Here is a 129,869-nt window from a genome sequence, read left to right as displayed (position 1 = left end):
GAGCAGCCAGCATAACGCTTGGATGCTCTGCGCATGCTCGACTGGCCGATTGGCTGACTGTTTACCGATGGAATAGAGAATGCAAGTGAGCTACAACGAGCAGCTCATTTGCATTCCCTTTCCTTGATGCATTCCCGTTGCTTACCGATTCGCTAAGGAATCGGTAAGCAACAGGCATTAACGATTGTTTTACTGCATCTTGCCCTCAGACTGCAGCAAGCTTTCCTGGTAGGAGGTGTAGTACCCACATGTGAGCAGAGAACTCCTCAGATACAGTTTATCCAAGGAGACTTTGGAACCCAGGGCAAATTAACTGGAGAGAGAGGGGCCCCATCTCCTCTGTGATTGAAGAGAGTCAGCTACCCACAACAGCTATAGTGTAGCTCCTATCCCAGCCTACATAATCTTCAAGTTCCCATTCTCCCTCCAATTATTTTAGTCACCACTCTATCTCTGCCAACCTCACCTAAACAGAATTGTCACTTTCCTCTCCAGGTCTCCACTCTTTGCCCCACCCCACGCCACCCAGTCCCCATCTCCTCCTTCAAGTCTCTACTCTCCCCACTGAATTCCTGATTCCCCACTCTCCAACTAAGTCACGCTCCTCTCCAGGTCTCCACTCTCTGCCCCCCCCCCACTCCACCCAGTCCCCATCTCCTCCTTCAAGTCTCTACTCTCCCCACTAATTCCTGATTCCCCACTCGCCAACTAATTCAAGTCCAAATCTCCCAAAGATTGCCACAAAAAGCTAGCTCTGGCACAGGTAAAGGCTTAGGTGGGAATTGTTAATGGCACCCTGTACACCCCTCCCCTAATTACTGGTCCATGCTCAAAGCTGGGATAAAGGGGGGGGGGTTGGGCACAGGTAGGCTCTATCTGATCTCCCCTGGATTGCTATGGAAAAGGGTGTCCGTGACTTGTATGTGCTCTTGTTCTTTTGCCTCCCTCCTCAGTGAGCAATGACCCCCTGGCTGGTGCCACTGTAAACCCAGGGACACCATCCTCTTTGCCCTATCCTAAGACTGGGCCTGCTACCACCCCAGTCCCTGAGTTCTCATTCCTCCCCTCCCCCTTCTTAACCCATGCATCCCCACCAGTGCTCAGCCCTCTTGTTCTCTTTCAGGTTTCTTCTATGTCTCAGCAATCCATCCATCTAGTGCATCTCCTCCCCTTTCTGCATAATTCAATGATCAACAGTTTGAACCATGCAGGGTCATTGGATCTGTTGAGTCCAGGAGAGGAGGCATGCTAGCAAATGGAGCTGCAGTTAGATGCATGGACCATTGCCATGTGATTGTCAAGGGAGAAAGAAGCAGGAATTGGACCAGGGCTACCAGAGCAGCTGCAGCATAGGGCTCCACCAAAGAGGGCACAGGCCAATCATCCAGCACAGAATGACATGACATCACCCTAGTCTTGTTTTAAAATTCCCCTCCCCCCACCAAATGATGAAAGATAATTCAATGCTTTAGTGCAATAATGAATGATTTTAACAAAAATACTTACACAGGCAGAATTCAGTACATATAGGCTGAGCAAACTTGGTTATGCATAAACCAGGATTTCTACTCTCAGGTATTTAGAAATTGTAAATTCAAGTGTTTATTTTTCAACTACTCAGGTGTTCTTTTAGAGTACAAAACATCAGTGTTTATCTGTATTTTCATGTCACAGGAGCCATTGCTGGGCACCTTTTCAGATACAATCAAATACACATATATTAATGTAAATGAGGAATTGTCAGCATAGAAAAGGCACAAAAAAACAAGAGTGGAAGATCCAAGACAAACAAGGTGAGGGGTGACAGTACTGTGAGAAGTAAAGTTTTTCGGGTGTTAATAATTGAACAGGTATTATTAGGTACTGATTATTATTATCTGGGTTTATCAGTTAACACCTAAAATGAGAAGCCCTTTATCTTACTTACTTTGATGGCTGTCAAGAAAGCCTTCTGCACTACTCCCGCTGTGTAAAACCTCCCAGCTACTTTCACACGCAGCAATGCTCAGAAGTGCATTGAAATAGGAAGATCTTCACCAGCATAGTTATGACGACATCTAGAGCTGACAGAAGGTACTACAGCATGGTGTGTTTACTACTGTATAATGCACAGAGAGATTCAGCAGAGGAGACAGTTACAATGCAATCACAACTTTGTTCACCAAGATGGCATAGCTATGTCCCCTACATCAGCATAATCCTAGTGAATGAACTGCTTTGCATTGCTAATAATAATAATAATAACATTATTTATTTATTTTTATGTTTTACTAAATTTGGACTAAGTTTTAATAATCTGGGCATTGAACCAGTAGCTTAACAAAATCTTTTGTTCCTCATCAGGACAGACGATAGCCTCCCCACACCGTGAAGATAAAAAATGTAAATGAAAATCCTAAGAGAAAACCAGGCATGAATTAATTAGACAGTGCATTACAAATTGTATCCTCTTCTCCTCCTCACGGTTTTCACCCTTTTATTTCTTGGGTCTCTGCTCCTCCTCTTTTGTTTTTCAGTCTCCTCTGCTTTCCATTCCCAACCCTGCGCTGCCAAATTATAGGGTGCAGTTCTAGTATGTCTGTTGATTACTTTGGTCTTTAAGTTAAATAATTTTGTGTGCATGCAGTTGAGAATGGCAGCAGAAAGGGGCCCAGGAAGTACGAACAGGCCAAACTGGAGCTCTACATTTAATACGTAGAGCACCAGTTTGGCCTGTATGTACTTCCTGGGCAGATTTTAAAGTAAGGCATGACAATGCACCATCAAATGTCACACCCAATTAAAATGTGTATTTTCCTCATAATGTACAGATAGAATCTATACTGAAGTTCTACAAAATGATAAAAACATTTTTTTAGATTGCATTTAATGTATGCTATTTCCTTCCACAAGACACCATAACTTCAATTCAAGTAGAAGGTATTACTTTTAAAATGAGGTATATTCTGGAGCTATGTGACTCAGCTTCTGCACCCTGAAACAGCAGTCAGAGTCCATGGGGAGGGAGAGTCTCAGTTATCACTCAGATACAATTCCTGGCCAGGATCAAACATGCATTTGTACTGGATTTTGGAGGGAACTGCTCCTAGCCAAGGTCTTTCATGTAATGGTTGGAGTTGGTGGATGGTTATGAAATAAGGGAAAAAAATCCAGATAATTGTAAAGGAAGGCTCATGCCAAAAGAACCCAGTACATGCCAATTCTGTTTAAGCTTGAAGCCCAAAGCAGGAACAGAAAAAAATGCTAGGCCAAAATTTTTCAAAGTTACACTATTTTCTTTCAACCATGCTTGAAAGAGTCATATGTTATCTCAAGCAGGAAACATCAACAAATGAGGTTGAGATCCAAGATGGCATCTACTTGAGCAGACATGCATTTAGCTCTCCCTTACCTCCATTGTAGTTTGCTCACAGAGATTCGCGGACCGGAATGGGAAAGCGAAAGGGCAAAACCAATCTTCCGATCACTGCAGGCAGGGTGGAGCCAGCTCTGTTGAGGCAGATGACTCTGGGAGAAATGGGACTCCTAACACCGGGAGCTGGCGGACTCGCTACGAGTGGTCCGGGTAATCTTATTGACCAAAGCGCAGAGGGAGCTTCATTGAGTCCTCCCTTTTAACCTGTACCTCCGCGACCAGGAGAGAGAAGGGGGGCAGCGGTGGAACAGAGCACAGAGTCCGGAAGTCGGTCCCCTGCACTAGTTTGTGGAGACCCCGCGGCTTCCTCAACGCCAGACGGAACACCGATACAGACGAGTATTTCGCCTGGAATGAATCTGAGCATATCTCAAATGGTGTCGGGAGAATTGAAGAGACCTTCAGCTATCACCCTTGAAGTAGTATGGGAAGCGATGCAAGGCCTAAACTCCAGCATACAACAGATTGCCCGAATGCTAACGGGAGAACTGGCAGAAGTAAAGCAAACTCAGACAAGTATTTCCACTAAAATTGTAGAGCATAAAACTAAAATGGATGCCTTGGATACTGATCTTAAAACGGTGAAAGTCTCAACAGAAGTTTTGATGAAAAATGTTAATTTCCAGCAACGTAAAATAGATTTTCTTGAAAATCAGCTTAGGATTAATAACTTACGTTTTTTAAATTTTCCAAAATCCCCACTTATCCCAGCACTAGAAATGTTGAGAAAGTATGTTAAAGAGATACTTGGGATCCCCTTTGAGGGATTCCCGCCTATTATTACAGCGCAATATATTTCTGGTGCGGGAAGGGGTGATATTCCTCAGAATCTTCAAGTAGCTGGGAACCTGACTGATTTCTTAGAAAGTTCTATTGAGAAAGTAACTGAGAGAACTACATTGATTGTTACATTTGCTCTACAAACTGATCGTAATAATATACTGAGACTTTACTTTCACCATATGAACTCCACCTTTTTGGGTTCAAAAATTCAGATTTTTCCGGACTTTTCCAAGGACACCCAGAGAAGAAGAAAAGCATTTTTGTTATTAAAAGAAAGAGTTTTGCATATAGGAGGAACTTTTCAACTGAGGTTTCCCTGTAAATGTCTTATCTCTATTAATCTACATCATATATTTTTTTGACCCAAAAATGTTGCAAGATTTTATTTCCTCTAAAGAATAATGTTGTAATAGGCATTGTATTGTGGCGTTACTCGGCTGCGATTTTTCATCATCTCTCTCTGCTCATAAGAATTGTTTATGTCTCTTGATTTGATAATTTTATTTCCTAGATCTTGGATCCACTTTTGTGGTCGATATAATGTATAATTGTTTGTTTGATTGACTGATATTTGGTATCTTTGTCTAGATCTGGTTTATGTTGTATTTGCATAAATGTAAATTTCAATAAAGTATAAATACTAAAATAAAAAAAACAAACAAAAAAAAAGAAATGAGGTCCTATGCCAGTGGTTCCCAAACCTGGTCCTGGAAGCATCCCAGCCAGTCGAGTATTCAAGATACCCACAATGAATATTCATGAGAGATTTACATGCAGTGGGTTATTCATTGTGGGTATTCTGAATACTTGACTGGCTGGGATACTTCCAGGACCAGGTTTGGGAACCACTGTCCTATGCAAACTGAATCCAACAGAGAGTAGATATTACAATTAATTTTAGGGCCGCAATGGAAAGAAGTTAGGCTATGGCCAGGGAGGAGATGTAGATTCACAAAGAAGGGGGGGGGGGGGGAGAGAAAGACAGAAAAGAACTATATTTCTAATACTGTGTCATGTTAAACCACGAGATTTGTTTGTCATCCCCAAGTTTACTTCATTGATTGTATTTATGCTTATCTTTGTTCATTCTACTATTGTGATGCTGTTCACAAAATGTTAAGCTGTATATCAAGCTGTATTTGTTGTACACCACCTTGGGTGAATCTCTTGGTTAATACATCCCAATAAATAAACTGATGCAGGCTTAGAGGAACGAGGCGCTGCAAGAAGTGAAGAATATGAGGCTGGAAAGAAAGGGAAAGAGGCCTTGTAGGAGAAAGATGTAGCTTTTCTTTCTCCATTTCTTCTCCTTCCTTTCTAAACACGCCCTTGTCCCCCAACTGCCCTCTTTCCTTTTTTCTCTTATTTTATTTACCTATTTTATTTATTAAGACCACTTTAATTGGTCTTCTGGAAATCTGATGTAAAAATGATGTAATAAACAAATATAGGGCAGAAACATGGTACAATATTAAACAAGGGCAGAAAAAGAAAAATAAATCCTGCCCATTTAGCCTGCCTAGTTGAGATTTGTCCATGTCAAGCCATGGTGCAAATAAATGCTCAGCTGAAGCAACCCATTCCCCCCATACCACTGCCATCCACATCTGCCCCAAGCTGGTCTCAAACCCTGTTGAATTGATGGCCTCTATTATCTCTACTAGACTATGCTAAACCTGATTCTGGAGGCACCCAGCCAGTCAGGTTTTCAGGATATCCACAATGAATATTCGTGAGAGAGATTTGCATGCTGTGTAGGCAATACATGCATCTCTCTCTCATGAATATTCATTGTGGATATCCTGAAAACCTGATTGGCTGGGGTCCACCAGGACCAGGTTTGAGAACCACTGGATTATACCATCTTTAGCTTTGATTCTTACAAGACCACGCTAGCTCTTTTTAATGCACTTCTTAATCTACTTCCTCAGTTGAAATCAGCTTTATAATAATCCACACAGGCATCAAGATAAAGCTGTTATAGAAGCCCTCCTGTGCTCACTGGAGCTAGGTTTTATCCATAGACCTAATCCAGATCAACCAGATCTTCTTGGAAGCTTGTTGCTGTAGTACTTCTGCTGTTTAAAATGTCGTAAACATCTCTTGTGCAGGTAAGTGTATAGTGCTGACTTGGGTGGTATGATAGACAAGAGGAGATAAATGGTTAAAAGGTGATCATTAATCATGAGGAACTATGTGAGAAAGGTTCAGAGAAGAAAAGTGAGAATAGGGCAATGAGAGACACAAGGCAGGGGAAAAGACAGTAAGTTGCAAAACAAGAGACAGTATAGGATCATTTGATAAAAGCTTTACACACAAAAAAAATGGCATTTGTAAAATTGTGCGACTATATACATGTATGGAAAGTATGCTTACTTCTCTGCAATTTGGCATGCAGACATTCCAGGGGGTGCAGTTTGGGTGGAGCACAGGAGGGGACTGTGATGTACACATTTATTTTATATAATCCGCACACACACATTGGCAAGCACATGCTAGTGAGGCTGGATCTGGGAGCTTTAAAAAGGCACAAAAGTGCCTATGTTATCTTTATAAAATACAGCTTTGCAAATAGGTCAAATCTATTATATATTATGGACCTTCAGAGTTAAATTTCTAGATGTTATGATCACATATTTGTAGAGGAACAGTGATTTGAGTACCTCTTACATTGCATATTCTTTATGTTAGTGCTTAGTGTGTTGTCTGATTGACCTTCATAAAATAGGCACTTGTTATAAAAATCCAGCCTCGCCCACAAAATTCTATAAAAATTTGCTAAGTGTGAATGCAATTTAATTGAATAACAAACCCATTAGCACTAATAATCGAGATATTAACTACCAATTATAGGTGCTGATTTAAAATTTATGTACATATTCAAAAGGGGGCAGAGCGTATGGGAGGGTCAGGGGTGTGTGTTCCTTTAATTTATATGCATTGTCAAAGGGGATCTGCACACAATTTAGGCACAGGGATTTACACCAAGGTTTTGCTGGTGTAATTTGTCATGCCTAAATGTAGTCAGCTTAGGGGAGATATGATAGAAGTCTATAAAATGATGAGTGGCATGGCACAGGTAGATATGAATTGCTTGTTTACTGTTTCCTAAAAATACTAGGGGGCACACAATGAAGCTACAAAGTAGTAAATTTAAAACAAATCAGAGAAAATATTTCTTCACTCCACCTGTAATTAAACTCTGGAATTCATTGTCAGAAAATGTGGTAAAAGAAGCTAGCTTAGCAGGATTTAAAAAATGTTTGAATAACTTCCTAAAAGAAAAGCCCATAAACCATTATTAAGATGGACTTGGGGAAAATGCGGTGTTTATGTCTAGGGTAAACAGCATAAAAAGTATTGTACTCTTTTGGGATCTTGTCAGGTACTTGTAACCTGGATTGGCCACTGTTGGAAACAGGATTCTGGGCTTGATGGACCTTCAGTCTCTCCCACTATGGCAATACATATGTACTGGTGCCAAGCACTAGTCTATAAACAGCACCTAAGTGCCATTTATAGATTAGTGCTAAGCATTATTTTTTTTCCATCTCCAATTTTTATTGTACCATTTATAGAATTTAGTCCTAATATGTGGAACATACACAGATAGAAAATGAGGGGGGGGGGGGGGGGAGGAGGAAAACCAAGTAAAGGAACAGAAGTCAAGAAGCATGATGTGAGAAAAAAATGAAAAACACCTTAATTTCAAAAATGATTCAACTATGTAACGCCAGATGGATTTAAATTTCATCTGAACACACGTAAATTGTGTGAATAACGGTGTTGCTGAAAATACCGGTCAGCTACATGAAGGGCACTTTTGGTGATTGAGGGCTGAGCTCCCGATGAAGCATTTGGGAAACAGAAGCTTTCTGTAGAGCATACGCTCCAGCTAACGCTATTGCTCAGATAAGTGCATTTATTACCTTTGTTAAATTGTAGATAATAGAGCATCACACCACTCACAATAGGAGATAGTCATATTATGTTTAAGGCAAGTTTTTTGACTAATGAGGAACCTGTATCATAGTCTCTAATATCAAGTATGTAAGGAGATCTATGACAGTCTGTGATTCACATTACTTATGTAGTGAATAAAGAGTTTCTGAAGTCTTTTCCTCCAAAAAGATAACACTCCGAGAATTCTATCTTGCCAGTGTATACATAGCAGTGAATAACAGTACTGCAATCCTGATGTACTCATGTTAATGTATCTCCAGCTCTTTTAGGAAATGCTACTTTTGACTTTTACTTCAGGATTGGGGTTGTGCTGTAATCTTTTCTCCTTCCGCCTTTACTTTTCAGAGTATTGTAAGTCAAATTTGAGCTGCATCTTCGATTCCTTTCTCCCATATACATCAAGAGTATTGTGTTCCACAGCTAGTTGGCCCAGCCCCTAAGATCTATGAATAAAAGGTTCAAACTTAACAACAGTAGAGTACCCAAAGCATACTACAGCGCTGTAATAATAAGCATTAGCCACCTTTAGGTATTAAAATCTTTATTCACATCTTATTTAAAGTTTTACCATTATTTGTACCCTTCTGAAGACTACTTCCATTAATTATCCAGTTGGCCTGGCTTCTGCGCCTGATTGAAGTTCAGCCAACTCATTCAATCCTTATGCTTCACTCCTGGATGGTGTTTGTTTCAAATATATTTGCAGTGCCTCTTCTACCATAAATCAATGAAGTATAAGTTAATTGCCCTATTTGGTTCAGAATGTACATTTGCCTAGAAGTGTATGCTACAGTTCCACCTCTTACCAGCAGAGAATACAGATTCAGAAATACAAGCCCTGCCCTAAGCAAAGGTATTTTAGCCTAAAGGCCTATTCTCCATCTCCACCTCCCCCCCCCCCCTCCCCTCCCCAATCTTGCCAGGCAGCTTTTCCTAGCAGCTGAGCCTGTTTCAGGGAGCTGTTTTTGTGTGCATCTATGGAAATCTCACACAGACACAACCTGGCCTATCATTCTGACAACGCCACACCAGCCGCACAACTCCATGGTGAATCCATATAAAGTTCCAAGGGTTATATAGGGCACATTAACTGTGAAAACCTATGAGATGCAGCTAAAAGAGCAAAAAAAGGAAGCAGGGCTTGTGGTGGAAGTTATAATAAATACATAAGCAACAGCTGCTGTTCCTGTCAGCTTTCACATTCCCAAACATTTGTACTTTTTTCTTTTTAATTACAACTTATAAACTTCAACAAAATGCATTAGGTTTTAAGAGAAGCAGAGGTAGATAATGTACCAAGAATGTCTAAACCCAAAAGAGTAACAATCCAAAGTTTGGTTGGATTACTGTTAAATGAATTCCATGTAGAAAACAACAATGCTGAATTTGAATAAATATATATACAGAGCTACAACAAAAAGAAACTCGTTTTGCCACAGTGAATGCATGGGTTCTACTGCCATATTTCAAGCTACTTTTGAGTCACTCACTCTGCTGGGCCCTTGGAAGAACATCTGTCTTATAAGTCCCACAATGATTTGGCAAAAAGCAAATCATGAAAAAATTCAAAAACACTTCCACCATGTTTTCTTTGGACAGTGAGAGACAAAAGGAAACCCTCCACAAGTTTGGTAGGGGTCTACTGCAAACCAGCAATGATAAGGCAGAGCTGGCCTTTCTGGTAGTGTTCATAACACCAAATGTACAGTTTTTGTACATAAATATCTCATTCAACAGAGGGGAAAAAAAACCCCTAAAAACCCACATGGTATCTGTCAGAACTTTTCTGATATTGAATAACACAAGCTAATCAGTCATCACTGGTCAAAAAAAACCTCCAAATTTTCCAATATCTCTCTTATTAATATGATTACTTTATTTTCTAAATACTGTAAGGCCCAAAAGTCCATAAGATATCTAAATGCTTAAAGCAGAAGCATTTCCCGAACAGGCACACGGCTCAAGCTTAAGTCCCATTAAACTCCAAAAGTGAGAGATGCCTTGCTTTTGAGAGGTTCTGGAAAACAAGACGAAGTCATGGATGCCAGCTTAGAAAATCAAAATGGCTGCATAGTGTGGTTTCAAGAGCAGAGCTTTGACAGAGAGGTTGCACAGTTATCCCTTGAAAAAGCCAACCGGTGAAACGGGACCACATTGGGAAAAGCAAGATAAGCGTGCCTCAGTATCTTTTTATGCTCCTGCTTTAATATGTCAGACTTTGAAGGCCATTACAGTATATAGTAAATAAAGTAATCATATTAATATCAGAGAGGAATGTTAAATTTTTAAAAAGAAGGAATAAAATATGGAATGAGGTGTCATATACTATAGTTAGGATCCACATTTGGTATTATGAATAATTTCATGGTTTGAGTAGCAGTTTTATAGTTACCTTTTAACAAGGGAAGATATTCATACACTGGATCAAAACACAGGGGGGAAAAAAAAAAAAAAGATGTCTCCTATATGAATTTTTTCTTTTATAGTTTAACTTGCCTCGAGCTGTTTCGTGAGGCGTGTCCTCAAATACATTTTTTCCTGGGTTTTGATCCAGAGTCTGAGATTATTATAGGATATACAAACATACACAAAACAAAGGTTAATATTTAAAAGCATGGCATCTAATTCTGCATTTGCACGGGCTTGCTCTAGGTTGTATAGGAGCCAGCTCTGTGGGTGCTTCAGCAGACTCCTTGATCGTTTCCAGGGAGGGGTAATTCCCATTGGGTTTAGCACCCTCACTCATTGTTGGATGCTATGCTGGGTTGGGAGATGATCATGATTGTTGATAACATTATTGGGGGGGGGGAGCTGAAAGTTAACTGGGGAAGCAAAAGGCTTAAGGCTCTCCTAGGGCACCAAATACCCTTGCATTAGCCCTGTAACGTGGCAAACCTTCTGAACAATGAAGCTGCAGCAGAACATCCCAAGATACTGTACCTCTCTCTCAAATTCCAGGTGATCCCTGGAGTAGCTGTAGTATACAAAGCATATCCTTCCTTTTGGCAAAGAGTGAACTCCACTAAACAGTGCCATGTGAAGCAAAATAAAACCAAACAAGATGTGTAATATAAACCCTGCACTTTAATTAGTCAGCTGGGTAAAAGCTTCTTGTGCTATGCAACAGTGAGCCACCCCAATATCCTTTGAAGAGATCCAGCTCCAGGATGGACTATTTGGTTTTGACTTAAGCAGCCCTGATCCCACTGGTAATCTGACTACAAAGTACCACAGGGTCAGTGCTCTTATTCTAAGAAATGATTCCCTTTTGGTTCCTGAATTATGAGATTACCATCTGAAAAATATGCAACACTAAAATATGCACATAATAGCACTTGATATCTCACCTTACATCACACTGTATAATAAATCCAGTCTCTTACTTCAGGAGTACTTATACAAATCACAGGGTTTAAAATGAAGGTGTGGGTTGTTAGAGCAGGGGCTGAGAATCAGGGAAATCAAGTTCAAGTCTCATTTCTCCCACAGACACTTTTTATAACTTTGGTTGAATCACCCTGAGGACTATTTTCTACACAGCGTAACATGCTGTGACAAATTTAGAGGCTCAAAATATATTTAAAACCTTTCATTCTCTTTCCCCACTGCAGATTTCTCTTCTCAGGACTCCCACCTCTCCAGAGGGTCCACTAAAGCTAAGTAGTTCTGTCCTTGCTGCAAACTAACCCCTCCCCCCATACCCCAAAAATTTCCATTCCACATTCATATCCAGTGGATCTTCTAGGTCCTGATTTGGGCAGGTGAGGGACAAAAAGGGAGACTCATATCTGCCAGTGTCATTCTTAACATTTTGGTGCCAGTAGGACTGGAGTGATTGGGGATTGCTGCTGTGTAAATCAGAACTTGGAAGGATTCATCAGGTAAGGGAAAGGTGTGTGGGAGAGCATCTGTACTTAGGGTAGTTTGTATTTGTGGGGAATGGGGTGTAACAAAACTATGTAAGCCACACTGAGCCTGCAAACAGGTGGGATAATGTGGGATACAAATGTAATAAATAATAACTTTGGGATAGCTGTTGCCTTAAAGACTACAGGCTGGTTATTCAGTTCTGATTTTGGTAACATATACATACTAGTAAAAAAGGCCTGTTTCTGTAGGCAAGGAAACGGGCCTTAGGCAGGCAATTCCCCCCCCCCCCCCCCGGCCCCCTCGAACCCCCCCTTCCACGAACCTGTCATTCCCCCCCGTGCCAGCGAAAACTGCCGCCACCGCCGCCGTTGTTGTGCTACCTTCCCTTAGGTTCTTCAATCATCTTCTTAGAAAGTTTAACTCCGTGCGTCTGACGTCAGGGAAGGTAGCACAACAACGGCGGTGGCGGCAGTTTTCGGCGTTCCGAGGGGGGGGGGGGTCGACAGGTTCGCAGGAGGGGGTGGGTTTCGAGGGGGCCATAGCGCGGGGGGGGGGGGGGGGTGACAGCTGATTCCGAGGCAGTAGGAGGAGTAGGGAAACACGCGCACCCCTTGCCTTGGAATCAGCTGTGTTGACATCAGTGACGTCTGTGCGTGTCTGCCTCGCAGACCACTTGCAGCCAGGGAGCCACGGTCCCAAGCATAGAACGTTGGAGGTGAGAATTATTATATAGGATTCCCAGCTGCAATATGAGAACAGCAGATCACACAAGGCAATGCTTTATTGATGTGAGATATTACACCCAACACTGGCTGTGGTTTGCCCACACAAGGGCTGCGTCAGGGGCGATGCTAAGCAGGCAGTGTGTATATGAAACTTCACTTCCTTGCTTTAAAACAACATATGCCAAACGATGGTACTCACACACTTATACCAGGGGTGTAGCCAGACTTCGGCGGGAGGGGGGGGGGCTCCAGAGCCCGAGGTGAGGGGGTACATTTTAGCCCCCCCCCCCCGTCCCTTTTGACCCCCCCTCCCACCAACCCTCCCCTGCCAGGTACCTTTGCTGACAGGGGCCCCCAACCCCCACCAGCCGAAGTCCCCTTCAGCGCTGGTCTCAGAGTCCGGCGCGTTCACTGATCTGGATTCTGTTTCTGAGAGTCCTGGAACGTGCAGGACATCAGGACTCACAGAAACAAAATCCAGATCAGCAATGCACTGGAGACTGGCGCTGAAGAGGACTTCGGCTGGCGGGGGTTGGGGACCCCCGCCAGCAAAGGTACCTGACGGCGGCGGGGGGAGAGGCCAAATGTGGCTGGGGAGGGGCAGCGGCGGCGGCAGGGTGAAAGTAGGGGGCCAGGGCTAAATCTGTGGGGGCCCATGCCCCCCACCTAGCTACACCCCTGACATACACACTGCCTGGTTACCATAGACCCTGACGCAGCCCTTGTGTGGATGAAACATGGCCAGTGTCGAGTGCCTTGTGTACTTTTATACCTCACATGAATAAAGCACTTCCTTGTGTGATCTGCTCTTTTCATATTGTCATTTTGGATCTTGTGGATCGCTTGCCCTGTTGGTTCCTTGGTTATTCCCAGCTGCAGGCATGTACATTACTAAAGAGAGAAAGGAATGAACTAAGGTTTAAATCACCTTTTAAAAACACAATTTAGTAAACAGGCTTCCATCTCCTGTTGCCTCAGGTATGTAGTTAGTTTGTATGGTCTTAGGGGTAGAGAATGTACCCAATTCCTTCTTGCTACTGTACAGAGCTGCATGCATGCATTCATTAGAGCCATAAATATAACTATCATTAAAATCACAGCCTTAAGTGTCCAAGTAGTTGCAACTAAGATTAGGAACAGACCCCAGAGGCCTCCATGCACTATGAAATCTGGTCTCACTGCCAGGACATCACATTTCTAGAAAAGTGATAAGGGCCCAAGAAACACAGAGGAGGGTATCAGCAGCAAGGGTGAATCATGATCTACTGTGAAGGAGGAGTGGCCTAATGGTTAGTGTAGCTCCTTGTGACCTTGGGCAAGTCACTTAACCCTCCATTGCCCCAGGTACAAAAACTGTGAACCCTCTAAGGACAGAGATAAGTACCTGCATATAATGTGTACAGTGCTGCGTACATCTAGTAGCACTATAAAAATGATTAGTAGTAGTTAGTAGTACTGATGTATACGAAAACCAGGACCAGCTGCAGAAACAGTCAAGGGAATTATGTTTGATGGCCAAACAGCAGAGAAAGAGGATGTGTGAGTGTCTCTGTGGAATCCTGGAAAACACTTCTCAGAAATGAGTGGCCATGGAAACCAAAAAGGGAGCGATGAAATGGATGATTTTATGGACAAGCGGGCTCTCAATGTTGCCAATTTGTGGCTTTCTGGATTTAGTGCATCAAGACATCAATATTTAACTATGTAGATGTGGACTAAAATCAAAGCCAATTTTGAAGAATTTTGCATGTGATTAATGGGCTAGTCCCACTGGCCACATGGACAACTGGGCCAACACCTCAGGTGTGAAAAATGGGTTAAGCCCACTTATCCATAAGACCATCCAACTAGAGTGGGGAAAGGGAGCATAAATGAGCAGCTCCATTCAGTCTTTTAAGCTTTGCCAAAATGTGTCAGGTCTTCGCTATTCTTATTTTTCCACATAAGATAGCACACCAGCACTCCTACATTCATGCAGATGCTCTTGTAAACAATAAGAAGTGTAGCAGGGATACCAATGGACCAGGGCTCTTTCCCACTACTCTATACTTCTTCCCAACTTACCTAGTTCAGCCACTACAGTGACAGTCCTCAGCTGGAGACCCTGCTATCATGTGCAATGCATGGGCACCTCTTTCCCTACGGGAAAATGTCAGTACTGTTACTAGACCACTGGCAGATCCCACAAACTTACTTTTCTGTCTAATTTCCAGGACCAAGACAGGGTGTTTTGGTACTATACTTTCACAAATCTATTTTAATTGTATCTAAGAGGGAAAACATATCAATAAGTTGTTTAAAAACTTTCTTCTACTCCAACACAGTAACACTCTGCTGTCATCATGCCCAGATAAATCTCTTTCCCTAGTGGTTGATCAGTCAGCAGTTTTGTAAATAATTATTGCAAAGAGGTGTGTTACTGTAGTGGCACACCTGTGATTCTCTAAATCAAACCATGTCCTTCTGTCTCCCTTATTATAATCATTTTAATCTGACTGCATTCCTAGGTACATTACTATCCAAATCAAAAGTGGTAGAAAATGTTGAAGGACTTACTAAATCTATGCACAAAGCTGAGGTCATTTAGTACAGATCACGGTGCTAGCGGCTAATTTAGGGACTTTCCTCTGGCCTTGAGGAACCTCTATGGGCATGATTCCTGCGTGTCTCAGGACTCAGACAATTACCTGTTCTATCATTTGCTGCCAAGAGATACTTTGGGTAGATTCTGTATTACATTAGTGAACTGGTCAGAAAATTTCCACTAAGTTAGATAATAAAAAGAAAAGGCCAGGAACTGAAAAATGGCTTCCTGGATGGACTCGTTTCTACCTTCTATCTACATGAAAGGCTTCTGGCACCTGTTAAACCTCCCCCACCCCCACAAGCAGATTTTTCTCTTCAAGGTGCTCACTGGAGAAGTTACTTTATTTTTCTGCATCTCTCCTTTAAAAGAGGAAAAGGCTCCTTTCCAGATCAGAACTTCTGCTATAAAAACACCCAGACTGGTATAAAAGAGATGACAGGAGCAGCACTGGACTGAGAGCAGCAATTTCTCCTGTTGAACAGGCCAAATATTGGTGACCGGTTCTGGCAATCATTTCTGCCCTGCACAGAGGGGATACCAGCAGCTTTTTCAGTCCCAACTCTTTTCTACTTACTGAGGAAAAAATTCCATCCAAAGATCAACTGACCGGTCTCAACTGAGGACATTTTCCATTTCTGGTCTTCTTTTCACTTTCAGTCTAAGAGAAGATTGTGCTGTTTGCTGCAGCTGGTAAAAACTTGGCCTTTAACAGTCTGTTAAATTACATGTGGGTGAGTGTCATTCTATCCTCCACCAGCACCACATCTGGTCCAAACTGCTCTGTGCACTGCCTCACTGTGGCTAGGATGCCAAGCAGCCGCCGGTCAATGGCCTCCAAGTGAGCCTCAGACAGCACTGGTACAATAGGTTCATGAGCCATAGCTGTCTTCAGCACAGATTTTAATGTTCTACTTTTCAGGTGGTTCAACCGGTTCCACGTAGACACTCTAATACTGGAAGAGAGCAAATTACATTTCAATATGAGCACAGCTAGCATTGTATGCAAATTTACAAACTTTGCAGACAGGGCTTCATGTCCTATTAAGGAAGGAGTTTAATGGCATTAACAATGTGGTTTTTTAGCTTCACACCATAATCACAGAGACAGTGTAAATACTTAGAAGAAACTAGAACTACTCGGTTTATAATGAGGCAGTACAGTTTAGAACAGAGGCAGCTAAGTTTTCAGGATACCCCTAATGAATATGCCTCAACAGAATACAAATCATTTCATACTTACTCATTAGGGATATCCTTGGGCCCTCCAAGGACCAGGGTTCAATCACTTTTTATGTAGCCAAGTCATAAAAATTCTCTTTAAGCACACAAACAGAAAGTACACTATGGTATCTATTCCAGTGGAAGCTGTTTGCATGTTCCTGAGTTAGGACCATAGATTTATGAACCATGGTTGTCTTCCAAGCTGCTTTTACTCTTTCACAAATCCTTTCTTGGCTATACGGACAAAATTCTCAGCAATTAAGTTTTATATGGAGAGCCAAGAAAAACAGGACAAATTTACACTGGCTAGGATCTTGGAGGGAAGAGAACATACCCAATTATATTTCTGTATAAGCAAGGCCCCAGTCTCATAAGATTCTGTGGTAAGGGCCCAAACATCAGCCACAGGAGATTGAGGGCTGGGGTGTTAGTAATGGTGCCCATGGCTGTCCCGTTTCTCTCTCAATCTTTAATCCCACACAACCCTTGCTTTTGAGTACAGTAGCACACAGTGCTTTTAAGCTATCCTCCTCTGCTGCCCAGGCTCAGAGTGTCAGATTTTGAACTGCACAACACAAAGTATGACATTGGCTCCAAGCAGCAAAGAGAAGGTTGCAGTCTGAGGTACCCCGATGCCAATGGCTCTCTTTTGAGTTAGTAAAGTTGTAAGTAACTGCCACCTAAACCTAATGATTAATATGGGAAAGAGGGTGTATTCCATAGAGACTGGTGTAAAAACACTGGCTGGAGGAAGGCACAAAGCTCACAGCAGAGCACTGGCTATGCCAAGTCATTTAGTTCCAGATTGTTTAGAAAGCAAGACCAGAGGGGGCTCACAGAAACTCCACTTCCCATATCTTACAACAAAAGCATGACTAGATTAAAAGAAAATTATTATTAAAATTTACTTTGGAGGTTATTTTCCATTCTCTATAAGCACTATGTACTAAGACAGAGCTAAAAATCTAGTGCATTACTTATCATTTCTATAGCGCTACTAGATGTATGCAGCGCTATACACTAAACATGTAAGAAACAGCCACTGCTCGACAGCTTACAATCTAATCAAGACAGACAACAGGACAAATAAAGGATTAGGGAATTACTTATGGTGAGAATGATAAGAACAGACATGGGTACTGAACAAGTAGCATTAGGAGTTAAAAGCAGCCTCAAAAAGGTGGGCTTTTAGCCTAGATTTGAATATGGCCAGAGATAGAGCTTGACATACTACTCAGGAAGTTTGTTCAAGGCATAAGGTGCAGAAAGATAAAAGGAACAGAGTCTGCAGTTGGCAGCAGAAGAGAAGGGTACAGATAGGAGGAGATCTGTCATAAAAAGAAATGTTCACTACTGATATGAGTAATACATGTGCTAAGAACAGTACACAAGTGCAGGAAAAAACAGCATTATGAACAGTGCACTATTAATCCATAGGCCCAGCTCCACCAAGTAAAAGGGCCAAGCTCACCTGAGCAGAACAGCACCTTTTTCTTCAGATTCCCCAAACTCCCCCAAAAAGATCCACTCTCCATCCCCAAGCCTCCCTGACCCTTTCAAAGGCATCCTAGGGTAGAGCCAGCAGGAGGAGAATCTCACTTCCTACCGCACAGTTTCCCAATCCTGTTCTGGGGAACTCATAGTGGTGTTTTCAATATATCCAGAATGAACACACAAGATCAATTTGCATATAAGGAGTCCCCAATGCATGAAACTATTCTTATGTATTTTCACTGTGGATACCCTGAAAACCCGAGGGGCTGAGTGTGTCCCGAGCATTGGGTTGAGAGCCACTGAGCTAAATGTTATGTCCTAGAAGTGTGCGTTTAACTTTTAACTTCTTGAGGCATGCTAATGACCTAATTACTCATTAACTGCTGTTTAAATGTTTAGCATATGCAACAGCAATAGATAATAGTATAGTCCAGTTTCAATTTTCTTAATCTTTAAGTATAGAAGAATCCTTTTTACACAAGCACAGTTTATAACATAGATACTTCAACATCAGAAGTTAATCATATATATTTTTTCAGAACCTCAGTGATGTAAATCGCTATCCTTTAGATAGAATCGATTCTAATAACATCAAACTCTTCACTGGTTCTTTTATTTTTCTTTCTAAGTTTCTAAATTTCGTTTCAACAAATATATATTTTTAGCTATCACTTATCTTTTCAATTTTTCAAGTTTGTCGGACCCAGGGGATCATCTGCCCGACATGCACGTTTCGCCCATAGTGGGCTGTCTCAAGGACATTCCCCTGTAATATAGATCAGAATTGATTAGTAGTCCCCCTGGATATTAGCAGTAAGCCTACATTCAGAGAGTACCCAGAAAAACTAAAAACAAACTCACCCCGTGTTTCTTTTAGCGTCAGCTCAGCAAAAGTTATTAGCCAAGATGGCGCCAGCTGTTTTTAGAGCTAATTAAATAGACGCTACGTTATGACGTTTTGACGTTTATAAGCCCCGCCCCCCAAGGCGTTCCACCGGCAGCAAAAAAACATCATCCAGTAATGCTACCGGAGGGTGGGTCAATTAAGAAACTGTTGAACTATAGAGAGCAATTTAATATCTTTATGCTTCAAACTGTTTCACCTAAGGGTCTGAATGCTGAAATCGAGTGGACATCTCTTATTTGAATTTCACCCGGTCTCCACCGGTAGCATTACTGGATGATGTTTTTTTGCTGCTGGTGGAACGCCTTGGGGGGCGGGGCTTATAAACGTCAAAACGTCATAACGTAGCGTCTATTTAATTAGCTCTAAAAACAGCTGGCGCCATCTTGGCTAATAACATTTGCTGAGCTGACGCTAAAAGAAACACGGGGTGAGTTTGTTTTTAGTTTTTCTGGGTACTCTCTGAATGTAGGCTTACTGCTAATATCCAGGGGGACTACTAATCAATTCTGATCTATATTACAGGGGAATGTCCTTGAGACAGCCCACTATGGGCAAAACATGCATGTCGGGCAGATGATCCCCTGGGTCCGACAAACTTGAAAAATTGAAAAGATAAGTGATAGCTAAAAATATATATTTATTGAAACGAAATTTAGAAACTTAGAAAGAAAAATAAAAGAACCAGTGAAGAGTTTAATGTTATTAGAATCGATTCTATCTAAAGGATAGCGATTTACATCACTGAGGTTCTGAAAAAATATATATGATTAACTTCTGATGTTGAAGTATCTATGTTATAAACTGTGCTTGTGTAAAAAGGATTCTTCTATACTTAAAGATTAAGAAAATTCAAACTGGACTATACTATTATCTATTGCTATTTGTAATTATCCAGTTTTCAAAAAAATTTTCTCTTGCCTGTTGTGGAGTAGCATATGCAACAGACATCTTCAAATTTAACATATCCACACTTGGGCTAACCAGCATACAGTTTTGTTAGACTTGTATGTTGACATGCTAACAGTAGTTAGCATACAGGTTTTACTTAATACATCTTTAGTATTGAGGCCCCTATGTTGGAGACTTAATTTAATTTGGAACTTATTTTTTTTGCTTAACAAAATCAGTTCAAGGTAAAACTACAGAGCCAAATCAGTACGTTATATAACACAACATCATAAAATAAAAAACACTATAAAACTACAAAATACAATAAAAATAATGCTCATAGAACCACACATCCTAGAATCAGAAGCCTGCATCAGTCATTTCCTATAAGGATGCAGCAGGTTCCATGCCAGACCAATAACTGTTAAACCCCCCCCTCCCAACATTATTGAACAGCCAGGTTTTTGAACGCTTACAGAAAGAAAAGTAATTATTTTCTGTCAAGTCAATAGGCATCTTATTCTAAAAGAAAGGAAAGAAAGTTAAGCAAAATTGAAAAATCAGCACAAGCACACACAAAAGCTGCATTTGAACAAGAGAGTCTTTGCTTGACTGATGGCAAAATTAGTACTTACATGCAACACTGATACAGAGGAGCCAGGATGCTCCGCTCATCCAGCGAGGGGTTTCCAAAGCTGAAAAACAAATACAGCCCCTCAACACATCAGTTGCAAAGACTGAACATCATTCAAATCCTTTCACTTTCCAGAAATTCTGATCACATATTTACAATGCTACTTAAACAGGTTTACGGGGTAATGATCTACTGAGGCTGCAACTGCACAGTGCAAGCCAACAATGTGACACCTACATAAGAAGATAAGGTTGTTATACTGGGACAAACAAGGTCCATCAAGCCCAATATCCTGGTTACTGTTGAAAACAATCTAGGTCACGAGTACCTGGCAAGATCCCAAAAGAGTAAAACAGATTTTATGCGGCTTATCCTAGAAATAAGCAGTGGATTTTCCCATCTTAATGGCAGCTTATGAACTTTTCTTTTAGGAAATTATCCAAACATTTTTTTAATCCCTGCTAGCTGCTTTTTGCACACTCTCTGGCAACAAATTGCAGAGTTTAATTACACATTGAGTGAAGAAATATTTTCTCCAATTTCTTTTACATTTACTACTTAGTAACTTCATTGCGTGCCTCCTAGTCCTAGTATATTTTGGAACGCGTAAACATGTCATTCACTCCACTCAGTATTTTATAGACGTCTATCATATCGCCCCCTCAGCCATCTCTTCTCCAAGCTGAAGAGCCCTAGCTGCTTTAGCCTTTCCTCACAGGGAAAGCGTCCAATCCCCTTTATCATTTTCGTTGCCCTTCTCTGTACCTTTTCTAATTCTGCTATATTTTTGAGATGCGGTGACCAGAATTGCATATAGTATTTAAGGTGTGGTCGCACCATGGAGCGATACATTCTCATTTTTGTTTTTCATTCCTTTCCTACTAATTCCCAACCTGTCAGGACACCTAAAATTAACCCAACATGGACATCCAACATACCTTATGACTATGAATATTACTGTATAAAACAAATAACTGTACTGATGAATCTCTAAGGACAAGTAGGATGAGTATATTCTCACATGTTTTTGATGTCTTACCCCAGAGCCTGTGCAAGAACACTTTGTCTTCATTTCTGCAAACTTTTGGAAGAGCTGAACCACACAAGCATGTCTTCTTGTCTGCTGCTGTCACGCGGGACCCTATCAAGTCTTGTTTTTTCCCCCCACTGAGTGGCTCGAATGTACCTTTGGATTCTCCACTCTCTCACTTCAAACAAAGTTCCAAGTTTGTCAAATTTGCTTTGTCCACGATTCTTTGCTTGTGTGTAATTCCTGCTGCAATGCAGGGCCTTTCATCCAGGTAGTTTCCCTTTAGTTAGGTTTTTTTTTACCCAGCACTTTTAAGTTTCCTTCCCTTTTTGCAGCATACTAGGCTCCCTTAGGCCTTGAACACCCTGGTTAGGTAGGTTTTCAAAATCGGGCCATTTGATTTTGCTGTGGCTATTTTTCTGGACATGTCCAATAAAACTGCCAGTGGTTTTAAAAAGCATACCCAGTGCAACAGAACATGTCTACTGCAGACCCTCATAACTGGTGGCTGCAATGCCTGGGACCTGCAAGATTCGTTTTGAAAACTATCTACAGATGTTACGGAGAGGCATCAAAGGTCATGAGAAGCAGCGCAAAAGGATTTTTGGTGCTGAGAAATTTGGTCAATTGACAACAGCATCAGGGACACTGGTCTCCATGGCCATGGGAGCTGCACTGAACTTTGGGGATGTGTCGTCACGGAGACGATCTCAACCTTCCTCGACAAAATACGTTGACAGAAGCCATCAGTTGGGTATCCTTTCTATTTCTTACTTCATATATCGCAAATCAGTACAAAATAGGTATCTAAGCAGTTTACAAAAGATAAAATCTTACAAAATAGGAGATAGGTAGAATTAAAGACTAGGTCGTATAGAGATGAACATAAAAACACCCAGGAGGCACATCATGGCAAAATTACAATATTATTCAATAGGGTTATATGAGGACACACAACGTGAAGAACTGTGATTACCAACTTCATCAGTTCCCAACTTGGAGTAAAGCTTGAGAAAAAATAAATTTCTTAAGGGTTCTATTAAATTTATGAAAAGACAATTCCAATCTAATAGCCAAGGGGAAGTAATTCCATAATTTAGAAGCCACAATACTGAACAGGTAGACCTGATGACATCAGGCCAGATGTGTTTATGAAATGGTATAGTAAGAAGGCATCTCAACAGGCTATAAGGGACAAGAAGGTTAGAAAGAAATAAAGGAAGACCTGAATGGGAGAACTTGATAGATAGTAAGATATTCAAGGGAAATACAAATGGCAATTGGCAGCCAATGCTCTGACAAAAATAACAGGGTAACATGATCAAATTATTATTTGGAAAGAAATAACATAACTGCTATGTTCTGTACAAGTTGCAGTCTTCAAACCTATTTATCTGGAAGGCCAGAGTACAATGAATTACAATAGTCCAACTTAGTAATCACTAGGGCCAAGACAACAATCCTGAGGGAAAGAAGATCTAACATTGGGTGAAGAGAGCAGATCTGTTGTAAAGAAATTTTTACTAACCACAGTAGAGATCTGTCTATGACGAGTGAAAGCATTATCTACAGTGAAACCAAGAATTTTTAGAGAATCCTTGAGAGGGATAGTAATCCCATTAATACTAGGAAAAAGTAGAGTTTGAAGAACATTAGAGAAAGGTGGCGAAAAAGTTACAGCTTCAGATTTAGATGGATTAAGTTACACCTGCTTAGTTGCTAACCAATCAACAACTCTATCCAGTTTGGAAGTGATATAGCCTGAGGGGAGTAGGAGTCCAATGGCATCAGGATCTGAACATCATGAGGATAAAGCGAAACAGTAAAGCCTAGAGATTGAATCAATATAATTAATGGGGCTAAATAAATATTAAAGAGGATGGGACCCAAGATGGACCACCGGAGATTCTGGAAACCAGGGGTTTAAGCATAGAGGAACTGAAGAACACTGTACAAGAAAAGACAAATCAGAAAGCTAGGACTGAAACCAGGCAAGGGCCATTCTTCAAAAACACAAGTCAGTCTAACATGGAAGAAGAATGGGATGATTCACCAAGTCAAAAGCAGTAGAGAGGTCCAAAGAAATAAGCAAAGCTTCCCTGCCACTATTTAGAATTTTTTTTTGTTACATTTGTACCCCTCGCTTTCCCACTCATGGCAGGCTCAATGCAGCTTACATGGGGCAATGGAGGGTTAAATGACTTACCCAGAGTCACAAGGAACTACCTGTGCCTGAAGTGGGAATCAAACTCAGTTCCCCAGGACCAAAGTCCACCACCCTAACCACTAGGCCACTCCTCCACTTGTAAAGACCAAGAGTACATTCAGTGAAATGATGAGCTGAAAACCAGTTTGTTAAGGATGGAGTACACGAGCCTTGTCAAGATAGTCAAACTAGTTGGTCTGTCCTTATTTTCTCCACTATTTTTTAAACAAATGGGAGATCTGAAATATGGTGAAAGTTGCTGGCTGCTCAAAGATTCCCCCTGGGATCCTTACAGAGATGACGAACAACAGCCTGTTTCCAAGCATTTGGGAAAATACTATGAATAAGATTAGTAGTCACCAGAGACAACAGAAATGGCAATAATGGCTCCAAAAATGCTTAAGGAGACTAGCTGGTATAGGATCTGTATAAGGGGTAGACGGATTTAAAGAGGACACAACCCTGACAAGATGAGAAGATGGAGGAACAAATTGTGAAAGAGATGAAAGATGGGTAGCACTGAGAGGAGTACAAGGACCTAATGGCAAATCACTAAGGGGAGGCTATGTGACTTGAGGAAGACTGAACCTTATTGGAGAAATAATCTGCAAAGTGACATGGTGACAGTGAAGAGGAAGATAAAGGATTCATCCTTGTTCTCACAGACACCGTGGGATACCGATGCAGTAAATTGAGCGGAAGCCAAGAAGCGTCATTGACATCCCTTGAGGCATTGCGTAGACAGCACAGAGATTACCAGTGTCCTTGAAGCATCCCCAGCATACCCCTTGGCAAAGGACGGAGTACAACAGCCTCCACTGGGCCAAAACGAGGGCCCTGATACATCTCCAGGTGTCTCTGAAGGATGCGATTCCATCGACTTAGTCCCAGCCATTGTTGCTGGCAGCCTTCGAGAAGCGACATTTGCAGAAACCAAGACCATCTCTATACAGTTTGAATGCACAAGTTTCCCTAGTTAGGTGATTAACATGTCAGAAGATGAGCATTTGGATGCTAGAGATACTAGGGCTTGTCATAAATTATTCCAAGTCCTAGCTCAGCCCATCCCAAAAACTGGAGTTCATAGGATCCCTGCAAGATGTAACTCATGCTTCTGCATTTCTCCCACAGCAGCAGAGTCTCTGACTACAGTAGTTATGGAGGTGCGCCCAAGTCAGCAGATATCAGCTTGCAGATGTTGAGATGATTGCTCGAAAACATGCAGATGGATATATTTATTTGTTGCATTTGTATCCCACATTTTCCCCACCTATTTGCAGTATATGCCTAGATTCCTGTGAAATATCAAACTATGAAACAGCAGCATAAGTGATGGCATGCTTAACTGATGCAAGCTTACATGCTGCAGTTGCTTAAATGACATCACACCTAAATGACAAGCGTTTATATTAAAAAAATAAGCGTTGCCATCAAAGCGAAAGCACACTGCACACCTGGGACTGCAAGAGAGCCTTAATCAACGGGATGGCATTGGCAAATTGGCTAGCAAACTGCATTTCCTTTACTTATGTCCAGGATGGGCTGACTCCAGAGGATCAGGTCACAACTCAAGTCAAAACCATGGCTGTGTGAGTAGCCCACTTGACAGCTACAATGTGGACTTTGGTTCACACATTCACATCTCATTACTTAACTCCTGATGTGACAGAAGGTTTGGTCAGATAGTTCTTTGAAATCTATTTGGGGTCTAGAATCCAACTCCTCCTGCCCCCCAGACCCCTTTTCTTTCTGTTACAGACTGCCCCCCACCCCCAAAAATAATATGAATAGCACCCCTGTCTGCTGAGGGTCTTGGCTTGTTCTGATTTTTTTTTTTGTTTGTTTAGGGCAGTCTGGTAGCTAGGGATTCCCACAAGTAAGGGAATATACTCATCCTGCTTGCACTTGGAGGAAACAAAGTTACTCTCCTGTGACACATTCTCCAAGAACAGCAGAATGAATATACTCATACCCACATGCCTCCCCCCTTGGTGTTGAATTCTATTAGCTATATATGAAAGATTGATAGGGTCCTGCATGACAGTGGCAGGTGGGAAGACGCACACATGCGTGGTGTGGCATTCCAAAAGCTTCCAGAAATGTAGGTCGGGAAGTGTTCCTAAAACTGTTCCTAAAGTGCTCAAAAAGGGTGGCGGTGATCAAAAAGGCTGTTCTAGGAGAAATGTCAATAAAATGTTTTATTCAGACAAAAACATTGCCAGGTTTAGTGATGAACTACATTTGGTGGGCCCATCAATGTAGTGCACCTCTATAATTTGGAATTGTACACGTGGCACGGTAATAGCCTGTGTGGGCTCCGTTAAGACGATGTCACCCACATGTGAGAGTATTCATACTGCTGTTCTTGGTCAGTAACTGTTATATATGCAAGCATAAACCTCTCTCTAGCTAGTACTAGCTGTCACCTTTCAAGCTGTGCATCACCCAAAATACTGCAAAAAAGCTACTAGAGTGTATAAGGACTGGGAGGATATGGGATTGTATGCATTAGGACAAATGTGTGAAGAGGGCGAGATCCCCTCTTATTCGCAGTTATGCCAGGAACATGGGCTCTCCACCATACAGGCCTTTCATTACCACCAGGTACAGGACTTTATTAAATGCAAAGCGAGAGAAGAACTTGAGTTGACCGAGACACAACTAGAAAAAGGAATGACAAGTGGGGGGAACAAGGGAGGTATATCTAGAATATATAAAGCCCTCTTGGCCCGAGAAAATCCAGTAGAACAATATACACACAAATGGGAGATGGCAATAGGGACCATGTATGATTCAGCACAATGGAAAAGGGCGCTCAAATCCCTACTTAGAGTATCAATCTCTAGCGCTATGGTGGAGAATAGGCATAAGATCCTATATGGTTGGTACCACACCCCAAGTCGCTTGGTCAAGATGTTTGGGTCGGGCTCCTCCCAATGCTGGCGGGAATGTGGATGTGAGGGTGATATGTATCATATATGGTGGTCATGTGTACACGCACAGAGATACTGGAAGACAATTGTGGACTATTTAAATTTAGTGACAGCCGCACACTACCAGCTGAAGGCAGAATGTTGCCTACTCCACTTCAAACCGCCAGCAATCCAACAACATGTGCATCAGTTTGCCACACAAGTGTTTGTGGCAGGTTAATTAGCGCTTGTGGCATCATGGAAAAAACCTAGCCTACCTGACATTTTAGTGGTACAGGAAAAACTGAAATATATACAATTGATGTCCAAGCTCACAGCGATGAATAAAGGACGAATGGCCCAACACCAAAAGATATGGGAATCATATCTCACTTGGTCGGCATCATCAGTGAACATACAAGGACATAGAGACTGCTAATAAGGAAAGCAGGGGGGGGGGGGAGGGGGGGAGATGGAGATTAGCATAATGATGTTAATAGCTGAAGAGATATGGAATTGTAAAAAGCAATCATTCCAAAAGTTATTTAATTTGTGAAAAGTAACTGTTTAATGTTGATGTTATATGGTTATGGAAAAACTATAAATAAAAAAACTAAAAAAAAAAAAAAAAAAAAGCTACTAGAGCACCTCCCAGCTCCCTCCACCATGCTGCAGAGGCTGAAAGATTTATAGGGCCAGAATTTGAGTGCTGAGGACAGACTGTATTTGAAAAGAAAAAAAAAGAGAATTCTAGAGAAGCTTCAGATAAAGTTTAAAGGCAAATCAAATATTGACATTAAGGAATGTACTATCCTTTCATCACATCTCTTGTCATTCCCAAGTTCCCATATTACCACTCGTGTATCAGAGTAAATCACACTATTCTCCCTGAGGTAGCACAATAGTCACTGGAGAAAGAGGAGCACAGCAACACACACCTTTTGGCATTGTCAAGTAGTATAAGCATGCTGGCCCCTTCATCATCCTGGAAACTCTCATAGTGATGGCGATCAGCATTGCCAATTAGATAGTCAAAGATGGCAGTATCTATGATATCCAGCAAACGAGGGCCTGCGTCATATGGAGATGTTTTCTTTACAGCATCACAGTAGCTCTCATCATATTCCCACCTAATGACAGAGGGAGAATAATTATTCTGTACTCTTTTCATTAAGACTAGAGAGAAAAAAATATTCTAACATCGCACCTTGGTAGCACAGAAAGTAATTAGCACTAGCTTTTCTTCTCTAGGCACCAAGCCTGGATCTGCTACAGTTAAAAACAGGTAACTTGCTAATCTCATACCCAGCTCTAAGATGCATTCATATTGCCTACATTTCAGCAAGACAGTTAATGCACTTAAATGCAAATCATACAGCAGAAAGGGCTGTGGCAGACTAGACCACAGGCTATGTGAAGGAGTCTGCTACTTGTCATTTTCACAATACCTCCCAACTGCCACCACACACACCAGCCCTCAACTGTGAAACCCAGATTTTGTTCCTACATTGCTCATTTTCATACCTGGCTAATTTGCCCTCACGGTAGGTTCTGCCCCAGGGGTGCCGGTGCTTCTGCAGGGGCCAAACATCTGGTAACCACATAGTGACTGACCCTTCCATTATATCTATATCAGCACATGCTGGCTCAGTTTCTCGACAATAATAGCACTTCCCATAGAAGCAACTATTATTACCTTAAAAGAAGGCAAACAAGACAAAGAGAAGGAAAAACTCAGTCTTTGGGTTGTCACAGAATACAGCATCAAAGAAACTACTCAGCATGAGACTATACAATACAAACATTTCTCTTTTGTCTCTCTCTTGGAAAACGTCCACCCTATCACTATGGCCAGTATCTTTCTCCCATCCTGGCACTGATCTGATCTTTCACTGCGCAATGCAACTTGAGCTATCAGCAGAACATTTGCTTATTTCACCCACCTATGGGATATTTAAACAGATTAAACAAACAAAGGCCTGAACTTCTCAACCTTTCCTCTCTATGTCTATTGGCCCTCTATAATTTTAGAGACCAAATTCAAAGGAGCAACTTATGGATAAGAAGTCAAGTTTACACTCCCTCTTGAGCCTTCAGAAATGCCAGCCTTGAGCAGACAAGTAGGAAATCATTTGAAGAGGGAACACTGCTGCTTTGAGTCAAGAACAAATGCGAGGTCATGATCAATCTACAGGGCTTGAATCAGGCAAGTATTTTGAATTTATTGGAGGGAATAATGCAATGAGATCAGTTTGCTGTAATCACCTAAAAATTTACTTCACAGATCACTCACACATGACTTTTCTTCTGAAATTCGAAAAGCTTCTTTTCCTATCACCAAATGTCTTTTTTTTGGGACAAATTACTGAAGTCATACAAACAGAACTTACTGGTTTATCGTCTTAATAGTTCTTGCACACTGTCTGAGGCTGTGACAGAACGTGAGACATTTTTCTCTGCTCGAACCACTCAGGGGCCGATGTTCAAAACAGAGAATGACACGGGGACAGATCCCGTGAGGATGGGAACAAACTTTGTCCCTGTTTCACTTTCTACTTTGAAGCCTGTTAACGAACTGGATTGTTATTTATGTTTGATTGTTGCAGATGACAATATTTTTATTTTGTTGGAAAAACAAGCAAACATGCTGGCTACAACTAGAATAATTTGCATGGGGGATCCTGTACATTCCTGCTACCAGCACATCTTCTAAGAAGACATCTTCTATTGCAGGAGAGACTGTGGAAGACAGGAGAGCTGGACTGAATCCTGAGATTGTTGATGAGTGGAGTGGAGGAGTGGCCTAGTGGTTAGGGTGGTGGACTTTGGTCCTGGGGAACTGAGGAACTGAGTTTGATTCCCGGCACAGGCAGCTCCTTGTGACTCTGGGCAAGTCACTTAACCCTCCATTGCCTGCCGCATTGAGCCTGCCATGAGTGGGAAAGCGCGGGGTACAAATGTGTATATTATATATATATATATATCTCCACAGATTAAAAAATCATAATAGTGCTTCATAGGGCATATTTCTCCCCTCTGGGGTATACAGAACAGGGTGTATTTTGTACCCCTGGACAGTTTTAACAGGGTAGATTAGAATTCCTTGGGGTAGTAGAAGTCAGTTATTGTTGGGGGTGGGAGGGTTATTATAGTTGCTCACTGTTATTATTGTTTTCTATTTGTAATTTATACATAACAGTTGCACAGCATATTGTTCCTTTTCATACTTTAATAAAAAGATTTAAATATAAAATCGTAAGTGATTGAGGCTTCTGCAGATTAGAACAGAGCCCACGGAGACAGGGTGGGGTTGGGAACAGAGCCCGCGGGGAAGGGATGGGGATAGAACCCACAGGGACAAATTTTATCCCCATGTCATTCTCTAGCTCAAAAGTCTCTGTTAAAAACCGTGTGCCCACCGTTAGACCCACAGTAGAAATTACTGATTTTGAAATAGCAAGTGAAGCTCAAAAGGAAAATCACACGCAAATGAGATTCATGTAAATTCAGCAAGTAGCTCAGTAGGGAAGTGCCTAGCATATAGACTGTTCTGTGTGTAAGTGTCCATGTTTTGCACATGCCCAGGAATCCTGCTGCTGTATTCTCTCCTTTCCCCTGCTAAATATTTGTGGATAGTTAGTTAAGTGCTATTTAACCAGCCAGGAGCAGTTCCTGGCTAGTTAAATAGTGCTATCAGGGGGTACGTGTCTTAGCTTGTAACCAACAGAAAATTAGTGTCAGGTTATCCCAAGGATAAGATAAATGAATTACTGTTATTCAGTCTGTCTCAGAATATTTATTTATTTACTTACTGCATTTGTATCCCACATTTTCCCACCTTTTTGCAGGCTCAATGTGGCTTAGAATACATCATGAGTAGTGGAAATATATTAAAAAGACATTTAGTGGTACAGAAGGATCTTGTACAACACGATAATGATAAAACATAATAATAGGATAACAAGCAGATATTAAAATACAGTTCTAGATATATGTGGGGGAGTTATGTATATTCATATTGGTTGATCTTTGTGGTATGCTTTGTTAAAGAGATGGGTCTTCAGTAGTTTGCGGAAGTTCGTTATTTTGTAGATCGTTTTTAAGTTGCGCGGTAGTGCGTTCCATAAACTGTGTGCTCAGGTAGGTAAAGTTTGTCCCGTGCATTAGTTTGTATTTTAGACCTTTACAGTTCGGGAAATGCAAAATCAAGGAATGTTCGGGATGATCTTTTGGCATTCCTGGGTGGTAGGTCTATCAAGTCTGACATGTAGGCTGGTGCATCACCATGGATTATTATTATTATTATTTATTGCATTTGTATCCCACATTCTCCCACCTATTTGCAGGCTCAATGTGGCTTACATAGATTTGTTAACATTATCATTGCAGGATATCAGATACAGTTAGTAATGTGTATCGATTCGGAAGGGAAGAAAGAAGAAGGGAGAGAGTGGTTAGGGTAGTTATAGAAGGTAGGCGTTCTTAATTGAGTGGATTGGTGAGGTGACTTGGTGAGGCTATAGGTTCTCATTGTAGGCCTTGTTGAAGAAGAATGTCTTCAGAGATTTTCGAAAGATAGTTGTTTCGTTGATTGCTTTCAGGTCTGTAGGTAGTGCATTCCATAACTGCATGCTCATGTAGGAGAAGGTAGTGGCATGCATCAGCTTGTATTTAAGTCCTTTGCAGCTGGGGTAGTGCAGGTTGAGAAAATTGCAGGATGATCTTGTGGCGTTTCTGGGAGGTAGGTCTACGAGGAGCCAGCGTAGAGTGCGTTGCAGTAATCTAGATGACTGAGCACCATTGATTGTACTAGGTTGCGAAAAACATTTCTTGGGAAGAAAGGTCTTACTCTTTTTAGTTTCCACATTGAGTGGAACATCTTCTTGGTTATGTTTTTCGCGTGATTCTCGAGTGTTAGGTTTCGATCGATAGTAACTCCAAGAATTTTTAGGGTGTCTGAAATTGGAAGGTTTAGATTTGGTGTGTTTAAGTGTTTGGGAGATGATATCCTCTGATAGAATCTCGAAATTGGTCCAAGTTCTGTCCGCTGGGTAAATGCCAGGGTCTGGGTCTAGACAGTCAAGGAGTTCGGCATAGTCGATGGTACTGACAGGTATCTTAAGTCGTAATTGTATGATTTTTTCGTTGAAGTATTTCGCGAGATTGTCTGCTCCTGGGGTGTCTGTGCTGTTGGTTGTGACTGGTGTAATATCTAATAATTTATTCACGAATTGGAAGCGTTTATGTGTGTCCTTGTAGTTTGGTCCGATTACGGTTTTGCAATGTAGTCTTTTAGTTCGTCTTATGGTATATTTGTATTTTCTTTGGAGTTGTTTCCAGGCATTAAGTGTAGGGTCGTCTTTCTTTTTATTCCATGCTTGTTCTAACCTTCTGACTTGTGTTTTAAGTTTTTTCAACTCTTCATTGAACCATGGTATTGAATTCTTTCTATGTGAGGTTCTGGTTTGGGTTGGAGCAATATTGTCTAGTATGGATCTGCATCTGTCGTCCCATTGTAAGAGGAATTGGATTGTATCTGTTTTTATTGTCCATTCGGTGTAGTAGATTTGTTGCCAAAATATTACTGGGTCTATTTTTCCTCTCGTGGTGTAGGTTTTCTGTTCTTGTTTATTTGGTGAACCTTTCGTTCGCCATTGGAGGGAGATGTGCGCTTTATAGTGGTCAGACCATGGTGTGGGTGTCCATTTTGTGTCTGTTAGTATAAGGTTTGAAACAGGGTCAAATTTGTGTGTGATAATGTCTAGTGTGTGTCCCTTGATATGAGTTGGCTGCGTGTTTGTCCTATGAAGATCCCATAGTTGTAGGAACTCTTCGCATTCTTGGGTACTTGTTGAGTTGTTATCTTCAAGGTGTAGACTGATATCTCCTATTATGACGATATTTGAGTTAGAGACACAAGTGCTTGAGATAAAGTCCATGAGGTGTGTTTGGGAGTCTTGCCAGTTGCCTGGCGGTCTGTAGAGCAATGATAAGAGAGTGAAATAGGGAAACTCTACATATGTTGATGAAGAGGCAGTAGACAGGAACCAGGGGCTCATACACACAAACAAAAAATTTGCAAATTGTAGGTGAATTTATGATATGTAGCAGATATTTCTAGAGGAGTGCACAGGAATGTGTATATGCACATGCAGAAAAAAAATGAATAAAAGACCGCTCATTACTACATTTGTATATTGACAGTAGAGATCCACCATCAGCATAGCAATCTGGGAAGGGTGTAGATGTGCAATATTCACTCAATGTACATGAACAGGAACCTCCCTCATTTTATATTTGCTGGTCCTTTATTTTGGTGATACAGTGAACCTATCACTATGGTTAAACCAAGAAAAGAATTACATGCGATGATCATAAACTCCAAACTATAGAATACTTAAGCCACTTTTTTTTTCTTATCCCCTTTTCCTATTCCTTTTGAGCTAAATCATTTTCTTTGAAGTGAGGTTAACATTGTTACATGCTATGTCTCTGATCATGAAACTATATGAAAGTTTTTAGGTGATCAAGGATGCATCGCAGGAGTACTAGTTCTTCTGAAATCACAAAGTAGCAGAGAAGGGAGAACAAGTGATAGAAGATGTATGTGGGGAAACATTTGTAGAAGATGTGAGGAGGGCCTGCAAAAGATTTAGGGTGGCTAGCCCAATGACAATTAAAAAAAAAAAAGTCTCTGGTGATCTGGGGAACTACAGACTGGTGAATCCGATATCAGTGTCTCCATTTTGCCCAGGACTATTATCCAGAAACAAAATTACTGAAATAAAGCTAGACAGATAATCATCGTTTAATGGAACAAAGAGGCATGATTTCAAAGCACTTAGACTTGCAAAGTTCCTTAGTAACCTATGGAACTTTGTAAGTCTAAGTGCTTTGAAAATGAGCCCCAAAGTGAACTTGGATTTAGACAAAGAAAGTCTTGCCTCAACAATCTTCTACTTTTTTTTTTTTTGTTTTAACATGTATTTATTTACCGCCTTTTTGAACAAATTCACATAAGGCGCTGTACAGGAAGAATAAGTCTAACTTAGGTAATGGACAATTACAGCAGAAAAAATATTCAGATTGTACGTTGTATGGCATACTATGCTACTTAAATTGTCAACACAATATGCAATAAAACATTTGAATAGACAGCATATGGTGGAACATATATAAATTAGATAGAGTAACAGGAGTTGGAAAATAAGGGAACTAATTTAAAGAAAGTTGCATATGAAGTAGAAAGGTGCATGAATTATAATCTCAGTTAGGGTAGGAGTGGATAAACATGTCCTGTTCATTATGTGCAGTTGATGTTAGTTTTGTGTGTGTGCGACCACCAAGTTAATTGCTTCTTCCATTAAAGGCTTGGGAGAAGAGCCAAGCTTTCACCTGCTTCCTGAAGTAGAGCTACTGGACGCAAACTGTAGCTGGAAACTAAATGCTCAGCTTTATAATATCCAAATTTTAAGTAAATGCCACAAGCAAAGATGGGAGATGTTCAGAAAAAACAACTATTGGTCCTGTTTACAAAGGCATGCTAGCATTTTTAGTGTGTATTAAAAATGTTAGTGCACCATTGTAAACAGGCCCTATATTTGTCTATTTACTGGAAGTTTGGAAAAGCAGTACTAACGGATAATATATTTCTTGCAAAAAAAATGAAGACAGTGAAACTTTATATTTGCACAAAACACCTTTGTTTTAAGAAAGTTGTATACTTTTTTTTTTTTTTTTAGGGAGGGTCATGGAGTTGGGAAGCAGGGTGGGTTGAAACTTGTGGCAGGGGTAGGGAGGATGGAATACATTTCACCAGCTCTTTATGGCACATAATTGGGGATGTCATAAGAGTCAAGACATTACCTTGTAGTTGGTGCGTCAGACTGTAAGTAGCCACGGGTGGACTGGGGTGCTTTCTAGGCTGTTTTCCACGAGTAGGGGTAATACTGATCTATAATGGTTGTTGGAAGGGTATGGTTCCTTATTTATGAAGTAGATGAATAGAAGATGGTTACATTAAGAGGGTCTTTAGGTGGGATGTTACCTTTTTGTATACCATATAGGGGGGAGGGATTATGTGGGGAGGGGGGAGAAAACGAAAAATCATTGACGTTTACGGGAATGTTGGCTGATTGTTGTTTTTGTAATATGATATATTCTGCAGGTGTATTCCTGATAGTTTGTATTGCTCTTATCGTCAATAAAACAGATTTAAACATAAGAAAGTTGTACAGTGAGTTGGTGACAACCAAAACAATATCATCTCTGCACTCTTACTGCAAAGTAACTGTTTGCTTACAATATGTTAAATATCATTTATTGCACTTGTATCCCACATTTTTCCACCTATTTGCAGGCTCAATGTGGCTTACAAATACCTGTGATGGCATCGCCATTTTAGGGTACAGAAATACAATTGGTGTTACAAAGATGTCAAGAATAACAAGGTTAACATGTCGATATAATCAGTTATAGAATGGAGGCAGTCATAATCGGAGTCGTGGTAGTATGTTAAGACTAAGACAAAGCCAGATTACATTTTAGAGATCAGATATGACAATCAGGAGGTAAGACCAGTTTTTAAGGAATTTTACAGAGAACTGTATTCTCACATACATTTGTTCTTGTGTAACTCGGAAAACATGCTAGACATGTTTTCCGAGTTACAAAAACTCGGCTGCAAAAATTAAAATGATCTCATTAGCAAACAGATGATTTTACTGGTTAAAGATTTTAAGCTAACCAAGAGCCCTGAACAGAGAGATCTAAGTCCAGAATTTTAGAAAATTTATCATAGATCTCCTCCAACAATTGTTTTACAGTTCCATTCATTGAAGAAAATTTCTTCTAGACTCCAAACACAGCTATAATCACCAGTACGCCCGAAAAAGGTAGTCATATCAATTTATATCGCCAATTCAGCAGGATTTTAAAAATCTTACAACTTTTTGCAAACAGTTGGAAAGTGTTAGGGAAAAATTATGTCTTACCTGATAATGTTATTTCCTTTAATCACATCAGATGAGTCCAGAAATTGTGGGTTATACCCGTCTACCAGTAGGTGGAGATAGAGGGCAACAAACTGAACTCAGTCATATACGGTAGTCAGCAGAGAAGCCATTCAGTATTCTGCTAATAAAGCAGAAACATCAGGATAATTGCAACAACAAACTTCTTCCTCACAATAAACATGTAGATTTCCAAGTAGAGAACAAGTTACATGAACCTGAAGGAGACCACCTAAACAGAGAAACTCAGAAAGGGTGGGATTTCTGGACTCATCTGTTGTGACTAAAAGAAAGAAAATTATCAGGCAAGACATAAAACCTTTCTTTGCATTTCATCAGCAACAGATGAGCCCATAAATTGTGGGATGTAGCAGAGGGGTCCTTAAGCAGGGTGAGAAATTGCAGCAGAGAGAACTGATGCTTTTAAGGAAGCATCTGATCTGGCTCAAGACATCTAGGTGGTCATGCTTTGAAAAAGTACATAAAGATAACTAAGTGCCCGATCTGTAGATCTCTTCTAGGAAGAATGCGTGCAACACAGCCAAGACGTAGACAGAACTACTGGAATGCACTTTTAAGGATACCGGAGGCTGCTTACATGCCAGAATATAAATAGAAGAAATAGATTCCTTAAGCCAATCAGCAATGGTAGCCTTAGAAGCTGAAATGCCTTTATGTAAATAAGACAAAAAGATGGTTGGTCCTACAAAACTAATTGGAAACATGTAAAATAACTGCAGGAGAACTCAGACATCCAGGAAATGCAAGGAACCAAATTCTCTCTCTCTTTCTTTCTTTCTTACAGTCCTCCTTATGAAAGAATGGCAGAAATAGTGGTTGGTTTAAATGAAAGGAAAAAACAACTTTGAGTATCAAGGAAGGAACTGTTCGGATAGCGACTCCAGCTTCCAAAAAATGAAGGAAAGAATCTCTACATGAGAGAGCTTGCAATTCCGAAATCCTTCTCACCAATGAGATGGCTATCAAAACCACATATTTTAGAATGAACTCTTTCAGATAAATTTTCCACATGGCTGAAAGAGAGTCTTCTGTGGCATTCTAAGAACCAAGTTGAGATTCCATTCCAGACAGGTTGATCAAAAAGGAAACAAAGTGGAGAACACTCTGTAAAAATTGCACAATATCTGGATATGCTGCCAGCAAAGAATGAAGAAGGTGCCCACAAAAACAAGTGCAGCAACCTGCACCAGCAGAGTGCTATAAAGCAAGACCTTTCTTGACACACTTCTGGAGGAAAGGGAAATGGAACTTGATATACCGCCTTTCTGAGGTTTTTGCAACTACATTCAAAGCGGTTTACATATATTCAGGTACTTATTTTGTACCAGGGGCAATGGAGGGTTAAGTGACTTGCCCAGAGTCACAAGGAGCTGCAGTGGGAATCGAACTCAGTTCCCCAGGATCAAAATCCACTGCACTAACCACTAGGCTACTCCTCCTCCAGAAAGCCAGAATGTGAGACAGTGAAAAGGAGACACAGCTCTTTCCAAGCACCAAGCCTCAGTCTCTCCAAACTCAAGTATATGCCACAGAGGTAGTGCGCTTTCTAGCCTGAAGCAGGTTGGTTATTATCTCTTACAAATACTTTTTCTCTCTCAGCTTCGACCACTCAAGAGTCGTGCCATAAGACCAAAGGGAGAAGATCTTCCATTTAGACTGGGCCCTAGAAGAGCAACCCCTGAAATACAGGTAAGTGAAAGGGGTGATCTATAAGCAGTTGCATCCGATCTGTATCCCAAGGTTTTCTGCACTAATATGGTGCTACAAGTATCATCTTTCCTGGATGGAACAGATTCCTGTGAAGTACCCTGCCAATCATCAATTAAACTAGGAACACAATGTAGCTCGTTTGCAGCCAGGGTTCAAGAAAGGCATCCAGGCCCTCCAAACCATGCTCTTTTCTTCTGCTGAAATACTGAACTTTCACATTGTGTCTGGATACCATGAGATCCAAGACTGGAGTTCCTCCATTTCTTCTTGATTAAGACAAAGTCTTCATCGGAGAGCTCCCACTCCCCCGGATCAAGAATCCACCTGGACATTCAAGGTTCCTGCAATATGTGATGCCTACACTATTGGAATGCGTTTTTCTGCTTATTGAGCTTTCATCACCATTTGGGTACTGTGAGTGCCTCCCTGCCAGTTTCTGTAAGCTACCACTGTCATAGTGTCGGAAGAAATTCCGACTAGATGCCCACTGAGGGATGACAAAGGTTAACAAGGGCTAGATCTACCACCCTGAGCACCAGTCGACTAATAGGCCATATAGCCTCCCTCTTGGACCAGAGGCCTTGAGCAGTCATGGAGACACTGAGCTCCCCAGCCATCTGGCATCTGTAGTGACATCTATGAAGGTGTAGCCAAAGAGTTCCCTTGGTGCAAATTGATGTCCTAGGAGCAAGCCATGCTGAGTTTTGCTTCAGGAGCCCAAAAGGGTCAAAGATTATAATCCTGAGATACCAAAGACCACTGTGACAACAGGGACTGTTGAAGAAGTCACATGCGAGGCCTCGCCCAGGGAATCACATCCAGGATGGCCCCCATGGAGCCCAATACCTGAATGTAATCCAAGGTTCTTGGTTTCAGGAGCTGAAGTATAAGATGTGTCCGAGACTCAAGTTTTTTTATCTCCTGGGATCTGAAAGGAACATTTTCCCTTGCAGAGTGTCAAAATGAACTCCCAAGTATTCCAGGGACTGAGATGGAATTAGACGAACCACTCCATGGACTGTAGGAGGGTAATTACTTGAGCCATATTTGAGGTTCACTCTATCAGGCACTTCCAATAGCCTCAATAACCCTATGCTCAACTGAACCGGGGAACCCAGAACAGGAGCTAGACATTGAGACCAGAAACTGCAGGGAGACCATCTGCCACCTGCTGGAGATAGAGGAATACTGAATGGCTTTCTCTGCTGACCGTCCTATATGACAGAGGTCAGTTTATTGTCCTCTATCTACACCTGCTGGTAGACAATTTATGGACTCATCTGTTGCTGATGAAATGGAAACTGTGTTTCACAGAAAAAAAGGAATGAAATTTGCCCTACAGAAACACACAATAGTTAATGCAAAATGGCTGACTGTTGACCTCAATGACTCATGGATCAGGATGCAGAAAAGAACCTTGGTAAGGTTTCTTGTGAGTACACATTTTCAGTCAAGGGAACGTTCAAGAATATAGGCAAGTTGTCTAACTAAATTCACTTACTTTATTACATTACAAAAGATGCTTATATTCCACCTATATCACAAAGTTCTATGCGGATTACAAGATTTAAAGAAAACAGGCATCCCCTGGGAAGAACATCAAGATCACAATTAAAATACAATCAAACATTCAAGTATTTTTTTTAAATAAAAAGCTTCTAGCATCTCACAAAATAAATAATTCTGAAGCTTCCTAATTTGATATAGAGGAGTGTGGCAGCCGTGTTAGTCCACTCTTAAGGTTATCAATAGAAATCAAACAAAATAAAACATGGAAAAGAAAATAAGATGATACCTTTTTTATTGGACATAACTTAATACATTTCTTGATTAGTTTTCGAAGGTTGCCCTTCTTCCTCAGATCGGAAATAAGCAAATGTGCTAGCTGACAGTGTATATAAGTAAAAACATTCAAGCATTACTATGACAGTCTGGGAGGAGGGGGGTGGGTAGGAAGTATGCCTGGGGACATCAAAGCATATCATTGATATTCTAACAGGGTGGGTGTGGATAGGTGAGGGGAGGGTGATCAACAGAGACATACAGCAATCACCTATCGCTGTATGTCACCTATCCACACCCACCCTGTTAGAATATCAATGATATGCTTTGATGTCCCCATGCATACTTCCTACCCACCCCCCTCCTCCCACCCTGTCAGACTGTCATAGTAATGCTTGAATGTTTTCACTTATATACACTGTCAGCTAGCACATTTGCTTATTTCCGATCTGAGGAAGAAGGGCAACCTTCGAAAGCTAATCAAGAAATGTATTAAGTTATGTCCAATAAAAAAGGTATCATCTTATTTTCTTTTCCATGTTTTATTTTGTTTGATTTCTATTGATAACCTAATTTGATATGGAAGTACATTCCAGACCACAGATGCTAAATAAGTAAACTCCACTGAAAACATTCTTCTAAAACAAATTCCTCTAGGATCTGGAAAATGTTGTAACAAAGTATCATGTCAATTTTTGGACCTACTACCCTTTGAAAAAAAGATCCAGTTCATCATATATTTTGGTGCCTTCCCATATATTATTTATGGCTGCCAAAGGCTACAATCCTAATAAATGGAGGTCTGTCAACCTTTTGAGTTGAATAGGATGCCCTCTGTTTCAATTCCTATTTACTACAACAGTAGAACCAGGGCCACTTTAAGCACCTATGGGGCCCTGGGCAAATTTCTGTGAATGCTCCCCCCCCGTCTAGCAGTCCTCTTCTGAAAAGAATGTGCCATAAAGGCACAGAACCATTATTTAGGCCATGCCACTGATACCTCTGCTGGTTTTGCCCCTCAGACACAGGAAATCCATGTCAGAAGGCAACAGGACCAGCAGAGCCATCAGCTGAGTGGCCTACACAGCAGCTTCACACCTTTGAATCACATTTTGCTGGAAGCAGTGGGGGTGGTGGTAAGGAAGATACTGGACCAGGGTGCAGCGATGCCTAGGGTAGCCTGGTCCACCCCAAACAGTAAGAGTAAAGGTCAACGAGTGAGGTTTTCTCATGGTGCATTTGGAGAGAGGTGTCATCACTTAGATCTAGCTATAGTCATTCAGGACAGTAAGTTTTGCAGTAATGAAGTTACTCTCTTTTCCCGTTTCTTTTGTTTCCAGAAACGTCAGCTTGAAAATTCCATTCCCCCCCCCCCCCCCAGTTGTGGGCTATATAATATTTCCTATGTATAAGGTTTATTCCTTTTTTTTTTCCCTGAATATTTATTTCCTTATCAAAGGTTGATCTTTGATTGATGTATTTCAAATATAAATACAAGATTTCAAAAAAGCATTTGCCTTTCAGAAATATTTAGAATATTGTGAGGAGACTGGGGCTTGCATTCATTTCCATTGGACATGAGACTGAAAACTCCTACTCTCTGGAATTAATGCTTTGATGACAGCTGATAAAGTCTCTCATTCAATCTTGACATCGTTAAGGTGTTATGGTAGCGTTTGACCATAAGCTGCAGTTGAAGAAGTTGTAAACTACAGGGATTGTAGGCGCTTCTTGGCTGGTTCCAGTCATATTTACTGATTTGATTACAAGCTGTAGTTTGAAATAGGAAGATGGCTGAATCAGTTGTGGGTTGCTACCCGGGATAATTCTCTCCTATTCTTAATATCTTTCTGGGGCCTGCAAATACCTTAGTAAACAGTTTGGGTTTAAATATTATTTGATCCCTGATACACATTCACATTCTTATGCCTGCTCTTTCTAAATGTTCAAAGCTGGTTAAAATTGACATTCATTCAGTTGGTGATTTGCTTGGATACAGACCTTTTTAAAATTTGGCAACCTTATTAATTCTTCTTTAGAGAAATTGGCTCAACACAAAATTCAAACTGTCCTGAATAAATTTGATGGTAGCAGGTTCTCCCCTGAGAATGTGTAGTGTTGTGCAGCCTTGTTTTAGTTCAAAACTGAGTTCTAGTGAGTGGATTTCAAAACATATGCTCTTATTTTGCCAGCCTTCGGTAGCTTTGTCATCTTTTTGTCAGATGTTGATATTGTACTTATGATCCATGCCCTGATTACTAATTGGTTTGAGTATTCTAATGGGCTGTATTGGGGTTACTACATAGATAGCTGCACCAATTGCAACGAATCCAAAATATGGCAGCCCATTTGTTTACTACGACATCAGGTACTAATCGAAAATACAGCTAAATTTAAAGTTCTCTGTTTGGTTCTGAAGGCACTGTACCAGAGAAAACCTCAATATCTGGCACCAGTTGCAATTCCTTATGAACATACAACAGTGCTCCTTCCAACAATCTTTGTTGCAGGTGCCCACCTGGGAGTGCATGCAGTAGACTAAGCTTAGGGTCTTCACCTATTCAGGATCATAATTATGGAAACTGCTGCCCCTTTTGATCTAACTGGAATCTAAATTATCATAAAGTTTGGAAGTTGGTTAAGGACTGGCTTTTTGATAGTTGAGTGGGAGGATTCAGATGCAATTTTGATATTGTTGTTTTTTTAGGAGTTGTTTTGTACAATTGCATTGTTCTGTAACTTGTGTTGTACCACATCTTGAGCATTTTATGAAGCTGGGGAAAGAAATGGGATCAAAAGTGTTGTGGGTATAAGTGAATGGACTGTGGGGAGGGGGCAAGAGTGAATACGTAAGGGGATCAAAGGGAGAATGGGGAGAGAGTGAAGAGACTGAGGGGCTGATGCAGAAAGCCATGGGGTAGAGCAGCTGACCACAGAGAAAAGTTAGCCATGGGATGCATTATTCAACGAGCATACAATTTACTGTTGCGTTAGAAAAACGCAGCAATCTGCAGCTTGTTTAAAAATGACATTGAAAAAAAATCAAACTGCTGACATAATTTCAGTACTGGCCTCCCCCACTAACAATTTAAAAAAAAAACTGCACCACAGCCCCCCTTCCCTATATGACTCAAGCAACCCTGTTGTCTAGTGTCACCCCTCTCTCCTTGAATTAAATAAAATAGTCCCCATCTCGACACCTCACCAAAGCCCCCCCGGTACATCTAAATGAGGCAGGAACAATGCCCACTCACTCCTGCCTCCAGCACAGTCATCTGTAAAATAGTAGCACAATGCACCGGGCAGGACCAGTCTGCCATATTAGGGATGAATTGTGAGGGGTATGGTGCTACCATTTTGGAAATGATGCTGAAGGCAGGTGTGAGTGGGTATTGTTTTTGCCTAATTTAGGGGTCCTTTTACTAAGTAGCTCGTGCTAATCAGTGCATGCTAACTCTGTTAGCACACCTTAGTAAAAGGACCCCTTAGAAGTACGGGGTCTGGAGGGCCTTGGTGAGGGGTTGGTGGTCCCCACTAAACACCAGGGACTATTTTTAATTCAGGGACAGTGGGGGGGGGGGGGGGGGGGGGGGGAGGAGTGCCACTAGGAGTAGCCTAGTGGTTAGTGCAGTGGACTTTGATCCTGGGGAACTGATTTCGATTTCCACTGCAGCTCCTTGTGACTCTGGGCAAGTCACTTAACCCTCTCCATTGCCCCTGGTACTAAATAAGTACCTGAACATATGTAAACCGCTTTGAATGTAGTTGCAAAAACCTCAGAAAGGCGGTATATCAAGTCCCATTTCCCTTTGCTCTGATTCCTTCTTCACTTTTGTCTATAGCCTTCCTACCTGAAATTTCATTTTCCTTCCCCTATTCTCTATCCGCCTCCTCCCTTCCCTAGCCTTGATCATTAAATGACCCCTTTCCCTTATAAAAACAGTTATTAAATAAAAATAAAAATGCATTTACAATTAAAACCTCAACCCATATATATATACGCAGACGACGTAACGATCTACATCCCATTTAAACAAGATCTAACGGAAATTCCCAATGACTCAACCAAAGTCTACATATCATGCATACATGGGTGGATGCATTTAAGCTGAAACTCAATGCAGAAAAAACCCAATGCCTAGTACTCACCTCTCAACATAACACGAACAAATTCACCACCATTAACACACCAAAACTGAATCTCCCAATCTCGGACACCCTAAAAATTCTTGGAGTTTACCATTGATCGACACCTAACACTTGAGAACCATGCGAAAAACACAACCAAGAAGATGTTCTACTCAATGTGGAAATTAAAAAGAGTAAGACCTTTCTTCCCAAGGACCGTCTTCCGTAACCTGGTACAATCAATGGTACTCAGTCATCTAGACTACTGCAACGCACTCTACGCTGGCTGCAAAGAGCAAATAACTTCAGACAGAACACTGCAGCTAGACTCATATTCGGTAAAAAAAAAAAAAATATGAAAGTGCTAAGCCGTTACGAGAAAAGCTACACTGGCTCCCACTTAAATAACGCATCACGTTCAAAATATGCTCCCTAGTCACAAAGTCATTCACGGAGATGCCCCAGCCTACATGTCAGACCTGATAGACTTACCACCCGGGAATGCTAAAAAATCATCCCACACATTCCTTAATCTTCACTTCCCCAACTGTAAAGGTCTAAAATACAAACTAACGCATGTGTCAACCTTTTCATACCTGAGCACACAATTCTGGAACACGCTGCCGCGCAACTGAAAAACGATTCATGAATTAACGAACTTCCACAAACTACTGAAGACCCATCTCTTTAACAAGGTATACCACAAAGATCAACAAATGTGAACTCCTCCACATACATCCAGAATTGCCTTATAATATCTGCTTGTTATACTACTATCATGTTTTATCATTATAATGTTATAAGATCCTTCTGTAATACTAAATGTCTATTTTCTTATATATTTCCACTATTCATGATGTATTGTAAGCCACATTGAGCCTGCAAAGAGGTGGGAAAATGTAGGATACAAATGCAGTAAATAAATAAATATAACTGCTAATGAATATTGAAAAAAAATCTGCCACTGAAAACCAAGGGATACATGTTTAACAGCCTGGCAATTAATTTTTATTTATTTATCAATTTCTCGTCTAGTCAAAAATAGCTCAGAATGAGTTACAAAAGTGTTGACTAGCTATGGAACTCAGATAATTGTAATAATTATACTATTTAAAAGTGTAAAGTGCCACAGTATCCTTCTAATCAGCATCATGCATTCCAAAAGACTGTACAATTTAGGTGATGATAAAACTGCCCACTAATTAAACCAGTGATTACAGCCTGGAGAGCATTCAGGAAAGGTGTCTCTATTTCCATTTTCTTGACCCTGGCAGGGAACTCGCAACATTTGTACCAAGGATGCAAAAGCCAGTATTGAGGGACGGGGTTCAATTGGGAAATCAAATAAGACTACTATGAGATTATAAGAATGCAACTTAAATTCTTTTCATACAACTTCAGACCAATCTTAACTTACCAAAGGAATAAGCTTGCATGTTACTAGTAAAGAAAAATGCAAAATTTAAGTGCCGAGCAAATTATGAACAGTATATTCCTTCTGCAACTATTCTGCTCCTTATTTCCGCCAAATTGTAAATGGTATTCGAGGATCCCCTTCTTCTCCCTTAGCAAGGACTTGCAGACAGAGTTCACTAGGTACCCTTAGGCAGAGGCAAAACCATGTGCTTTCACATGCACCTACTTTTATTAACTCCTAACCCTTCCCAAATCTGTCACTCAGCCCAGACCCTTTTCTCCCTGCACTTTCTCTGCATTTTGTTTCATAAACACTCCCATGGGCTGGGCTTCCTCCCACCCAGGGACCTCCCAGTTACTCTCCTCATTGACTCTTCACAGGGACTTAGGGTTAGATGCACTAATCAATCGTTAGAGCCCTTCCCTTACCGATTCCCTTAGCGAATCGGTAAGGAACGGGCATGCATCAAGGAATAGGAATGCAATTGAGCTGCTCGTTGTAGCTCACTTGCATTCTCTATTCCATCGTTAAATAGTCAGCCAATCGGCCGGTGGAGCATGCGCAGAGCAGCCAAGCATTATGCTGGCTGCTCTGCGCATGCCAAGAACGTCCTTTATGGACGTCCTTCACTATAAAAAAAAACTCCCTCTAAAAAGACGTTCTTTTTACAGGCTACAAGCTAATGTACAGTTCAGAGGCAAGAGAATAAAAACTAACCCGACGATACGGAGGAGCCTTCCAGCCCAGAAAATCGGGACGTGAGAGGACACAAATCAAAACTTTTTGGATGTCCCTCCCTCCAGGTCTCTCTTAGCCAATCACAGCGCGTTTAGCCGATACTGGTAACAGCTAAACACGCTGGGATTGGCTGAGAGAGACCTGGAGCTGATCAGTTATGCTATTACTTATTTGTTCTGGAGTGCTGTATTTTGTTATGCTGTTTTGATAAATGTTCAATAAAGACTTCTTACAACTTTAAAAAGTGGAAAAAAATCCAAGTGCTCGTCCTTTTTTTTTTAACAAAACTATTAGTGGGATTTGAACCGGCCACCTCTGGATTACGAGACCGGTGCTCTAACCACTCGGCTACAAGTCTACTTGCTCGGATGTCCCTCCCTTACTTCCAGGTCTCTCAGCTGAGTGAAGCACGGCCAAAAAGGACATTTTTATTATTGCGGGGGGGGGGGGGGGGGGGGCACCCAAAATGTACATTTTTTTTTTTTAAGTGAAGCTTTATTTAAAAAAAATCAAACAGGCTCTGATGCTGCAGGCTGTTTTTTGGACATCATTCAACCCCAGAGCTGAGTGAAGCACGGCCAAAAAGGCCATTTTTATTATTCCGGGGTTGAATGATGTCCAAAGAGCCTGCAGCATCGGAGCCTGTTTGATTTTTTTTTATATATAGTGTAGAACAGCCATAATGGCTGTTCATGACGAGCACTTGGCCGTTTTTGCCCCCCCCTCGATTTTTTTTTTAAACATTTTAATAATTTTTCCAATCCCGCACATACCCAACAAGAGGTACAGACCTCTCGTTAGATTTTCCAGCGTTAAGGCAATCGGAAAAGATTAGTGCATCTCATTACAATAGGGTTTCTACACAATTTGCTCATCTGCATTCCGTTTTTGTTAGCTGCTACTGTTGTCGGAAAAAAGTCTTTAGTGCATGCCAGGGTTTACTACTTGCTCGTTAAGGGCTCGTTAAGTTTAGTGCATCTGGCCCTTACTCTCTTCAGTAATCCCAACCTAACTAGAGATTGCACACAAACATATAAACAGGATGTGTGATGCATTTTCCATGAGGTAATTGTGAAAAAGGAAGGCAGTTTCCTTTTAATAACTAATAATAATGAAATATGGCATTTTAAACCAGGAAACGGACAGTTTTCAACCCCGACGTATGATCACACCCTAACATTTTGTCTGAATCACCCCAACCTATTTACTGATACTTCTTTACTGTACTTGTCACTGTAATAGTACCCCCATACTGTATTTGTTCACACCAGAATCTGTAACCACCTCTCCGGAACTATGTAAGCCACTTTGAGCCTACTAATAAGTGGGAAAAGGTAGGATACAAATGTAATAAATAAATATGCAGAGAAATGGAATAATTCATTATAATTTTTGGTGTATGTAATGTTTGGAGAATCTAAAAACATAGATTTGGAGAAGCTTTTTTTTTTTATTATTATTTACTTATTTTAATTCAGACCCACATCATCCTTGTTCATGCTAGACTAACAAAACTGCAATTCAAGACAATTCATAGTTTTATGGAGAACAGATTAGAGATCCTGTGGGTCTGATGATTGTCTAAAATGTTAGAGAGAGCCTTTACCCATGTTTCTCTTTTGTATCTTAAATTGAAGAGGTATTGATTGGCGGTATTTAATCAAACCGGTAAAATCACAAGAATATATATTCTCTTCAGGAATCTCCAATACATGTAAGCAGAAAGCAAGAACAAAGTAAGTCATCTCAAAGGAAACAGAACATGGGTACTTTCACTTTGGATCTACCAAAAGGAAAAGGCACCTGCAGACAACAGCAGCTATTTTTTCTGGTCAAGACAACATATATGGGGACTATGGTGAAACAGGGAAATTTCCTGCTTGAAAATTGTATAGCTATTGTTTACAATGTACATTTCCTTTGTTTAGCCAGCAGGTTCTGACTGTCATTTGTTTGTAGAGTTGTTATAGAACTGTCAGTTTCTTCTTCCCACCAAAATCTGTTAGCTTAAGCTGTAAGGTATTAAAAATTAAGTCGCAGATGTGTAAAGAGAAGGTTCTCTTTTTCTGAGACCCTGTGAACAGATAGACTTCATAACCTGTGAGCAGCTATATCTTGTTCCTGAACTCCCCAGTTACTATTTAGGTAGTAGATAAATATTTAGATAGTCTTTATATTTGATATTTGATCCATAATTCACTTATCTGTTATTACCTGTTCTACTCTGAGTTTATTGACTCTGCTGTCCTGGATTAAGAATCCTGGTGGATTGTGTTTGGTCTGTGGGTGCTTTCTGGGAACTGTGGGACCCCTGAAAACGTGGCCCCAGTAACCTAGAAATCACTGGGGAATAACCTGAGAAAGGGAGACTCGCCCAGAGGCAAGTAAGACCCATTTGGTGGGGTGGAGGGGTGCTACCCATCTTCAAATCCTTACTTAAAGCCCACCTCTTCAACGTAGCTTTCGGCACATAACCCTTTACCTCTATTCTGGAAACCTATACTGCCCCATTTGATTTACTGCATAATTGTCCTTTAGATTGTAAGCTCCTTTGAGCAGGGACTGTCCTTCCTTGTTTAAAATTGTACAGCGCTGCATAACCCTAGTAGCACTTTAGAAATGTTAAGTAGTAGTAGTGTAGACCATAAGTGGCAGGTGCAGGCTAAACTAAGCTGTGCTGGGGACAGACCCTCCAGGTGGCCGCAGGGTAAGTCCCAGGTGGGTGGCTAGGCGTTTCATCACAGGGACCCTCAGTAAAATGTGTAGTTTCTACAGCTTAATGTGAGAATATATTGCACAGTAGCTGCAAATTTTATGTGGTACCCCGTTCAGGCAGAACCAGCATTTTCAGCAGTAAGCAGTAGCCTAATGGCTAGTGCAGTGGGCTTTGATCCTGGCAACCTGAGTTCGATTCCCACTGCAGCTCCTTGTGACCTTGGGCAAGTCACTTAACCCTCCGCTGCCCTAGGTACAAAAAAAAAATCTTGAGGGGTTGTTTACTAAAGCTTAGCTCAAGTTATCTGCAGCAGGACCAATAGGAATAAAATGTGCCCTGCTGCAGGTAACTCAAGCTTTAGTAAACAACCCCCTTAGATTGTGAGCCTTCTAGGGACAGAGAAACTACCTGTATATAATGTGTACAGCACTGCATACATGTAGTAGAACTATAGAAATGATTAGTAGTAGTAATAGTATTTTCTAATTAAAATGGCAATTAGCATGCGGTACCTGGCCACAGTTAACATGGAAGCAGTTGAAACCTTCTATTTAATCACTTCTGTGTGCAAAGCATGTTCACCGCCAGCAAATTCAGAGGATCTCTTTTCTTTGTGGCACCCATGTTGTGGAATCATCTTCCTATCTACAATTTTGTGCTGCCTTAAAAAGCTTATTTATTTTCCCTTGACTTCCCAAGTTCGTGCATTTAGCTTTATAAGATATTTATATAATCAGCTATTACTCAATACTTCCATTAATATTGGATCAGCAGAGCTGAACCATGTCTTTCTATTTTTTAATTCTGTTTTAACTCTGTTTGTTTTTAACCATTATCTAATTTTACTTTGCTATTTTAATTGTGGTTTTCCTCTTCTCTGTATCTGTCCTATCATATGATGAAGTTCTTTTCTAAGCTCTTGGTAATTTTTACTGTATTGTAAACCATTCTGCTACTCGTTGTAACAGGTGGTCAAGCACAGCGGCGTACAGAGGGCGGGGCGGTGGGTGCACGATGCGGGGTGTGGGTAAGGAGCAGCCACACAGATGTCGGCTCCATGGGTTCCCTGCTTCCTCTGATGTTACTTCCTGTTCCGGGGCAGAGAGCAGGGAACAGACTGAGCCGACAGCCACGCGGCTGCTCCCAGAGATAAGAACGATGCACCGGGGGGGGGGGTGTATTTCCAGGCGATGCGCCGTTGGGAGGGGGGGGCAGCGACTACGATCCACCCTGGGTGGCAGCCGACCAAGAAACGCCACTGCACAAGCAAATGACAACAAATTCTATTTCAAAGTTTCTCACTTTTAAGGTGGTCCGTACTACCTCTTTATTAATGAATCCTTACTCATCTGCACGTTCCCTCCATTCAATTAATGACCACCGGAGTGCTCCCAGGCCCTAAGCAAGCCCAGTTAGACACCACACAGCACTCTATTTTGTTACCCCTGCCCTATAGAACTCTGTCCCATTATCTGAGTGGAGTCATTGAAGAATTTCAAATTTGTGCTGAAAAACTGGCTTTTTCTTTCTGCATTTGACTTAACTTAGACCCTGCTCTGGTTAGTAGAAATTGCTATTTGTTGGATCCCTACTTTTACCTTTCCCTTCCCTTATCCCCTATTCCCACTTTCTTCCTGTCTCGTCTGCATGAAATGACCTTGTGTGTTTGATTATTCTTTCCCCATCAATATTTATAGTTCCTTTCTTTTTCACCAAGCTCTGTACTATGTTAATTTTAATTTAAACCACTTTGATCTGCGAGTTAGCAAAGGTGGTATAGTAAATTCTAATAAATAAAATAAACAAAATGATGCATAAAGAGTGCTGGTGACTCAAGGAGGAGGACTGGACAATGCTCTTGAATACAAAGTTTATTGATCAATCTACAGACTCGATATGGCCGTGTTTTGCTGTCTCGGGAGTCTAACTACAGGAAACAAAGTTAAAAACTAACACAGGAATAAAACGAAATAACGGAGTAGATTGATGGAACTAAAACAGAAATGAAAAATAGTAATAAGCAATAATAAAAAATGTAAAATGCTAATGAGTCAATTCAAATTGGAGAGAGAGCAATAACGACACTGAGTATATTACAAACCAATGGATAAGTACAGTAAAAATATGCATTAAAAATTAGACTAATTCACCATTTTTTCAGTTACTAACAGAAAAAAAGGAACAGTTAAACATCGGACAAAAGTAAAAAGTAAACAATCTGATGCATAAAAAGTATTTATAACAAGATAGGCATACTAATACACACATGTAAAAGCATAGTCATATTTAAATAAAAATGTATACTGCATTACATAAGGACCTTGTATAACAATGTGCAATTGTGAACAGGTATGAACAAAAATGTAAAATGTACCTTGGATTGATGCGATAACTATATCTCAACTCAGGATAATTAAGTTGTGATCCTAGATTTCAACTATGTGCTTTGAATTTACATGCATCACGTTACAGATTACGCTTAGACAGTTGTGCAAGTAAATTCTAATGCCAATTAGTGTCAATTGCTTAACTGGCAATTATCAGCGCTGATTGGCTTAACCAATTAGGTTATGCGCATTGTTACAGAATACGTATCAATTTCCACACAATATATAAAATTTGGAGGTTATGTTCTTCCTGTTTGTCTTTATTGTCATACACTACTTCCTGCTCATTTGAGCACAGTAGTAGTCTAGTGGTTACCACAGCAGATGGGAATGCAAAGGTTCAAATCGTGTTTCTCCCACTCACACTCCTTGTGACCTTCAACCCTCCCGCAAGTGTTGCTGCAAGTACAAATTTATGGGTCTATTTATTAAACTGTATTTGGTGTTTAATGTGTTTTAACAGTTAGAATGACACATTATCCCCTAGATTCTATATAGTGCGACTTAAGTTGCACGTACAAATCCAATCCTATTCAGGATTTGCACGCAACTTAATTAACAAGCCAATCAGCGAGAACTGCCAACAAGCAACTATTGACACTAATTGGAATTAAATAGAATTTATGGGCACAACTGTCTAAGCATATTCTGTAATGTGATGCGCATAAATTCTAACTAACATAGTTTAAAAAGGGTGAGGAATGGGTGTGTCGTGGGCGGTTCTAAAATCTATGTGCATTGTTATAGAATACACCCGGTCCATGCCTAGTTTAGGTGGTGTTGGCTCCAGTTTACTAAGCAGCGCTAGTGCCGATATGGCAGTTGAACATCATGGACAGCCGCTAGCACTGTTTCGTAAACAGACCCCCCAAGTTTTATTTGGCGCAACTGCCCATGACTAAATTTAATCTCACGGATGAATGATTGGCGTATTCTATAAACCGTGCTGAAATTTAGGTGTATTCTAGAAAAGTACATCTAAATTTAGGTGTACTTTATAAAATGCACCTATGCATATACTTTTTCAGGGCTAATTTTTTAGGCATGATATATACAGTCTATCCTTACCTGTTTTCTGACCTCTGCTTTAACTGACACATTAAACATCTTCATATTAGGGGATAGGGAAGGGGAGAGTGTCATTAGCTCACATTAACTGAACAGTTAACTATACCCCAGTGGTGTGCTGGTAAATGTTTAACAACAGGTTCTCTCCCCGGTCCCCCTCTGCGCCCCCTCCATATTGCAGAGCTGGCTATAGCCGGGGAGAGAGCCTGGGTGGGGGGGGGGGCAATGCATTACTCCAGGGAAAAAAAATTAAATGATCCCAGGTTCCAATCTAATTCATGTTTAATGTGTGATAAAATGCCATAAATAAGTAAATAAATATAAACTTTTAATGTTGAGCACCTGATTCTCAAAGTAAACATATTCCAAACACTATAATGAAAATAAAATGATTTTTTTCTACCTTTGTTGTCTGGTGACTGTTTTTCTGATCATGCTGGCCCAGTATCCGATTCTGCTGCTATCTGTCCTCTTAACTCCGTTTCCAGGGCTTCCTTTCCATTTATTTATTTCTTTCCTTTCCTCTTCATTTCTGGTCCTCAGCTTCTGCCTATTTTCTTCATCCATGTGCAGTTTTTCTCCTCTCTTCCTTTTCCCTCATCTCATCTCCTTCCTCACTCTTCCCTCCCCTCCATCCATGTCCAGCATTTCTTCTCTCTCCCCTCCTCTCCCCTGCCCTGCATCCACCCATGTCCTGCGACCCTTCTCTCCCCCTGCCCTGCATGCACCTATACCCAGCGACCCTCCTCTCCCCTGCCCTGCATGCACCCATACCCAGTGACCCTCCTCTCCCCTGCCCTGCATGCACCCATACCCAGTGAAACCTCCTCTCCCCTGCCCTGCATGCACCCATACCCAGCGACCCTCCTCTCCCCTGGCCTCCAAGCACCCATACCCAGTGACCCTCCTTTCCCCTGCCCTCCATCCACCCATGTCCTGCAGTGACCCTCCTCTCCCCTGCCCTGCATGCACCCATACCCAGTGACCTTCTCTCCCCTCCATCCACCCATGCCCAGCGACTCCCTTCTTTCCCCTGCCACCCCCTCCCGAGTTGTTCAGTGAATTCTCCTCCCTCCCTCCAGATCCGGTCCCTCACCGACTCCTTGTCCTTCGAATTCTTCGGGGCAGGCAGTGTGGCTGCCGAGACTTCAGCAGAAGTCTCGGCGGCCATTTTTAAAGCACGAACTGGCAGCGGGGGAGAGTCAGCGCTGGCAGCAGGCAGGCAAGACTGCCTGTCCCGAAGAATTCGAAGGACAAGGAGTTGGTGAGGGACCGGATCCGGAGGGAGGAGAGCCAGAGCCGGCTCGCAAGTTTTTAACAACTGGCTCGCAAGTCGGAAGAAAATTTAACAACCGGCTCTTGCGAGCCAGTGCAAGCCGGCTCCAGAACACCACTGCTATACCCCCAGAGGCACAGTGAACAAGACTGCATCCTGCCTTGTATCAATGATACAGCTATCATCCCCTAAGTGCCAGAAATAAGCCCTACCTCTACTGCAGAAGTTTTGCACTTAATATGACTTAATTTGACTGTTAAGAGCTCAATAAATACAAAACCTTGACACACTTTAGGAAATAGGCCTCTTAGACTGTAAGCGCCAGAGATAGGGAAATACTGACCATACCTGAATAAAACTCAATCTTCAGCTATCTATGAAAGCTCAAGCTAAACAAAAACTCCAACAAAACAGAAAAAGCACTATAAAGGAGGATAGCACAGTTGGGAGCTTAGAGGCTCCAGAAATCCCCCCAGTCCCTCCCCACATACCTAGTTTCAGGAAGGTGCTCAGCAGCTGCTCTGTAGCGACTGGTTTAATTTCAGTCTTCAGGTTCACAAATCTGCCTACAACCAGCGGGGCTCTCCGGAACCCCAGGACCCTACAAGGAAAGACACCAGTGCTCAGAAGCCTAATCAGCTCTCAGCTCTGCAAATCAAGCACCTGATCTCAAAAGCTGGTCAAATATAGAAAACAAGGAAAGGAAAATAATCACCCCTCCCTCCAGTATCAGAACCAAATTAGGAGATAAAGCAAAATGCAGAACCACTGGAAGAAGAGCTCCAAGAACCCACCCCTCCCCCAGCTTTGAGCTGCCATTCTTGGCCCATGGCTTTAAAAATTGGGTTATTCAAATGGCTCATAGAAGAATCGGGTAGAAGACTCTGGTTCAAAAGTCCTGGCTGCAGTTTCCGTTCTTCAACATGGCAGGAGCTGCAGAATAAGTGAGTCCCAGCCACTGTATAAGAGCAACACATACTGATCAGGTCAAGAGCACATTTACACAGGACTTCTCAACAAGTGCTTCTCAGCTAGAGGATTGTCCCTTCCATCACTCCTCTTTGTAAAGTGTGCAGACGTGAAGCCAAACAACTCTCTTCTGGTGGTAGTACATGCCACACAGACTGCGTAGGATCCAACAAGAAGAGTGGCGGAAGCCTGTCCCATGGCAGCCAACCACTCTCTCTCTCTTCTGCATCAGCACTATGAGCAACTTAAAATCTCAAGGGGCAACAATTCCTTCGCTGATCTCATGCATCACAAGACTGGCAGCCAGGAAGTATGGGCTCACAAGTTTTGAAACTGCTCATGATACCAGCTTAGAAAATTTAAAAAAGCTGATCGGCCATTCACTCTGTTGCATTTCCTGCTGTAGCTAACTGACAATGGGAGAAGTACATGCAGCAGAAGAGAGATGAAGAGTCTATGGAGGGAAGGAGTAAGAACTGGAAATGAGATATATGAAGGTAGGATAGGAAACAAAGGAATGAAGGGCAGGAGAGAACAATGAAGTCAAAAATATAGATAACAGCTGAAAGCTGTTAAAAAAGGAAGGTGAGAACAGAGATAGAAGATGAAAAGACAAAGGAGAAAAGGTGGTGGCAGCAGCTGTAAGTGGCAGCACTATAATAGAAATAACTGATAGGGGAAGAGAAGGAAATCCTACAAATAGATCATCATTGGGGGCCAACCACCTGTATCATTCAGCAATGTTAGAGGAAACATTGGAAAGGATTAAAAACTCAATTTGCCAAGAAGCCATGAATGAAGGCCAGTGCAATGCAGCTTTGGAACTATCATCAGCAGAAATAGCAGTGAATGAGGTTGACGCTCCTCCAAGAACTAGACACTCACAATGAACACCACGATAAATCAAAATTGCACACAGGAGAGCAAGACTACAGCTTGTCTTTTTTTTTTTTTACAATTAAAGAACCTCACCACTTGGATCTCATTTTAATCTTACCTTTGATATAATTTATTCTGTGTGGGTCACAGGATTTTGATACTGCTCAACAATCACCTTGAATGCAAAAACCTTTGGGAACCAGTATATTAGTCACTCCACTATAACAGTGCTTTCTTAAGTTTCAAGTTTATTTCAAATTTGCTTTCTGAGTGGTTTACAATGAGGGGCGTTTTTGATATGACATCTAAGTCCAACATTGGACGTTTTGCAAAAAAACGTTCAAAATCTAAATAGGAAAGAAGGTCATTTTCAAAAAAGAAAAAAACATCATCTATTTTTTTGGTCCATTTAAAAAAACAAACAAACAAACAAACCAAGACAAAAAAATAAAACATCCAAGTGCAAAATGCACAAAATCAAGCTACTGGGATGTTTTTGTACACTGGTCCCCCAGACATCCCAGGAAAGCAACAGGGCACTCTAGGAGGCACTGCAGTGGACTTCATAAAATTCTCCCGGGTACACATCTCACCACTGCTCCCTTATCTTGTCTGTTGAGCCTCCCCCCAACCCACACTACCCTCCAACTGCACACCACTACCATAGCCCTTAGGGGGCACCTATATGTGGTTACAGTGGGTTTCTGGTGAGTTCTGGAGGGCTCACAGTTTCCTCCACAAGTGTAACAGGTAGGGGTACGCACCAGACTACTCCTGGGACCACCAGACTACTCCTGGGACTCTGCATGTTGATCTAATGGACCCGAGTATGACATCTGAGGCTGGCAAGTAATGTTTTAAATCACATTTTGGGGGGATGGGAGGGGGTTAGTGATCACTGAGGGAGCAAGGAAAAAGTCATCAAGTCAAACAGTGGAACTCCCCAACACTCCACCACCAGGCAAGAAGGCTGTCAGACTAACTCCCACTCAAGACTTTGAGAGGGCAGGTGCTGGCAGATATTGGACATGCGCAGATGCTCAAGGCCTCACAATGGTCCAGAAATGGTATCAGAAAGGTGGTAGGAAGGCAAAAGTGACAGGCGGCATGGTTAAAAGGGAAAGGGAAATGGGACTTGATATACCGCCTTTCTGAGGTTTTTGCAACTACATTCAAAGCGGTTTACATATATTCAGGTACTTATTTTGTACCAGGAGCAATGGAGGGTTAAGTGACTTGCCCAGAGTCACAAGGAGCTGCAGTGGGAGGCAAAAGAGGCTAATGGATCCAAAAGAACATAATTTAAAAAAAAGATGGAAAAATGATCCAAATGGTGAAAAAGACTAAAAAGAATTTGAAAAGAAGCTTGCTGTAGAGGCAAAAATTCACAGCAAAAACATTTTCAAGCACATTAGAAGCAGAAATCCTGTGTGGAGAAGAGTACACGAGCGAGGGGGGGGGGGGAGAGAGTAAGTACACGAGCGAGGGGGGGGGGGGAGAAAGTACACGAGCGAGAGAGACTGGATAAAGGCTGGGGAGGGGACAGTATATAAGAACAGCCATACTTGGTAAGATCAATGGTCCATCTAGTCCAGTATCCCTGCTTCCAGCAGTGTCCAATCCAGGTCACAAGTACCTGCCAGAAACTAATTAGTAGCAACTTTCCATTCTACTAATCCCAGGGCACGCAGTGGCTTCCCACATGTCCCATCTGAAAACAGACTATGGACCTTTCCTCCAGGAACTTGTCCAAATCTTTTTTAAACCCAGATACACTAACAGCTACTACCACATTCTCCAGCAATGAGCTTAACGGAGTGAAAAAAATATTTCCTTCTATTTCTTTTAAAAGTATTTCCATGTAATTTCACTGAGTGTCCCCTGATGTTTGTACCTTTTGAAAGACTGAAAAAAATGATTCAAGCTCACCAAGATTTCTTTCAGTTCATCCACAATGTCACCCTTGAAAACCATTTCCGGTAGAATCATTCAATCTCTCCGAGTGTCCCTTTTATTCCATCACAATCCAACAGTCCCATGGATTCCCTCACAGGCTTTCTGCTGTTACTATGAGTTTTTGTCTCCACGTCAAGTTTTTCTTCATATTCTCTTTTAGCCTTCTTTATCAATGCTTTACATCTAGCTTGCTTCTTATTTTCTTCATTTGGATACTTTTTCCATTCTTGGAAGAATGTTCTTTTCGCTCTAATAGCCTTTTTCTCTTCACCTTTTAACCATATTGACTGTTGTTTGCTCTTCTTTCCACCTTTGTTAATACATGGAATGCATCTGGTTTGGGCTTCCACAATGGTATTTTTAAACAATGTCCATGCCTCTAATTTAAAATCCCAAACTTTGCAGCTGATCCTTTTAGCTTCTTCTTAACAATTTTCCTAATTTTGTCATAGTCATCCTTTCAAAAATTAAATGCTGCTACAGTAGATTTCCTTAGTGGCTTCACTCAGTACATAAGCAAGACAGACTGGATAAAGGATGGGGGGGTGGAGAATGAGAGAGAGAAAGAGGTGGTGCTGTCACACAGTTCACAACATGATTTGGGAAGGAACTATTGGCATCTACCAATGATTTTCAAAAGCACCTTAAGATATTGATTTATTAAAGTTTCTCTGCCCACAGAAACAGAATAGGAAACAGCCTTAGTAAATCAGTTTTTTAAAATTTAACCGTTTATTGCAAAAAGGTAACATATACAAACAGCAGAGATAACCGCGCAATGACCACTACAAAACTTTAAAACCATTTTCAGAGAGGTTACTTGCCACTGAAATTTTAAACAAGTACTTAAATCCCTGTTCCCAAGTCTCAAGTGTAAAGGTAGCATGCAAATCCCCTTCTCATTTATATATTGGTGCGGGGGGGGGGGGGGGGGGGTAGAACACAACAACAAAGCAGAGGACAAACTACAAATACTGCCCTCCCCCCCCCCCCCCCCCACATAACTCTTTCCATTGCAGTTTCTGCCAGGCCAAATTCTCAACGAGCCTTACGATGTATTAAATCCCGTACCTATCTATAATGAACATTTCCTTCCCCTCTAGCCCATAATCATCCCGGAGATCCTCTAAGGGTACAAATTCCCCCTCCTCCCAAAATTGCCCAGAGGACGCAAACCATTGGAGGCTCATCTTTTATATACCGGGTCCCCAACACCTGGAAGAAAATGGGGAGCATACTGTAAAACTGTCTGGAGATGATACAGATCTGAAAAGATCTTCTTCCGAATCATATACTATGTGGTCAAGGGGTGACTGATATCAACCAGTACCCTCCACATCAACACTAAAAGATCCATCTTTGGTAACCTTAAAATGGCCCAGAGCGGAGGGTATCCCGCCTAAGCCCGTTTCTGTGGAACCATTTTTTTTAAGTATCTGTGATTCAATCCACTAGGATCCATAATTGAGCCGCCTGATTACATAACATCGTATTAGGAACTCCCATTCCCCCCACAGAAATTGGCTGAAAACGTATATATGTCTCCCCACCCACGGTGGACACTTTCGCCAAATATATACAAATATCTTGTGATTAAGTCGCACAAAAAAACGCTTGGGAATTGTGAGAGGAAGAGCTAGAAACAGATACAGAAGTTTTAGTGGGCTCATCATCTTTATTGCCTGGATACAACCCATCCAGGATATTGTGAAACCCTCCCATCTATCCAGGTCCTCAAACAATTCATGAAGCTTTGGTGAAAAATTAGCAGAATATAAACCCTCTAAAGTGGCAGTAATGTTAACCCCTAAATATTTGATAGACATGCGCCCTTGGAAAGGAAAAACTACTTTTCAAGTGATCCACCACTGGGTCTGGTATAGCAAGATTCAAAATTTCTGATTTAGTCATGTTGACCTTAAAGCCAGATATGTGTCTGTACTGTGTGAGGACCTCCGTAACTCGTCTAAGAGACAACTCAGGAGCCGTTAAAGTTAGGAGAACGTCATTAGCAAAAAGCATAGTCTTATGCTCATGTGGGACACTAACCAATCCCCTTATATGCCTATCTGTTCTTATCATCTGGGCCAAGGGCTCAATAGATTTGGCAAAAAGCAGTGATGAAACTGCACACCACTGACGAGCCATTAATTCATAAAACAGCAATAGGACTCCTGTAAGGCAAGCATATCCAAGATAGATATCACCCTAGTACCCCCATCCTTTCCAGCACAACAAACATGAAAGGCCATCAAACCCGGTCAAATGCTTTTTCAGCATCAATAGATAACGCAGGTGCCTGGTCTTCCCCAGCTCGATGAAGCAGACATCGGACGTTTTCATATGTCTGCCACCCCTGGATGAAACCTGCCTGATCCTCATGAATCAACTGAGGCAGCACTTTTTGAAGCCTCCTGGACAGGATTTTTGTAAATATCTTGTAATCAGTATCAAGTAAGAAAATAGGCCTATAGGAGCCACAAGCTGATGGGTTCTTACCTGGTTTTAATAACACAATCACAGTTGCAAGTCAACACAAATGCAGCAATTCATGTGCCTCATCAAAAACCTGCAGCAACGGAGCCAACAGAGCCAAAAGCTTACTAAACGTTTTGTAAAATTTATTAGTAAAACATCTAAACCTGGAGCCTTATTATGGGGGGGGGGGGGGGGGGGGGGGGAAATCATGTCTCACACACTGAAGTTCATCCAACTCCAGCAGCTTAGACAACTGGTCTGACTTCCGTGAGGTCAGCAGCCTCAAGATAGTTCAAAATATTGGAAGGACTGGGAACATGATATGGCGTATACAGATCATAAAAATGATAAAACTCAGCCTGTATCTACTCCGTTGTGGAGCAAATCTCCCCACAAATCAGCAACAATAGAAAATATACAATTTTGCTGAGCTTGCATGACAGCAATCTACTAGCCCAATTCTCAAACTCAAAATGCTCTTGTTGCACCCGCTGGAGCCTTTTCAACAACGTGGCTATTTGGACTTCATTAATCTCCAAGCACAGTGCATGAAGGTGCTCCATGCAGGAAGTGTCCGATAGAGCAATCTTATGCTGAACTTCTAAAAGGGCAATTTGATCCCAAAGGTAGCGCTCGAGCCAAACAGTGCTTTTTAAGATGGGTCTGCACCCCCTTTACCACTTTAAGATCTTCCCATAAAATAAGAGGATTGACATCCTCTGTCATTAAGCTCTATATATTCCTTCATAACTTTCTCCAAAGATTGTACATTTTGAGGATCCAATAGCAACGCATCAGTTATCCGCCAGTATCTAGTTCCCCACCCCAACGCACCATCAAACTTTTAAGAAATGCCCTATCTTCCTGTGCATATTGCACTTTCTGAGCGGTGTTGTCTAGTTGAGGGTCAAGTGTAAGATTAAAGTCCCGAGGAGACAGCCCTCTGCATATTGCTGTAATACACAGTCCAGTCCATTAAGGAATGCAGCCTGATCCTCATTATGGGCATAGGTAGACAGAAAAAGTATATAGCGTGACTCCCAAGAGGAGCTCAAGTAGTAAATATCAGCCATTTTTGTCTAGCACCACCTGTCAGACTTGCAATGAATAAGATGAAGACAGTGCTATCAGCACGTCTTTAGTTTTGTTATTAGAGCAATTAGAAGTATAGTGGTTAGTGCAGTGGACTTTGATCCTGGGGAACTGGGTTTGATTCCCACTGCAGCTCCTTGTGACTCTGGGCAAAGTCACTTAACCCTCCATTGCCCCAGGTACAAAATAAGTACTTGTATATAACATGTAAACCGGTTTGATTGTAACCACAGAAAGGCGTATATCAAGTCCCGCTCCCTTTCACTTTATGCACCACAAAACGCTCATGCTGTGGCTTCAGGTGTGTTTCCTGGATGAAGGACACATCTGCGTGCAAACGCAGCATTTCCTTAAACATCAATTGGCACTTAGCAGATGTATCGAGACCATGGACATTCAAAAGTCACACAATTAAAATTGAACAGTTAGGACACCCATCCTTATGCAGTGAATTGTTACCCACTGACTCCCCAACCCCTTCCTCCCCTGTCCATATTCAGGATTATTGATGGCGCTTGCTAGCAATCCCAAGTGATTACAAGCATTCTTCAGATACATTTTCTGCAGTCATACTGGCCAAATAAACTAAACACAAATAGTGAGCTGTCCAGCAAAAATGACTGTATTCAGGTCTTCAAATGCTACGAGGACAGTTTCTTCTCAGAGAGCTGCCTCTGGAGCCAACCTTTGCCATGGGACACTCTATGCCATCTAGATCGATCCTGTGCCTTATGATCATCCCATGAGGCAGGAGCTTGTGAAGTCCTGTCTCCCTTGTGGGAGAAAAACTCAGTTACAGCGCATTTGGTTGAGCAAATGCACTGTAACTTTCCATCCTTATTAAAAACCAGCGCCAATGGATGCTGCCACTTGTATCGGATCCCCTCATCCCGCAACTGCTGGGTTAGTGGCCGCAATTCACTCTGTCGCTTAAGCATAGTGGTGGACAAATCTTGATACGTGTCCACATTATAACTGTCCCACTCAAAGGGGGCTAGAACCCTTGCATTAGCTAATGTAGGCTCTTTAACATTGTATTCCGTAAAACATACACCACAATACTTAGGGACATTTGGTAGTAAATCAGTTTCTAGTAGAACTATTGCTGATCTGAAAGGAGAATCTCACCCTTCCTTCCTTTCCTGCTGCAAAAAAAAAAAAAAAAAAAATCACTGTGGACAGTTTTGGAGGACTGGTGAAGGACAAGCAAGAGAGGTCTTGACTGCTCGCTCCCAAGTTTTTGGTATAGCCAAAATTTCCTTCATATAATGCTTTACCATTTCCAGGGGTGTAACTGTGAAAACCCTTGGAAAATTTAAGAAGCGAAGATTGTTACTCCTTGCAAAATTTTCAAGAGTTTCACATTTGTTTCTCAAATTAGATATACATCTTTAACAAATAAAGTCTGTAAATTCTGGACACTTAAGAAATCCTTATTAATTTGCTCCACATGAGAAGACAATTTCTTTGCCTCTGTTTCAACTTTCTCTACTCTGAATTCTACTTTGGAAAGTCTCTGTGTAAGAACAGCAGTTTGTGAATACAAAGTCTTTCCCAGATCCAAAATCAAAAACCATAGGGAATCCAATGTTACCTCAGTAGGCTTTTTTTTTTTTTTGAGAAAATCAGGCAGAGACACTAAGTGAAGACTCACGATATTCACCTGTCAGTTCCCGTTCCACAACTCCTCGATCCCCCGTCTCATCCACCGAGAGGCTGCCTTCTTGAGAGGGAACCACCGAACCCTCTCCTCCAACTTCCCCATGTTGTGATCGAATCTCACTCAAACTGATGCCCAGTGTAACTCCCACTAACGGCACCGTCGACTCAGAGAGTGGGGAGCTCGATCCCTGCGGCTGCGGGGAAGGAGCCCTTCAATTGGGGTTCAGTGAGATTTCCAGCCCAAGGGACGCCGTCTCCAGCGGGACTGCTCCCGGCCTTACTACTAGACCCGTGTCTCTCACATGTAAATCCATTGGACCAACTATGGGAGACTCCAGCGGCTGGGAGGCTTGAGTGGCCGCTTCCCTCGTCGTTTAGGCATTTTTTCAGAGGCAAATTCAAGAGGTCATCTGCACCTCAGGTATGTGCAGCCATCTTGGATCATCCTTGCTTTGTAAGCACTCTTCAGAGCTTACAGAACTGAATTTTAATTTCTTTATGTTACACACAAACTATGGCTTCCTCCCTAGACTCTTAATTTGTTTTTTTTTTGTTGTTAACTGCATGGTTGCCATGCTTTGGTCCACTTGCAGTACATCAAGTTGCTATAAATAAATAAATAAATAAAAATCTTCTAGCTCTGATAACAACATTATAGAAAAGTAAGAAAAGCAGAATTTATTTATTAAAAGCACTATGAGTCTCAATATAATCCCTATATTGATCTCTCCAGCTATGCCTTTGCTGTCCCAGCTCAAAGCCTTTTTTGTTATGAATATTGAACTGAATTGTAAGCTGCCAGGTGGATGGACTCTCCATTATGTCTCTCTACAGTGCTGTGTTTACCTGGAATATGCTATACAAATGATTAATAAACTAGATCAATTCACCAGTGTAATACAAGTCTGGATCTTCCTGTATCTGTCAAACTCAGGTTGGGCATCTATATCAATCCTCAGTATTATCACATTGTACTTCACTACTTATTAGTGTCTGAGAAGGGATTTAAACACTTTCAGCAATTTATTGAAACATATAGGTTTGCAAATGTTAACAAAAATTTTTTTTTGCCAAACACATCAAAAGATGGAATTTTAAAAACAGATCATATTCCTGTGAAAGAAAATCGAAGTTCTGATTGAAAGCACCACTGGTCTTTCAGGAATTTGTCCACTGATCTAAAAACAAATTAAAATATTCAAAATTGCTGCTTTTTTCTTTTAAACCTGACCTGTTTGGGGCTCTTGAGGACTTCAAGCTAGCCTTCTCCATCCTATGATGAGTGAATGACTGGTTTTCCTTCCTGACCTATGCCTGAAAATGTGCAGCAGTCCTTCCTGAATTAGTGAAAAAAAGTACACCCACAAGCAAGCAAGCTGTATGCAAACATGCAGAACTTGAAACCACACACTGGAAAACTCCAACTGTGGGGAAACCACCACTGGCTTGCCCAAAGTATCGTCCATCAGGATTTCCTGGGCTGTTCGTACTAAGGTACAACCTGAGTTCTGTGCTCACACTTGGGGAAATGGAATTTGAGCTCAGACACCTCGCACTTCAATTATATTCTCAAAAAAAGCTCCCAATGTGTAATATCTCCATAAATTCATTTGTTGCTTTCAAAAATACTTATCATGGGAGCTCAGTAATGCAATCATTGCAACAACTTTATAGTTCTAAAGGGCAGAGGTCAGCTCTAGTGAAGGGCACAAAAGGAAGTTGACTGGTTTCAATGTGGTGTGAGAGAACGTTATAAGAAGCAGCAATACCATGACAGTCCATTGAGAGAACAGGGAACAGAGTGAGACAGTACACTTGCCTACCACTTCTACAGAAAGCAGTTCAAATTCTAGTTCCAGTATAAAGTGAAAGAAGACTGGTACTCTCATCCTCACTCGTGAGCATATATCCAGATCACAACTGTCAGTCAGTACAGGGTAGTTACTGTGGTGGCAGAGCTTTATGGGGGGAAAACTAAAGAGTCTGCATTAAAATCTTATCTTGCTTTTGATAAGCACCAAACATCCAGTAATTTAAAATCTAAAGTAAACTAGGAGAGTAAGATTTTAAAGTTACAGGAGAATAAATACTGCTGTTACCTGTCCAGATGAAAGGCAGCTATCTCCGCGTTGTGCCGGTCATAGCCTGCATAGGGCTCCCCTTCCACCACATGATCTCGGCTGTACCTGCAAATTCAACATAAACCAGATTTCAGGAAAAAAATAGACAGCTTTCCCTACAGCAGAATGTCCAACAGCGAGAGACGTCAGTATTACAAACAATCGCTTGACATACCTTAGAGCATCAATATTGATAAGTCTGCCCTGGACCTACATTAGAAAAGTCCCAGATTGAGAGGTTAGAGCACCTAAGACGAAGGTGCAGAACCTCTGGACCATAGCAAAATCTCATCCAGCCCACCATGTCTCTGGATCCTCTTGCGCCTCCCCTCAAATCAAGTATTCCATGGCAGGAGTGGCGCCAGAGCCTCTAAGCTATCTTTCACATCTTTCCAACAAAAATCTGCAGTTTACAGGTAGAGGCAGAGCAAGAGCTTCTGTTATGTCTCTTGTGCCCCATTCTATGCCTCTGAAATCTGAACCTGTAATGGGGAAAGGAAAAAAAAAAAAAAAAAAGAGGACTGGATGCAACCAGCGATTTGTTCCAGCACGTAACAGCCAGAAAGAGAAGCAGTTCAGGAAGGAAAGGTAGAAAGACAGGAAAAAAAGAGAGTAGAATTGGAGTACAGGAAGTGGGAGAATATTGGTCACAAATGTTCAGGGGGAACCTCCCTTCGAAGCTCTGTGAAACTGGCAATGCCCCCCCCCCCCCCCCCCCCCCCACAATGGGCTCATGAATGCAAAGGAATCTGTTTTGTTTAAAAAAAAAAAAAAAAGGTTCCTTGCCCTAATTTAAGAAGGCTACATTTGGCATGAGGACCAGTGACTCACTCAATAAGGGCTTCAAAAGAGTGAACTGGTGCAAATAGGTGCCGAACTTGGGCAAGTGACAGTCTCCATTGTAGGGTCTAGGGTACATGAGGAGAGGAAGCATTAAAAATCAATTCCTAGAGCACAGATGGCTGCAGATCATAAACCTGAGTGTTGACAAGGTTTGATTCTCAGGTGATACCTGTATTAAAAGCTTGTGAACACTATATGACTACCTGAAGGTCCAAGAGGCAAATACTTCAAAATATGTACAGGTAGCTGGTTGCTTTCAGGTACTTGGCATTACTCAAGCTACTTGTGAATGCAATATTAATTTAAAAATGACAGGCAGAACAACTCAAGGATAATGCACAATACAAAGCTATAATCCCTTGATCATTTTTTATACTAAACTTTGTTACCACCAGTGTCAAAACGATACTAGGGTGCTTGTGGAATACTCATTTTTTTTTGCAGAGAGTGTAGATGGAGGTACCTATTGAGTTGCACTGTGCCCTTTATCATATTGGTTTTTTGCTGAGCACAAGTGTCCCAGGAGAGGCACAGTGAGCTCATTTTTGCTGTGCAAGATCTCCTGCTCCTAGGGACAGACAGGATCAGCCAGATCACCTGCAGGTTTCATCAGCCATAGCCTGTAAACTAAACCAGTCAACCATTACACTCCTCCTAACCAATCCTTATGTTACTGATAAATAGGTTAACTTTAAGCAGAAAACAAATGCACCGGTGCTTCACGATTCTGTGCAGCCTGGGGGGGAGGGGCTTTTACAAAGGTGTGCTAGCATTCAGCTCACGCCTATTTTTAGTGCATGCTAAAAATGCTAGCGTGCCTTAGTAAAACACCCCCTAAGTTTTCTTGTCAGTTTATCTGATTAGGATATTATGCATACTTTTCAGCAACCAGTACAGAAATACCTACAGATTTAGACAGATAAACATTTCACAAAGCAATAACTTGTTATTAATTCTGACCCCACTCTAAGAAATGCAGTTAGCACAGATGTGAGCTATAAAGGGAAAATTATGTGGCTCTTCTCTACTACAGCACAATGACCTAAAATATAAGATTAAAACAAACCAAATCTCTGCTAAGGGTCACTTATATTTCAGGTTTTTTTTTACCATATAGATACAAAATGAGAAAATCATTTAATATGTTTGGTGTTAAATAAATTAAATGTCTCCTTACACATCATCATATTTATCTTAAACAGACTAACATCTAAAAGCAAATATTTGAAATACAATGGTTCAAATGTTGACTTTTCATAAGATGGCTGTTTTCAGTGGCTTTCAATCTAAATTCTCCAGGACCTTGTCTCCCCTCTGTTCCAGAACTCGGCCTTTCAGGATATGAACAACGAATATAGGTTTATTATAATTTGACTAACCGCCCTTTGTAAACCACATCAAGGCATACACAGGATCTAAGATGCAGGTTAATATATACAAATATCCATGCACATTCATTGTTGATGTCCTGAACAGCAGCCAAGTCGGAGATGGAGGAGGGTCATAAGCAATTAAAAAGAACAAAAAATGATTGTGAGCCCATATTTATAGCATGCATTTTCAAGCATTTGCCAAAGGCAGGGAGATCAGCAAATAAAAGTTACTGTATTTAAATCACAACTCAAAAAAAACACACACGAAAACAAAAACATTCACAACATAATGCACTCTGTGTAACAAATATGAAATCCTACAATACCAAAAATAAGACCTAAGTCATGCCCAATAACCAATAAACCAAAAATAATAATTAAAAAAATGCAATAAATTCAGCCACTACATTTAATCGGAACATGACTTTTCACAGGATCCCCAATTAAGGGTCAGGAGATTTCTGCGCATGTATTCCTGTTATGGCACCAAAATATATTGCTCTATAACAGCAAAAAAAGATTCAGTTCACTAATGCCCCATAAAAGGAAGGTGTTTGTGGCCCCTCCCATAAAAGGAAGGTGTTTCTTTGCGGCCCCTCCCTTGTTTCCTCTCCTGTTTTGAGGCAACCATGGATTTTTGGCTATCTTCAAGGTTTCTTGAACTAGTGGATCCCTGGGTGTTGCTCTGTCTGTGGCCCCAAAGTATGGAGATTTGGGGTTTCTAGGAGAAGGGGTATCATTGTTCCCCCCCCCCCCCCCAAGAGCTGCTTACAGAAACACAAGTGATTACAATGTTACTGCAGCAGCTAGTCACTTACCGCTTGGGTTTGAAGACAACTTTCTGTCCTCCTTCCAGGATCAACAAAGCTTTCAGTTGAGTCCCCTTGTAGCCCACATCAGCTTTTATGACCTTTTTAGTGGCCATGGCATGCAGGATAGCACCTAGTTCAGGGGCTTCCTCTGGATACACCTCCCGTGGCACTACCCACTGTGCTGCAATCTCCCACGGTGACTGAAGCGTGTGATCAAGTCTGGGGTCCAACTTCACCCACAGTCCATCCATCATGTGCTGGAAGGACCGCTGGTCTTCACGGTTGGCAGCAGATGTTTCTAAGTTGTCTATGAGGAAAACTTTTGTAAAGATGAAGATGACCAGCAGGATGGCCAGCAGGACTACACGCTGCTTCAGCTTCATGGCAAATTATGACCTCTTACCTGTCCCTCCTTCTCAAAAACCACTTTGCAAGGGACAGAGGCAGTTCACTGTTGATAATGTGAGAGGAGGTCTCCTCCATTAAAAAACACAGTTTTGGATCATAACTGTTACTCTGGTCTTTCTATCATTGCTGGAGCACCTGCTGGCATCCTAATGAGTGAAAGAACACAAAGAGAAAGTTTAGACGGATATTCCGTCACCAAATGTCACCTCACCCCCTTTTCAATTAACTATACCACGCCATCCAGCCTTGCCACATTTGCAGTGCAACAGAACTGCTATTTGTAGAGCCTGATTGAAAATAGGGCAGAATATTAACGACCAGAAGTACAGGCTCACAGAGGGACAGGAGGATGACATAAAAGCAAGACTCCTATTTTGCAAAACATGCACAATGATAACACAATCACTGGAATTCTCTGTTCTTCTGCCCCTATTGGTTTACAGTATCATAAGCCTTGATTCACAACTATCCAGGACTTTGTATATCCTCCTCCTGACTCAGACCAGCCATTGCGGCAACAGTCCCTTGCTAGGAAATATTTATTTCAGTGTGCAATGCCTAGGGCTCTCTTCTCTTAGCAGCTGCCTCTGCAGCAGTCCCAGCCCCGCCGGCCTTTGAAACAGAAGTTTCAGCTCAGCCAACAAAGCCAGTTTGTCGGCACAACTGTGCACAGCACTTGAGCCACTAAGTCATCTCTACTCAACACATTTCTTAAAGCTTCTCTTTACTCACTTAAATTCCAAATGTCTCACTTTTTATGCATCCTGCAGAAAACACTCCATATCTTCTTCCTGCATGCTCTGAACAATGAAATCCATGGGGTATTCTGCCAAGGTTCCACTCCACTGAAGGCACCCTTTCACTCTAAGAACAGAGCCTCTCTGTCTGCCAAAAAAAGAAGAGGAAAGCATAAGTGATTCTGCAAACACTCTGTGCTTGTGTGATCGCCAGAGACTAAAATGTTGATCAAACCATTATTGCAGAAACTCAAGGGTTTGTCATGACCAAGCTAGGTGCAAGACATCAGGGCAGAGAGAGACCCTCCCTTATAACTACTGTTTAAATCTCAGTGCTCGTACACTTCCTACTACGTAAAGTATTTCAGCACAGCAAGTTAGCTCTAAAATAAATATAAGTTTTTCAAAACTAGGTCTTAGACTGCACTCAGGAGTGGTATCCATGTTTAAGAAGGGGTAAGCAAACATTCTGGCCACATTAGGACCCTGTCCAAGTCAAGGAACCAATGAGGGTCTGAGGATGTGGGAGAGGTAGCACCTTCTTGAAGCCAGAACAGCTTTGTTCCCCACTTTCTGAAACCTAATGAGCATTGGAAAATGGAAGAACCACTCATCTTTAGGATCTGATGGTTCAATGATGCCACTCCCAAACAGAAGCGAAATACCTCGTCACCTGAACTCCTACAGGACATGATTTTTTTAAAATAAGGTTTTATTGGAAAACTGCAAATAAACAAACTGTGCATGTAGTAGTCATAGCATTATAAACAGATAACTCCCCCCCCCCCCCCCCACTCCTATCCCTCCCTCTCCTCTCTAGAACAGTGGCATGTATATCATGTCTCTAGGCCAGTGTAAGTAAGCTGGGGTGCCATCCCTCACGATGAAGGGGTACCAGCTCTAGTCTTCCACTGTTCATAGACTTGCCAAATGTCATAAAGGTTAGTCAATCATCCGTGTCGTAAAGCTGTAAGCTTTGATAATTGGAAAATAGCATCCACCATCCGCAGGATTCGAGACAGAAGAGGTAAAGCACCTTATTTCCATGCTTGTGCAATGACCAGTTTACTAGCCATGAATAGCAGTGTGGCGAGTTTGTGTTGGGGGACAGTAATTGCAGTTGGTTTGTGATACAGTAAACAGTACTCTGTCCGTAGTGGATAGGTCTTCCTCAGTATGTCTTGCAGAGTATCACTAACCAAAGCCCATTGGGTCTTTACAACTGGACTAGTCCACCACATATGGAGGAAGGTCCCCTGGCCTCCACATCCCCTCCAACACACATCCAATGTTCCTGGGAACATTTTTTTGAGTTTCACTGGTGTATAATGCCACATACTTTGAACAAATATTTAAAATTACCTTTCCCACTGTTCCCCTGTAAAAGACGTATCACGCTCACGTTCCCATTTACTAGTGTAACCGTGCAGCAGAAATCTAGACAGCAAGAGCTGAATATATGCGGGTAATACTTTTCCTAGCTCCCCCTACCTGGAAGGCTTGATCTAGCAAGGTTTCTTGTAAGCTAAGTTCTCCATGTGCTTTGCGTTGGATAAAATCCCTAATTTGTCTATAGTGAAATCCATCCCTTGGTAATAGGCCATATTCATCCTTCAGATCTGTATAGGGGACATATTCCCCCTCCTCCTAAAGCTGACCCCGAGGGTTCGCAAGCCATTGCAGGCCCATCTCTTATAGAACTGATCCTGTAACCCTGGAGCAAAGGAGGGGGCCATATTGTATAGATGTAGAGAAATGGTAATTCCGGTCTGGAAAGAATTTCCCACACACCTTATGCTATGTTTGTAATGGATAACTGACTTCTAAAGGGGATATCTGGGCGAGGTGGAGAAGGTCCCTCCTTGGGAACCACAGGAGTGCCCACACAGGCACAGCTTCCAGCCAGTGCTGCTCCCATGGTATCCATTCATTCCACCCTGCATCCAATCAGCTAAAATACGCAGCTAGGCTGCTTTAAAACAGAGCTCAAAATGGGGCACTCCCATATCCCCCTTACCGCCGCCAGACTCATATTTGGAAAAAACCAAATATGAAAGTGCAAATGCCCTAAGACAGAAACTTCACTGGCTCCCACTTAAGGAACGAGTTGCGTTCAATATCTGCACAATTGTACACAAAATCATTCACGCAGATGCCCCATTCTACATGCTAAACCTTGTGGACTTGCCTCCCAGAAACGCCATGAGATCATCCCGCAAATTTCTCAATTTGCACTTGCCCAGCTGCAAAGGACTAAAATACAAGTTGATACATGCCACCACCTTCTCTTACATGAGCACGCAGCTGTGGAATGCACTACCTACAGCCCTGAAAGCTATCGATAAAATAACTAATTTCCGCAAATCTCTGAAGACACATCTATTCAACAAGGCCTACAAAGAGAATCCATAGCCTTACAAACTACCTCACCCAACCACTACAGTCCACCTATATTGCCTAACACATTCCTTCTCTCTTCCCTCACCTAAGTCTTGGTACTTTACTAATTGTATCTGATATCATGGAATGATTATGTCATAACCAAACTCTGTAAGCCACATAGCCTGCAAATAGGTGGGAAAATGTGGGATACAAATGCAATAAATAACATAGACCTCCGTACCCTGGGTAGACGTTTCCTCCATCTGTAAGCAAATATTCTCCTATTTAGCCGGCGAAAAAAACATTGAGGTATAGGAACATGAAGTGCCATAAATAGGTAGAGCAGTTTAGCCAACAACATCTTAACTGCCTGGATCCTGCCCACCCGAGTGTTAAGCCCTCCCACCAATCCAGTTCAGATGAGTGAGTTTAGCCGGAAAATTAGCTTGAATAACCCCTTCAATTGGGCCGTCACAGAGATTCCCAAGTATTTAACGTGTTTTCTTGCCCACTGAAAGGGAAACTTGCTGAAATTGTAGGACTGCAGGGGCCTCCAAGCTAAGGTTCATATTTACTTTAAAACCAGAGACCTCTCCATATCGGGTCAATAGCTGGGAAACCCCTGCCAGCTACTCTGCAGATTTAATCAGTGTGTCAACAAGACATCATCAGCAAAAAGCATAATTTTATGCTCTTGTCCCCCTCTTGAGATTCCCTGAATATCAGATGTAGCTCGCACTAATTGCGCCAAAGGCTCTTTGGAGATAGCAATTAGGAGAGGGGGACACTGCACAACCCTGCCGCATACCTCGGTGCAGTTTAAAAAAGAGTCAGTATAATAGCCATTGATTCGCAAGCTTGCTAAAGGGGCCGTATGTAGCAAACAAATCCATGTCATGAAGCGGTCCCTAAATCCCATTTTCTGGAGCACCAAACACGAAAAAGGCCAGTAGACCCTGTAAAATGCTTTTTCAGCTTCAATAGACAACAGAATTTAAGGGAGTCGATATTCATGAACCCATTAGATGATATGCAGGAGTGAGCGAATATTATCAAAAGTTTGCTTACCAGATATAAAACCCGCTTGATCAGAATGAATAAGCCGAGGCAATACTCTCTGCAGCCGCTGGGCCATTATTTGTCAAGATTTTGTAGTCTGTGTCCAGAAGCGATATTGGTCTATATGACTCGCACTGAGCCGGGTCCTTTTCTGGTTTTTAATAACACTGTAATAGCTGCCAGGCGCCATGTATATGGGAGTTCTTGCACTCCATCAAGCGCTCAAAAGACCCTAAGTAGATATGTGCCATGCATCTTATAGAATTTGTAACAGGATCCATCTAGCCCAGGTGTCTTATTAGGAGGGTAGGTCCTTGATAGCCCAAAGTACTCCATCTAATTCTATAGGTTTGGATAACTGCTCAGCCTCCCCCGCTGACGAAGTAGGAAGAGACAGAGGTCAGGCAAGCCTCTAGCTCAGATTCCAGAGAAGAGTGCTACGGGGTGCATAAGGTTTCATAAAAATTGAAGAAATCATGCATGGATCTCCTTGGTTTGGGTCACTGTTGCCCTATCCTCCCCTTGAATAGAAAAAGTGTAATTAAGTTGAGTCTGCTGTTTAAGCTTATGGGCTAGTAACTTGCTGGAGCGATTGGCAAATTCAAAGTGTACCTGTAGAACTTTTTGTAACTGGTCTGCTATATCAGCCAATTGAATCTTGTGAAGAGACAGGCGTAATTCATGCAGTCTGTCAGCAAAGGATTGATTCTGTGGATCAGCTTTACATGCCCCCTCTACTTGAGAGATCTCTTGGCATAGACTGGATTCCTTGGCTCTTTGTTCTAGTGAGATAGGCCTGCAATGCTATAATACGACCCCAAATAACTACCTTCAAACCTTCCCAAAGGATGATGGGATCAACGTCCCCATTATAATTCAATTCAATATATTCTTTTAAATGTTTCTCTATGGCTGAGATATGCTGGGGCTCCCAGCAACAAAGCATCATTCATTTGCCAATACCTATGACCCCGGGGGCCCATGTCCCAGTGAAATCTCAAAAGGACTGGAGCATGATCAGCTCAAGTACGCGTCTGTATCATTACAACTTGCATCTCCTTTAAGACTTGGGACTCCCCCACCCACATATCTATGCAAGAGTAGGACTTATGATGGGAGGAATAAGTAAAATCTCTGTCATTAGGGTGTCTGTCTCCATAAGTCAAATAGACCCCAGCGAGCCAAAAACTGTTGGAGCGATGTACGTTCCCTCTGTGCGTATGAAATCCCCGCTGCACGGTTATCCCGCCCAGGGTCTAGAGTAAGATTAATGTCCATCCCACCCCACCAAGAGAAAAGAGCCCTCTCCAACTCTTAGTAAAATGTGACCCAGGTCTTCCCAGAAAGCACTTTGTCCCTCATATGCATCCAAAAGTAAAAGTCACATTCCCCAATTTTAATAGAAGAAAAAGATACCAACCCTCCTTGTCAGACACAACTCTCTGTATCTGCCAAGGATAGGTGAATGAAAGGGCTATCAAAACTCCTCTAGTCTTATTCTGCAACTTATTTGAGGCAAAAAAAGATATGTGGATATTTTTTATGGACTACATAATGCTCATGAATTGGCTTCAGATGTTTCTTGAATGAAGCAACATCCGCTTTAAGTCGAATGAGTTCTTTAAACAAGAGTTGTCTCTTAACCAGAGTATTCAGGCCTCTGACATTCAGCATTAAACAGGTTAAATTAGACATATCAAGCAAAAAAAACTTAGTAAATGCAGTCTGCCCCCAAACAACCAGTCTAACAACTACATACCGTAAGATATAGTTAGAAGACAAAACTCATCATGATTGAAGCTTCCCTCTAATACCACTGTGTCTGCTATGAAACCCCTCTCCCGCCAGCAAACCCCTACTCCTTATGTAGGGAAGACAACACCCACAGTACTTGGCATGCCCACATATTAGAGGAGAAAGCCGTACACTGACAAAGCAGAAGAGCCAGCAATGCTTAAGACTCATCCAGGTCTAGTAGATACATAATGCTCAAGTTCCAGGCACCTTACAGTCCAGATTTTTTGGAACACGACACCAAGCGTCTCACCGAATGTTGCCGCTGAAGGCGCCCCTGTCCATGGGACAATCACTGCCATTTCAGTTTCTCAACTCCAACAGTGTCCCTCACATTCGAGGGGGGTTTTCCATCAGGTCCCAGGGGAGATATGCCTGCGCCTCCTCAAGAGAGCAGACTCGTTGTAGCTTGCCTTCCCTGTAAAAGATCAATGCAAATGGATGTTGCCACTTATATCTGATGCCTTCTTTGTGCAGGTGCTGTGTCAAGAGGCGCAGCTCAGCCCGTCTTTTCAGTGTAGTAGTTGAAAGATCCTGATAGATTTCAATGTGGTAGGTATCCCATTCAAAGGCTTTGTGCGCCCGCGCATTAGCCAGGAGTACTTCCTTCATTTTAAAATCCAAGCAGGCGATAATATCCTTAACACAATTTTGCATCGAACTCCCCAACACTCTATGGGTTCTGTCGATTAAGGTAGACGCTGGGTCTACTGGGTAAGAGCCTGAGGAGAGCCCCTGCTAATTTTTGAACAACTTTCTCACAGTCCATATATTCAGGGTCTTCCGAGACTCCCCTGAATCAAAGATTAGACCTGTGGGCTCGATTTTCTAGGTCCTCCATCTTGTCCAGAAGGTATATGGTATTGTGTTCTCATTGAGCTGCTTGTTGATGCTTGATATTTCTGTTGCATTTCCCTCCAAACTGGTTTCGGTTTCTGCTAGGCGTTGGGCCAATTCAGTCAGCTTTGTCTGAAGATCTGCTCTCAGGGTCTCTACTTTGCTCCGTAGGGCCTTTATTTCAGAATGGATCACGTAGAGGGATGCCCCAATGGCCCAAATCGGATTCTCCAAGTCTGCATTATCTGCGGAAAGCGCAGATTTTACCATGGTAGCGGCCTCGGGCGCATGTGGATCGGGCATGCCCTCATCTGGCTCCATTTCTGGTGATTCACTAGCAAGGGCTGCAGCCCACTGTTGAAAGGCAAAATCTTGCAGATTAAAATCGCCCACAGCCGCCGATCCGCCATCCAAATCTGACCACTGTGTCTTTAAAGTGAAGAAGATGAGCCCCAAAGGCTTTAGCTGGATGGATCCAAAAGCAATTTACAATGCCGCACGGTGCCGAGCTTTTTGTTCAAGCAGCTGTTCCTGTCGGTGACCCCACAGGACTTGATCTTAACAACAAAGGTGAATCATCAAAATATGCATTGAAACAACTGATTAATAGTGCTCTACGAGAGGTAACATGGACCCCCCCCAAAATGTTTTCTATTTGTAGTTGAATCAACAGATTAAAGATAACTGTCCAGATCAGTACATGCAGACCCAAGTCTGAAAATCTGTATTTTTCTATTTATTGTATTGAACATACTGCCCTCCTGGGGCAAAAGGATCTGGAAGATGAGCTCCAGCATTAAAAGTGTAAAATTAACCATTTGGGACATAAAACCCCATTAGACATTTAACAAGAAAGAGGCTTATGTCTAATCTTTTCAGATGACTAAGGTTGCTAATTAGTGTAACAAAGTAGTAGGAAAACTAACAATATATCTCTCCTTGCGCATCTGAAGTATCACCAGCAAGAAAAAGTAGGTAGGCTAGAAAAGGTCATTAGCAAGACCCTAGCTTCAGTGCTGTGTTACACTCTGAAGGGCAAGCTTTCATAAAGTCATTAATAGGACAACCAGTTTAGAAACAGACCACCAAAATGGTACAGGATCAAGCAACACACAGCACTTCCATATTTGTTACTCAGTACGATAGGAATATTGGATAAAAAAAATGCTAATACCTTTTCCTTCGATTCTTAATGTAACCTTCTTCAATACTCCTCTCCCCTTTCTTTGGTGTACTAATAAGGCACTTTTTTTCTCCTTTTTGTTGTGTTTCCTATGGTTGTATTGTTCCAATTCATATATATATATTTTTTGTAGTTGAAAATGTTCATAGCGGTTTTTACTTTATGAGGAGGTTCTCCTTGTATTTTTATCATCTGAATTTAATAAATAAATAAATAAGACACCAGGTGGGAAGAATGAAGTAGAAAGCGGCAACAGGAGAGAGGCAGAGAGCACCAGGACAAAACTCCCATATGTACAATAACAGTCAAAATGTGATTGAAGTCCAAGGAAGTGTTACTGAAAATTTTGCAAAGCCATGTGTAATACCTAAATGCAATGTGTATTTCATCTTCCAAAGGAAGAAGCGCCATGGAGATTGCAGGATAAATTCATAAGTGATAGCTGAAGGAACAAAACCCAGCAGCAATTATCTACACGCTGTTTTATGTGCATGTCTATCTTTCTCTACATATGCATTGGGGTTTTTTTGATTTGAACATAGTACCAAGGAGATGATAGATTTTACCAGCTAATTTTCTTTCCTTTAGCCCCACCAGACCAGTCTAAAACTTGCAGGTGTTGTATCCATTGACCAGAAGGGGGAGACAGAAAACAAAGAATTCTGCTGTGCCTATAAAAAAACTGTTTGCAGCTCCAGCAATTCGGTATTTTGATGAGAAAAGCAGTGGAAACACCTCTAAGGGCATGAAGAGCAGGAGGGGGGAAAAAACAAAACAACCCCCCCCCCAAAAAAAAAAAAAAAAAAAAAAAAACTTTCCATCCTTTTTATGCCTATAATCAATTTCGTAGAACCTAACCAACAAGAGAAACGAAGCAGAGCAGGAACCTAGACTGGTCTGGTGGGACGAAAGGAAAGAAAATTAGCAGAAAAGATCTAAATTTCTTCTTCCTTATGTCGCCAACAGAACAGTCCACAACTTGTGGGGTGTAACAAAACAGTTCTCAAGATGGGAGGGAAACAGGCTCCTGCAGCAATTACCTAAGAGGCAAAGTGTCTTCTCTGGCTGTGACATCCTGTCTGTAATGCTGTGAAAAGGTATGGAGAGGACCATGTTGTCGCTCTACAATTTTCTAAATGAGAGACTGCCCCGAGCTTTGCCCAAGGAAGTTGCCACTCCTCTCATGTAGTGGGCGAACTGAAGGTAGGTTGCTTGCTTACCAGAAGCAAATGAAATAATCTTTTAACTAATGAGAGATTGTAGATTTATAAGCGGCTTCACCTTTCTCTGTATGACCAAAAAGGACAAAAACTGTCAGACTAGTGGAATTCGTTGGTGACTTCTAAATACCTCACTAGAACCCTTCTCACATCCAATGTAAGGAACTAAATTCAGCACCACAGTCATCCCTCCAAAAGGAAGGGAGGACTATAGACCGATTCAAATGGAATGAGGAGACTACCTTAAAGAGGGAGGATGACACCATGCTTATGGAAACACCAACTTTTGCAAAACAGAGGAACAGATCTCTGCATGAAAAGAGCATGAAGCTCTGAAACTATTCTAGCTGAAGAAATGGCCATTAAAAGTACAGTTTTTAATTTGAGAACCTTGATAGTTGCTTTCTTGAGGGGCTCAAAGGGCTTACACTGTAGTGATTTGAGAACTAGATTAAGATTCTACTCAGGATAAACCAAAAGGTGACGCCTTTCAAAAAACAACATAAAATGGGCAGCCAAAGAAGAGTTTTCCAAATAGCTTCTAAAAAAGGCTAAGGCTGCAACCTGGACTTTTAAAGAACCTAGAGCCAAGCCCTTCTTAAGACCCTCTTTAAAAAAAAAAAGGGGCCAAAAATAAAGGCAATGGAAGTGCAAAAGGGAGAAAGCAACCTCTCAAAACATCATTCCTCAAATGTTCTCCATCTTCTCACATATGTCACAGAAGTTGAATGCTTCTTAGCCTGAAGAAGGGTGGTAATGATTTCCTCAGAGTAGCCTTTATGTTTTAGCTTTGACCTTTCAAGGGCCAAGCTACAAGACCAAAGGAGGACAGATCTTCCATAAGAACCTGTCCTTGGTATAAGAGACCCCTGTACTGAGGAAGGCTGAGTGCTTGATCTATTTGGAGAAAAATCTGGTCTGCATACCAATGTCACCTTGGCCAATCTGGAGAACCAAATCTAATAGACCTAGTTGGGATGCTATCCACCTGAGAACTTGCACAACACTAGCCACAGAGGAAACAAAAACCCTCCCATGGCCAAGCCTGCACCAATGCATCCAAGTCCTCCTTGCCGTACTCTCTACAACTGAACTGAAGAATTTTGGCATTTCTTCTGGTCACCAAGAGGTCCAAGATTAATCGACCCCTGCATGCTACAATGAGACTGAAGGCTGTGTTGGAAAGAGTCCACTCCCCTGGATCCAGGGAGTGCCTAAGGAAATCTACTTGAAGGTTCTGAAATCTGGCAATACGCGCTGCTGACAAATTCCTCAGGTTTCTTTCCACCTACCTGAAGAAAAGGTGTGCCTCGAGGGCTAATTTGGCACTCCATGTCCCTCCTTACTTATTGATATATATTACTAATGTGGCACTGCCGGAGAAAACTTGCACTGACTTCTCCAGAAAATGCTTGGCAAAGGCAACCAAGGCTTTTGTTAATAACTCTCAGTTCCAGTTGATCAATCAATCAGGCTACATCTGTGGCTGTCCAATTGCACTGAGGTAAGCGATTCCAAAAATGCACTCCCCAACCAAAGAGATTGGCATCCGTGGTGACTACCATCCAATCAGTGGTCAATAAGGAACTCCTTTCAGGAGATTGGTAGATTGCAGCCATCACTTCATATTGTACCTCGCTTAAATGGTCCAAGGAAGGTGGTTCTCAAAGTTCTAAGCAATCAAAGAACAACTGAGAAGGGATTCCTGAAGAGGTCTTATGTGAGCTCTCACCCATGGAACTCTCTCTAAGGTGGCAGCTAATGATCCTAGAACTTACATGGAATCCCAGGACCAAGAACTCTACTGTTGTTAACAGTAACCTGATTTGAGACTTAAGCTTCAGCATTCTGTGCTCTGAGAGAAAAACCTTTCTATTTTGGGTGTCGAATAAGACTTCCAAATATTCTAGGCACTGAGAAGGATTCAATTTGCTCTTGCTGAAGTTGACTATCCAGCTCAGACTGAAAAACCTGCAACACCCTGGTCATTATCTTCAAACTCTCCTGAAGAGAGGAAGCCCTGATTAACCAACTGTCCAGAAAAGGGTGAACTCTGACCCCTGTTGACAAAGGAAGACTGCCATCATCACCATGACCTTTGAGAAATGGTCTTGCAAGCTGTAGCAAGCACATAGCCTGGAACTGATAACAGTCTACAATGCCAAATGTTATGATTATAGAGGCCAAATCAGAATGTGGAAGTAATACTCCTTGAGATCTAAAGCAGTCAGAAATTCACCTGGACAAACAGAGGCTATTACTGAGGGCATTCTGAAACGAGAAACCCAAAAGATAATTTATTGGCTTCTTGAGATACAGATGGGCCAGAAGTAGTCTTTTTTGAGAACTATGAAAAACCATCTAAGACATCTTTTGACTTCGGGAATAAGTATCACAGTTCCTAAATCCAAGACAACCAATAAGGTGTATTTCACTCCTCGCTGCTTGGTTGCACCAAAAAATCTGGGATAAGTTGGTTAAATTATAATTTGTAAATTTACCTGATAACATCTAGCACCCACTAACCTGATGTAATCCAAAAAAAAAGCTAGAAAGATGTTCCCCTATACTCACCTGTGAAGAACGAACCTAGACCCCATCACTGATTGGATAGAAAGGAATTTGTAGATCATGACACTTGAGAATCTCTTTTCTGCTGTCCCAAAAGGAAGGCTGCCATGTCAGAGAATGGGGTTTCTGCATATAACCTGAGCGATCAGATTATAGCATTTGAATCCCTAAATCTAGATCTGCTAGAAGACCATCAAAAAGAGGACTTAGGTTTGTCCTCAAGCAGCTTATAAGGCTTGGCTCCTTGAAATCCTCCCCAAATTATAGCTTACCCTTAAAGAAAGCTTACTTAGATGAGATCTAGATGCTGAGTTCACAGCCCGATGCCTTAGTCACAGGTGATGGCAGGAGTTAACAAATGTCATAATGCACATCCACTAAATAGGCTAAATCCACTTTCTCTTGATCCTCTCAATTCTGATCCAGACCGTAACTACTTATGAGTGGCTCTGGCTACATATGAACTACAAACAGAAGCCTGGAGGTCCAAGGCAGCCATAGCAACAGATTGCTTAACAGCTGCCTCCACTTTATGGTGCTGAAGATCTTTAAGGGTTATACTTCCATTGACCGGAATAATAGTTATCCTGGTAACTGCCATCACCATTCACCTGCGTTATTGAAACTTCTTTTCCTTAGGAAGCAACAGATATAGCCTAGCCATAGCCCTTCTGACTGAGCCCAGGATCATGAAAATCCCAATCAGCTGAAAATAGATCTTGACTAGTTTTATAAATAGGAAAGCTTTAGGAGTGTTAATTAGAAATAAAGTTAAAGTCTACAGTGTCAGTTGCAAGATTCCAGTTTATTGCAACTGACACCCTCGACAATCAGGTTTTAGGTCTGACTTCAGCACACAGACCGTGTTGACTGCTTTCCTCAGTGAAATTTACCACAAGCTCGATGATGGTTTTGTTGCCCTGGCAGTATTGTTAGATCTGTCAGTGGCTTTCAATGTTATTAATCATTTGCTTCTCCTGGAGCCTCTGGGTACATCTGCATACTGCACAAGCCAGCATGTTTGAAAACATAAGTGAAAACTAATAAAAATGCTACTAACAATAAAGATCGACAAGATGAATGAAGAAGCTCATAGGTTTACTTTGTTTTGGGTGTATGGGAATGACAGCAGAGCAGGGGGGGGGGGGGGGAAGGAAAGTGAGACCTCCCTTATTGGCTTCAGCTTTTTTACATCATTCTGTGACATTTGTGAGCCCTTGGCCCAGAGGCGGCTGTGTGAGGATCACTCAACTACCTATGGGTAGACTGTGTCCCAAGAGTATCCCAAAGAACTGGACTAGATTGCAAGTGAAGGTGAACTAGCTTAGCTTTAATGGCAACAAAAGAACACAAGTCAAAACAAACGGCTCAGCAATAATGTAAGAGAAGAGAGGACAATAAGCAGCCTAGCTGCACATCCTAACACTAGCTAAAGCAAAACAAAACCTTAAGCATACAATATTGGCAAATAGTAAGACAGCCTAGCAGTACAAGAGAAGCACACATAAGAGCACAAGAGACTAGTCAAAGGCCCACCCTGGCGGGCAACAGAAAGCAGAAGCACTCTGCTGGAAGTGGTGAGACCGCTGGCAGTCAGATAAAGGTTCATTCTGACAGGACTCTCATGTAAGTTGTGGAACCTCTGCGGCAAGCTCTCTCAGAAGCAGGAGATGAGCAGGAGCAAAGCAAAAGGAACTCAAAATAGGCTCTTGTAGAAGAAAACAAACAAGTTACAGAGGTGCCCAAGCTGAATGCTACCAGGGCAACCAGGTTTAAGCAAAGCAATGCCCAATCCAAAGCTCTCAGGGCAAGCGACACACAGGTATAGCGCAGCAAACAGGAACAGCCCACGCGGATCCCTCCACGCTCCAAGCACAGCCACCTAATCCAGGGATACTTCTCGTCCCAGCACACACAGTCCAAAACACAGCATAGGGCCTACTCACTGCAGCCAGCAACCAAGGACTCTGTGGATGACTGGGGACTCAGCTGAAGGGCAAGAAGCTCTCAGGACTCCAAGGCTTGGACGCAGGCTTCACTGGAACAGAGCTCTGAGGACTTCAAGGCAAGGAAGCAGGCTTCACTAGAACAGAGCAAGAAGAAGAAGAAGCTGCAGCAATGCTTCAGATCACAGCCTGACAAGGAAACGGCAGATGGAACCAGCAGCTCCTCAGGCAGGCCTGTGCTCAATCAAGGATTATTGCCAGAAAACTGAGTGCACACAAAAGTCAGCTTAAGAAGAGCTCAGCACTGATGACATCACCAGCTTGGCTTTCACCACTCTACAGTGACCCCATAGGTCACTGGCTAGAACTGCAGGTAAAACTAATGGGTCTAGATGGAATAGGGCACTGACGAGCAAGGCACGGATGTCAACGACAGTGACACATGCTGTCTCCTGTCTCAATCTAACCTCCTTGGAGTTGGCCATCTATATTTTGGCCCTTCCCTAGTCCCGCCCAAAACTCACCCAGACCACACTCCCTTACCATATGAGCATATTGCAGCGTACATCCAAATCGTGCCTTTGTAAAATTGGAATTTGGACATCCATGTAATATGGACATCTAAATGCCAGTTTTCAGATGTCCAAATAAGAATATAGCTTCTAAAATAACCACCACAACCAAGTAAAATCATAAGGCAAGTACAGTAAACAATATGGGAAAATTAGGTTCTTACCTTGGTAATTTTCTTTCCTTTAGTCATAGCAGATGAAGCCATTACGTATGGGTTGTGTCCATCAACCAGCAGGGGGAGATAGAGAGCACTCAACTTTTCACAGTGCCTCATGGCCAGCTAGCTCCACTGCCTCTTCAGTATTTGAAGCTTCCAAAGCAGTATGGCAAACCCCAATGGGAATAACATGAACTTTCCTCACAGCGAACGATGGCCCCTTAACAAGGGCATGAACTCAAAAAAGGAGGGAATGAACTCATCCTCCTGGAGGGCATAAACTCATCCTCCACTTTGTATAAACGGAGGGAATACTTGCATCCTCCTGGAGGGAATAAACTCATCCTCCCAAAACATGAACTGGAGGGAATGAACTCATCCTCCTATAACTGTAACAAGAATCCTGAAGACTGTTTTCCGACTCCCCAAGGAAGGAATATAACTTCAGGAAACAAGAACAGCACCTGAAATCAGAATCACTGCAATACAGACAATCATACAGGGAGGGCTCATGGCTTCATCTGCTATGACTAAAGGAAAGAAAATTACCAAGGTAAGAACCTAATTTTCCCTTCCTTGTCATCAAGCAGATGAAGCCATTACGTATGGGATGTAACAAAGCAATCCCTAAACAGGGTGGGAACAAGCCACACCACGCGCTAGCACCTGTGCTCCAAAACGCACATCCCTCCTGGCAGCCACATTCAGCCTGAAATGTCGGGCGAAAGAGAGTTTATAAGCCCATGTTGCAGCACTGCAAATCTCCTGAAGAGATAGTGCTCCAGTTTCCGCCCAAGAAGAGGAAATCGCTCTTGTGGAATGTGCCTTAAAGGCTTCAGGCGGAGCCCGGCCAGACAGCAGATATGCTGAAAAGATAGCTTCTTTGAGCCAATGGGCAATAGTGGCTTTAGACGCTGAAGACCCTCTGCGAGGACCTGCAAACTGCACAAAAAGATGATCAGAGGTCCTGAAAGCATTTGTAATTCACAGATACTGCAACAGAGTCCTGCGCACATCCAAAAGGTGCAACTGCCCAAATGAATCTGGAAACTCCTCCTCAACAAAGGAGGGAAGAAAAACAGGCTGGTTTAGGTGAAACGCTGAAACCACCTTAGGCATGAAGGAAGGCACTGTCCGAATCGTGACCCCTGACTCTGAGAATTGCAGAAAAGGGTCTCTACAGGACAGCGCCTAGAGCTCTGACACCCGTCTCGCCGAGGTAAAGGCCACTAAAAAGACGGCCTTCAGTGTCAAATCTTTCTCTGAAGCATGCCGAAGTGGTTCAAAGGGAGCCCCCTGAAGGGCCTTCAATACTAACCCCAGGTTCCAAGCTGGACAAGGTGCCCGCACGGGAGGACGGAGCCGAAGCACCCCTCTAAGAAACCGTGCCACATCTGGATGAGCAGCTAAGGACGTGCCTTCAACCTTGCCACGCAGGGAGGCCAATGCAGCCACTTGCACCCGCAGGGAATTATAGGCCAAGCCTTTGTATACACCATCCTGCAAAAAGTCCAGAATCGGCGAGACAGGAGCCCGCAGTGGAGAAAGCGCTCTTGAAACACACCAGACTTCAAACTGGCGCCAAATCCTGGCATAAGCCACGGAAGTGGAGCGCTTACGGGCCTGCAGGAGAGTGGCAATTACCTTATTTGAGTAGCCTTTATCTCTCACTTGCACCCTCTCAATTGCCATGCCATAAGACCAAAGCGGCAGGCGTCCTCCATGGCCACCGGCCCCTGTGACAACAGGTGCGGAATCAGAGGTGACAGAAAGAGAGCCTCCAACAGCATCTGTCGGAGGTCCGCATAACAAGGCCTCCTGGGCCAATCCGGGGCGATGAGCACCACTTCTCCTGGATGCAGCCGAATCCGCAGGAGCACTCGCCCTATCAAGGGCCACGGAGGGAAGACAAACAGCAAGCCCAGGGGCCAAGGTTGAGCCAAGGCATCCAACCCGGCAGAGCGAGGATCCCTCCGTCTGCTGAAGAAGCACGGGACTTTGGCATTGGAACTGGTCGCCATAAGATCCATCACTGGCTTGCCCCATTTGGCACATATCTGCAGGAATATATCGTCTGCTAGTTTCCACTCCGCTGGATCGATCTGATGCCTGCTTAGATAGTCGGCTTGCACGTTGCTCTGACCTGCAATGTGAGCTGCTGACAGGAACTGTAGATGCAGCTCGGCCCAGTGGCAATTTGTTTGACCTGCGCGGCTAGAGCTCTGCACTGAGTTCCGCCTTGTCGATTTATGTAGGCCACTGCTGTCGTGTTGTCCGACATCACTCGGACAGCCAATCCTTCCAGGGTCACTTGAAAGGCCAGAAGAGCCAGAAACACCGCTTTCAACTCTAGGCGGTTGATAGACCACTCCGACTCGTCGGGTGTCCACAGACCCTGGGCATGCTTCCCCTGGCAATGTGCGCCCCAGCCCTTCAGGCTGGCATCTGTCACCACCAGGCAATAATCGGGGAGCACCAGCGGCATTCCCCGCCACAACATGCTGTCTGAGAGCCACCACTCCATACTGAGGCGGGCCGCAGGGAGCCAAGAAAGTCTGCACTGATAATCCTGAGATACTGGAGACCATCGTAGAAGTAGAGAAAACTGTAGAGGTCTCAGGTGCGCTCTTGCCCATGGCACCACTTCCAAGGTGGCCGTCATCAATCCCACCAGCTGGACAATGTCCCAAGCTCGCGGGCGGGGCATCCTCAGGAGCAGACGAACCTGATTCTGAAGCTTGCACCGCCTTTGCTCGGGAAGAAACACATAGTCCGAGGCTGTGTCGAACCTGGCCCCCAAATATTCTAGAGATTGTGAGGGGGTCAGGTAACTTTTGGCCATATTGACGACCCAGCCCTGAGATTGAAGGACTGAAACCACTCTGGCTGTAGCTAGATGACTCTCTTTTTCTGAGTCTGCTCTAATGAGTCAGTCGTCTAGGTACGGGAGAACCCGGATACCCTCTCGCCTGAGAAAAGCAGCTACTACCACCATTACCTTGGAGAAGGTTCGGGGAGCTGTGGCGAGGCCAAAAGGCAAGGCCCGAAACTGGAAATGTTTTCCCAACACCGCAAACTGCAGAAACTTCTGGTGCGGGGGCCAAATTGGTATGTGCAAGTAAGCTTCTTTCAGGTCCAGAGACGCGAGAAACTCTCCTGGCTGTACCGCCGCAATGACGGAGCGCAGGGTTTCCATGTGAAAATGCCACACTCTTAAGGACTTGTTCAGCTCTTTTAAGTCCAGGATCGGGCGAAAAGACCTGCCTTTTCGTGGCACCACAAAGTAAATGGAGTAGCGGCCTAGACCTTGTTCGGCGGGAGGCACCAGGGTCACAGCCCCTATCTGGCAGAGACTGTGCAAAGTCTCCTCTACCGCCGCCCGTTTGGCGGCAGAACCGCATCGGGACTCCACAAACACGTCTCTCACCGGGGCATCGAATTCTATTCGGTATCTGTCTCTGATCAGGTCCAAGACCCACTGATCTGCGGAGATTTTGGCCCACTCCTTGAAAAAGAGGGAAAGTCTTCCTCCAATGACAGGAAACGAGGAGGGGGCCGGCGCACCATCATTGAGAGGGTCGCCCCTGCACTCCAGGCCTAGAACCGGCAGCTGCGGAACGTTTGTCCGAGCAAAAGGAGTTTCTCTGCTGAAAGCAGGCACGAGAAGTGAACCCAGCAGCACGCCCCGGGCGGTACCTTCTAGCTTCACGGAAGCAAGGTCTGTAAGAGGAGCGGACCGCCTGACCCTTAGAGGAAGGCTTCGGCCTATCTTCAGGCAAGCGCTGAGGTTTGGAATCCCCCAGGCCTTTAACAATGTTTTCCAGCTCCTCACCAAACAGGAGGCGGCCTTGAAAGGGCAACTTCACCAACCTTTGCTTACAGGCCATGTCCGCCGCCCAATGTGGTAGCCAAAGAGTGCGGCGAGCCGCCATTGCTACAGCCATTTGTTTAGCCGAAGCTCTGATCATATCATAAAGGGCGTCAGCCAAAAAAGACAAGGCCGACTCCATCCGCGGAGCCACTTCAGATAAGGTCTCCGCTCCATCACCGGGCTGTTCCACTGCCTGCTGTAACCAAGCCAGGCAGGCTCTAGCAGCATAACAACTGCATGCAGACGCCCGAACAGTGAGACCTGCCAAATCAAAGGACCGCTTCAGAGCTGAATCAAGCCTGCGGTCCTGAATATCCTTCAGGGCAACACCTCCTTCAACAGGGAGGGTAGTTCTCTTTGTCACAGCCGTGACCAGGGCATCCACTTTAGGCATTGCAAAGCGAGCCAAATGTTCCTCACTCAGAGGGTATAATTGCCCCATAGCCCAGGCAACCTTCAAAGGTCCCTCGGGGTCAGCCCATTGAGCCGAAATAAGCTCTTGGATGGAGTCATGCAAAGGAAAGGCTTGAGCAGGCTTTCTGGTACTCGCCATCCTTGGATTAACAGAGGAGGCTGTGCCACTCCCTGGATCTTCAATCAAGAGAGCTTGTAAGGCATCTGAAATAAGCGCTGGCAGCTCCTCGCAGTGGAAAATCCTCACCGCAGACGGATCATCAAGATCCTGTGGCAATTCTGCACCCGACTCTGGCTCTTCAGACCAAGAAGCTCTGCCAGACCCCTCAGAATCCTCATAGCCCGACCACGGGGGGGGGGGGGGGGGGGGGGGGGGGGGGGCCCACACTCAGAAGGGGAATTAGCCCTTCTGCGTTTATCAGGAGGATAAGAAACAGGCAAAGCCAACTCCAAAAGGCCAGGATCCACCAGGGGGGTAGACAGAGGTTCCTTAGATCCCTGTGGAAGAGCTCTTGTAAGCATGTATGCCTTATGCAGCATTAAAACAAAATCAGGGGAGAAAACCGCTCCCTGACCGCCCAGGGCTATCAGCTCTATTATAAGCCTCACTCAGAGGACCCCCCCCCCCGGACTCAGGGCTCTCCGTCGCAACGGAGGCCGCGCCATGTGGAAAATCCAAAATGGCGTCCGCTGCCAGCTCGGAGCACGAAAGATTGTCGCTTGCCATGCTCGGGCCGGCTCTACCGTCTGTACAGCACGATTTACAGAGCCCAGCTGCTGATTTGCACTTGCCACATTTAGCACAGCGCTTTACAGTCTCCGCAGCCATTGCCGAAAACGGCGGTAAAATTCAAAATGGCAGTTGGCGCCAAAAACGTCCCGATCGCGGGCCCACCACGGAGGAGTCAGAAAACACTCTTACCTCACTAGGCCGAATATCACAGCTCCGGTCCTGCAGAAGAATCTCAAGAAAAACCTCTTTCCAAGATCGCTGCGCTAAAGCGCGACAACTTTTTTTTTTTTTTTTTTTTTTTTAACACTGTGAGGAAAGCAGAGGCAAAAGAGGTAAATAAATTCACTCCAGAGGCTCAGATAAGTGGGAAAGGCAGGGAAAGGCGAACCAATGTGCCTGCATCCACTGAGTGGGAAAGGACAGGGAAAAGCAAGCTAATATGTCCACATCCACGGGGGCATGGGTAAGGCAGGGAAAGGGCTGACCTATGTGCCTTCAAAGTGAAGCTGCTATAGCCTCTAACACCCCAGCTAACAACTGGCAAGCCAGGAGCCACCCCCAGGCAGATTTTTGATGGAGCTCGAAGAAGCTGCAGCCACCCTGCTTGGGGAGATAGAGAATACTGAAGAGGCAGTGGAACTAGCTGGCCATGAGGCACTGTGAAAAGTTGAGTGCTCTCTATCTTCCCCTGCTGGTTGATGGACACAACCCACACTTAATGGCTTCATCTGCTTGATGACAAGGAACAAAAGATACAAATAAATTAAAAATCTTATATAAGAAAAATATGTCGTAAATAACATACCAAAGGATTACAAAAGGAGTATATACTAGACCACACAAAGAGGGTCTGTAGCAAACCAATTCTGTAAAAACCAGATCACAAAATGATTGTGCAAGGAAGCATTCTCAAAATGTTTCTTCAAACACTTTTACCAAGCAACAGAATAAATATGAAATGAATAATACAACTTACAAATTATTCTTCTAGTCAAAAGAACAAACATGATGTTGTATATAAAACAACCAACCTTGAAAAATTATAAACCTTATGTGCACCACAAAATGGTCACACCAACAACTAAAAACAATACACATTTTTCCTTAAATGTTTCTAAAGACAATATTTTAAACACCGACTTAAAAGTTGCATGAAAACCACTTTGAAAGGAGGTCTTTGAAAAGGTGCAACTGCTACCAACATTGGCACTTGTGTTCTTATACTCAAAAATGTCATCGGGTCATAAAATAATTTGAAATGATGTAGAAGCCATTTTTAAAAATAACCTTTGTAAAACCGTATTTAAAAACAAACAAAAATGGCTTTAAAATGCTAAAATAATATCTATTTTTAAGTATGTGTTCCAAAATGGAGCTTGTGCGTTCCAGTGACTCGTGTGCCAATGGTGTCACTGGAACACAAAGAGAGCTTGTGCGTTCCAGCGACTCTTATGCGTGTCAATAGCGTCACTGGAACGCATAAACTTTTGAAATGCATGGGTGGAAATACAAGTGTCTTGTATTTCGACCACAATACAACAGCCCCACACCGCCCTGCAACTACCTCCTCCCCCATAAACACCACCCGTGGAGGGGCCCAACAAGGTGAGTTTTAAGTGCATGTTGAAAATTTCCCAGAACTTCCTCCTCCCTTACACCCAACTTGGAGGGAATACCACAACAAAAGGACCTGAATAGAGAAAGCCCAGTCTCAATGGCAGCCCTTCCTCCTAACCTTAACTTCAAATGCTCCATTTCCCTTCACCCCAAGAACCTACCTGAGATACTGGGACTAAGTCTAGTGCAAAGATAATTTGGAGCCATACCATGCAAGGCCCAAAAAGCAATCTAGAGTATCTTACAGTCAGTGTTGTATAGTAATTAAGTAAATGTAACTAGTTACTGTACTTAAAAGTTTTGTTACTTTTACTTGTAAAGAAGTACAGGATAACATGTTACTATAATAATAATTTTGCCAATTTTTACTGCTTTTACTCAGTTACATCTGATGCTTGCAGTTAAAAGTAAAAACGGAAGATGTAAATGATTCTCAGCAAATCAAATGAAAAAGCTAAACTGGAAACAGGATTTTGCTATTGCAAACCTTGTCAAGCAAACAGTGGATCATATCTTAAATGTTGCTGTTCAGCGAGTATAACCTATAAGAACAGTGGAGTTGCCTGTGTTTGTTGAACTGGTTACTGGTCTCCAGCTAAACAGAAAAGCGATGAGTTGGGTCAGTTGGGAAATGAAGTTGAAACTGGTAGCAATTCTTGGTGAACAAACATATGTCTCTACCACAACAAACTGCTCATCATCCAAAGGGAAATTTTACATTGGGGTAACTGTCCACGGGATTGATAAGAATCTTTAGGGAGGAAGCCTGCTTGTCTGGCCTTAAGACTGAAAGGTTCCCACACATTTGATGTTCTTGCATCAATTCTCAAAAATATTAAAACAGAGTTTGCCATCATATGAAACATTGTTAGAATAACAGACAACGATTCCAACTTTGTAAAAGCTTTTTTGTAACTGGACAGCATGATGATAATGAAGATACACACAAAGAATCAAGTGATGAATTAGAGAGCACTACTTCTAATACTGATAATGAAAATGATTCTTTGCTATATGGAAGTCAAGTGTTTCAGAGATTCCCTTGATCATAACCTGCAGACCCAAACAAGACATCAGTAATATTGCAACCTGACCAGAATTGAAGAACTTCTTATCAGACTGAACAATCCACTTTCTACTTGTGCAGTTGTTGAACCATTTTAGCTGTGCTGGATTAATGACTCACAAGCAAACTCAAATGAGTGACTGTCATTTTCACAAATTCAGTTTTACTAAAAGCAAAGTGGATTGAATTGTAGAGCAATAAAGTTGATGGGATAAAAACAGTAACAATAGTTGCATTCATTGCAGCTGTAGTAATTTTACTTTTTACTCAAAAAGTATTATATTAGGCAATAACTTTTTTACTTTTACTCAAGTACACTTTTTTTTTTTTTTTTTTTTTTTTTTTTATTGAATTTACAGTTTTACAAGCATACACTTGAATCAAGCAATATCGAGCTAATATTTTTACAATCATAATTATTTAGACAAATTAAAGAAAGAAATTAATATAAAGAATTTCCTAAATTATTACAGGTATTACTTAAAGTAAATGTAGCTCAGCCTCAGACCACAATTAGAGTAGAGGGCTGTAAAAATAATAGGAGAACAAAAGAAGCATTTATTTATAAGAAATATGGCCTGGTCAATTGCACATCGTTTCTCATTAATACAACTTACGATGGAAATTTATTTGGTTAAACTTTTCTGATCCAGGAAAAATTTGAGCTGATCAGGCTCGAGGAAGACATACTTGTTATTCATATAATATACAATACATTTGCAAGGTTATGTCAACATGAACTTTGCTCCCATAGCTTTAGTCTTTTCTCTTAAAGCCAAAAATAATTTTCGTCTGTCCTGGGTTGTTTTAGTCACATCAGGATATATCCATATCCTGGCCCCACAGAAAAAAGTCAAAGCATTTTTAAAGTACATTTTCATCAGGGAATTCAAGTCCTGTTCGAAGACAAATGAAACCAGGACAGAACTTCTAGTCTTTATATCTGATAGTGATTGTTCTAAAATTATAGAAATATCCAGGGGTTCTTTCTCTTGTTCTTGTACTAAAGAAACTACATTTTTCTCATCTTCCACAGATTTTATTGAATTTGGTAAGTAGTAAATCTTATTAATTGGGGGTAACAAGGAAGATGAGTAATGAAGTATTTCAATGAGGTATTTCTTAAAAAGTTCAAGAATGGAGATTCCAGGAACAACTGGAAAATTTAGTATTCTCAGATTCAATCTCCTATTATAGTTTTCAATTTGATCTATTTTACGGTTTATTATCATATTATCTTTCATCACTGCTGTTGTCATTGATTTGAAATTTATTAAGTCCGTTTGAACCTGAGATATTTGAGATGTCGAGTCACTTTTCAACTGTTCAAACGCAGTAGATAAGGAGTCAAGTTTACTCACTATTGAAGCAGTCTCTAAAGCTGTCTTCCTCGATGCCTGAGTCAGTTCTTGAATCGCTTCCCAAATCAATTCCAGCGTCACCACCTGGGGAACTTTCCGTTCCCAGCTTGTTGTCTCAGCTTCTCGGGGCCTGCTACCGCCGAACGAGGAGTCGTGGTCGCCGCTTTCCGGTTTTCGCGGCTCCTTCAGCTCGCCCTTTTCAAAAGCTGGTCGCGGTGGAGGGTTGATTTCTGGCGGAGACAAAGATGTTTCAAACCCTTGGGGCGTCGGTGCTCCTTCATCGGCGACCCCTGCAGGGATTACCACGCCAGCTTCCGATGCTCGGCTCGTTGTGAAGCGGTCTATCGTCAGCTGTACCGGTGAAGATGTAAGACTCATCGACGGTTGAATTCTTACCAGACCTTTTCTCTTGGTATGTGGCATTATTTCGTTTGTATAATATCAAGAGGTTCAGAGATCAGCTAAACGCGACCTAATCACACACGAGTCGCGACCGCCATTTTGACACGCCCCCTAAATGGATGTTAAAGTACACTTTTTTAATGTGTTCTTTACTGTACTTTTTACATTAGTATTAAAATACACATTTATTTTTACTTTAAGTACTCTTAATTAGTACTTTGAATACTGCTTAAAGGAGTTCTTTTACAAAGGCACACTAGCATTGTGGCACTTGCGTTAAATATGCGTGCGCTAAACGCTACAGACATCCATATATTCCTATGGGCGTCTCCAGCGTTTAGCGCGCGCTAAAAACACTAGTGTGCATAAGTACATGAGACATAAGTACATATGTGCCTTTGTAAAAGACCCCCCACAGTGAATCCAAAATTGCATCAGTAGCCAATGCAGCTGCATAAGCATACAGTGACATGATCTGACCTCCTAAGGCTTTTGATAAGCTTTGCACTGACAGTAGATGAACTACATTACGGAATGAATTACCAGAAACACTGCAGAGACATTCATTTTACTGTACAATTTATGAAGCAACTGAAGGCATACATGTTTACTCAAGCACTTGCTGATGTTTAGATAGAATTATAAATTTAAATAAAATATTTTTTTGTTCACAGACATGCCCTTTGGGATCAAAAGACTAGGAGCCAGTGGTCCTTGTGACTCTGGGCAAATCACTTAGATCCCTGTTTACTAAGGTGCGCTAGCATTTTTAGCGTGCGCTAATGCTAGAAACACCAATAGGAATATATGGGTGTCTCCAGCATTTGCGCGTGTTAATTTTTAGCTCATGCTAAAAATGCTAGCGCGCCTACAGCACAGCTTAGTAAACAGGGCCCTTAATCCTCTATTTCCCCAGGTACAAAATATGGGCCCTGTTTACTAAACCATGTTATAGGTGCGTTAGCATCTTTAATGTGTGTTAACCATGTACGAGCCTACAATATCCCTATACACGCCTTAGTAAACAGGGCCCTTAGAACCTGTATATAATATGTAAACAGCTTTGATTGTAATCACAGAACGGTGCATTATCAAGTCCCTTTCCCTATAATGGACCATACAAATCAACCAAGTAGACAACTGTTAGCAGCTCTAACACCTTGATTCTTTTACAATTTTCAAAGGATTTAATCCTTTGGCAGGAAGAAGAATTGGGGCCAATCACCCAAATTTAAGTATCTAGAAAAAGCTGCAGAATTATGGGCAGAGGATAAGAGGGAGACACTTAGCATTACTTTTTCAGCAGTAGGCACCTAGATCTACACAAATGAATCACATACCTAAGTTCTGACTCCTAAATTTTGCTGAAAATCCTGTATGCATTTAAACTGTATTTATTTGCCAAACAGGCCCCCAGAGACCAACCCCCATGTTTATATAGCTGTGTCGGCATTAGCGCGCGGCTTTGTAAACGGGGGGGGGGGAGGGCAAGAGCCAGGCTCCAAAGACTTACGGGCTACCCCTGCCACACACTCTGGGCCGGGACGAAGCTAGCGCCACGCAGGCAGCAACTCTACCCACCAAGAAGCACCCATTACTCCAGAGAATGGGAGCTACCCCGCGCACCTCCTATGAATTCATTAACTTTAGCCCCGCCCTCTTTCCGCGCCGCCGGCCCGGTCCCAACTGTCAAGCCACGGGCTTTCTTCGTACCCACTGTCCGTCAAAACACCAGCGGAAAGGGATGGCGTGTAGCTTCTACTGCAAGAACGAGATAAGGAAGTACACTCACAAGTTCGTACCGCTGAAGCGTAGCGCAAAATACAGAGTGGCAGTGTCCAGCCAACTACCACTACTTTCTCTTCCGCTTCCGGGCGCCGCTTCCTTTCGCCCCCCCCCCCCCCCCCCCCATACCGACCCAATGGTACAACCCAAAGAGGCTTAATAGACAGGAGAACAAATGACGTGAACACGTTGAAACCTATTAGGTTAATCTCTGTTTCCACTCCCCAGCGCAGTCGTCATCTCTAGTACACTCAAAACAAAGCAAGCAAATCTATGAGTTGCTGCATCCTCGTTGTCGTTCTTTATTGTTGGTAGCATTTCCTTTTTAACCCGCTGCCTTTTACCTACCTAGATTCTGACCCAACAACATTTACCCGGCTAGATTCTAATCGGCTACCTCCTCACCGGCTGCATGTAGCCGGGTAAAAGGCAGCTGGCTACATGTGGCCAATTAGAAGGTGGTCAGTTATGTGTGGCCGGTTAGAAGGAAATGCTACCAACAATAAAGAACAACAACGAGGATGCAGATCATAGGTTTGCTTGCTTTGTTTGAAGTGTATTGGATGACGGTTGCATGGTGGAGTGGAAACAGAGATTAACCTAAGTGCCGTCAACAACACGTGGAAAACCACTTAGCTTAATCTCTGTTTCCACTCCCCAGTGCAGCCGTCATCTCAGTACACTCGAAAGAAACCTGCGAGCTGCTGCATTCGTGTTGTCGTTCTTTATTGTTGGTAGTATTTTTATTTAATCTGACTTAGTATTTTCAAGCATGCCATCTTGTGCAGCATACGAATGTACACAGAGGAAGTAGAATAACGGAGTAACTTCATAGGTAGAGTAGTAATTTGTTAAATCGTAATCAGTGTGTCATTTGGGGGGGCTGGTTAAAGGGACATCCTAGCACGTGTTATAGTCGTGGAGAGATTTTTTTTTTCTCCTGATAAAGGGGTCACTGAAACAGACATCATGTTATGAGAATCAGGTGCTCAACATGAGAGTTTCTATCATACTATTTATTTATTTATGACATTTATATCCCACAATATTCCCGCCCATGGGCAGGCTCAATGTGGCGTACAATAGTTATAAACAAACAATAGTACAAAGTATAGTAGACAAGGTCACAAGTGGGAGAAAGAAATAACTGAGGAGGAAGAGAGGGAGGTGTAGCCTAGTGGTTAGTGCAGCGGACTTAACTGGGATCGATTCCCGCTGCAGCTCCTTGTGACTCTGGGTAAAGTCACTTAACCCTCTGTTGCACCAGGTAAATCGCTTTGGATGTGGTTGCAAAAACTGTAGAAAAGCGATATCACAGAGTGAGCCGTGGGCTAAAAGGGCACCTGTAGGGCTCGTGGTGTATGCACTGCCAAAAAGGAAGGTCTTGAGTCGCTTCTTGAAGGTCGGGTGATCTGAAGTGAATTTGACCTCTCAAGGCAACCCGTTCCACAATTGAGTGCTGAGATAAGGGAAAGAGGAACCATAGATGGTCTTATATTTGAGGCCACAGGGAGCAGGGTAGTGGAGATTGAGGTATGAGCAGGCCGACCTTCGGCTTAATTATGGCAGTTATATTCCACATTTAACATGAATTAGAATGAAACCTGGGAGCATTTAAAATCTTTTTTCTATGCCTAGAATAGATCATAAAAGAAAGATGGTTTGTTGGAACTTGCTCCTGTTGTTTTGTGCATTGCAGTGGTAGTTTATAAAAATGCACTTACTATTTAAAAGAAAGACCTACTATAATAAAACTCACCCTCAACGTTCTGAGGACACTGACGTCAGTGAAGCCAAGCCCTGACTTCCATCAAAAAGGTTCAAAGGTTCGTGGTGGTGAAGCCACCAAAATTGCTCCAGGCCCCGCCCTCGAGGGCGGAGCAATGGGAGAACAATGAAGGGGTTGGCAGGGAGGGAGGCAGGGAGGCGGGGGGGAATCGCTCCGGGCCCTGCCCTCACGTCAAACGTCATGACGTTGGGAGCGGAGCTATGGCAGACCAACGAAGGGGTTGGCCAGGGAGGGGGGAGGGGGGTGTTCGCAACGAAAACCTTGCTAGAGCCCGTTTCATTTGCTCTGAAACGGGCCTCTTATTAAATAATAAGGGCAGAGCTACCTTCATGCAGAAGTCCAGAGTCAGTGTAAATGTGCCAACATTGTCCAGTTCTACACAATATTAGCAGCCAAGTTCATACAAAGGGCCCTGTTTACTAAGACGTGTTAGCATTTTTAACACGCCTACAATTAGCGCGCACGCTAACTGTGTAGGCGCCTATAGGGATATTGTAGGTGCGTACACAGTTAACGCGCATACATGGTTAATGCATGTTAAAAATGCTAACGCGCCAATTACACGGCTTAGTAAACAGGGCCCAAAGTTAATTATGGAAAATAAATCCGTTGCCTCAGGCTGCTTGCTATGTGAATATTCCATCACTTTCAAACACCCAGAGACTGGAGAACCACAATCTTAAATAAAAACAATATATTGATATGGACTCGACTCAACGTTGTGTTTTGGCCGCTAGGCCTGCCTCAGGAGTCTAAAAAAGTAACAATAAGAAAATTACAAAAATAAAAACAATACACGAGTATAAAAAAAATGTAAATATATATATATATATATAAAAAAAATTAAATGTTACACACTTAAAAACACACTTAAAAATAGCAAAATTGAACATATACTTCATAAAACATAGAAGAGATATAAATGAATAAATAATGGCAGAAGACAATAAAAATAATAACAATGACTTGTGACATGATATCTGATGCATAGAATTTGCTCACACCTTTTTCAGTAGTAGCTCAAGTTGCTAATCCTGCTGGAATTCTTCGCCCCCCCCAAAAAAATCTAAATTCTGCATGCAGAATTGGGCAAATTCTGCAAGTTTATTTGTCACAATTTAACAACATTTTTGCTAATTATTATCCAGAATTTCCAAGGCCCCCTTTTACTGCAGTGGGTAAAGGTTGTTTTCAGCAAAGAAAACAAAAAGGCCCCTGCTACCTATTTAGGAGTGTCTTTTACTAAGATGTGCTCACGTTTTTAGCGTGTGCTAGAATTGTGGGCGCGCTAAATGTTAGAGATGCCCATAGGAATGCATTGGCGACTCTAACGTTTAGCGCACCCACAATTTTAGTGCGCACAAAAACGTGAGCATGCCTTGGTAAAAGACCCTCTCGGTGATGGTAAGGACTCCCATGCTAACCCAGCGCTACAAAAATACAAAATATTTTTGTCATACCGGAAGTAGTGTGCTCTGGGGGTGGGAACTACTGCTGGGCTTCTGCAGTAGCCCAATGCTGGTCCCAATTTGGCATGTGATAATGCTGCGGTAGCTCTACTGTGGCATTGTAAAAGACCAAAGACCACTGAATATTTTTTGAAGCCTCCTGAGGTAGTTGCAGACTTTCAGGGGGTCTTCTTCTAAAGCTTAGCTCGAGTTATTTGCAGCAGAGCCCATAGGAATAAAATGGGCCCTGCTGCAGATAACTCACACTATGCTTTAGTAAAAGACCCCTCAATGAGGTGCTGAGGTGGAGGTGGGAACAAAGATTAATCTCCATTCCATCCCCGTCCCCTCTCTTTCTCCACAGTCAAATTTATTATTCTTTCCCGCTTCTTCCTGTTCAAAGCTAAAAGGAAGTTCCAGCCCCATCCATGCACCCACACACCATGCTTTATTTTTTCCAGTCCTCCTGATCCACACACCATTATTTTTCACAATCCCCCCTGCACCCACACAACATGCATTATTTTTTTCCAGTCCCCCTGGATCCACACACCATGTATTCTTTTTTTTTTTTTTTTTTCAGTCTTTCCGCATTGTGATAAAGTCACCTCCAGGATAGTTGGGTTAAGGCAGTTTCAGTCTGAAATACAAGTCCCAGAAGGCATTGCAGGCAAGGAGCCAGAGGGTGAGATGAAGAACCCAGACTGGACTCCTAGCTGCAATCAGGAAAGACATGGGTGTAGGATGGCAGGTTGTGTAGAGTGGCTGCCACTAGGCGGAAAGAGAGTTAGGAAACCCTGTGTGCAGGAGCTCATCATTGGTCTCATTAGTTTAATGCTCAACTCAGCTGGTTTGGGTGTGAGGAAGCTAATGGAAGGAGAATGATTGGTTGTGGTAGCTGAAGCCAGGGATTGATTAGGCAGGTGGGAAGGAGTCCCAGGAGAGAGGAGTTCAGTTCAGGAGAGAGAAGGAGTTGCAGGCTGAAAACCCTTGGGCAAGGAGGTCCCTAAAGTACTGAAGCAGGCTGAGATTCCTTGGGTGAGAGGAAGTCCCAAAAGTATTGAATTAATTGTGAAGCTGATGCAGGGGAAAACCCTTGGGTAGAAGGAGTCCCTAAAATATTGAACTCTCCTGAAGGTAAAGAGGATAGAAGGTAGAAAATGCTGCTTGGTGACTGAACTGAAAGAACTGTTTGTCTTGGGAACTGAATTACTGTTTATTGTGAACTGGATAAAGAGCCCAGACTGGAGCCTGTAAGCCTGTATTGAAGCCTGGTATGTGCTATGCTGCTATTGGAACTGTGTACTAGAAACCTGCATGGAATAAAAGTTCTTAAGATTGAAGTTACTGGTGGACATCTGTTTCTTCATTGTGCCGGGAGCCTGTGGCTGGAGGAGATTGTTCTATCCTTGGCTGCACAAGAGAGGCGCCTGGTTACAGCATCCATACACCATGTTTTCTTTTTTTCCAGTCCCCCTGCATCCATACACCATGCATTATTTTTTCCAGTCCTCCTGATCCACACACCATGCATTATTTTTCACAATCCCCCCCCCCCCCCCTACACCCACACAGCATGCATTATTTTTCCAGTCCCTCTGCATCCACACACCATGCATTGTTTTTTTTCCAGTCCCCCTGTACCCATACTGTAAACCCCCAGGGGTACTCATGTGTGCTAAGCACTCTCTTGTGGCTCCTGTCCAGTATCACATGCTCTCCACCCAGCCTCACTAGCACTTGGCTTCTGAGAAGGACTCAGAAAGTTCTTCTCTACAGCATCCTGTAATCCCAGTCTCAATAACCGGTCACCCTTCCAGTACTCCAGCAGTACCCCTTGACACCTTCTTTGGGAATATAACCCCGGGTTTTTCAGCTTTCAATAAGCAAAATTCACTCCATGCCATATGCAAATTCATTTTATTCGCACTCTGCTCCAGTCTTAAAGGGAACACCTTCTTTCCAGCTTATTATTCACTTTGTTTCTTCTCCACTGAGCCCACTTACTTGGGAGACCTGGGTCTCAGTTTAAACAGCCACCTCCCCTGGACAGGACTTTCGTCATTCTCTCTAACTTTACAGTCCTGTCCTCCACCCCACGGCTGTTAGTCCATTTCAAATAATCTACAGTTCCATCAGTAACATGTCCATAGTCTGGTAATTACCTGCCTGGCTTTTAGAGGGATCCCTCTCTCCCATCTTCCAGATAATCTCCTCCAGCAGGCTTTCCAGGTTCCCATCTTGTCCTGGAGGGCGCTCTTTATAGGGTGGCCAATAATCCACCCCATCTCTTTAGGCCCCTCCCCCTGGTTCCAGAAAGGTCCAGGCCCATAACTCTTTTCACCTGTCTCTCCCCAACTCTGAGCACTCCCCTGGAAAAACAGGTCCTGTATCCTGAGCACCCCCTAGCTGTCCCTCTAGGTCATTACGGGGACGTACCTCTCTTGGCTCCCTCTAGTGACCAGAGTGGGCATTTTCCCGACTTTCTGTAGGAGAGCGCCCTCTGGTGGCCTCCTCAGGGTAGGGCAGTCCTGTGTTTATCACATACCTCCACCCTTAAGAAAATTGCTGCTCCCTCAAATATCTTTTAGTCTTTCCTCCTTTGAGAAGCAGCAATTCCCCACTCCCTTAATTTATCCCTGGGTTAGTTTCCCTCTTTCCCCTATCCTTTAAGAGGGTCCTTTCCCCCTTTTACAGCAACGATAGGGATTCTCAAGAAGGCTTTATATCCTGTGGTCCGCCTTAACACAAAGGCTCTGATTTGCTCTAGGGGACCTTCTTCTGTAACTCCTAGAAACTCAAGGATCCTTCGTCCTTTCTTTTTACGCCTCCCTAGGTCTCGGCGTCTAATTTCTTCGCCCACTTTCCTGACCCATGGGTACACCCCCTTCTCCACTATGGGTTTCTGGTACACTTTCCTAAGGCCTAATTTTCTTATGGCATCAGGGGAACTTCTAGTTCTACCCTTCTCCTTTCTACACCCCTGGGCTGTACTTTTTCACCTACTAGGCCCCGATTGGTATTTGTGGGTTGTGTATAGGGTCCTAAGTCTCCTTTTCCCTGAGACTCTTAGGCATCTCCTATCCCTCCCTTTTGGTATAGGATAACCACTTTTGGTACAGGACTCCCCCCAGCCTCTGGGTGATCTAGCATCCCTCTGGCACCCTCCCTGAGCCGGTGTCCCCTGCCTAGGATCTCTTTCCTCACCCGACTAAGGTGCGATATCTGGCCACTAGGATCAACCCTTTCTTCTGAGGCCTGAGCCTTTCCGTCCATTGGGCAGCCTCTTCCCTTTTCTGCTTGCCCTTCCGGGGTTTCTCAAACTCTTTAAACTTTACACCCCCTCTCTCTGCTGATTCTCCCTATCATGACCCCTACTCATGGACAGGAGTTTACTTAATTTAACCCCTCCTGGGTCCTTCTTTCCCTTGAGCTTTTGCTGGAGGTCTAAAATGCAGGATTTTGCTTCCTGAAACTCCCTTAATCTTCCTTGCCCATTCTTGAAGAGGACATCTACTGCTAGGGTCAACACCCTGCACTTCTCTTCCAGGGCCTCCCTGCATCTTTCTGCCCTTTCTGTGGTTTCCTTGGCTTGCTGTCTCTCTACAGCCCACTCAACTGCCACCTGAGCTTGACCCTGTTGCAACTCCTTTATCTGAGTTTCTAACTCCAGCTTACTCTGGGTCAGGTAACCAACCCTTTCCTGGACTTCCTGCATCTCCAACACTAACCCCTCTATCCTTTGGGTATATACTTTGTGCAGTTCATCTATTTGGACACCTTTCTCCCCATTAAGCTCTGCCAGGCCCCTGGCCTCAGCTTGGGCCTGCAAGGACTCGGTTAACTGAGCCACCGCTTCCACATACCCCTGCTGCACTTCACTCAGCTGACTTTTCTGTTGGCCCTTTAATTCTAACACAAAGAAGGTCCAAGCAAAACACTCACGAAACAACAAAAAGAGCGGAAGAAAAACCAAAACAGACCAGAAAAAACATACAGAGTAAGAGCACCAATGGAGTTTATTAAGACCCAATAATAAACTCCAATGGTGCTCTTACTCTGTATGTTTTTTCTGGTCTGTTTTGATTTTTCTTCCGCTCTTTTTGTCGGCCCTTTAATTCTCCCAGCCAAGCCTTTACCTGGGTTAAACTCCCCCTCAGCTCTCCTATAGCTGTTTGCTGTAGTTTACCCATCTCCTTAATACTTTCCTGCCTCTTGGCCAACTCCACTTTCTTCTTCTTCACCTCCTGCTTGGCTTCTTCTAATTCTGCCCTCACAGAGGTGACAAGCTTATTTTCCCTTTGCCTCTGGAGTAGAATCAAGGCTTGCTGTTCCTTTATACTTTCCCTTAGAACCTTCTGCTCTTTTTGCCATTCTTGGCGAGCATTCTAGAACTCAGCTTTAATTAGGGTTACCCTCTGCTCCTGGTCTTGTTGCCACTTGTCTGTGAGTTCCCTTATCTCCTGCTCATGTGTGGACTGCAGCTTTGCTAATCAGGTCTCATTTAAGGCCTGGGTCTCTTTCAGGGAAGCTGTAAAATGGGCTACTTCTGCTTCCCTTTCCTCCCTTAGCTTACATTCTGTGAGCACCTCAGCCCTAACCGTGGCTAGCAGTGCCTCACAGCCTTCCTTCTGCTTAAGGGACTCTGCCAGTTTGGCCTCTAAAGCATGCACTGAAGCAGCCATTTCTTTCTTACAAGCTGACTCAAATAGGACCCATCTCTGCTCATTCTCTCTTAGACTATTCTCCATTACCTTATGGGACTCCTCTTGCTGCTGTATGTTGCCCACTAGAGTTACCATCAGTCTCTTATTAAGTTCCAGAACCTCCCTCAGACATTGCTCAGAGTGCCTATAGAGTTTCCCCGGTTTACATAGGGCTTGTAACTCCCATTCTACCTGCCAGATACTTTCTTTAAGGGATTTTAACAGCGGGTTCTCATTCTCTTTTTGGGCTTCCTCCTGGAGTTTCCTACCAAACTCAAGGCCATCTTTGGGAAATTTCATTAATCCCATTTCCAGGGTGATAGGTTTACTACCTTCTACTCCCTGGGTTTCCCAGTATTTCTCCCTTGGGGCAACTCTCCCTGGTTCCCCACCACACTGAAATACTGCCAGTTCCTCACCGCAGCATGGGCAGCCTACTTCTTCTTCAGCTGTCTCACCCCCTTGCTTACAGCATACATTTACTTACCCTTCCTTGGATTCTACCCCTACACAATCAGGACTACTTTCCATCCTGTCACCCGGGAAGTTCTCACTTGGGCCTACACCCCCTTTCACTTTCCTAGAGGGTTTACCCTTCTTACCAGGACTGCCACTATCCTGCAACTGGGGTTTTTCTTCCTTGTGCAGGCCCCCATCCTCCCTCTTGGCACTTTTCAGGTTTGTGGCCGCCCCTCTCCCTGGGACATTGGGTGATCCCCCTGCAGTGGGTTCCTCCTTACCCTCTTCCTTGTAGACAGCTCCTTCCCCTTGGGTTCCCGGCCTAACCATTAAGTCTGCCCCCGAGGAATGGGTCACCTCCCAACTCCCATGGCCTTTGAGCTTCCTCTTGCCTGCCATGTCACTTAACCCCCACCAACTGACTGTAGGATTTCCTATTTCCTCCCAGTCTCCCAGTTCATCCTCTGAACTGAATACTGCCAGACACCACTCTCCAAAGTGGCCTATTTCCCCACATTGGTAACATACTGGCTCAACCTTTTTTCTCCTCCTCAGGGTCCTGTCTTCTCCAGACACCTCTTCAGGTTTAAGCATAGTCCCACCAGTCTCTAAACAAAGTCCCCCTCCAAGTCCCAGAACCTGGATCATAGTGTCCATGTCTGCCATGTCCATTCCTTCTGCTGGTGACTTGGGCTCCGGCTCCTTGAGCCTCTGGACTTCTCTCTCTGGTCTAAACCGTCTCTGCCTTCCCATGGCTCTGACGTCCTCCTCGGCCGTCCGATGGGATGCAGCCTGCAACACAAGAGAAGAATCCAAGTGCGGACTGCCTGTTCCCTGGTCCTACACTTGCACTACTTCTTGAAACTCATACTAGAATTTCCCCCATGAACAAGCCTTTCTACAATTCACAGGAACTGTGCTTCTCCATTTACTGTATCCTCCCTCGCCTCACCCCTAGGTACCCTTTACCTGGGTAGGCGAATAATGCACCTTTGTTAGCATTGGCTCCCTTGATGGGCTTCAGGAACCTTCAGGACACCACCACCTCACTCTGGCTACTCGTCTGGTCTGGTCTCTGGAACTCCTCCTACTCGCCTCTGGGTCTCGACCACTCCCACTGTCTCCATGCTGGAGACCTCGTCTGGAGACTGACGACCTTTTCCACTCTCTCGAGGCTTCACTATGAGTTCTTTGGTTCTCCCAGAACCGGCCTGTAGTCAGTTGGCCTTTCATCACCCTTCCCTAGGGATACAATTACTGCCTGGGTCCAAAAAAACCCTCTGCTCCTCCCTTGACTTCAGCTTTCAGACAGCCGTATTCAACTACCAAGAGCAGCAGGGATCCTCTCTCATCTACTCCTTTCAGTGGTTATTCAACAAAAAGGTCCCATCTGGGGTGCCATTTGTAAACCCCCAGGGGTGCTCGTGTGTGCTGAGCACCCTCTTGTGGCTCCTGTCCAGTCTCACATGCTCTCCGCCCAGCCTCACTAGCACTTGGCTTCTGAGAAGGACTCAGAGACAGTTCTTCTCTACATGAACCATGACTAATCAGCAGTGAATTTGAAGAGAGCAAATTGTTGCAGAAAAAAAGCACATGGCAGTTATGATTCCATCTTTGTCTGGAGAAATTAAGTATTGGCTATGAAATGGAATGACAATTCAGTTGTGACTTTAGCAACCAATTTTCACACTGTTGATCCACTTCATAGTGCCAAGAGATTTTCATGCATGGAACGGAAGGTCGTCAATGTTACTCAGCCTAATCTTATAGCTGCGTACAATGCTAATGAGTGGAGTACATTTGTTAGACAAATTTTGTGGCCAAATACTGAATTCCTTTAAAAGGAAAAAATGATGGTGATTAATATTCATCAACTACGTAGATGTTGCTCTGTGCAACACTTGGAGGTTGTACTGCCTGGTTCATGGGCAGGAGGTTGATCCACTTGAGTTTCATTGTCGAGTTTCTGTTATGCTATTCGCTTATAAAGATCTGGAAAGTGCCGACATTTCATCAACCAGCGCTGAAATGCAAAGTTGAGCTTCATAACTGATGAATTTGTCTGATCCTCAGCAACATTTTTCTGATCAACACATAATCAAAAATCCAGATGGACAAAGACTGTGCTGTCATGCATACAAGAACACAACAAATTATTTGTGTGATAGATGCAGGACTGGCATTTATGCTAAATGTTTCGGGGAATATCATATTAAAATATAGATAAGAACTTAAAAACTTCTGTTGAAGACAATGACTTCATTGCAGATATTCAAAATACTATGAGTCCTGCTAACGATACAAAAACACAATGCTTCTTATCTTACTTTTTGCAATTTGAAGATAAAATTGATCTATTGCTTGCACTTAACATAGTTTTAAAGTAAAAATGAATTTTGTCAAGTTGCAACCTTAAATGGGTTAATTGTCGCTGTCACAAAAAAAATTTTGTTACATTTGTACCCCGCGCTTTCCCACTCATGGCAGGCTCAATGTGGCTTACATATTGTATACAGGTACTTATTTGTACCTGGGGCAATGGAGGGTTAAGTGACTTGCCCAGAGTCACAAGGAGCTGCCTGTGCCTGAAGTGGGAATCGAACTCAGTGTAACTGTACACAATTCTAGAAACTTAGTGTGGAAAATCTATAGTGTGTGCAAGGGGGAGTGGATGTGGGAGGGGCATGGGTGGGTCAGGGGCATGTTGATCACTTACATGCTAATGGGCCAATGATCAGGAGCCCCATGCTGTTCCAAATAGCACTCTAAAAATAGCGCTGGAACAATGTGGAGCTATAATGCTCCTATGATCAAAGCTAATAGCACGCAAATGTATGTGCACTATTAGCTCTGATCATAGGGGTACTTCCACGGGAGGATTGTGCTTGGGCATGCGCCAGGGCACAATCCTCCCACAGAAGTTGTTCTACAGGTCCAGGCTGTCAAAAGCCCTGACCTGTCAAACAGCAGAAGAGGTTTGACAGGTCCAGGAGTTTCTCTCAGGCCTGTCAAACCTAAGCCCGTCCCCCCCACACAAGACCTGGAGGTCCAGTGGACCTCCAGGCCCCCCATCCCCAAAACAAAAACCCTGGTGGTACAGTGGGACTGCTAGCTTCCCCCCCCCCCCCCCCACACACACACACATCAAACAAAAATGCCCTGTTGGTCCAGTGGGACCGCTAGCTAGCTAGCCCTTCCTCCAGGGTGGCCTACCTCTCCGTAGTAGTAGTAACTGGAGGAGAGAGGAACTAGAACTCCTTTCCTCCTCTTTGGTTGCCTTACCAAAATGGCAGCATCCTGCCCTGCCCAGTGCATCCTGGGATGTGCCAGGTGGGACTTCACCTTTCATATGGAAGGTTAGCCCTGCCCAGCACAGCACATCCCAGGGTTCACAGGGCAGGGTTGGACACTGCCATTTTGGGAAGGTGCCCGAAGAGGAGGGAGGGAGTGTTAGTCCTTCCCTCCTCCACTTACTACTACTATGGAGAGTTAGGCTGCAAGGGAGGGAGGGCTAGCTAGCTAGATAACGGTCCCACTGGACCACCAGGGCATTTTTGTTCGATGTGGAAGGAGGGAAGCTAGCCATCCCACTGGACCACCAGGGTTTTGTGTTTTGGGGGTGGGGGGCCTGGGGGTCCACTGGACCTCCAGGTCTTGTGTTTGAGGGGGGGCGGGCTTAGGTTTGACAGGTCTGGGAGAAAATCCTGGACCTGTCAAACCTCTTCTGTGGGTCTCCCTCATTCTTCCCTTGTTGGCAAACCCTAACGCTAGCTGCGAGCTGGCATAGGGCTTGCAACTGTAGCAGCACTCTTGTTTGGCACGCTGCCTGCTGATCTAGAGGGAGGAATGAGGGAGACCCTTGTTTGCAACCATTTGCATGTAATTAGTGTTCAGAGTCAGCAAGTGCATTATTACACACGCTCGCCGGCTCTGATCATCGGGCGGGAGCAAACACGGGCGCTAGTACAGTGCTATTGGCCTCTAGTGTCCGCGTTTGCTTCTGATCATCAGCCCCTAAGATTCTAGAATACTGTCAGTTTTATGTGCAACTGGAACATTTAATTGCAGTCATTTACACCAATTATTGACATGGCATAAGCAGACATACCTAAATGCGTGAGAGCAGTGGCGTAACCAGACCTGACATTTTGGGTGGGCCCAGAGCTAATATGGGTGGGCACTATGTATATAAGTGAGAGTAGCATTTCTTGAGATACTCCTAAATAATGCCTTAAAGTGCACTTGCTGAAGGATTTCTAATAAACAGTCTGCCCAACAGCTGTCCAGCATTAATATAAACCACATACATACTCAAAGCCTATGTAGCAAACTTTAACATCACCAATTCTGAACACACAAATACTAATAACAGTACCTTTAAAAAGGCAGCAGTGAATATACACAATAGCAATACGGGTCTCACTGGAAAAGTCAGACTACTCAGACTGAAATAGATCCCAACACAAACCACATGCCAGAAGAATCACTTTGGTCACATGCAGAACACAAACCAACCCTCATGAATTGCCCAGCATCAGCTCTGTCCTTCCCTACCCCTCCATTCCTCCCTGTAGCCCGACATCAGTCCTACCCTTCCTTTCCTACCCCCCCCCCCCCCCATCCATCCATCCCCATAGCCTGGCATCAGCCCTTCCTTTCTCTACACTACCCCCCCATCTATCCCTATAACCTGGCATCAGCCCTACACCCCACCCCTCCCTGTAGCCTAGTGTCAGCCCTGTCCTACCCCCTACTCATCCCACCATAGTCTGGCATGCCTGAAGCACACCACTGCAGAGCCCACCCCCACACAGAAACCTACCTACATTAAATATAAAACTTTTTTTTTTAATTTTAAGCTGGGCACAGCAGAGAACTTCCCCACCCCAAAACTCGCCAACGTAAAAAGATATACAACTTTTTTTAAATTATTATTTTAACCTGGGCATTGAGCGCACTCCCACCCAGAAAATTAATTAATTGTTGGTGGGTTTATGGGAGGGGATGGACCTAGGGGAAAAATGCATATTTAATGATTCAATATACCTTTCTTCCCCTAGGCTGTGAAGAGCCCACCCCCAGCAAACACTCACTGTACATGTTAAAAAGTGTTTCTTTTACCTGGGCAGCTTTGCAAACTGTGCTCAGTATTTTGACTCCTGTTCCTGTTTGGGGCCATGGTGAGTGCTGACTCTAGGGGTCTCACTCCCAACTGAAGGTTGACCCAGGCAGCAAGGGCCCAATAATGTCTTTTCCCTTCAAGAGAGCTCATCTCAGCCACAGCAGCCTTGTGTGGTAAGCTACTTTACTACCACAATGGCTGCGGCTGAGCTCTATGGACGACGTTCTGCTCCTTCTCTTGGCTTCAAGCAGTGCAGGCAGCACAGTGAGAGGATGGGCAGCAGGCGGCTGAGAAGCGGCAAGCAGGCGATGCCGCCAACCATCTGCAGCAAGGCACGAATCCGATCCAGCCAGCGCACTCTCTGGTAAGTGGCACCGCGTGCAAGCGGGAAGACAGCGTTCCATGCACCTAGGCGGCACCGCAACCGCGTGCGCTGCAGGAACTAAAGTGCCGGTAAATGCGCATAGGCGCCGTTTTTGTCAACAAATCTATTTGGGGAAGCGGCCGCTCCCCCTGCGCCCCCAATAGCTACGCCAGCTGAGCCAGGGCAGAACTGAAAGGCTCAGGCTGTGCAGTACTCTCCCTGCAGCCCAACCGGCACCTAGAAGACCAGCACCGGATTGGAGGAGCAGGACAACTTGGGTGGGCCTGAGCTGTGATTGGGTGGGCCTGGGCCCATCCAGGTCCACCCATAGCTACGCCCCTGCGTGAGAGTAATCGTTCATGTACACTAGTATTCTATAATGGCAATTATGCATATACGTGCCGATATACAACGCACGTTTAGTGCACAGCATTTTACTGCCTACATTTCATTTACCTTTTCAGAGTTACCCTGAAAACTCCTAACTTTCCCCTTTCTTCTGACCCTCTTAATAAGTTGACTAACATCAAGCACCCAGTCTCAGAGCACATATCCTCTTCCTGCTGATGCCATCTTGCCTTAAATAGTCTTCTGGCTTGCAGGTGTCTACAATAAGTATTTTTCTGTTTCTGGAGGGCTCACAATTAAAAAAAAAAAAGAGCTAAAGTGGGATTTGAACCTCTGTTCTTTGGTTTATAGTCCAATGCACTAACTACTAAGCTACTAAGAATGCCTATCAGACCTGGGGCTGTCAAAAAGCCTGGTATCTTCTTCCTGTTTCACTTTCAGGGGCGAGGGAGGGGAACAGTAACCACTGAGGGTTAGCCCTTTAGTGTCCAATGTTCCCATCAATCCGTTCCCATATGGCTTATTATGGGAACATTGGACACTAAATTAAGGAGATGTCATGCCTTAATCCCTCCAGTAGACAGTTTACAGAAATTATTTATAATGAAAAAAAATCACGCTAATATTTTCAAGGATGTCTGTTTATATGCGCCATGGCTGGTATAAGGGGTGTGGCTAATTTGGGTGTGGCTATAAAGGGGTGGAGCAATATGTGGTGACCCCCCGCCCATAATGAGTACCAGCACCTTTTTTTATACAAAAAAAGCACTGGTAATCACTATTGGATGTCCAGATTTCAGGCCTTCCTTAATCCTGTCCAGAACACGCCCCTTGCTATTTGGACATACTGCAGTGTTAGATGTCCCAATTCCCCCTTTGCAAAATTGGGATGTGGATGTTTCAAGCACACGGAAGTCCATTTTGGCCTTTTGAGATGTCCATATGCTTAAAAAATGAGCGTCTTAGTGAACCAAGAAAAGCTTTACTTGTGAAATATGTACTATCCATGGATTTTTTTTTAAAGATTAAGGAGTGTATGACTGATAAAATGATCAACAGAGGATGGTGAACTGTCACTGTCTTGGTCTTGGAAAACACATGCAATAATGGTGAAACTGTTGGTGTATGAGTGGAGAGCTAAGTCACAGTGACTCTTTGGTTCTTAGATTGATAACCTATCATCCTGTCACATGGATGAAATAGGAAGGAAACATAGGGGCTCTTTTACTAAACCTCGTAAGCGTCTATGCGCACAGTGTTCCAAAACAGAGTTATCGCACAGCTCTTGCAGTAATTTCATTTTTGCTGCACACCTGATACGTGCAGCGGAAAAATAATTGTTATTTCTGCCATGCGTATCGGACGCGCACCAAGTGGCATTTGGCACGTGTAGGTCATTACTGCCCAGTTACCGCGTGAGGCTTTACCGCTAGGTCGATGGCTGGCAGTAAGTCTCAGACCCAAAATGGACGCACAACAATTTTCATTTTGCCACACGTCCATTTTCGGCAAAAATTTAAAAAAGGCCTTTTTTTATAGGTGCGCTGAAAAATGATTCTGCGTGCACCCAAAACCTGCCCCTACACTACCGCAAACCATTTTTCAGCGTAACTTAGTATAAGGACCCCCTAATATTCCAAAGGAGTTGAATATTGGAATGAAAAAAAAATGGTTATGTATTCCTTAATAAAAGGAAATACCAGACAAAAATGAGTGTTTAAATTTGTTTGTCTTATGTTTTAGGCACCAAAATTGAGTGGGCTGAAATGTTCAGTAATTGCTACCTTAAGTCATTTGCATGTGTTTAACTGAATAATTTTTCAGCACAAGCACCAATGCCTTAGAGCATCTGAGCCAGTGCTGGGTTGCACCACATCAGAAAGAAATTAAGTGTTTCCCAGAATAAGTAAACAATATTCAATCATTATTCATTGTCTTGGTGTATTGTTTAATGTGATCACATGAGCATTAGTTTGCCAAGCAAGGCCGTATGAGAACACAGGATTCAAATTTGGAGGGGCATGAAAGGGGTACTGTGTATAGCTCAGAAAGTGGTATTTGTGTTCTCAACAAATGAATTAATAGAGTGTGTCATTGAGAAAAAATCCACACAGTATAATAGGCTTTTTAGGGTTACAGCTAATAAGATAAATATATGTGAAGGAGAATTACCAGTGTCTTCCAGTAGATGGTGGAGTTGTGGATATAAAAAGTGGAGAAAACATGGTTCATGGAATTCTTTACAGCACCTTGGCATGTGAATGTGAGTGTGCCTGTGCATGCTAATATTGGCACGACTCTGTACATGTTTCTGGAGGAGAGGGGTGATAGATTTCACAGTTTAACCACAGGGTGCTGCAGTTATTACCATGCTTCTCCACCATGAAGTTACAGTATACATAGCCACCAGTAGCAAACTACATGGATCAGTCATTGGGTATCACTGTACAGAGCAGCCATTTAGAAGACTGTACAGTTCAGTCAACAGATTTCAAATTAGAGGTTACAAGAAATAAAAGTATATACATGATTGAATCACAAGCATTGGAGGAGTGGCCTAGTGGTTAAAGCACCAGTCTTGCAATCCCAAGGTGGCAGGTTCAAATCCCACTGTTGCTCCTTGTGATCTTGGGCAAGTCACTTAATCCTCCATTACCTCAGGTACAAACTTAGATTGTGAGCCCTCCTGGGACAGAGAAATATCCAGTGTACCTGAATGTAACTCCCCTTGAGCTACTACTGAAAAAGGTGTGAGCAAAATCTAAATAAATAACCCCCCTGTTTACTAAGCCATGCGCTAATGCTGACACAGCCCAATCATCTCCTTATCCTGGAAACAAGCAAAGTAGCTCTTCCAGATTCTTTTACTTGCCATGATTCTAATAATTCAGATAGGTTCAAATCCTTCCCATCACTTTTTAATTCAAATTCAGTACGTAACAAATAATACATCTTCTGACTTGGAGGAATACTAGTGGCTGATATCTTCAAAATCTTTATCAGGACATATTGAGATCTTTAAGTCTGTCCCCATACACTTTATGATGAAGACCAATGACTATTTAGTAGCCATCCTCTGAACCAACTCCATCTTTTTTATATCTTTTTGAAGGTGCAGTCTCTAAAATTGTACACAATATTCTAAATGAGGTCTCACCAGAGTCTTATACAGGGGCTTCATCACCTCATTTTTCCTATTGGCCATCCTATGTACCCAAACATCCTTCTAGCTTTTGTTGTCACCTTTTTTACCTGTTTGGCCACCTTAAGGTCTTCACATATGATTACACCAAAGTCCCACTCCTCTTTCGTGCGCAAAAGTACTTCTTCCCCTTAACAGTACCATTCCCTTGGTTTTTTCAGCCCAAATGCACGACCCTGCATTTTTTATCATTAAATCTTAGCAGCTAAATTCTGGACTATTCTTCAAGCTTCACTAGGTCCTTCCTTATGTTATCCACACTATCAGGGGTGTCTATCTCATTGCAGATTTTGGTATAATTCGCAAAGAGGCAAACCTTACCAGATAGTCCTTCAGCAATATGGCTTACAAAAATGTTAAAAAGAATCGGCCCATGAACCAAGTCTTGTGGTACACCACTGGTAACATCTCTTTCCTCAGTGTGAGTAGGGTTACCATACATCCATATTTACCCGGATATGTCCTCTTTTTGAGGACATGTCTGGGCGTCCGGGCGGGTTTTGCCAGTCTGCCCGTTTGTCTGGATTTCTTACTGAGGTGGCAGTAAGGGTTCCCGAGGTAACCATGCAGCACACAGCAATGCCTGAATACCACCATGTTAGCGCCGTGCTAGACAAATAAATCTCTTTAGTGCCAGAAATACAGCTCCAGCCGGAACCACCACCAGCGGCTGCATTGGGCCAGCTGTAGTTCCAGATTAGCAAGCAGTAAGCCCGCTTTGGGTTTACTGCCGCTTCGTAAAAGACCCCCTAGATGAGGGGAGAAGAATTTATCCTTTTATCTTGTGACTTTCCTAACGTTATAGTCCTAATGATGAGTAGACAATAGTGTATGTGGAGTGTTACTGGTAGGTGAGAATGATTTATAAGGCAGAAATTAATAAGAGGGAGCGGATTTTATTGTGAAAGAAAATGTATTATAACAAAAGTGGATTTTTATTTCTGAGTAAGCCTGAGAGTAAAAAGTTTTGCATAGACTGATAAGCAGGAGGCTGTGACTCAGGGGCGTAGCCAGATAACAGATTTTGGGTGGGCCTAGGCAAGAAGTGGGTGGGCACCAAGTGTTCTCCCCCCACCAAAAAAATATCTCAGCTGGAGGGAAAACGCTTCTTTCCACCTTTGCAGTCTGCAGCAGGCATGCGCTGAAAACTGAGCATGCACAGGTGCCATATCATGGAGAGTAGCATTTTTATTACGATCAGGGGGAAGTCTTCAGCTGGTGAAGCTTAGGATCCCCACCAGCTACCACTAAACATAAGCCACTGTTGGGTGGGCCTGAGTCCTAAGTGGGTGGGTCCTGGCCTACCCAGGCCCACCTGTGGCTACACTACTGCTGTGACTGAAATGTTTGGTCCATTACTTTGATCAAACACATTGATCATTTTGGGGAAAGAGCAATATTCCTCCTTGTAATATTTGTAATAGCCTGATCTTTATAAACACTGATCAGAATAATTAATGGAATGACATTCTTTCAGAATTTGAATTTCTAGAAATTATTGCAGAAGTGCACTCCTGGATCACAAAAGCAACTATATTGTTAAATATTGATAAACATACAAATACCTGCTTTAAAGACTGAGCTTACTGAGAAATCTAGAAAAAGAGAGCTAACTTTAAATGTGGTTTAAAGAATAGCGCTTTTTTCAGCGCTGATTTTTTTAGCACCAAATATAGAATTCAATCCTATGGCAAAAATTCCATAAAGTGACACCTAGAGTTAGGCACCACCTATATGTGTCAAAGGGGAGGTGTTTGGGCTGGAGCGATGCCCAATGGCTCTTGCCCAGTCCAATGCCATCCTCAAAATGGCATGGCTACCAGTAAGAAGTATGACCTCTAGCAGTATTTATGTGAGACTACCACTAGGGGCGCCATTTTGAGGATGGTACTGGACTGGGCAGGGGCAACTGGACATCATTCCTGCTTGAAGACCTCTTGGACCACCAGTGTTTAAGATGTTAGGCCCTTTAGGGAGTCTAGGGCCCAGTGGGGGGGTGTAAAGGGGCTTGGAACTTTTGGGGGTGGGTGGGGCTTGAGTCAGGGGGTTCTAAAGCTGGGGTGGCTAAGGCCTTTTCAGGAGGCAGAGGGACAGCAGTAAGCCGGGGGGGTGGGGGGCTGCTCTGCTGTCCCAGGAGCCTCAGGCCGTGTCTTTGCAGCCTGAAGCTCTCGAGCCAGTGGAATAACACTGCTTGCTAGGTGGCTCACAAGCAGTGTCATTCTTTGCAACAAGATTCTGCAAACTGGGACAGAGATACTCAGGTTGCTGAATCTCATAGTAAATTAAAGTGCGGTAAAGATTGTTTTTTTTTTTAATCACACCTTGATAACTTCCCCCTCAGGGACCCAGACTCATTTGGCATTGGCAATAAATGAGCTGCTTGCTGGAACACATAATAAATATCTATGACCTTTGGCATTGGCAATAAATGAGCTGCTTGCTGGAACACATAATAACCTTTATACCCAGAATTTATAATCTCTTTCCTCTAGAGCAGAGGTGTCCAACTTCGGCCCTCGTCAGGTCAGGTTTTCAGGATTTCCCCAATGAATATGCATGAGATCTATTTGCATACAATGAAGGCAATGCATGCAAATAGATCTCATGCATATTCATTGGGGAAATCCTGAAAACCCAACTGGATTGTGGCCCTCCAGGACCAAGGTTGGACAACCCTGCTGTAGAGCCACACACAAGGAAATGGTCTAAACTTCATCACTTTTCCTATCAAAGGAAAAAGAATAGAGCCAAACCAGGACAGACAAAATATTTAAAAAGAAAAGAAAACAGGCAAACAAAATAAGCCTGCAACACAGAAAGAGTAGCTGCCAACTTACCTGCTTCAAATAGGAACATGTTAGACCAGTCCTAGATTTGTGAGAACCTATCATGATGCTTTATGGAACCCGCAGCATTGATTCAATGGTTAGAATTTGGGCCTGTAAATACCACATTGCTTTGGGATGTAAGTTCAAAACTAGCACTAGCCTAAAATGTTTCTACTGGAACTGGGTAAGCTGACAGCTATAAGAAAGAATTATCATGCAAAAGAGAAAAGTAAAAATGAGAAAAACAGACATTGCAAAACACAAGAAAGAGGGAAAGATAAACGCATGACGCTATGCCCCACTGTCCCTTGTGTATCAGCGCCTGCAAGGCTAAAACTGAGCTAATGAAATCCAGATACACGGTTCAGTAGATGTGCACAGAAACAAACCAGGCTGTTCTTTGCACTATGAATCAAACTTGGCCGCTAAAAGACAGCTCATTAAACTCTAATCAGACCTATGCTTGGTCTTGGCCAAACAGAATTTTGTTACCAAAAAGAGTGAAAAATTTTCCATCACATCAGCATAGGGAAAAAGAGTAATCCTGGTGAGATGAGATGAGAAAAGGTATGTTTAATGCATCTTTTATTTCAACAGGAGACTGGAAAACTAAGAAGCAATATTTCTAAAATATTTTCCACTCTTTTCTTTTGGATTCTATTCAGAAATCTTTCAAGCGCTTATAGAAGTTTCAACCACAAAATGAACAGAAAAAAAGTGTTATCTTTTTTTTTAGGCTACAAGAAAAGGCAGGTGCAGAACATTTCACTGAGCAAAACTTGCTAAAGTTAACTAGGAAATAGCTAGATGCACTCATTAATAGGATAATTTTATAAAGCTATTAACATGTGCAAAGCCTCTTTTCTAGAATTGCATAAACACATATGTGCATAAAAAGTACATACGATGAAAGTACATGCCATACTTCCCAACTCCCACCCACCCATAGCAAATCGTTTCATTTATATTATTCTAAATAGGATAATAAAAGGGGGGGTTCATTACATTTAATTACTTTCTATGAAGTAAACACTAAATAAATCACACAATATACCATACAATCTTAAGGCTTATATTAATCTTATATCCCTAGTACATTAAGAACTTTTAATTAAACAACCCAAAAATACTAAGATGCAGACAGCAGTCCAGCAGCGAGAGGGATGCTATCCACTCTTTCGTATTGAGTGTCTCATGTATGATTATCTCCCAGTTGGTGAGAGGTTATATGTGTAAGCTTGATGCAAAGAGCTCATACCTCTCAGAGAATGAGTCTGTTCTCTTGAGGCTAGAGGAATGGAGGGAGACAGAGAGGTACATACAGGAGGCCCACAGGGACGATATAGAGAAGTTCCACTTCCAGTCTGGCAGCCCCTGTGCTACCTTGGAGGAGGGAGGTCTCCTAAAAGGAGAGCATCCACCTGGCGAAGTAGGAAGTAATCCTGTAGCCAGGACCTGTCCATCAGGGGATGCAATATCCTCTTGCACGGAGGATGTGTCTCCAGGAGCTTTTGCCCAGGAGGAAATGGTTAGGACAGTTGTTGTAGCTGGTGATTTTATCATTAGGCATGTAGATAGCTGGGTGGCTGGTGGACAGAAGGATCGCCTGGCCATTTGCCTGCCCGGTACGAAGGTGGGGACCTCACGCATCATAAGTACATAAGTATTGCCATACTGGGAAAGACCAAAGGTCCATCAAGCCCAGCATCCTGTTTCTAACAGTGACCAATCCAGGTCACAAATACCTGGCAAGATCCCAAAAAAGTACAAAACATTTTATACTGCTTATCCCAGAAATAGTGGATTTTCCCCAAGTCCATTTAATAATGGTCTATGGTACTTTTCCTTTAGGAAACTGTCCAAACCTTTTTTAAAACTCCGCTAAGCTAACCGCTTTTACCACATTCTCTGGCAACAAATTCCAGAGTTTAATTACATGTTCAGTGAAGAAAAATTTTCTCCGATTCATTTTAAATTTACTACATTGTAGCTTCATCGCATGTACCCTAGTCCTAGTATTTTTGGAAAGCATAAACAGACGCTTTACCCGTTGAACTCCACTCATTATTTTATAGACCTCTATCATATCTCCCCTCAGCTGCCTTTTCTCCAAGGATTTTAGATAGTGCTGGGGAGAAGCCAGCTGTCTTGGTACATGTGGGTACCAATGACATAGGCAAATGTGTGTATGGGGGGAGGGGGGTTCTGGAAGTTAAATTTAGGTAGAAAGCGGAAATCCAGATCCTCCAGGGTAGCATTTTCAGAAATGCTCTATGTTCCACGAGCAGGATCCAAGAAGAAGACAGAGCTCCAAAATCTCAACGCATGTTTGAGACGACGGTGCAGGGATGAGGGATTTAGATTTGTTGGGAACTGGGCAACATTCTGGGAAAGGGGGAGCCTGTTCTAAAAGGATGGATTTCACCCTAACTGGGATTGAACCAGGTGGCTGGTGCTAACATTTAAAAAGTAGAGAGAGCAGATTTTAAACAAAAATTGGGGGGGGGGGGGGGGGGGGGTAAAGCCAACAGTCGCCCGGGAGCTCATGGTTTGGTGTAGAGCATCTTTGAAGGATACTATTGAGTTGACACAGGATCTTTAGGGAATACCGATAAAGAGGTTTCAATAAAGGTGAAAAAAAGCCTGAAGTGTTTAATGGGAGAACAGAATGAAGGAAGCAAATTATCCCCGTCACCTTCAGAGCAGCTTGTAGATGCAAGGAAAAATCACAGTTTGAAGTGTCTATATATAAATGATAGAAGTCTAAAAATAAGATGAAAGAGTTAAGAGTATATAACACTAAATGAAGAGGTAGATAGGCATCTCAGAGACCTGGTGGAAGGAGTACAATCAATGGGACACTGTGTTATCAGGGTACAAATTCTATCACAATAATAGAGCAGATCAATTGGAGGGGGGTTGTGCTATATATTAAAGATGGAATTGAGTCAAACAAAATAAATATTCTACATGAAACAGCAGCATGGAATCATTGTGGACAGAAATTCCATGTGTGAAGGGAAGGAATATACTGGTAGGGCTGTACTACCATCCACAAGGACAAAATGAACAGACAGATGAAGAAATGTTTACAGAAGTTAGGAAAGCTGGCAAATTGGGAAACATAATAATGGGTAATTTCAATTACCCCAATATTGACTGAATAAATCTTACATCATGGAGCGCTAGGGAGGTAAAACTCTTAGATATAATAAATGACTGCTTCTTGGAGCAACTGTTTCAAGAATCGACAGGAAGAGGAGCTATTTTAGATCTAGTCCTTAGTGGAATGCAGGGCATGGCACAAGAGGTAACGGTGTTGGATCCTCTGGGAAACAGTGATCATAACATGATCAAATTTGAGCTGATATCTGGAGTGAAGTCACTAAGGAAATCTACTGCAGCAGCATTTAATTTTCAAAAAGGTGTCTAGGACAAAATGAGAAAATGGTTAAAATGAAGCTAAAAGGCTCAGCTGCAATGGTTAGAACATTAAATCAGGCATAGATGTTGTTTAAAAATATAATTGTGGAAGCTCAGACCAGATGTATTCCACATATTAACAAAGATGGAAAGAAGAGTACATGACAGCTAGTACATGGTTAAAAAGTGAAGTGAAAGAGGTTATTAGAGCAAAAAGAACATCCTTCAAAGAATGGAAAAAGGATCCAAATGAAAAAGAATAAGAAGCAGCAAAAGAACTGTCAAGCTAGTTGCAAAGCATTGAAAAAGAAGGCTAAAAGAGAATATGAATAAAAACGTGCCACCTTTTTCAGGTACATCAGAAGCAGAAAGCCTGTGAGGGAATCCATGGAACCGTTAGATCATGAAGGAGCAAAAGGGGCACTCAGGGGGGAACAACGCCATAGAGGAGAGTTTGAGTGATTTGCTTTGGTTGTTACAGAAGAAGATGTAAGAGATCTACCTGTCCCGGAAATGGTTTTCAAGGATGAAGATGTGGAGGGGCTGAAAGAAATGTTGTTGAACCTGGAAGACATACTGAGCCAAATTGACAAAGAGTGATAAATCACCTGGACTGGATGGCATACACCCTGTGGTACTGAAAGAACTCAAACAAAAAATTTCTGATCCACTGTTCATGATCTGTAGCCCATCATTAAAATCATCCTAAATACCTGAAGATTGGAGGGTGGCCAATGTAACACCGATTTTTAAAAAGGGTTTTAGGGGGTGATCCAGGAGTGGAGGAGTGGTCTAGTGGTTAGGGTGGTGGACTTTGGTCCTGGGGAACTGAGGAACTGAGTTCAATTCCCACTTTAGGCACAGGCAGCTCCTTGTGACTCTGGACAAGTCACTTAACCCTCCATTGCCCCATATAAGCCGCATCCCGCCTCCGTACACAGGAAGTTACATCAGCCCGGCAGAGGGAAGGCCCCAGAGCAGGACGTCGGCGCCGCGAGTTGCTATCAGCAAAGTGTAAGCGTTGCCTCGGGGGTGGGAGACTGACAGAGCTCCACTAGGGCCGAGCGAACCGGGCGGAATCTGTAAGAGCAGGAGGAGTCGGCAGGACCGTAGTGCACCGGCACCAGTGACCCGTCCCGGTGAGAGCACACCGGCAAGAAAGCTTGCGACGACCATAGTGATGGGGAAGGAAAAGCATCTCCCGGGGATCGTAGTGATGAGAGGTGCCCCGCAAGGAAGCTCCGAAGTGACGGTGGGAATAGGGCGCTTGGGGATTATAGTAATGGAGAAGACGGGGGTTGTAGTACTGGAAGTGTTTCTTTGGGGGGGGTCCTAGGGGCTCCAGTGATGGGAGGGGGGGTTCTAGGGGCTCCAGTGATGGGAAGGGGGTCCTAGGGGCTCCAGTGATGAGGGGGGGGGGTGGTCCTAGGGACTCCAGTGATAGGAGGAAGGGGTTTTAGTGATTGTGGAAAGGGGAGAAGGGGGTTCCTGTGGATTCTATGGGAGAATCTTGTCCTGTACCCTTTATCCCCACCTCTTTAATTCTCTTACCTCTTAGTTATTCTGTCTGTCTGTCCTATTTAGATTGTGAGCTCTGTGAGCAGGGACTGTCTTTTCATGTAAGGTGTACAGCGCTGCATATGCCTTGTAGCGCTATAGAAGTGATAGGTAGGTGCAGGAGCAGTGCCGACAGCATTAAATGCAAGTGCTGCGGCTGGTGTCGGAGAGGGTGAGGAAGTTAGTGGGGTGCTGCTGGCCCTGCAAGGGGAGGGGGCTGAAGGGAGAGGTACTAGGTGCTGGACTTGTTGGGGGGGGGGTAAAGAAGATTTGAAGGTGCTGGCCCTGAGAGGGGAGGGGCCTGAAGGGAACAGAAAGGTGTTGGACTTGCCAGGGGCAGAGGGTTGAAGGGAGAGAGGTACTAGACTTGCAGAGGGGACAGGGGAGAGGTTTTGGATTTGCAGGGAGAGGTGCTGGATATGCAAAGGGTTGAAGTGAAGGGGAGAGGTGCTGGACATGTAGGGGGGCTGGATGAAAGGGAAAGAGGTGTTGAACATCTAATGGGGGCTGGATGAAAGGGAGAGAGATGCTGGATGTGTGGGGGGGGGGGCTGAAGGAGAGGTGCTGGATATGCAGATGATAACTGAAGGGAAAGGAGACAGATGTGGACCTGCAAGGAGGGCTGGAGCAAAGGGAGAAAGGTGCTGGACCTATGGGAGGGGTTAGAGGGAAGGGAGAGAGATGCTGGGAGAAAGAGCCAGATACATAGGGAGAAGCAAAGAGAGGAAGAGAAGCTGGTTGGGGGGTGGGATCAGAGAGGAGAGGGACACATTGGTGTGGAGGAGAGAGAAAGGGGACATAGGGAAGTATACAGATACAGAAGGGAGATGATGGGCATTAGGTGGGAGCATGGGGACAGGGACACAAATGTGAGATGCTGTATAGGGATGGCACATGGGCACAGAGGGGTAATGCCTGACAAGGAGTGAACGGGGATATGGAATAGAGATAAAATGCTGGAGAGGAGGGTATATGGACACGGAGGGGGGGGGGGAGATACCAGTCAAGGGGGAGAATAGGAACACAGAAGGGATATGCTGGGCATGGGGTGCATAGGTGCACAGAAGAATGATGATGGATGAGGGGATATGAACACAGGGAGATACTGGACAAAGAAATGTAGGAAAACAGAGATGGGAGATGGATGATGGACATGAAGAAAGAAGAAACGTCAAATAGACAGGAGACCCTGGCAAGTGAGTTAAGAGAAGACAGAGGGAAGCAGAAACCAGAGATTGGGACCAATATGTTTTGAGAAATAAAATGACCAGACAACAAAAAGGTATAAAAATTATTTTATTTTCAATGTTGTGAATATAACATGTTGGATTTGAAATGTACATCTTGCCAAAGTTGATGTTAAACATGGCTGGGGTCCAGGACGGAAATCTAGGAAAGGACCCCAAAGTCCAGCATGCAGGCTTTCTCTGGCCAAGGAACCAAGCACAATTGCCCTAGTTGCATCCCCTAACACCATCCCTGGCATGTGCCATCTTTATATTTTGCACAGGAGCAAATGCCTTTCTTTCTTGTTTCTCTGGTGTTGTACTACATGCAAGGTCTAGTTTCTTGGGGTTTCCATTTAATTTATATTTCTAGAGTTTGTGGTCACTTATTCTGTATTTGGCATTTATGTCCTGTGTGTGTGACTGAGGTATTCTGTTAGCATGAAGTTTCCATGTAGCAATCTGTAGTAATTTGGCTTGTTCAGCTTTCCTGATAAATGTATTTGTATTTTGGGGCCCCACTATAATATTTAAGGCACTTCTTTTTCATAGGTAGGATCTTTGTTTTTGGAAGTTAGTGTTGGCATGGTAGGTTTGCTCTAGGATCTGAGTGACTTTTGTTTTATAGATTTTTTAAAATTAATTTATAATGTGTCTGTAATTGAGATTACACTAGAAACCAAAATTTCTTTGTATGATGAGTTTTATGGAGAATTGTCCTTGCTGTGCTCTGTATCCATTGTTGGTGGAGGGCCAGGAGGTTCTCTGGATACAGAATGTGTTTGGCTTCAATACCATATGTGTGTTGGTGGACCCTGGCTCAATGGGGACTGAAGATTGCAGTCTACTGTACTTCCCTTGGCTCTCAATTGGCCTGCAGCCACTGAAGCCTGCACTGCAACCCTCATTGAAGTTATGGGGAGTGGGGTAGGTACAGAGCATGGGTGCATCTGGTTGCTGTTTTTTCTCTTTCAAAAAAGTTGGCAACTCTAGTGCCCACCCATCCAACCTGTTGGCCCACCCAAAAATTGCCTTCTGGCTACGCCACTGGATAAAGGGGATGGAACTTCTCACGTATTTGGCAAGGCTAAAGAAGTTAGGGCTCTTCAGCTTGGAAAAGAGACAGCTGAGGAGGGAGTGAGATCTATAAAATCCTGAGTGGTGTAGAACGGGTAGAAGTGAATTGTATTCACCCAATGTCCCGTTTACAATATTGCACCAATTGCATCTAAGCAATCCAGACTATATTCACCCAATTTCCTACTTAAAATATTGTATCAACTTCTATCCCGCTGATGTTGTAAACTGTACTGAACCCTACAAAGGGGATATTAGCAGTATATAAGACCTGAATTGAATTGAATTGATTTTTCACTCTTTCAAAAAGTATAGCAAACTATGTTCAGAAAAGTATAGGTGGCCTTATTTTTCCCTCAACAGATATTATTGACATTTTTTAGAAGCCATGTCTCAAATCCAGCTAGCCCAGCAGCTTCGCTTTCTCAGGTTTCTTGTTTTGAAATAGTGCAGTCTGTGTTAAGAAGCTTCTCAAACAGAACTATCTTCTCCATTTTGTCAGGTCACATGTATGAATGTGATCCAGTAGGAAATCATGTGCTTTTGTTAATTAAAGCTGTGGCTGAAAAATATTTGCAAGTGTGATTTTATTATGCAGGCAAACAATACACCGTCAAAATACAAAATAGCAAGTAGCACAGTATTAGCTGCCAAGTTCATACAAAGTTAATTATTTTCAGTATCTGTTGGCTGTCTGCTATGTGAATATTCCATCACTGTTTCATTACTGCTATCAAGTATTACATATTTAGGGCATATGCCTTCAACATAGATTGTTTAAATTCGTTTATCTAGACCTTACATTCAGATGGTATTGCTTGTTAAACCCAAAGGCAAAACCTAAGGGTAGTTAAACAATTTGGTATAAACTGTGTTATTTATGACTTTACTTGTTTTGAGTTGGGTGGGCTTATAGTTAGGGAGGGAGGGGAGTATGAGAGGGAAGGTTTCTTGGGGTATGCTCTCTGTAAAAGTTTTTATTGTACCATGTTGGATGGTTCACTGTTTTTTCTTGTTTTGGAATGTGCTTTTGTTTGCAGGATTTGGTTACTAGAGTTCTATTTCTGTTATATAAAGTTTGTGAAGTAATTGTAGAACATACATCCATACATGTGACAGTGTCTTCTTTTCAGATTGCAACCCTAGTGCAGGCAGTTGGTTATAGAGGGGCGGGACAATAAAGGGTACAACAGTAGGTGTGGCAACAGACTTGTGTCCACTTGCATGCATATATGCTGGTATGCTAACTGCTATTCGGCAAATACCTGCCTAACGTACATGTTACGTCTTTGCAGAATATATTTAAACACAGTGGCTAGAGACACTTTGGCCGATAGTCAGTGCTATTTAACCGGCCAGGAATGGTCTGAATATTGTGCCCACTGTGTCCCACATGTTTTTAACATTTCATGGGTAATTTATTTGCAGGTTTTATTTTGGGGTAGAAAGTGATCTTGCATTTTGATTCCTACAGTAGATAATACATTTTTTTAAAATTTCTATTTCTCCTGTGCTGTGCTGCTTATAGAGAATGAGATTCTCTTAGTGTTTCCTTTCCTAATTTTTGGTCCTTTATTCTGTAATTGGTGAGGATTGGTCTATGTTCTGTGAGTGACTGAAATAAGAGATTTAAAAATGTCAGTGTTTCCAAAGGTTATATAAGTTTGAATGTGGTTTATGTTTACACAGAACTGTTTACTTAGAAATCCATCATAAAGTTCACTCTAAGGCATTATTTGGTATACTCCTAAACACTACTCACCTATATGCCTAGTGCTCCCCCATGTTAACTCTGGGCTCTCCAAAAATGTCAAGTCTGGCTAAGCCCCTGATTTAAAGATGCTTAAATATCTCAGGGGCATTAATGTACAAGAAGTGAGAACTCTGGAATGAGGGGGCATATGATTAAGCTAAGAGGAAATAGGATTAGGAAGAATCTAAAAAAATATTCGTTCACGGAAAGGGTGGTGGAAGCGTGGAATGGCATCCTGGTGGAGGTCATGGAGACGAGTTGCCAGAATTGAAGAAAGTGTGGGGCAGGCATGTGGGATCCCTTAGGAAAAGGAAGAGTTGTTAGTGGTTACTGAGGATGGGCAGACTGGATCTGCCGTCATGTCATGTTTCTATGATCAGGGGACACTTGATAAAATTACATGGAAATACTTTTAAAGCACATAGGAGAAAATATTTTTTCACTGAAAGAATAATTAAGCTCTTGAACTCGCTGCCAGAGGATGTGGTAACTGCGGTTAGCTTATCTGGGTTTAAAAGGGTTTGGACAAGTTCCTGGAGGAAAAGTCCATAGTCTGTTATTGAGAAGGATATGAGGGAATCCACTGCTTGCCCCAGGATTGGTAGCATGGAATGCTGCTGCTAATTGGGTTTCTGCCCGATATTTGTGACCTGGTTGGCCTCTGTTGGGAAACAGGATACTGGGCTAGATGGACCATTGGTCTGACATAGTATGTCTATTCTTATGTTCTCCATTCTCTCACTTCTTCCTGCTGTCCTTCTTCCTCCTTCAGAAGCAGCAACCCTGCAAGAATCACAAAATCTTTTTTATACAAACAATATCATTCTTAACTCTCTAAATAAAAATATAATCTACAAAAGATCAGCAAAAGCTTGTCTTTATTCAAAGCTGTATATGTTATCTTTGCAACCAGAAGAGAAATTGGGTGATAGAGGGACAGAATCCTCTTGCGATCTAAATTCCTTTGAAATGCAGCAAAACAGACCTATCTTAAATAGCCCCAAAGACACAAATCAGAGGCAAATTAGACATGAGAAAGCAACTTTTATATAGTTTCACATGGCCTAAAGCATGGACCATTTACCTTTAGAACACAGAAGATAGTAAAGGTCTCATGTAGAATTCAAGTGGTACCTTCTGCATCCTAGATGGCTAGACAGTACTTATCTAAAAGGAATACAGACTACAGTTCTCATGGGAAAATCAAATCTGTATACAAAGAACTGCCAGCATGTGTGCGGTGCCATTTTAGAAAAGTTATAGAAGTCTGAATGTAGATGTTTTTGCCTGTGACATATTTTATAAATGCAGAGTTGAACATATAAGCATATTATAAAACTGACATAGCTCTGCCCCCAAACCAAGATGTTAAAAAGCCCTTCAAAAAAGTATGGCACATGAACGTAACGTCTCAAAATGTTGCAATGTGAAACATATAAATAGAGAAGTGTACTCAAGGGTGCTTATGAAGCTGAAAATGGCCCACATAAGCTCACATCATCATGCCCTGCCCTCATAGGTCAAGTACAAAGCATCTGCGAGGCCCTGCAGCGTCCCTAGTGTCCATGCAGTGCCTGCAGGGGAATAACATCTAGCACTGCCTGTGGTGGTGGTACAAAATGTATACTGTGTGCAAAACACAGTATAAAGAACTCTGCTTCACATTTCAATGGTTATTCTCCCTTGCAGTGGAGACAGATACTGCGCCAGATAAGCAGCTGGTTTTGTAAAATGGCAGGCATAGACATTTTGCTAAATGTCTAGAGGTACTGGAAAGAAACTTGGGCATTCCAAATTGCAACACTTACAGCCTTTCCACCTCAATGTTTTAAGGCATATTTAAAAGTAATGCTTGCCATTTTACAATCTCTGGCAGAAGCTGCATGGGAAGGTTTGTAGCAACTCTAAAGCAGCAATTCTTGTCCTGCAAAGAAAACCTCACCTCAGAGAAGGTGTACATGTGTGTGTGTTTGGGAGGGGGTGGGGGGAGTGCCGAGACACTGCAAATATCTTTTTGTTGTGGCACAGCAAAGGCTCAGTGCCTACACCATACAAAGGTTATGGGTTGGGATCTGCCATGGTGACAGAAGACTGTTCCAGTGCCTCAGATGGTACAAGAGGCTGTGGACAGAACAATGAATATGCTAAGAACCAGACAGGATCACAGAAGGGACCTGTTGCACCTAAGAGGGGGAGGGGAATGGGACAGGTGAGGGGAAAGAGATATTTGGCATGGTATTGGAAGGGTGGGGGTAGCAGGTATGGAGACTGAGGGGTTTCAGATGACAACCGGGTGGTCAGAAACAGTAATCAGGATCACAGACACTCTCTCAGCTCTCTTGCAATCAGTCATCACCAACACAGTCATATGGACATGCTGCTGCGTCACTTATTCATGATTTAAAGTTGGTCTAAGTCCCAACAAAGATCTTGCATTGCCTGCTCGTCAATATGCCATCCAGAATGCGGGGTGAATGTAGAGAACGTCACACTGCCCCCTACCTTCCCACAATTTTCCTGAAATCATGAAATGCCCCATAGGCATTATGACTATCAGTAAATATAATGTATGATCTGCAGAAATTTCATATGCATAAATCAAAACAAGTTCAGCTACTTCAGCACTATTTACATCTGGAAAGGGAGCACTCTACCACTTCTGAAAGGGTGTGAACTGTGTACCCAGCCCTCATCTACCCATTGTCGGGTCTAAGACAAGAGCCACCTACAAAGGTTTTAGGCGAAATCATAGTACCGAGATGACTTTGCTAGGTATCACCACCTATATTTACTTCCACCTGGATCAGGCAAAATCTGTTCTTCGCTCAGTAGACCTATCTGTGACCTTCAACTTAGTCACTCTATTGTACTCTGCAGATTACACCTCATTGCTCTGTAAGATCCCTACTACCCCCTCCAGCTCTCAACATTCTGGTCCATTCATTGGTTATCAGTCAATTAGGTTATTGTAATGCTTTTATAAAGGTCTAGTAAAGGACCTCCAAATTTTATATTTAGTGCAAAATACTGCTATCAAATTGATAACAGGAGCAAGAAAATATGATTATGTAACCCTGCTCCTAAAAGCTGCTCACTGGCTACCAGTATCTCATCGGATAACACACAAAATATTGTTGTAGTATATAAAATCCATAACTCTGGTGAACCTTTATTTCTCTCATGTTTCCTGACCCCTTATTGTTCTCCTAGATCGCTTAGATCATCTCAACAAAACCGTTTCATTGTACCCACATTCAGAGAAATCATTTACAATAGCACTTGGTGCTCAAGTTTCTCTGTTCAAAGCCCAGAACTTTGGAATATGCTACCCCAGCATCTCAGACTACAATGTCCTCTTCAGTTTAATATAGATCTTAAAACCTTTCTTTTTAATGATGCCTACAATTATCTCTACTTCTAGACACAGTGGATGTGAGGCTGGACTGCATAGCTCCCTCCTTGTGTGTTTTGTGGGGGTACAGGAGAGATGCTGAATACCTCAGGTAGGGAAGGGAATGGAAGCCACTGAACATCTAGGGTAGTGGGGGGGCAGAGAAGAGGGGAGCTAGGGAAGGAAAGAAGTATAGGACATCACAGGGGGAGAGGGAAGCAGAGGATAAGTAAGGAGAGATGCTGGCTTATAGATCTCCATATGTATACTCTGGAAGAAAGAATCGGAGAAAATTTTTCTTCACCCAACGTGTAATTAGACTCTGGAATTCGTTGCCGGAGAACGTGGTACGGGCGGTTAGCTTGACGGAGTTTAAAAAGGGGTTAGATAGATTCCTAAAGGACAAGTCCATAGACCGCTATTAAATGGACTTGGAAAAATTCCGCATTTTTAGGTATAACTTGTCTGGAATGTTTTTACGTTTGGGGAGCGTGCCAGGTGCCCTTGACCTGGATTGGCCACTGTCGGTGACAGGATGCTGGGCTAGATGGACCTTTGGTCTTTCCCAGTATGGCACTACTTATGTACTTATGTACTTATGTAAGAAAGAAAGAAAGAAAGAAAGAAAGAAAGAAAGAAAGAAAGAAAGAAAGAAAGAAAGAAAAACAAACGAAGCAGATCGCAAAAATAAAACAGTAATTTATTATTAAAACCTGAAGTTATATATACATAAATAGCCCGACACAGGCCATGTTTTGCCTGACAGGGCTGCTTCAGGGGCTATACAACAATCGCGATTTCAGAGATAAGAGACTGATCGTTTGACGTTATGTCAATACTCTTTTGGCATCTCTGATAGAGCTGTTTTTCTAAATTAATCAAGGTGATCTCCTATGTATGAAATTTCAGTTCATCTCAGCACATATCCAATATTATCAATTAAACTTGTGAGTAAAGGATGGGGCAGGTATGTGGGATCTCCTAGGCCACCATATGGCCTTTATATGCCGTCATTTTCTATGTTTCTATAGAAGGGAAGGGAAGACAGTTGCTGGACATGGGGGACTGCATGGCAGAATATTTGTTTATGGTGTCAGATAGCCTTGGGTCAGCCCTGAGTGTGACAACTTCCTTTCATCCACTGCTACACTTCTATTTTTTTTCCTTTCAGGTTGCAGCTGTACCAGTGTTTTTGCATCATCTTTCTGGCTGGTTGGGAGGTGGAGAGGATTAGGTGAGTGCAACATTACAGTACAGTCTCTGTTCTATCTCTTGTTCTATAAATACAGGATCGGAGATTGAAATGAAAGCAAACATGGTACACATTACAGCTCTGGATCTGATTAAATTTGCTAAACAAAGTAGGAAAGTATTCTAGATCTTTAGTAAACATTGATTTGACTGTTGCAGATCTCTGAGCTTTGGGCAAAAATTGGAGATTACCAGTGGCAGTTTTATTTCTTTGCAAGCCATTCAGTGCTAGCCCCTCCCCTTCCCATATACTCTTAAAGGCAGGAGATACCTAGTCTCATAGACAGTAAATCTTTCTCAGCAGGGACACGGTCAGAACATTTCTTACTTTCCTCACATGTGGTGTTTATAGGCAGTTGAAGGATACAAATTTTATGTTCCTTTAACTATAGATCCACCAATATGGATCCAAAAGGTGGTATTCGATTTGGCACTTTTGAAAGAGCATTTTGGAAAAAAATTTATTTTTCTTTTTGAGATATATCTTTTTATACCCACTTTTTACCTAATCCCTAACATACATGCATTTTTGAGTAGACCATGAGGGCAACATATAGTGGCAGCTATTGGGACTGTTTTGGAATAATGTCCTTCAGGGACCCTTTTACAAAGGTGCATTAGGCGCTACGCATGTGCAGCACGCACCTAAACAAGACTACCACAGGCTACAGCACCCTTTGGCAGTAATTTTAGATTTAGCATGCACCCATAACACCTGGATGAGTAATTTATTTATTTCCTCTCATATAACATAACGTGGAGGGGCATAATCAAATGGGGCGCCCAAGTTTTCATGAGGATGTCCTTGCAGGATGGCCCTGTACAGGGGCGGGGCAACCTGTATTATCGAAACAAGATGGACGTCCATCTTTTGTTTCGATAATACGGTCGGGGACGCCCAAATCATGACATTTAGGTCGACCTTAGAGATGGTTGTACTTAGGTCATTTTTGAGATGGTCGTCCCCGGTTTTCGGCGATAATGGAAACCGAGGATGCCCATCTCAAAAGCGACCAAATCCTGGCCATGTGGTCTTGGGAGGAGCCAGCATTCTTAGTGCACTGGTCCCCCTCACATGCTAGGACACCAACCGGGCACCCTTGGGGGCACTGCAGTGGACTTCAGAAAAAGGTCCCAGGTGCATAGCTCCCTTACCTTGGGTGCTGAGCCCCCCAAACCCCACAACTGTACACCACTACCATAGCCCTTAGGGATGAAGGGTGGCACCTACATGTGGGTACAGTGGGTTTGTGGTAGGTTTTGAAGGGCTCACATTTACCACCACAAGTGTAACAGGTGGGGGGGGGGGGGCCTGGGTCCACCTGCCTGAAGTACACTGCATCCACTACAACTGCTCCAGGTATCTGCATACTGCTGCGATTGACCTGAGTATGGCATTTGAGGTTGGCAAAAAAGTATTTTAAAACTTTTTTTATGGTGGGAGGGGGTTAGTGACCACTGGGGGAGTAAGAGGAGGTGATCCCCGATTCCCTCCGGTGGTTATTTGGTCAGTTCGGGCACCTTTTTGATGCGTGGTCGTGAAAAAAAATGGACCAAGTAAAGTTGCCCAAGTGTTTGTCAGGAACGCCCTTCTTTTTTCCATTATCGGCCAAGGATGCCCATCTCCTAAGCACGCCCCAGTCCCGCCTTCACTACACTGCCGACACGCCCCTGTGAACTTTGGTTGTCCCCGCGATGGAAAGCAGTTCAGGGCGCCCAAAATCAGGTTTCGATTATGCCGATTTGGTCAACCTTGCGAGAAAGATGCCCATCTCCCGATTTGTGTCGGAAGATGGGCGCCCTTCTCTTTCGAAAATTCACCTGATAGTAACATAGTAGGTGATGGCAAGAAAAGACCTGTACATGTGTCATTTCTGGTGGTAATCAGCAGCTGACGCGTGCCAACCAGTCACCGCACGTGTAGCGTGTGAGCCCTTACTGCTAGATCAATGGGTAGCGTTAAGAGCTCAGGCCAGTTTTGGACGTGCGCCGGTTTCAGTTTTACCACATGCCCTTTTCCCATCCCATTAAAAAAAAAGCCCTTTTTTGCAGACGTGGTAAAGAGTAGCCCGGTGTGCACTCAATACATGCTCCTACCCTATTGCAGGCCACTTTTTACCACGGCTTAGTAGAAGGACCCCTTGGTTTCCAAAAGTCAATAGTAGTCTGTTCAAGAGTGCACAGATTTGATTCAAAGATTGCCATCCTTTGAGTATGTAGACAAGTCCTGGTTTCTGATCACACTATTTCACAGAACACCTGCAAAATTGGTACAGTCCCTATTACAAGGTCAGTCATACTCTATTTACTATATGTAATTGGAGTCAGTTATCTGGATTTCAGCACTGATTTTGCTCTTCTGGTTATGATCACCATGAAATTAAAGGACTTCTTTTTTATTTATCAAGTTCAAAATTTAAGGGCCCTTTTACCTTAAGGCTATCGCCAGCTTGGCATGCGGCAAATTGGCCATACTGCCAGGCTCACCCACGAGCCCGGCGGTAGTTCCGGTTTTCCTGCATGCCATTTCCATAGCTAGAAAATACCTTTGTATTTTCTAGCATCAGGTTTCCACCAGAGCCCTCACCGCCTCCTAAATAGGAGTAAATGGCCGCATGGCAAGTTTTAAAATTACCACACGGCCATTTACTGGCCCTTTAAAAAAAGGCCTTTTTACTAGCAGCAGTAAAAGGTGGCCTTGGCACGTGGCAATCCCACTCACTGACATCACCACGG

The 129,869-nt window shown here is 42.9% G+C and overlaps 1 protein-coding gene across 10 annotated transcripts; it reads right to left on the bottom strand.

Moving 5' to 3' along the window:
• Positions 1-8,711: 8,711 nt before the first annotated feature.
• On the bottom strand, positions 8,712-98,651 carry FAM20B (FAM20B glycosaminoglycan xylosylkinase). Of its 10 annotated transcripts, none has more exons than XR_003942390.1 (10): positions 93,197-93,278; positions 68,214-68,366; positions 67,080-67,627; positions 64,025-64,111; positions 53,381-53,490; positions 28,160-28,331; positions 27,574-27,765; positions 20,489-20,548; positions 15,918-16,296; positions 8,712-8,875 (listed from the first exon to the last, which is right to left on the bottom strand). XR_003942390.1 is itself a non-coding variant. In XM_030205422.1 (10 exons), exons 4-10 carry the CDS (start codon positions 67,454-67,456, stop codon positions 16,065-16,067), a joined length of 1,230 nt encoding a protein of 409 aa, XP_030061282.1. In that variant the 5' UTR covers positions 67,457-67,627; positions 68,214-68,366; positions 81,211-81,347; positions 93,197-93,241; the 3' UTR covers positions 14,136-16,064. The 10 variants fall into 10 exon arrangements, 9 of the variants coding, with proteins under 9 accessions (XP_030061282.1, XP_030061283.1, XP_030061284.1 ...); XM_030205422.1 differs by lacking the exon at positions 8,712-8,875 and adding an exon at positions 81,211-81,347 and having other exon boundaries at positions 14,136-16,296; positions 93,197-93,241; XM_030205423.1 differs by lacking the exons at positions 8,712-8,875; positions 93,197-93,278 and adding exons at positions 81,211-81,347; positions 93,118-93,185 and having other exon boundaries at positions 14,136-16,296.
• Between the last annotated feature and the right edge of the window lie 31,218 nt (positions 98,652-129,869).

Source organism: Microcaecilia unicolor, chromosome 6, assembly GCF_901765095.1.
Source record: "Microcaecilia unicolor chromosome 6, aMicUni1.1, whole genome shotgun sequence".
Lineage (NCBI taxonomy): Eukaryota > Metazoa > Chordata > Amphibia > Gymnophiona > Siphonopidae > Microcaecilia > Microcaecilia unicolor.
The sequence above is the reverse complement of the archived record's forward strand: the minus strand, read 5'-3'. Positions and strand labels throughout refer to the sequence as shown.

What these genes read in the sequence shown, in the direction of transcription:
- FAM20B (XM_030205424.1), bottom strand. Translation starts at nt 67,456, where the DNA reads ATGAAGCTGAAGCAGCGTGTAGTCCTGCTGGCCATCCTGCTGGTCATC. An exon ending in GTTGTCTTCAAACCCAAGCG is followed by an intron (nt 64,112 to 67,079) that starts GTAAGTGACTAG and finishes TTGAATTTGCAG; the next exon opens with GTACAGCCGAGATCATGTGG. An exon ending in CCTCTGTATCAGTGTTGCAT is followed by an intron (nt 16,297 to 20,488) that starts GTAAGTACTAAT and finishes GCTCTCTTCCAG; the next exon opens with TATTAGAGTGTCTACGTGGA.